The sequence below is a fragment of the Pelodiscus sinensis genome, chromosome 1 (assembly GCF_049634645.1).
Source record: "Pelodiscus sinensis isolate JC-2024 chromosome 1, ASM4963464v1, whole genome shotgun sequence".
Taxonomy (NCBI): domain Eukaryota; kingdom Metazoa; phylum Chordata; order Testudines; family Trionychidae; genus Pelodiscus; species Pelodiscus sinensis.
This window is the reverse complement of record NC_134711.1, coordinates 73,507,307-73,651,485: the sequence shown is the minus strand read 5'-3', so window position 1 is coordinate 73,651,485 and position 144,179 is coordinate 73,507,307. Positions and strand designations below refer to the sequence as shown.

Here is a 144,179-nt window from a genome sequence, read left to right as displayed (position 1 = left end):
TTCCCTTTGGGGTCAGATTGTTCTCGGCCTTTGTGTGGAGCAAGAGGGAGAATGTATAAACAGCCTTCCCTTCTCTAAGTATGCCAATCATGCACCTGTGCCAAGGTAGGTGCAGTTCCTGCTCCCTCTGAGGCATCCTCATTGTAGGAAGGAGAAACGGGCATGGCTGACATCTCTTGTCTCATGGTCCCAGTAAGAACCACAAGGCTTTCCTTTCCCCCTTCCCTCTTTCTCTCTCCATCACATTTCTAACTTCAAAACTGCTGAGGCAATTTCCTTCCAATTTGGCACATTTTGTACAGTTCATCACAGCTCAACTCAAAAATGTGAAAGGAACTTTACTCAATTGTCCATAAAAAAATCATTATGGATGTAAAATCAAAGCAAAAAAAATCAGCCCAAAAGATTGGTGGGTTTTATGATTATGAAACTGAAAAAATGGATTTATAGTGGAAATTGCTCTGACACCATAACTATTTCAGTCTTTCCTACCAGACAGTATGATAGATAGCCTTTCTTCCTTGTTAGCAGTAATAATAAGCTAAATAACAGTATTTTCTTCAATTTAGTTTCTTTTGGTCTTTTTTTCCCCGTGCCACTTTGCAGTTTCAATTTCAAGTCACTTGGACACTTTTTTCCTTTTTACATTTAACATTTTCAAGGTGACTCAGAGCGTTATCCAAGGAGGTGTAGTTCTGATTGCTCTAATTCCTTACGCTGGCTTTCTTTTCAGCCTTGCACAACACCAATCACCAATCACAGATCATTAAGCTGAAGAAAATGCAATTTAAATAATGATTGCTGTTACGTTAACCATCTGTGTGGTAGTGGGTCCACAAATTTGGATCCTCTAGTAAAATGTTTGAATTATAGTAATAAAAAAGAAATTGATTTTCCCTTGTAGTTCATTTGATAACTAAAGACACATATCACGCCATCAGCTTTTCTTCCAAGTACTATATGCAATTTTGTGTGATATAAATTACTTTTTTAAAGAAAACTTAAATTTGGAAAGTGAAAAATTTCGTAACTAGATTTTATTAAGAAAAATCTTATTGTTGAATTGTTAATATAAAATTGTACTTTACACTTCTATGCACATTAGTTGCCCTACATACACAATAGCAGCAACATGAAATTATTCAATACTGCTGTAATGAATTTAATTTTTTTTAAAATGTGTTTATCCTGCAAAATTCAAAGCTGTTTGAATTCTGGGTTAAATGGATCTGCTTATTTTTACACATAAAACCCAGCTGTAGAATATGGATCTCGGTTCATATTCGAAATCTCCCTGGCAAAGCTGAGCACTTCAGCAGATATCAGCAGTCTCAATGGAGCACAAGAGGAGATGTGGTCTCTTAACATGTGTCTAACATGTTTTTGGTAGTGTGTAGAAGTCTCAGAGGGGTAGCCATGTTAGTCTGTAACTTAAAAATAAAAGCTTAAAAAACAAGTGGTCCTGTAACACCTTAGGGTATGTCTAGACTGCATCCCTCTGTCGGCAGAGAGATGCAGATTAGGCAGGTCAACACTGCAAATGAGGCAGGGATTTAAATATCCCACACCTAATTTGCATAAAAATGGCCACCGTGTTTTGCCGACTCAGCACTTTGTCAGCAAAAAGCTGCAGTCTAGAGGGGGATCTGTCGAGAAAGAAAGCCTTTTTTGACAGATCCTGTAAACCTCCTTACAGGAGGCATAAGGGATCTGTTGAAAAAGGCTTTGTATCTCGACAGATCCCCCTCTAGACTGCTGCTTTTTGCTGACAAAGTGCTGAGTCGGCAAAACGCGTTGGCCATTTTTATGCAAATTAGGCACCGGATATTTAAATCTCTGCCTCATTTGCAATGTCAACCTTTCTAATCTGCATCCCTTTGCCAACTGAGGGATGCAGTCTAGACATACCTGAAGAGTACGTCTACACTACAACGTTAATTCGAACTAACTTAGTTCGAATTAGTTAATTCGAACTAAGCTAATTCAAACTAATGGATCCAGACTAAAAAACTAGTTTGAATTAGCATGTCCACATTAAGTGGACCCTGAACCAGGCTTAAGGATGGCCGGAAGCAGTGCCGGCAGGGCATCAGAGGAAGACTTAGAGCTTGGAGATGCTGTCTCAGGCTAGCCAAGGGCTGTGCTTAAAGGGACCCGACCCCCACCCCGGACAGACAGTTTATTAACAAGTTACGTTAGAATTAGGAACTGTTATAAAACATAGAATTGTTCAACAACTGTTAAAAAATAAACTTTTTTGGAACTATTAACCTGTGTTTATAACTGTGGTAGGAGGGGGAATTTCAACCTGGAGGGAGGGAGGGAGAGCAGACAACTTAAGGATAATGGCGGTATTGCCTGGGCCGCAAGGCTTGCCACCTCTTGCCTGTGGACCCTGCCATCCTCAGGCTCCAGTCGGGGCTGCAGATGACTCTGCTCTAGCAGGGTGGGGAGCAGGGATGGAGGGGTGGCAGGGGCTGAGGGAGAGGAAAGGCACTGAAGCTGGATGGGCAGGAGGAATCCCCAGGGGGAGAGGACCTGGCACAGCTAGGGCCTCCCGGACAGTGGCACACATTGCGCTCCACTGCGGGAGGAAGTCCTCAAGCAGGCAATTATGCCAGCGAGCCTCCTTCCTGGTTCTTTCGGCCATGGTCTCCTGCATTTTGGCCATTTTCCCTTCAATGTTCTCCATCACCTCCACATACCTCCGCAAGAGTCATTATAGGCCCTCCAATGCCTGTGGGTGCTGTGGGACCAGGTGGGTGGTGGCACAGGTGTCACTCAGCGGTCAGCAGCAGCAGGTCCAGCTGTAGAGGAGAAGAGGGACAACCGATCAGTATTAGGAATTCACACACAAGTCCTTTCAACAAGGGATGGGAATGTTGTTACTGGTAGGCCACGTCTGGCCCTGCCAGCCGCCTCGGCTGCACAGGGGCCCCATTGTGGCTAGGACAATGTCCACCTCCACCTCCTACATCCTCCCCCTCTCCACCATGGCTGTCCAGGCCAGATCAGTGTGCAGCCACAGTAGGACAGAGACCTGCAGCACCTTGGGTCTCCCATAGCTCCCACCTACATACCCACCACCTGCCCGCCAGCTTGCACATGCACAGAGAGATGCAAGCTGTCCAGGAGGACCAAGACGTGAACATTGCTCTGCATCCTCTCTGCTCCCACCTCCCCTGTTCTGTGTCTGTGACCCTGACTGCACTCACCTGATGTTCCTTCACCAGTGTCGGAGGATGCCTGCGAGGCTTCCTGGGTTTCCGGGACAGGCTGCAAAATCAGGGTCAGGATGTCTTCCATCCTGTCCTCCTCCTCCTTCTCCTCCACATCTTCCCTGGGGACCATCTGCCGGCTCTGCTGCACCGCTGTGTGCAACCCTGTTTGCACGAGCACCAGTGCAGTTATAGTTTCCTGGCCTCCCAGGATGCGATCAAGTTCACTATAATAGGCTCAGTGCACCGTGGCTGCACCTGATGCTGAGCTCTGCTCTCGAGCCTTCACGTATCCCTGCCGAAGCTCTTTGACTTTCACCCAGACTTGTTGCAGTGTCCTGGGGTGGTGCCCTTTATCGGACAACCCCTGAGCCATGTGGCCTTAGATGCTGGTGTTCCTGCACCAGGTGTGCAGGGCCTGGAGTGCTTCCTCCTCCCCCCACAGTTCAAGTAGTGTCAGGACCTCTGGACCTGACCAAGCTGGGGCTCTCTTTTTCTCTCCTGAGAGAACTTGGGCTGGCTCCCTTGAAGATCCTTGGGGGGGCCTCGTGGCTAAGGAGCTGCACACACGGCCACGTGCACATGAATCTGGGAGAGGTGTGTGCTGACAGGGTTCCTTTGTGGCCAGCTTCCTGTCACAATGCCTGCCAAGGATGTCTGTGCCTTTAAAATATGGCTACAGACAGGAACAAGAAGTGATTTTTCCTGAAACCACTGGGGGTTTCTTTGGAGGTCTTTTTCTGTCGACAAAAGAAAACTCCGCTTCCAGACTGCCCTTTTTGTCGACAGAACTCTGTCGAATAAGGCGTTATGCCTCGTAAAATGAGGTTTACCCGCATCGACAAAACTGCTGAGTTCTGTCAACGTTATTAGCCAGGGGGTAGGAATGGTGTCCCTGGCCTCTGTTTGTGGACGGCTGGAGATGGATAGCACACGACAACATGACAATTGCTTGGACATTGTCTTCAGTCCATCCCCTCTGGGGTACTTGGTGCTGGCCACTGTTGGCAGACAGGCTACTGGGCTAGATAGATCTTTGGTCTGACCCAGTACAGCCATTCTTATGTTCTTATGTCCTAAGCTCAGGGCTCAAGGTCGGGGGTCTCACTGGACCAACTTGATTTTCATACAAACCTGCTCCTGGATTCACATATGGCCTTTGGTGGCCAGGCTGGCAGCTATCCTGCCCTAGACGGCTGCATTCCTGTGCCTAGTGTGGAGATTGTGGACATTAGAGGCCTCCCCCCAAACCTCAATGAGGTCCACAATCTCCACACTAGACCAGGTGGGTGCCAGCCTCTTGTGACCCCGGGCAGGCTCCTGGGAGCCGAGCCTAGTCCTGGGAAGAGGTGGAGGGCTGGGTGGCAGCGGGTGGCTGGCTCATGCTGTGCCAGGTGCAGGGTCTACTGGCTAGGTGCTGGCAGGTTTGCAACTGGCACAAGCACTGTAGCCAGACCGTGCCCCTTTAATGGCTCCAGGGCTGGGAGGGGGGGCAGAAGAGTTTCCCTGATTTGGCCCAGAGTGGCCACCAGGGCAACCTGGGAAGGGCTAGCCTCCAACTAGTTTGAATTAAGCGCTCCACTAGTTCGATTTAAATTCGAACTAGTGGTTTGTATGAGTAGTCCCTATTAAAGTTAAGTCGAACTAACAGCTGTTAGTTCGAATTAACTTTGTAGTGTAGACATACCCTAGGAGAGCTGGTAGCATAGGGTCTGAGGAGAATGTCAATAAAACTGGATAATCTAGCTATAAGTGTGCCAATGCCTGAGACTATGGGATGTTTGGGATTTCCAGGTTTCTGGATTTTGGATAGCAGATCAAAAATCCTTGGTCAGGGATTTGGGAGTATGTTTGTATAAATTTGGTCCCATGTTGTAGCAGGGTGTTTCATGAGCAGATGGTGTCATTTCTTTTGGTATTCTTTAATGGGGTCAGAGGAAAGAAGCCTGTAGAATCTGGTGTTGGTGAGCTATCTGTCAGCCTCCTGTTCATAATCTGTTCTGTTCATGATGATTATAGCACCTCCTCTGTCACTCTCCCAGATGATAATGTTAGAATTGTTTTTGAGGCTGTGTATAGCATTGTGTTCTACATCGCTGAGGTTGTATGTCACATGTTGTTATTTGTTAACAATGTCAGCCCATGCACCTTTGTTGAAGCAAACGATGTAGAAGTTCAGATTGTTGTTACAGCCATCAGAAGGGGTCCACATAGAGGCCTTCCTCTTGTGGGATTGGCAGTGGATGGGATTCTGAGCATAGTGTGTAGAGTACAGATCCTTCATGACCAGCTAGCATGGGTATAACCTCCAGTGTAAGCGGGGAAGTACAGCTTAGGTACATAAAATAGAACAGAGGAATGTATATGCCTGAATCAAGTGCAGTGGTCCCCAACGCGGTGCCCGCGGGCACCATGGCACCCGCCGGGGCATTTGTGCACGCCCGCCAACAACCTGGGCTGGCCCCACCCCCGGCGCGCGGCGCACTGGAGGCACCGGCCCCAGGCGCGTGACATGCACCGGCGCTTGGTGTGCGGCACTCAGGCAGCCCCAACCCCGGGGCACATGCGGGCATGCGGCACCAGTGCTGGCCCCAGGCACACGGCTCGGGCGGCAGCGCCGGCCCCGGGCTCATGGCACAAGGCGCTCGGGCGGCCCCGGCCCTGGGGCACATGCCGGCGCCGGGTGCAAGGGCATCCCCACACCTGGTGTGCCCTAGGATGCATGGCCCCGCCCCCGGGCGCCCGGCACGTGAGTGGCCCCGCCCCCGGGCGCCTGGGAGCCTCTAAAGGTTGGAGACCACTGATCTAGTGTATATACACAACATGGCTCTCTGCTTGCACAAGCTATGCTTCCCATGTCTACATGGCTATTTTTAGCAAAGTAGGGTCCTGCTGCCTCCCCACTACTGGAGCCCTTAAGTATGACAAAGAAAGGCTCTGGCAGAAGGGAAAGGCTGACAAAGGGGAAGCAGCAGAGAGGTACCTATGCACTGCTTATCTTTTATGCCACTGCAAGTGTGCTCAAGGTCACAGATAGCTAGAACCCAAGCCATATCGTCAAAGTCAATGTCCTGGATTTCTCCCTTCCTGAAGGAAGTACAAGCATAATATGATCTTGGTGACTAATATCACTGACAGCCAGATTCCACCTCAGAGGAGAGCCTACTCTTTGTATGCCCTGCATAAGGATCTAGCAGAATCACAGCCCTCTGCTAAAGGAAATGTGGAGACTGTGCCACTACAACTCTTTAGTGTCGCACAGGGAAAGGGAAGATGAGAAGGAACCACAGCCATGGTACCACCAAGCATTCATACTCCACTCTTAATACATTATTCTTCCACCGTGTCTCTTCTCACCATTGCTGCATGACATCTTGTGTATCTGCTATACAACATTTGAAGTGTTCATTAATAATTGCAAAGTAAGTATCAGGTAAATAGTATGTCACATTGCTCATAGTTATGTGACCCTCTAATAGAAAGCTTGATGCAGCAGAAAATAGCCACTGATTAGGGAGTTTTGAAAGTCCAATAAGGCTAAGAATCTTGGTTACAGGATAAAATAGGGAAGGTGGGTGGGAGGGAAAGTGTCTGGATATAGGCACTAATACCACAATAAAATAGAAATATAAGAAAAACTATGGAAGACAAAAGAAACTTAACTGATGTATATTTTAATACTGATAGAGATACTTCAAGGGTCCACAAGACCTCATTTTAAAAGATGGTGTTTCTGAATATAGCAATGAAACAGAATTTATTCCATTTGAGACTGCATACTGGATAGTATCAGGCTAAACTGATCCATCAAATTAGTCTTAATTCTGATTAACACTTTTAGCTTGCAGAGAAAATCTCTAATTGCTTATTTGATTAAAGAGCTGCTGTCAAGTAGCTTAGACTACAAGGTTAGCTTTTGTGTTTGCAGAAAATGAATGATGAAGAAGAAAAAGAGGAAGAGGAGGAGGAAAAGGATGGTATAAAAATGTTCTGAATAAGAGCAAGAGAGATGTGTTTCATTTTGCAAATAATTTAGCAAATATATCATCTTTTTTCTTTCATGAACATTCCCTCACCCCCAACCATCCCCATGAAATCATTGCTGAAGATAGTGAACTTCATTTAATAACAGAACAAATTTAGAGTGGAAATAAAGTAGTGGGCCCCTTAGAATTTATTTGATGGGGAATGAACAGATCAGAAGAGACAGTAGGAGTTATGGAGGAAAGAAGAGAGATGGAGGCTGCAAACGAGTATCAAATGGAGAAAATTTGAGAACTAATGTGCCTCAGAATTGAAAACATAATCAAAACTCAACTCCTTTTTCTGAGAATAAGAGTGAAAATAGCTACTGCTACTATACTAAAGCCTTGTCTTCACTACATGGAGGATTGTCGCTGCTGTAATCGATCTTCCAGGGTTTGATTTAGCGAGTCTAGTTAAGACTTGCTAAATCAAACTCAGAGGGCTCCCCTGTCAGCAGACAGTACTCCTTTCTTTTGCAAGGAGTAAGGGAAGCCGATGGGAACATTTGCTCCCATAAGCTTTTCACTGTTGAGATGCCACTAACCTAGGCTTAAGATAAACCAACTCCAGCTGTGTATTCTACATAGATTGAGTTTCATACCATAAGTTGAATTGTTGGGCCTAGTGCTGGCTTTACTGATCCTATGGGTTCGGTGTAGCCAATCATTTAACTAGAACATTTAACTAGGTGGATAGAAATCTGGCTAGATTGTTGGGCCCAAGTGATCAATTGCTTGATGTCAGGTTGGCAGTCGGTTTCAAGCAGAGTGCCCTAAGAATCAGTTCTAAGCTGGTTTTGTTCAACATATATATTAATGACCTGGATGAGGGGATGGATTGCACCATCAGCAAGTTTGTGAATGACATAAAGCTAGGGGAAGAGGTAGGAAGGTAAGGATAAGGTACAGAGTAACCTAGACAAATTGGAGGATTGGGCCAAAAGAAATCTGATGAGGTTCAACATTGGAATGGAAGAATCCCAAGCATTGTTACAGGTTCGGGACTGACTGGCTACGTAGCAGTTCAGCAGAAAAGGACCTGGGGATTACAGTGGGTGAGAAGCTGGAAATGAGTCAACAGTGTGCCCTTATAGCTAAGAAGGCTAATGTCATATTAAGGTGCATAAGGAGGAGCATTGCCAGCAGATCTAGAGAAGTTATTATTCCCATTTATTCGGCAATGGTGAGGGCACATCTGGAATATTGCATTCAGTTCTGGGCCCCTGACTATAGAAAGGATGTGGACGCATTGGAGAGGGTCCAGTGGAGGCCAATGAAAATGATTAGTGGGCTGGAGCACATGACCTACAAGGAAAAGCTGAGGGATTTGGGCTTATTTAGTCTGCAGAAGAGAAGGGTGAGGTGGGATTTGATAGCAGCCTTTAACTTTCTGAAGGGAGGTTCCCAATAAGATGGAGAGGGGCTGTTCTCAGTAGTGACAGATGGCAGAACAAGGAGCAACGGTCTCAAGTTACAGTGTGGGGGGAGTCTAGGTTGGATGTTAGGAAAAACTATTTCACTAGGAGGTGGTAAAGTACTGGAATGGGTTACCTAGGGAGGTGGTTGAGGTTTTTAAGTCCTGGCTTGATAAAGCCATGGCTGTGATGGTTTAGTTGGGGTTGGTCCTGTTTTGGGAAGGGGGATGGACTCTGTGACCTCCTGAGGTCTCTTCCAGCCCTACGATTCTATGATTCTATGAACATATACTATATGGTTATGTCTACACTCACGGCTTCTTGTGCGAGTAATATGCAAATGAGGCTACGTGTGGAATATTGCTGAGCCTCATTTGCATACCAAATGAGCCACCATTTTTTTCAGAAAAGGCTCTTGCACAAGAAGGAGCATCTACACTGCCCCTTCTTGCACAAGAAAAACCCTCTTGCGCAATGCTGTTCTTCCTGAAAAGTAAAGAATTGTTGGTGCTTAGATGTCAGTGAATTTTTAGTTAATGGAACTTGGGTAACAGATAGTCATGACGCAGGAGCTTAAAATAGATGTGTTGTATTACCAAAGTAAACCAAAAGTGAGAGAAAAAAAATCATTAAACCAAAGACATTTCAAAACCTAAACCTAACAAACCCAAACAAAATATGGATACTGAGGTTTGTACTTTCAGGTTAGAAATTCTTGTTTAAAACTCATCAGAACTGGGAAGTGAGTAACCCACAAATATTTCTGTAAGTGGGATATAAGTTTATAAAGTAGGCTTGAATATGGTCATCCCCTCCATGTGTGAACAACCACGCCTCAGCAAGTGACTCATGTTTTCCTTTTAAGTAATTAGTGTGATACTTTACTTGGCTGACCATCTGCCTTTTTTTGGTGAGACATTCCACTTTTTAAGCCATATCCTGGATGACCATTTTTTTTCTGTAAAAATGGGCATTTGTCCCATTTGCTCTTGCCTACTGCTCATCCTTATGGCATTGTTAGTCATTTCTGTCTATGCCCTGGATCCTTGGCAATCTGGGACACCGAGTCCTGAGCTTCTCTGCCATTGCTGCTGTAGTCCTGGTTCCAGCCACCTAGAGGATCCGTGAGGTGTTTCAGGGGAAACAGCTCTAAACTGCTTACTCAAAAAGCTCGATTGAAATTCATCCCATGTAGAGCTGGTGTTTTTCTCTTGCAAACTGCCAGAACAGCACTTTCTAGAGCCAAATTTCTTTGACACTCACATGATGTGAAAAATGGAGAAGTAGAGACAGTTTCTTCCAGTGCAGCAGCCATATATTTTTGTAAAGAAGAGTGTGCACATTCGATTCACCCTCCATAATTGTATTCATACTTTGAAGTGAGAATATCTGCTGTGCCAGCAGGAAAAAAAGATCTGAAGAGTAAGAAAGTAAAAGGCTGTTTTGTGGTATTTTTTCCTTCTACTATGCCTTTTTTTCCCTTTTATTGACCACAATTCACAATGCCAACTCCCAGATACTGCTAGAGGTAGTCAGTTGATAGACAATTGGCTGGTTGGAACCAGGATTTTGATTCAGTAATGTTAAAACAATGTGAGACAACTACAAAACTGATATTGACATCTGGATCTCAGATTCTCCTAAGTTTAAGAGGTTCATATTTGAGGTTTTTAGATGGATCATCTCTAATCCATATGCATTACGTCTTGGTATTTATCTTTCACTGTGAAGTTCACACCTGAATTCATATTGTGAATTTCCAAAGTGATATATTTTTCTGGCATGATAAATCCCAAAAATGAGTTATGAATTCCTGGGTAGCTGTGATTTATCAAAGGTAATGAACTTTATACTCTTCGGAATACTAAAATCTACAAACAAGTAAATTGTTTTTTATGACAGCGGTGTTCCACTTACATCTGGTACATTATTTTACTGTTGAATTAAAATTAAAACAAAAAAGCTTTGTTGGATTTGTAAGATGGAAAATATGTTTTTCTAACCTTTAGCTCATTTCTCCTCTTGTGCAAAAACATCTTGTGCATAAAAATTTGGCAACGAGATCTTAGTCTTCTCTTTCTAGCAACTGAATTGTAAATGATTTTAGCACTTCATAGTTTAGAAAATTGTTTTCTTACAAAACTTTTGAGACAAAATTAATTCCTTGAAGCTAAGCAAATTCAAATAACCTTTTGCCAAAGTAGCCATCTATTCACTTATAGTTATTGGAAGAGTAAGGAGCTTTGAAGGCCTCCTGCTGCAAGAGTGAGAGCAAATAAATTATGTTTATCTTTAGTGATAATGGATTATTTCATGTTAGGCTTCATAAGAACTCTATTTTTCCATATTTGTACAGTGATCTTCAAAATTCTAATAACTTAAGCAAATCTCTGATGCTGTAGACATTACTATTCTAAAGTACCTGATTTTAGCTTGCCATAATGAAGTAAAGTGTTCACCACCTTGCTCCTTTAGGTGTCTTTGAAACTCCCAGCCTAACGCTTCATTTGTATGTGTGGATCAATTTGCAGTTACCGTTGTTGACTGTGTTCTGAGCTATCTTAGCTACTCCATGAAGACCCCAGATCCTATGGCTGTTCATTGGACCCAGTTCTACATTCATTTCCATGGTGGCAACTTCCATCGCTGAGAAACTGCACTCTTGTAACTCAAGGCAAGACTGGACCCCTGGTCTACTGAAACTTGCCCATGGCAGAACCTACTATATGTACTGTATGAGCAAGCACAAATATCAAACAGTATTGAGCATTGAGTTATTTGTATCCAAACAGGGTTGATATGGAAAATACATACCGGTAAAAGTATATGGGAATTCTTTATTATTTAAAGTATTTTCCTTTTTCTGCATCGTTAGCTGCCACATATGTAATTCCATTGTGTAACATGTTGACAAACAAGTTTCTTTACTTGAGAGCGAATGTTATTAAAAGAGCATGACTGTTATTCTTATTAGTAGCAAATCAAGAGAGACATTCTCTTCTGCCGACTAAAACCGATATGCATTAGCGCTTCTTATCTCTACAGAAATGTCTGCAAAATCACGTCTGTGGCATCCACAATACCTTCTCCACTATGTTGGACCATTACCGTGTTCTCTATGGACCTGTAGCTGCAGAGAGTGGCTGCCCTCTGAAAAGGAACTATGTCAAAACAATGCTGTCTTACATAACAGATCTGCTCCCTGGGAATATTAAGAGTCAGATCTTCTCAGTTTAATTAAAAATAATTCCATTAGCACTTCAGAGTCAAAACAGACATAAGATCATTAAATAGTGTCTATTCCTTTTTTTTTAATTTAAAAAGAAGAGCTAACAAAGTTGCACCTGTAGGACAAAATTTAGTCCATTGACAGATCTGTGCGATGCTGTGCAGGACAATGGACTTGCACAGCTACAAGGGTATGTCTACACTACCCCGCTTGTTCGAACTAGCGGGGTAATGTAGGCATACCGCACTTGCAAATGAAGCCCGGGATTTGAATTTCCCGGGCTTCATTTGCATAAACTGGGCGCCGCCATTTTTAAATCCCTGCTCGTTCGAACCCCGTGCCGTGCGGCTACACGTGGCACGATCTAGATAGTTCAGACTAGGCTTCCTAGTCTGAACTACCGTTACTCCTCATTCCACGAGGAGTAACGGTAGTTCAGACTAGGACTCCTAGTCCGAACTACCTAGTTCGTGCCGCGTGTAGCCGCGCGGCACGGGGTTCGAACGAGCAGGGATTTAAAAATGGCGGCGCCCAGTTTATGCAAATGAAACCCGGGAAATTCAAATCACGGGCTTCATTTGCAAGTGCAGTATGCCTACATTACCCCGCTAGTTCGAACTAGGAGGGTAGTGTAGACATACCCCAACTGAGGCACAACAAGGCTGCACAAATGAAATTTAGGATTAATTTTAAGGCAGTTCAATTTTACACCCATATCTGAGGCCTATTAGTTTTATTCCTGATTCAGCAACTGATTTGTATGATCTTGGATAAGTCAAGTGCTAACCACATCGTGTCTCACTCATGTCAACAGATATACTGTGAGAATTAGCATTTGTAAAGGATTTTAAGGTCTGTGGATAGGCTGTGTTATAGTGATATAGGTTGAACTTCCCAAATCCAGGACTCTCTGGTCCAGCAGAGGCCAGCAGGACCAAAGAGCCCCAGAGGCAGGAGCAATGGAGGGGCTGGGTAGGAGTAACTGGTGGGCCATGCAGCATCTGGGGAACTCCAACCCCAGCCAAGGAATCCCCAGCATTAGAGTGGCCAGGTGACTGGGGAGTCCTGACCCCCACTGGGAAACCCCTGGTTGCAGTGGAGCTGTTGGTGGTCTGGTGGCCCCAGCCAGGAAACCTGGCAAACCCCCGGTGGCAGCATGGCCAGAGTGACTGGGCAGCCTCTGTTGGGGAACCTCCTAGTTGAAGAGGGACTGGCAGAAACATCAGCCAGAATCCCCAGTTGCAGCAGGGTGGCTCTAGCAGCAGGGTGGGGCTGCCAGATGCCCCAACTGATGAACCCCCTACAGCAATAGGGCCAGCAGCAGCTAGATGGCCCCAGCCAGGAACCCCAGAGAATACTCTGCGGCAGCAGCCAAGCAGTCCCCACCAGGAGACCATGAGGCAGTGGACAGGCAGCAGGGTGGGTAGCCATGCTGGGCCAGTGTTGGGGAGGGCAATGACACAGCAGAGAGCCCCAAGGAGAGGATCCTGGGAACAGGATAGGCAGCAAGGGAGTACTGATCTCCCCTGGTTGAATAAACTCCCAGGTCCAGGACAGCTCAGGTCCTGAGGGTGCTGGACCAGGGAGGTCCATCCTGTATAATTCTTTTAAAATTGTATAGGTATACAGAAAGGTTTCATAAATGTCTTAACTCTGAGGAGGGAACTAGCACAATGAGGAAGAGAAGGTCACTCACTCAAATATCTAAAAAAGGGAGTTTACTGCGGATGTACTATGCAGAGCAGCATGTTAGCATCCTCATATAGGATGATGGGTTTCTCATAGGTTAAGTTTCTCAGTTCTTAAGTTACATGTTTATTGACTACTGCCCGGCACCCTCAAGACCACAAAAGTCCCGAACCAGAGAGTTTGCCAGACCAAGGGATGTCAATGCTTCTCTGCTGGCCACATGGCACACCTAGCTCCTGTCTGGGCTGTGGGACTCCCTGGGGCAGGGTCTCTCCAGTCACCCCGGGTTCCATTGCCTACTGGAGTGGGCAGCTCGCACACTGTTCCTGCACCCCAGGGGTGCTCTGTCCGGCAGGTGGGGATAGCAGAGGTAGCAGATCATGGCGGGGGCAGAGTCTTGTGGTCAATTGAGCAGTTGCTGCCATGGCACAATGATTTCTCTGAGTGACACATCAGGCCTGGGGACAGAGAGACGCAGGAGATGCTGCAAGTGATGGGGCTGTCATTGGCCCTCGCTGCCACCAGGGGTTCCCCAGGTGGGGCCCAGCTCTCCGGGATGCCCTGATGCCAGAGGTGGTTTCTGGCTGAGTCTCCCCAGCCAGACCTGCTACAGTGGGGGTTCCTCGTAGGCACTCCCTAGCAGCAATTGGGGCATCCCAGAGAGCTCCAGTCCCACCAGACTCTGCTGCCACCAGCTCTTCAACTGTAATAGAAAATTAATTTCAGCCTTAACGATTGAGTGACTGTTGTTGCTCTGTAATCTGAATTTAATTTCATCCATTAAGCCCAGAACTTGAGTCATATCAGAACACTCAAGAGCACCATTCTTTTATTTTAGGAGCCAGAAAGACATTCTGATTCTTCCATTATCATCAGTTAGCCAATCCCCAGCTCACGGCTGGAGTGCTGAGAGGTGGCAGAGACAGGAGAATGTGGCGGCGGGGTAGGGTGGGTGAGCAGGTTGCACGAGGGGGAAGGCACAGGAGAGGGGAGGGTGAGGGAAGACCCAGGGGGCTGAGGGAGGGGTCGGTGTAGTGCAGCGGGCAGGGACTAGCCGCCAGCCCCATCACTTGCAGCATCTCCTGCGTCTCTCTGTCCCCAGGCCTGATGTGCCACTCAGAGAAATCATTGTGCCATGGCAGCAACTGCTCAGTTGACCACAAGACTAGCCGCCAGCCCCATCACTTGCAGCATCTCCTGCGTCTCTCTGTCCCCAGGCCTGATGTGCCACTCAGAGAAATCATTGTGCCATGGCAGCAACTGCTCAGTTGACCACATGCTCTGCTACCTCTGCCATCCCCACCTGCCAGACAGAGCACCCCTGGGGTGCAGGAACAGTGTGCTAGCCGCCCACTCCAGCAGGCACAGGTTTGCATGGTACCACTGCCACAAGCTCCTGCTGCACCTGCTGGCCACTTGCTGGGGAGGTGCTGAGCCCCACTCGAGCCCCCACCAATGGCAGCCCCAGGGGAGGGGCCCTGGATGCACTCATCACTTCTCACTTCGCAAGTCTTCTCAAATGTTCTCTGTGACAGATATCGTGATGGACACCTCTCCTTTTGTAATAGTATAGATGAATGATAGTTCTAGAAGTGCATCCCAACACTTCTTTTTGGGGTTAGGATTACTGCACAGTGCTTGAGCCTATTTTACTTAGCTCAGTTTAGAGATTCTCTTTAGAGGAAGGGAAAGTACCTAATTACTCATAACTCCATATATTCTAATTTTGGGGTCAAAAGAGAGCTTTCGAGGAAGTCACTGTGCACAGTAAATCAAGTTGTTTCCTTTGCCTTTCTGGATATAAAACCTTCCAGCCTAGATGTAGCTTCAGATCCACCCAGGTGAGATGGCGGTGGATTAAGATCAAAGGGATGGAATCAGAGGATGTAGGCTTTCCAGGGTAGTTCTCGCAGGTGTTGTGGAGATTCGTTACCTAAATTAATCATTCTTGTGTGCGCTAAACTACCAAACTCCCCTCAACCAAAGAAGATTCTGAAACTAGGGTCTAGAATGCAAGTTCATAGTACCCTGAGTCTATCAAAGCCCTTCTGAGACTGATACAGAGGAAGGTCAGTAGGCATCATGAAGACTTAAGTCTCCCATCCTGATGAAATCGGATCCTTCCGAGGTCTGCAAATTCCATGGGCATATAGGGTAGGGAGAAGGTATACTGGATTTGTCTTACGGTATATTTTCTTGTTTGGGTTGGTTTGGTCCAGAATCTAGATGGCGTGTGTGTGTGTGTGTTCGAGGGAGAGAGAAAGAATTGATAACACAGTGCTGATCATACCTTTGTTCAGCTTGTGATTGTTTTAACTTAATGAAATCCATCTGGGACGGGAACCTGAACGTTTGCGTACATCTGGGCACAAATAGCATGTTGCTATAAAACTGATTAATAATTGTATTTAGAAGGTCATAATTAGCTTTATTTACATTCTGGTGCCAGTAGGGAAGAAAAAAATGAATATTTATCATGCCTTCATTGTGTTAATATGAAAAAGATGCTAACCAAAGTCATATGCTTTGTGTACAGTATTTTCTGAATATATTAATATAAGAGCTCTTCCTTGTTTGTAAAGAACAGAGGGCCCATCAGCCATATCCAATGATTTCCCCCAAAAATGCTTTAAAGTCTGTTTATATTTGTACATTGACAATATAAAGGAAAAAATGCAACTTTGTACCATGGAATGGGTCAAGTGTGTTTCTTGTTAGCAAGTATACTGCCTTCAGACTAAACGTATGTGTTGTGGTCAATGTAATTCTAGTGGAGTCTAAACAAAGGGTAGGTTCCCTCATTGAACCAGTGTAGCTATGCTGGAGTCACTTAGGATAATCTGTTTTATTGTACAGATCTGGCAAAATAGCAGCACCATATGAAAATTCATTTACATGTGGAATAATATGCAAAAAAATCTACTTTTAAAAAGGCAGCATTGTAGAGCCTTTTCAATGGCAAAAGTGGAAAGGGCAATGTTACCTTGTGTGTATGCTTAGCTCATACTTGTAAACTGAAAAGAATGAACTTCAGCTATTATCGTATGTATTGTGTCGTTATTTTTATTAGTGCACAATTACTATAGAATGCTGCCAGTCTGATCTACATAGGTCTTCTGACTATATAAGATGCAGAGCAATGGGGAATCAGTTAATCTGACTATGTTTGTTATATACATGTAATGATGAGCAATTTTATAAATTAGTCCATTGAATTAAGATCAATGCTTAAATGTTTTCATAGACTTTAAGTCCTGAAGGGACCATCATTATCATTTAATCTGACCACCTGCACATTGCAGACCACAGAACCCTACTTACCCACTCCTGTAATAGACTTCTAACCTCTAGTTGAATTACTGACATCCTCAAATCATGATTTAAAGACTTAAAAGTTACAGAGAATCCACATTTCGCTCTAGTATAACCCTGCAAGTGACCCAAATCCCAGGGTACAAAGGAAGACAAAATACCCAGAATCTCTGCCAATCTGACCCAGGGGGAAATTTACAAAATTACTCATCGCTACATTTAAAACAAACACAGATCAGCTGATTCCAAATATGCTGCTCAGTTTTCCCCTGAGAATTTCAGCAAGACTCAACAATCAAGGAATTTCACTTGAAACTTCCCTCCAGCCTAACAGTTCACTTTTAAGTACAACCCCTTGTAACTTCCTGTTTAACCAGGACCTTCTTCATCTTTCAATTTTCCCACTAATCCTCATCATCTCCAATTTTTACTAATAATTTTCCAGTGAAACTATATCAAATACTTTACAGAAATCCAGGCAGATTAGATCTACTCAATTTCTTTTGTTCAAAAAAAATCAGTTATTTCTCAAAAGAAAAAGAGCAGGTCGGTTTGACACGATCTACCTTTTGTGAAACCATGTTGTATTTTATCTCAATTACATTTATCTTTATGTTGTTAACTACTTTCAAAATTTGTTCCAAGACCTTGCATACAGCTGAGGTCAAACTAAAAGGCCTAGAGTTTTCTGGATCACTTTTCCCCCTTGCTTAAAAATAGGAACTATATTAGCAATTCTCCAGTCACATGGTACAACCCCCAAGTTTACAGATTTATTGGCAATCCTTGCTATTAGGCCTGTAATTTCATGTGTCAGTTCCTTTAATATTCTTGGATGAAAATTATCTGGCTCCCCTGATTTAATCCCATTAAGATGCTTTAGTTTGTCTTCCACCTCAGATGTAGTAATTTCCAGTGCCAGATTTCCATTAGCTATTCTGCCACTAACTCTAAGCCCTTATTAAAAATTTAGGCAAAGTATTTGCTTGGGTGTTGTACCTTGACTAGATTATCTTTAATCTCCAGCCCACCCGTAGTGTTTAGTAGTCCCACTTCTTCTTTCCTTGTTTTTTTTAAATGTATTTATTTATATGGCTATAGAACCTTTTACTCTTGGTTTTACTTTCTTGTGCACATTACAACTCTGCTTGAATTTTACCAGTTCTCACTTTTCCTCTATACTTTCTGGCCACAAAAAGGTAGCCTTTCCTGCTGATCCATCCCATTTTCCATTCCTTGCAGGCTTTCTGCTTTCTGTTAATAACCTGTCTGAGATGCATAGTCTGCACACCTTCACTATATTTTTTTCCTCTTGCTTGTGATGCGGGCTTCAGATAGCTTGTGCAACTTTTAGCTGAAGTAATTTCAAGTCCCCTCTATACTCATATTCTTGAGATCCTTAATCTAGTCCTCTTCCCTTACTAGCTCTCTTATCTTTTTAAAGTTTGCCCTTTTGGAAATCAAGGATCCTAGCTGCAGATCTATTTTTGGTTATCCTTCCATTTAATTTAAAGTGAATTAGTTCATGATCACTGGAACCAAGTTTCTCTCCGACACCTAGCTCTTCTATGAGATTCTCACTACTCACCAGTACAGTCTAAAATGGCATCACCTCTTGTAGATTCGGTAAATGTTGGTGAAGAAATCTGTCAGCTGTCATGTCCAGGAAGATATGTGCCCTACTATTATTAGTGGCAGTAGCTCTCCAATGTATGCTGTGAAGTTAGTGTCTAATAATAAAAAAATTCCCACTAGCATTTATTACATTAAAATTATTAACTAGGTCTCTCTCTGTATCAGATCCAGGAGATCTGTAGCATGTCCCAAGCACTATTTCAGGGGAGCTTCAGGTAGCTTGACTCCTTTATCTATTTCATCATTTCTAATTTCTTCACATTCTAACCTCATCAGTAATGTGCAGGGCTACATAACTGCCACTTTTCAATTATTCCTTTCTTTTCTGAACAGTACCAGCCCTCCAGTCATGACAACTATTGCCCCTTATTTCTGTTATCTCTATAATATCTGAGGGTATGTCTACACTACCCCGCTAGTTCGAACTAGCGGGGTAATGTAGGCATACCGCACTTGCAAATGAAGCCCGGGATTTGAATTTCCCGGGCTTCATTTGCATAAACCGGGCGCCGTCATTTTTAAATCCCGGCTAATCCGAACCCCGTGCCACGCGGCTACACGTGGCACGGAGTAGCTAGTTCGGATTAGGCTTCCTAATCTGAACTAGCTGTACTCTTCGTGGAATGAGGAGTACAGCTAGTTCGGATTAGGAAGCCTAATCCAAACTAGCTACTCCGTGCCGCGTGTAGCCGTGCGGCACGGGGTTCGAACTAGCCGGGATTTAAAAATGGCAGCACCCGGCTTATGCAAATGAAGCCCGGGAAATTAAAATCCCGGGCTTCATTTGCAAGTGCGGTATGCCTACATTACCCCGCTAGTTCGAACTAGCAGGGTAGTGTAGACATACCCCAATTTTAACATCCCACAGGCTCTCTATGTTTGTCACACAGGCTCCCTATGTTGGTGTACAAACAACTTAGTTGTTTTTGCTTGACTTTTCCCAGATTCCTCACCCATTTGGTATAGTCAATCTATTGCCAGTATTGCCTAACAACTGTTAGCTTCATTCGTATTGGCAGTATCTCTCCTCTTAATGTCCATCGCAGTTCCTGTCTCTATTGCTAAATTCTCTCTTGATTTTCCTCCTGGTCAATATTGGAATCAGTCATGGAGATTACATTAGAATCTTCCAAGAGTTTTCCTCAAGGTCATAGTTTAAACTTCTTTTAATCAGTTGTGCCTTTCTTCATGTGATAAGCGTATTTCCCTCCCTACTCAGGTGGAGTCCATCCCATAAGAAATGTCCTCTTCCCATGAATGTTTCCCAGTGGTTGAACATCCCAAAGCCCTTCCTATAGCACAGCCTAAGTCATATGTTGATCACTAAAATCTTGTCTTGCCTTTATTCTCCTCCTCTAAATATAGATAGAATTTGACTGAAGATCACAGAGACCCCATGTTTTCTCTTGTGTCATTTCCCTGGAGGCATTACAGAGAGAATATAGCAGTACTGGGTTTTTTCCCCCATATGAACAAAACACATCCTGCTCCCTTTGGGATCCTTTTCATCCTTGGGTCCATTTCCCATATCTTAGATTCTGTTACAGTATACCCTTCTGGGTTTTGGTTCAGCTCTGGTGAGAGGCCTGTCTGTTCTTAGTGGGAAGTCACCAATCAAATTGGCCTGATGTTGGTCAAGAACTAGGAGTCACCAAATGAAATTAATGGTAGAAGGTTTAAAACAAACAAAAAGACGTATTTCTTCATGCAACACACAGTCAATCTGTGGAACTCCTTGCCAGAGGATGTTGTAAAAAACAGGACTTTAACTGGATCCTGTAAAAAACTAGATAAAGTCATAGAAAAGAGGTCCATCAGTGGCAATTAGCCAGGATGGGTGGGAATGGTGTTCCTAGCCTCTGTTTGTCAGAAGCTGGGAATGAGGGTATGTCTACACTACCCCACTAGTTCGAACTAGCGGGGTAGTGTAGACATACCCTGAGTGACATAAGAGGGATCACTTCATGATTACCTGTTCTGTTCATTCCCTCTGGGGTATCTGCCATTGACCACTCTCAGAGGACTGGATACTGGGCTAGACCTTTGGTCTGTCCCAGTATGGCCATTTTTTATGTTCTTATGTTCTTTAGACTTCCTACTATTCATAATGGTCTTTGTTATTGGGTAAGAAAACTGAAAAAGACCAAATCTCTTCAGCTGCTATAAATCTCAGAAGTTTTTTTTTAAATCACATTGCCCTATATATATCTATCATACTCAAGTCAGAAACAAAGAGTTGTAAGCTCAATGACCCTTTTCAAGTAACATAATCTATAAAATGAGAGTTTTTAAAGAAATTATTACCCAGTGCTATTATCCTATGTATTTTGGAGAGACTTCTTTCATAAATGCCAAAACCTAACACCAGGGATAAGTGTTTCCTATTATCATATATATGAGTGTGTGCATGCATGTATATACAGTTTTAATTGAAAGAAGTTAAAATAAAAAATACAGAATGCTAGGTATGCTGCAGAGGACTAATTATGAATAATATACAATTATGCAAATCTATCAAGACATTTATTAAATGTATTGGAGATGGATAAATAATATAAACATGTCTGCCAATATTCACTCAGCTTAAATTATTTCAGATGTGTCTGCACCAATTTTGTTTTCACTTTCCAAGAACAGTAAAGTGATCAAATTTTCTAGTTCAAACATTTGCAGATGGCACTTTCCCTAGTTGTGGATGTAAGTATTTCTAATGGCAATGTTGACCTTTGCTTACACAAGTATTAGTGTCAGGATTGCTTGCGGGCTCATTCAATCAGGAAACAGAAGCAGGATCATATGGCACAAATTATGTGACAATGGCATAAAGGCACAAAAACATTATCCTTAAAATTATTCTCTCTCTCTCTCTCTCTCTGTTTCATCATGAGCTTCTGTCTAGAACCTTCACCAGTTTGTCCTTTCTGTTCTCCAGCTCTCAGTGTTGGCATCACTTCAGGAAGGTGCTTAAGCATGAGTGTAACTTTAATCAAGTATGTCTGTTGAAGTAAATGACAACAATTGTATTAAACCTAACTGAATACAAAATAACTACACTCTATTTAGTTTAAACAATAAATTAATATAAATAGAGAAAGTTCTGTAGTACTTAATTGTGCAAACTCCAAGTACATTAGGGAATCAAATTATTCAAGGCAATGTGTTATATACTGAGCATGTTCCTCTGTTATTTGGTTACTATACATAGGGGCAGTGTCTACATTGGCAAGATTTTGCACAAAAGCAGCTGCTTTTGCACAAAATCTTGCCGCCTATCTACACTGGCTGCGAGTATTTGCACAAGAACACTGACGTTCTAATGTACAAAATCAGTGCTTCTTGTGCAAATACTCTGATGCTCCCACTCAGGGATAAGCCCTCTTGCGCAAGTATTCTTGCACAAGAGGCCAGTGTAGACAGGCAACATTAATTTCTTGTGCAAGAAAGCCTGATGGCTAAAATGGCCATCGGAGCTTTCTTGCTCAAGAGAGCATCTACACTGGCATGGATGCTTTTGCGCAAAAGCACATGCCTGTGTAGACGCTCTCTTGTGCAAATACTTTTAATGGAAAAACTTTTCAGTTAAAAGTATTTGTGCAAAATCATGCCAGTGTAGACTCAGCTAGGATGTTTCAGCTCTTGCTACTGAACTAATCACAAACACAATAGATTAGAAGAGAGATCTTGGTAAAATAAGCTGGTATGCAGTTAGATAGCCATAATAATAATCTTTTTTCAGCACTTTAAAAGCCTGAGTCAATGCCTAGTAAAGATAATGGAAAAAATAATGTTGACTTCAATGAGTCTTAGATTAAGACCCAAATCTCCAATGCTCTTTACATGCATTAACTTTTTAATTCATGCAACACTTCCGTGAGATGGATTAGTGAATTTTACAGATGGAGCACAGGTCTGAGCCATAGATAGATCTTAGACTAAGCCATTTACAGACCAAGAAGTAGAATTGAGGGCTCAAAGCAAGGAAGCCATATGCTCAGATCACTAGAGCATGCTGCGTCAAACAGAATAAACATACAAGTACTGGGGAGGTATATTGAAATAATGCTGTTACACACACACTCACACTCACACACACACACAGCTAACATTCTGCCTACTCCTCTAAGAAATGAAGATTGGCTTTAGTGAAGGAATACAGATTAGTTAATTTATAAGGTCTATCTGAGTGAAGCTATGTTTCTGTGTTTTGTCTGTTGTAGTGTGCATCAGCTCCAGTTTACTAATTATGGACTACTTAGATGCCAGTTTTGTTAAAATTATTACTGGCTTTGTCAGCACTGAATCAAAAAACGGTTGAGAGATATCCCAAAAATTTGGATATGCAGAGGGGATGTTAGTGGTTGTGTTCCCACCAGCGTCCAATACTTCTCATTTTGCGAAGGGTAAGGGAAGCTGGTAGGAGCATTTGCTCTCACCTACATCCCACAGTGCGGACGCTGTCAAGACTCGGCTTCAAGTACACCTATTCCAGCTACGCATTTTACATAGCTGGAGTTGCATACCTTAAGCTGACTTTCCTGGAATATATATATAGATCAGGTTCAACTGGCATACATCACATTTACAGATTTCTGAAAAAGCTGCAGTTCAAGAATAAGTAGTTTCCAGTCTACATTGGAAAAAGTGAAATAGAAGAGTCCATAGATTGTCATTATGATAACTAGCTTTTCTGCACTTGATAAACAACCAGAATAGCTTCTCCAGTATAATTAATGTGTATTTGTAGAGATACTGGAATAAAAGCACCCTTCTTCTGATTTAGGGAAATTCAGTTTGGAAGTGGAGGCCTCAATATAATTGGAATAGTTTTCAGAAACTTACTAGTATCCAACTATATTTCTTTATTTGAAGTGCTCGTGAAAGTGCCAGAAGCAGCAGCAGCCCAGAGGCTTGCAATGGCATCAGCATCTCTACTTCTGAGCAGCCGACAGCTCCAGATGTCTGCATTGGTTCACTGCAGTAGTGTGATGAGATCAGGAGGAAGGCAGGAGAATTCCCTCTCCTAATATGTGGTTGGAGGAAACACTGCATTTCCAAATTCAGTATGTCCTGTGAGGGGAATACCTCCCTCATAATCATTAAGAAGGATACAGGATTAAGGTACTGACTATGTGCGAGGATGGGTGTTGAGAGAATGGTAAAAACCCAGGTGGGGACTCCTCTCTTCAACTAAGTAACAGAAGTTCCTTCAACAGAATTCAAATATAAGGGAATGCTACAAGACACGGTAAATTGGGAGATTTTGGCTTGTAAACAGGCGCCTCCCTGACATAATAGGTGACTTGGTCAGTATGATATTGGGTCAGGACAGTGTCCCCTGTGATTTAGCACTGGAGCATCAGGAGAGAGGCGGTTCATCCTGTCCCATTCCAGCCTCATGACTCTCCAGTAGGTGTAAAGCCTCTTCAAGTGAGTAACCAATTGTTTCAACGGTAATTCAGATATTATAGGGTGATGCAGAACATGCACTGCCAGAGTGGGGAAATGGTCTCTCTTTAGGAGTGAAGAGGAAGCATATGAGATGAGAAACAGATACTGACTCTGAAGGAATGAATGAGTCATGTTAGCAGCAAGCAGTGAGTGAGGGCCAGAAGGATTCAAGGCAAAGATGATTGGGGAGATCATGGAGTTGCACCTAATGGGCAGCCGTGGGCTGGAAAAGGATAGGATGGTGCAAGCTGGGGGAAGGGTCCTGGTTGGAGAGGTTGACAGGTAGAGTAACTGTCAGCTAGCATGGGCTCAGTTTTGGAATGCTGGAGATAACCAGAAAATTCATCCCTCAAGCAATGGGGTAAGAATAATTACTGTGAGGGGGCTGTAGGTGACCAAACTACTAGTCACCTCCCACCAGGGAATGTAAATACATGGGAAGAGATCATTGCCCAGAGGATTTTTGGGGAGCCTCAAATATTGTGAGTTCTGTGGCAGTAAGTTGGGAATAATTGTGAGTACCAGATCCCATGGGAGTGCACTTTCTGTGTAATTCTAAACCGTACATGTTCTGTTTTTGTCATGTTGACATATTTTCATTGCTGCACAAGGAAAGCCTGACAGAAAGTAAGCTGGGACAGGACAAGAAAGTCAGTAAGAAATCAAAATAATTTTTAGGGCCAGAACTTGGGAGATTTGGGCAGCCACATTTTTATTTCTGTCCAGCAATATCAATGGGTTGTACAGTATTATGCTCAGCATAGGAAAAGCTCACCATAATGCTGCCCTGGACAGTGGCCTGGGAGTCTGGTTCCCAGTGGGTGGTCCACTCCTTGGATGACCTCAATGAAAATGATTTAGAAACGTGTGAGAGATTGACGTGATTATCCGAGCTAAGAGGGCTTAAGGGCAGACCAAGGATTTGCTCTTACGGGTGATTATTTGGTCTGAAATGTTGCAGATGATGGTATGGCAGGGAGCCATGAAACCTCTACAGTCTGATAAGTCCAGAAGGTATAAAAAAAGAGAGATGGCTGAATGTATATGTAAACAAGGGAGATTGGTTCTAGCTGGACATATCACATTGAACTATTCAGGAAGGACAGCGCACACCTATCTGACTGGAGAGAGGATATATTTTTGTCAGCTATTAAGGAAAGAGCAGGTAAATATCTGGGAACCTCAGACGATGAGACGACCACTAGTGGATCAGGAATTTCCGAATGAGAAAGCGGACCTTCCTGCAGCTGTGCACCTGGCTCACCCCCGCACTGCAGAGAGCCACCACCCGGCTGCGGGCACCCATCCCCATTAAGAAGAGGGTCGCCATTGCACTCTGGAAGCTGGCCACACCTGACAGCTACCGCTCGGTGGCCCAGCAGTTTGGGATGGGAAGATCAACCGTCGGAGTGATCGTCGTGGAGGTAAGTCCCAGGGGGAGTGGGATGGGGGGAGGGTGCTGCACTCCAGGCCCAGGGACAGCCAAGACTCCCGGCTGGGTTGCCCAGGGGTTTGGGCTGCCCCTCCCTTGGACAGGCCCGGTGGGGGGGCACACTCACCCCTGCCATATGTGATGTGTTCCCTTGTGTTTCTCTGCACCCTTCTGCAGGTCGTCCACGCCATCAACGACGTCCTGCTCCCGCGAATCATCCGCCTGCGCGACGTGGATGATACCATGGCCGGCTTTGCTGTCCTCGGGTTCCCCAACTGCGGGGGAGCCCTGGACGCTACCCACATCCCCATCCAGGCCCCGGAGCATCGAGCGGCCCATTTCATGAACCAAAAGGGGTACTGCTCCATCGTTCTGCAGGCCCTAGTGGACCACCGGGGCTGCTTCGTGGACATTTACGGGGGCTGGTCTGGCCGGGCACACGACGCCCGCATCCTCCGGAACTCTGGACTGTATTGCAGGTTGGAGGCGGGCACCTACTTCCCCCGGCGGGACTTGACTGTCGGGGATGTGCCTATGCCCATCTGCGTCGTCGGGGACGCGGCCTACCCCCTGATGCCCTGGCTAATGCGGCCCTACACGGGGCAGCCGGACCAGAACTGGGCCCGGTTCAACGACCGCCTCAACCGGGCCCGAAACCCAGTGGAGCTGGCCTTTGGACGTTTAAAGGCCCGCTTCCGTTGCTTGCTCACCCATCTCGAGATGGGTGAACAGAATGCAACGGAGGTCCTGGCTGCGTGCTGCGTGCTCCACAACATTGTGGAGTGCAGTGGGGCAGCCGAGGCACACACCTTGGAACAGCCCGACACAGCTGTCGTCCGCCAGGCGCACCAGGATGTGGTGCACATCAGAGAGGCCCTGGTGGACATGTTTGCCCAAGCCCCGTAGTAGGGTCGCGTGGGTCTCCCCAGACTACTCCCGCCCGTTCCCTACCCTTCCTCACCCCCTCCCCTTAGTTCCCCCCCAATTGTAAAGCGTCGGGTCAAAGCATGTCGGCCGTCATCGAGTCTGTTCGTTGGGTGCGTCAGGCTTAGTTAGGGTTTTTCTTTTTAGCTTAGGCTAGGGTTTAGGCCACCATCGCCTGTCCCAAAGAACAGCCACGAGGGTTCGTGCGGAAGGCTGAAGTCAGCGTACCTGATTCCAGTCATCTTCCGTCGAGGGATCTCCTGGCTGTTCCTCTCCTGAGGCCCGGAAGGACCAAAGGATTGAGGTGGCCAGCAACACCACAATCGTCCTCCCTGCACCTAGACTATGTTTAATTATCTGTTGTGTGCATCTTGTAACCGTTCTTGCTAGTTTGTTATCTATGTAAATATAGTTTGTGGCTTACATTTTACTGAAAAGTGTCAGCATTTATTTCTGCGCCACAAACCACTGACCACTTACGAAGGCCCCCCCCCCAGTGATAGAGTACAGATTTCATTCTCCACAGTTTGCCACCATGTTAAATTTAAGTGGCTACTTGGCATCTCACATCATTTCGTACACTACCTAGAGTTACACAATACCCAACACAGGAATGAACAGCAAAATAGAGAACTGTTTATTTACAAGGGGTGGGGAGACCTTCAACTGGGACAGGAAGTGGGTGGGAGACCTTCAACTGGGACAGGAAGGGGGGGCAGTTACTGGGACGGGCAGCCCCTGCGAGCACTCCTCCGGAGGCCAGCCTGCCCACGCTGGGCAGACCGCGTCGGGGCAGGCTGCACGCGGAGGTGGCCAGGGGCAGGGGCAGGGGCAGGTGCAGGAACAGGGGCAGGAGCTGGGATAGGAGGAGGGGCAGGAACGGGGCAGGAGCTGAGATGGGAGGGGGCATGAGCTGTGCTACGGGAGGGATGGCGGGGGCCTGGGCTCCGCCCATGCCATAGTGAATCGCATGCACAATATGTGCCGTCACGTGTCCATTGTGGTGCGCATCCCTCGGCATTCATCCAGGAAGGCAGCCCAGCCGTCCTGCTGCCACTGCAGGTCCCCCTGCACCCGCTCCGCGATGGAGGCCTGGATTGCCTCCACGGCATTGACGTGCCGGCAAAGCAGCTGGTCCCTCTGGCGGAACCTGTGCCTTTGGGATTGGCCTGCTGGGAGTGCCGCTGTTCCGCAGTGGAGGGTCTGGTGCTGGGTCCCACTGCAGGGAAGAGAAGAAAGGATGGGTCAGTCAGGCAAGCCGTCCACTGTCCCCACACCGCATGCCCTCCACCCCTGAGCCCAGGTGACCCCACAGTTGTGTAGCTTGGGCCCACTCAGTTCCCCTCCTGCTCCCGTGTTGTATGTTTGCAAGGAGGACCGCCCCTGGAGTAGGGTCCCCCCTCCAGTACTCTAAGCACCAGTCTGTATCCTGACCCCGTGGAGGGCGGGAGGGTGCTTGTGCTGCGTTCACTTGTGGAATTCCCTGCCGGTGGAGACTGTGAAAAGCTTTGGGCTAATCACTGGTGTTAGACAGGGAGTGAGATGCATCCCCATGCAGTGCCTGGGAGCACATCTGGCAGAAGCAGTCTGGGCTCTCAGATCCCCTCGCATAGGATATCTCCTGGATGGAACCAGAAGAATTACTGGGTGAGGCGATGTTCCATCCTTGCAGCAACACTCAGGGACCCTTCCCCCTCCCACTATCCCTCCCACAAGCCCGGTAGCCCAGGGACGTGTGTGGGACTTCCCTCGGGGAGGCAGCCAAGGCACCGGGAGCAGGCGAAGGGCTCGGTGGGGGTCCACGGTCACAGGACCGTGACGCTGCGGTGTACCCAATAGCAGCTGGCTGTGCCTCACAGCGAGGCATGGGACAGTGTGCCGTTCTCCGTGCTGCACCCTTGGCGGAGCTGCGGGCTCTGGGCTGAGTCCCTGGGGCCCTGGCCGGTTCCAGCCAGCATCCACCCTTTCCCCTGATCCCACCGAATGTGTGTGAGCAGCACGATCCCAGGCGTGCCCTGCAGCTGCCTGCCGCGGCCACGTGCCGCTCGGTCACCAGGCTGCACGTGGTTGCACGTGCTGCTTGCTGCCTCATGCGATGCAGCGTGCAGCTCACGTGGCCTGAGTGACATGCTCTCCCCCTCCTCCCTCCGGACACCTGGCCCCCCCACCGCCCTCCGCCTCCCGCCTGTTGGGAGTGCAAACTGCACAAACTCAACAGTGGGTTCCTCCCCAGCCTCGGCCTCGGAGGAGCTGCTGGAGGGGGCTTGCTGGGTGGTGGCAACGCTGGCCTCCTCACTGCCAAACGCGCTGATGCTGTCTTCTCCCTCCCCCGGCTCGGTGGGACGGTTTATGGGGGGGCGTTGGCAGGTGTCCACAGGTACAGCTGGGGCTTCCGGGGCTGGCTGGCCCAGAAAAGCATGGAGCCGGTCGTAATAGGGGCAGGCATCGGGTCCTGCCCCCCTTCTGTCGGTGGCCTGCACATACCCCAGCCGCAGCTCTTTTACAAGCGGGAACAGCGTAGGGTTTCCGGAATAGCCGCTGATTTTGTACAGTAGAGCGTCGTTGCTTTTCCGGAAATTCAAGGGGCCAGTGTAGACAGCTCGTAGCTTATTCCGGAAAAGCGGCTCCTTTTCCGGAATAAGTGGCCCAGTGTAGACACAGCCCATTTGTTCACAGATTCAATACAGAGGGAACAGATGCTCTAAGACATTTTCCTACACTTCACCAAAAATGCACTTCATCACTACATGGATGGTCACCTGCACTGAGAAGATCCCCTGGCCATTCATTCTATGATCCCTCTGATAGCAATAGTAAGGGTGCAAAATCAGTGTCATCTGAGTTGAGGCTATATAATAGGAACTTTGTCCATTAGAAACAGGACTAAGCCTCCCCACACAGCTGAGAGCTATTTACTTTTAATCGCTTTCAAGAAGGGCAACATTCAAGCAGGGACATAGAGAAAAAGGTTGTTCATATCTGGTCCCCATTCTGACACAAGCAATATTTCCAAACCTGTGAAGAAATATCTCAGGGTACGTCTACACTACAGCGCTAATTCAAACTAAGCTAATTCGAACTAACGCGTCTAGAACTAAAAACTAGTTCGAATTAGCGTTTTGCTAATTCGAACTAGCATGTCCACATTAAGTGGACCCTGAACCAGGCTTAAGGATGGCCAGAAGCAGTGCCGGCAGGGCATGAGAGGAGGACTTAGAGCATGGAGATGCTGTCTCAGGCTAGCCGAGGGCTGCACTTAAAGGGTCCCGACCCCCACCCCAGACAGACAGTTCTCAGAGGTGCCCCGCTTGCAAAGCAGTCCTGGCTTGGAGTGCCCGAACTACCCACACTGGGCACATCACACCACTCGGCCATCAGCCTGGCTGCACTTGCCACAGGCTGCCATCTGGGAAGAGGGAGCAATTGGGGGGCTGCAGGAGAGCTTCCACCCCCAGAAGCCCGCAGAGCTAGCCCAGTCCTCCCCATCGGGGGCTCGTACCCCATTCCTCCCTCACCTCCTTCAACTTACCCTTCCCTAGCCCCTTTTCTTGATGTACAAAATAAAGGACAATTGTGTTCAAAAATGGAATCTGTCTTTATTGAACAAAACTGGGGGAGACTGGGAAAAGGAGGTGGGAGAGGAGAGGGCAACTACAATGATCAGGGATTGGGAACAGGTCCCATATGAAGAGAGGCTAAAGAGACTGGGACTTTTCAGCTTAGAAAAGAGGAGACGGAGGGGGGACAGAATAGAGGTCTCTAAAAGCAGGGGTTGGGTGGAGAGGGTGCATACAGAAAAGTTCTTCATTAGTTCCCATAAAGAAGGACTAGAGGACACCAAAGGAAAGGAATGGGTAGCAGGCTTCAAACTAGTAACAGAAAGTTCTTCTTCACAAAGCAAAAAGTCAACCTGTGGAACTCCTTGCTGCAGGAGGCTGTGAAGGCTAGAACTAGAACAGAGTTTAAAGAGAAGTTAAATCAATTCATGGAGGTTGGGTCCATGGAGTGGTATTAGCCAGGGGGTAGAAATGGTGTCCCTGGCCTCTGTTTGTGGAAGGCTGGAGAGGGATGGCACCAGACAAATGGCTTGGTTACTGTCTTCGGTCCATCCCCTTCAGGGTCCCTAGGGTTGGCCGCTGTCGGCAGACAGGCTACTGGGCTAGATGGACCTTTGGTCTGACCCAGGACGGCCATTGTAAGCTCAGGGCTCAGGGTCGGAGGTCTCAGTGGACCCCCTTGATTTTCATGCACACCTGCTCCTGGGTGGCCAGGCTGGCAGCTCTCCTGCCCTAGACGGCCATTTTCCTGTGCCTAGTGCGGAGATCGTGGACGAGGGCAACGATGTCCGCACTAGCCCAGGCGGGTGCCCGCCTTTTGCGGTCGTGGGCAAGCTCCCAGGAGCCGCCAGCCTGGTCCTGGGAAGAGGGGGAGAGCTGGGGGGTATCGGGTGGGTGGCTCGATCCATGCCAGGTGCAGGATCTGCTGGCTGGGTGCTGGCAGGCTTGCACCTGGCACGGGCACCGTAGCCAGCCCGTGCCCCTTTAAGGGGTCCGGGGCCGGGAGGGGCCGGGAAGGGGGGCAGACGAGTTTCCCTGGTGTTGGCCAGAGTGGCCACCAGGGAAACCTGGGAAGGGCTAGCCTCCCACTAGTTCGAATTAAGGGTCTACACAGCCCTTAATTCGAACTAGTAAGTTCGAACTAGGCTTAATCCTCGTGGAATGAGGTTTACCTATTTCGAACTAAGCGCTTCGTTAGTTCGAATTAAGTTTGAACTAACGGAGCACTAGTGTAGCGCCTATGAAAGTTAGTTCGAACTAACGTCTGTTAGTTCGAACTAACTTTGTAGTGTAGACATACCCTCAATGTGTCAAGTGCACTGACTTCCATTTACAAATAATGAACCTAAAAGCATAAAGAACATAATGGCACAGGAGGGGCATATAAAATCCCCTACCACATCATACTAATCGCTTGACTCTCTCCCAAAGGAGGGGAATAATCACCTTTTCTAGGAGGATGATCAGGACACAACATTTATGCAATGTCAAAAAATGAACATCCTGGAAGAAACTTGAACCCTTTCCACCCTGAGGGTATGTCTACACTAGCCCTCAGTTCGAACTTGGGAGGCTAATGTAGGCATTCAAAGTTGCAAATGAAGCCTGGGATTTAAATATCCCAGGCTTCATTTGCATCTTCCCGGGCGCTGCCATTTTTAAAAGTCCCTTAGTCCGAACTCCGTGCCCGGGGCTACACACAGCACGGAGTAGGTAGTTCAAATTAGAATCTCTAATTCGAACTACCATTACTCCTCGTGGAACGAGCTGTACCGGTAGTTCGAATTAGAGATCCTAATTCGAACTACCTACTCCATGCCAAGTGTAGCTGCGGGCACGGAGTTTGGACTAAGGGACTTTTAAAAATGGCAGCGCCCGGGAAGATGCAAATGAAGCCCGGGATATTTAAATCCCAGGCTTCATTTGCAACTTCGAATGCCTACATTAGCCTCCCTAGTTCGAACTAGGGGGCTAGTGTAGAAATACCCTGACATTGTATCATTCGTGAACAAAGCTCTGCCATCCCTATCTATCCTGGGATGTTCTTTTCATGTCCTCTGTGTTGTAAAGTCCCATAAATTTTCCCTCTCTGACTTGTGTAGAATGAAGGGATTCTTACAGTTGGTTCCTTTTGCATGTTTGTCCAGTTGTTCAATGGCCTATGCCTTCATTGCATATGCCACAGCAGACACTGTGGTTTCATTCTTTGCACTTGACCCAGATATTTCCATCTCTTTTTTGTTACTTTGGAGATAAGGGATTCCTGAATGTTGGAAAATCTCAGCATTTGTTATACATTCATTTAATTTAATACCTAATATTTTTCTAAAGCATTCAATGCATATAGAAAATCCCATAGCAATGTTCCATTCATGTTCACTCTACTCCCATGTGAAAATCAAAGATCTTTAGTATGAAAAACTGTTTTTCTTGGCTGTAAACCTCTCTTTCTAAACTAGACACCAAGACAGCAATCTTTCTGAGATCCCTTGTAGACAATTTTCATTTTACCTTCCATTTTCTATCTCTTTCCTGCAAGCAGTATATTTTCCCTGCATGCAGTATGCTCTCTTTTCTTTGCTGTATATCAATTATATAGGTACTCAATGGCAGCCTTCTTGCTTTGAGCTTGCATTTTTGTGGGATTACATTCAGTGAAATAAAACAGACATAACTAAATGGAAATATAGGACTGTGTGCAAACAGAACCTTGAGATATTGTATCAACAATCTAGAAAGTAGGGCATCGTTCTAAAGATCTGTTACTGTAGTTTGGGATTTACATTATGGGAATGAATGAATGAATGAATGAACGCTCTAAAAGCTTTTCGTCTATTTTAGACGTTTATTTAAAAATGTGAAATGTTCCGTAAAAGTTTATTTTTTCAAATCAAATGTTTAATCTAAATAAGCATAGTCAAGTATTATAAGAGTAACTTCAAGGAAAGTCAAATCACTGAACTTCAGTTTCAAGTGAAATAGAGGTCAGTTGATTGTATCTGGTAACACTTTAAGTTCCCTTAATTCAGTAACAACATTATTACACATGGTAATAATCAAAGGCAATGATTTACAGTGAATGAAAGGGTCAAAACCTATTTTCAGATTTTGAAATTCTAAGACTGAACTTGTATCTGGTAGAGTTAGTCTGTTTTCTGCAATTTACGTACCTTTTTTGGGGAAGAGGTTTTTCTGAAATTTGGCCCATCTACACTGGGCCATTATGGAAAAACCTTCTCTTTCAGAAGAGCCCTTATTCTTCATGAAATGAAAAATACAGGGGCTTCCGAAAAAACTCTGTAGTCTACACATAGCCAGAATGTCCTCTCTTTTCTTAATACATACCCCTTAACAAGGAGGAAGATAGATACAGAGTGGGAGATTTTTACATCTTCAAAAATACTTACATGGATATAGAAGATGTAATCAGATTATTATAAATCCTGTTCCATTTCCCCTTTTTTCCAGTCCCCTTCTTGCACAAGATTATTACCACACAATTGCAATTCTAACACAATGTCTGCAGTATATGGAGCCTCTGTCCTAATGCTCCTCCATGCTAAGTCAATTCTATACCATATACAGTCAGTCAGTAACATGAAGGGAAACTTGTGTGGCTGAGTCTATACCATAGCGTCACCACTGGACTGGCAGCACAGTAAAAACTTTAAAAAAAACATTTGTTATTTAAATGAGCATTCTTGACACCTTGGGTGCATCATGATGAATCAGTTGAAACCAAATTCTCAAAGTACAAAAAAGAAGTTCAGTTAATCAACAAAACTGGATTGTCTATAGCAATTATACATATCTGTCTATAGAAAGTGAACACCAGTCTAACCTGTCTCTGTGTGGAAGAAGAATCTCTTCAGGCTGTTCCACCACTTTTATGGTCCATAATCAAGGGTCTGGTGTGTAGGAGTCTGCAGAATGTATCCTACAATCGAATGTGTGTGGGAGATAGTGGGTCAGTTTGGGAACAGAGAGAAAATACAGGAAAACGAGTCTTCTCTAATGCTATGATGGTAGAACCTGTCCTAGATGCACATACTGTCATTTACGTATTAACGTTGGCAACATTCTTATGTCTTTTCACACCAATGTACAAAATTTTCAATTTGAAAGTGAATTGGCTAGCCTTATATACCCATTATCCTTTTGTGTCAGATCTTTCTACAGTAAAGTCAGTTCATTATTCTCCAAGGCAGGTAACAATATTATCTTGCTGTATGATAACTCCTGGTCCCACTGGGAAAGAAAAGGGAGGTCCTAATTTCCAGGAGAAAATCACAGGGCAGGCCATAAGCTGAACTTGCAATGTAGCTCCCTCCCCCCCCCCCCCCCCCCATCCATCAAAGCCAGTATGAAGACAGATAGACAGACAGACAGATTTTAATCTGAGTCCCACTGGTGTACTTTCATAATGGAACCACTGAAACCAGTTGAATCACTTGAGATTGCAATATTTTAACAGAGATTAGAATCTATCTGGAAGTCTATGGTTGTACAAAACACAGGGGAATATGTGTGAATTCTCCAGTAACCATGTCTGAATTTGTGGGTGATACCTTAGACCTGCTTTCTAGAGCAAAGGAAAGAAAAGAATTAATGCATAATAGCAACTGCATTTTGGGGCAACTTCCAGATTATTTATGGTGTGTTTGAAGGAGCGTTAGGGCATGACAATATAGATCAGGTTCAACTGGCATACATCACATTTACAGATTTCTGAAAAGGCTGCAGTTCAAGACTAAGTACTTTCCAGTCTACATAGGAAAAAATGAAATAGTTTTCTGACATGGCAGCTTGTTTTAGCTGTCAAAATGGTGTGCCTTCTTTGATAAATGTTAACTGGAACTCAATCTGTTTATATCTTTCCGCATGCACAGAATAATCCTATATCACTTTACTTCATGCATGTTTGGTCATTCTTCATTCATTAGATCTAGGTATTACGTAATCTTAATAAAACATATTGATAAATATCCTAATTAATAGTGACTAAACATTACATGAGGGGAACCACAATTCCGGTTCACAGTAACTTTTGGAATTTGTTTTTGCTCCATATTAGAACAAAACCAAAACCTTTCAAGCAGTTTGGTTAAAATGGAACTGTGTGCTATGTGCCCATTAAGTTGTTAGAGCACTGGTAACACAAGTTCATGTCTCTACTCTCCCTGATTCAAAGCAGACTTTTTCATCCCAAATGACTCCAAATCAGGAAGAGCAGAGAGTAGAAGGTAGGTTTCCTGCAGTCTACCCACTACCCTAACTACCAAGCTATAAAATCTCTTTTATCTTTTCCATCCCTCTTAGAATCTCCCCAATATATCCCACAAAGACTTATTTGATGAACTCTGTACCAAAATATTTGGAAGTTGACAGCACAACATAGTTTGCTGAAATTTCAAATGTTTTAACATCCTAGATATGCAACTTTATTTTGCAGTTAGGCATGATAGTTACAGCTGCAGGTTGAACCTCTCTAGTTCAGCATTGTCTGGTCTTGCAACACTCATGGTATGGCATGATTTTAGTTAGCTGGATGTCCACTTATCATGGGCATGGCCAATTTTCCTGTAGTCCCCTAAAGTTTGCTTATAGAGCATCCTGGCTCTTGGAAGACATTTAGGGATAAATTACAGCTTAATAACAGCACAGACTACTAAGAGCCCAGTAAGCAGTGGAAATGTTGGTAATGGTGCTAGGCAATGTTGACCTCCTGTGGTTCTGCAAATTCTCTGATCTGGCATCGCTCAGGTCCCAGGGTGCCAGACTGGAGAGGTTCAACACTTAATTTTCAAAAACAAAAAAACAACTTAGTTCTTGTCTGTACTTTAGTTACAATAATGTTAAGTATTCCAGTTATAACACAGTTGAGTCCTAACCATGCTTAATCACAGTTTGGTTTGGCTTTATATCACAGGTCAAATGGTTTTTATACAATTGGAACGAGTACCAACTATTCAAGTACAGAGCCTTAACATGCTTATAATTTCATTGCATTGTAGATGAGTCCCCTAACATATATGGTTGCCCCTGTCACGTTAACAAGTTCTCATTGGGGAAAACCATAAATGTTAAGGTTTTCATAAACAAAGAGATAAATAATTCCACATGAGCTTTTCCAATACAAATTTGTGGAACTGAGCTAAATATTAGTGTCCTTTCATTCCTCATGCTAGTTGTATAAACTATAGAAAGAAAACTGGAAATGCTTGACAGTTAAATCAGATTACCCTCTTAGTAACGCTATTGTGTTAATCTGAGGTTAATGCTGACAATAAGTTGTCATCACTGCATTTTGACAGGAGGAGCTAAGATTCAATAGCTTTGCTGGACTCCTCATAATTTAACTTACTGGGTGTAGTTGCACAAAGCTGAACCAGTCTCTGGTTCACATTCCAGTCAGGTTAATAGGTCTTCAGACATTATTTAACATTGAGTTTTCAGGCTATCATAAATTTTTAAAAATAACTCTGTGCTGACAGTTTAACAGTCAGATAAGCAAGGAGCTAACTTACTTTAACATCGAAACCTTTTGACTGTTCTTTGAGGGCCATAATAATGAAATTTCACCATGAATTTGTTTGATGTTGTCTTTTGGATTTGTACATGCTGCAATGTCTAAACAGCTGTGCATGTTTACATTACAGAGCTTTCAAATATTTTGCTTATTGCTCTCTTTTAATGGCTCTTAAGAGGGTGGTAAAGTGAGCAAAGATATTCCCCCTATTCCTCCCCTGTTTTTGTAAGTCAGACTTCAGATTCATCTTATGCATCTTCTGAAGGAAGGGAAAGTCCAGAAGGTTAAGCCTCTAGCTTTGCCTTTGACTGTTGTCAAATTGCTGCTGTCGCTATTTTTACTATTATTATTATTTTAAATGTGTGTGATGGACTTGAAACTATTCACCAGAATCCCAAAAGCAGAGTCAAAGAATTAAATCATTCCATTCAGGATAGAGAAATGTCAGCTCCCGATTGTATGGATACCCTTCCCTTAGACTTGTAAACACTTGAATTGGCTCCTTTCCAACAAAAATGCATTACCCTCTTGACTTGGTTGTACCATATGAAGTTCAGGGGGGGAAAGCAGCAATGTCAGTATAACACTGTTAATAATAAAGGGGAATAGTTCAGTTTTTCTATAATAAATGAAGTCTCTATTTCTATTGATGTTTGCTTTTTGTTTCATTATCCTATGCAGGTTGAACTTGTCTGATACAGAAGGATGCCAGATGTTGCCAAACTAGAGAGCCCCTGGATCAGAGAGCCCCAGTTTGGGGCAGTGGAGTCCTGGAACCCCAGGCAGCCTCGGGGCTGCAGAGTGCCAGCAGCCTGTGGCTGGCAGCTGAGCTCTAGTGGCTCTGGGACAGTGGAGCCCCAGTGGCCCCAGAGCAGCAAAGCCCTTGTGGTCCTGGAGCAGCTGAGTCTGGCAGCCTTGGGGCAGTGGAGCCCCAGCAGCCCAAGGGCTGGCCAAGGAGCTGGGAACCCAGTGGTCCAGGGGCATGGGAGCCTGGTGATTTGATGACAGATCCTGGGAGAGCCCAGAGTCTGTTAGCAGAAGGGCCAACCTCACTGGGTATGGCAAACTCCCTCCTTCAGACTTGTTGAGTCCCAAGGGTGCCAGACGAGGAAGATCTAACTGGTATTATCTTGCTTTAAAAACAAAACAAAAATACAAAAACAAAAACAAAAAACTCCCTTCCTGCATTATTTTAATGGTTTCTCAAATCATTTCCTGCCTCAGTTTTAATGTCATAGTTTGTTTAGCAGAAACGTGATAAATTCTGAGTAATACTCAGAGGATCTCAGATCTTTGGTGAAAAATATGTAGGGAATAGTTATGCATGATCCATGATCAATATTTCATATTTTGGCCACTAAAAGAAATGAAAATCTTTAAGAAACACTGCAGAAAATATGAGGTCTGTTTCATCATTTTGTTATTTCAATTGAAATCAATGGAATTACCGCAGCATAAAACTGCAGTACTGGTGAAGCAACTCAGAGATCTGAAATATTCAATATATGATAATCTACATGTATATTTTAGTAAAAAAACTTTCCCCTCTCCTTTATTCCTAAACTATTGGAAAATGGTGATCCTAAATGAAAATGTATCAAATCTAAAAGCCCTAGAAACATGCTGAATTACCCAGCTGTCTATTGTTCTCTACACTGGGACAAATTTCACCGATAGGAATACAGGAATGCCAAGAGAACATGTCCACTTTTTTGGAAACCGTTCTGAAAAAGCAGACGCATTCCAGCGGTATCCCGGAAAAGCTCTGCATTCTATACATAGCCTGAGTTGCAATACAAGACACTATTATATCAGGGGTGGGCAAATCAAAGAACCACCAACTTAAATGTTCAAGGCAACTCTAATAGGATCCAAACTGACAGTCTGGTGAATTGTTTTTAATGTTCTGATCATTTAAAAAAATGTTTTTCAGCAGTTTGTGCATCTGTTCTGAGTACTTCAGTATATTGCTGTATCAGAGCTGAAAGTATTTCTGCCTCTGTCAGAACTCAGAAGCAAGAAGTACTAAAAAGCTCAGGAGAATCTTATTTTGTTAGCTTTCTATTCCAGTTGTACAGACTCAGAGTAAAAACTCAGATGAGTACCCCAAAGACATATTCTTTAATCATACTGCAGTAAGGGCCAAATATTATGTTCTCTGTAGAAATGTCTAGAAAAAGACAGGGTCCCTCAGGAAGAAGCTTTGCAGGTGTTGAGTTTAAGGGAAAGGCCTGCAAATCCTGGCAAGCATACAAATCCTGGCCCCCCATGTTGTCTGCAGATTGACCCTTTCCTGTGGAATTGTGCTCCCCTTAGATGCCCACTCCGCCCCCCTCTCACACATATGCACACTGGACTCTTACTGGCTCCCACAGAGAAAGGCCAGGAGAAATCAGAAGTTCATGTTGCTCACATCAACATGAACATCTGCTTAGGGCAAAAAGAAAACAAACAAGAACCCCAACGCACACCATCACTCACACATAGGTTTGCCAAGTGTCCGGTTTTTGCCAGGACTGTCTGTTATTTGGGTCCTCCATCCAGTTAAAAAAAACAGGAAATACCAGACATGTGAAAAGTCCGGTATTTCCTGTTTCCCTCTGATGGAAGCCCGGCGGGGAAAATTTTCCCCTGCCACTTCTGGCGGGGGTGAGAGAGTGAGGAGAGCGGGGCCATTTAAAGGCACAGCATCTTTTTTTTTTTTTTGCTCAACAACTTTGTTCTGCCCCCCCTTTTTTTTCTCAGCAGAATTTTTTCCTGGTGTTTTTTTGCGGGGGGGGAGGGAGGAAGCTTGGTATTTTTTGTTAAACCATCTGGCAACCCTACTCCCACATAGAAAAAATTCTATCACAGAATGACTGGAGGCCATTCCACCTGGAGACTACCACTTCCATGAATAGTCCCATTGAAATCAATGGCATGAAAGATGGTTTAAGTTATTACTCAATAAGAATAAAGGTACCAAAGGCTGGCTCTTTAGTGTTATTTGCTCTCTATCATGCCACAGAGTTCAGGAGCTAGGACCCTGTTATTACAAAACTTTCTAGACTGACCATTTATTCTGAGAACTTTAAATAATAAATACTATTTCTTAGCATATAATCTCTTTAGAACTCATTTCTATTTCTTTCTCATACTTATGCACACCCTCCATTCTAATAACATTCTCTGCAATTTCTGCCTCACATATCACACAAAACCTGTAGCTCTTGATATTTAGCACATATGCTAAATCTACTTTGTCATCTTATATTTGCCCTGAGTATGACAGCTGATAACACAAGGACCCAGAACTAACATTGCAAATGTCTCTCTAATTTAAAATATACCAATTAAATATTTAATATCAAATTATTGAAAGACGAAACTGAAACTCTCCTGAAGGAAACATTGCTCCTGTCAGTGCATGGAATTGTTCGTTTGTTTGCTTATTTGTTTTTATCTTCTCTTGTTTTTCACTTCAAAGGGGCTGCTGGGAGACCATTGTGGTTCCCTCACTCTGGGCTGCTCAGCCCTGGCACAAGCTAGGGTTGCAACGGGACAGCCCAAACTTTTACTATAGGAAGATCAGGCATAGAAGAGCTTTGTTGCATGACGTCTTCTTCCCTTCTTCTCCCTGCAATGCCCAAGACAAGCCTTTTCCTTCCCCTTATGTAGGGGATTGGAAAGGCAGCTGACACAAGACAGCAAGAGAGACACCTCTGACAATTTTGACAGCAGAGGGTTCCCTACAGAGGGGGATTAGCAAGAGCTGTAAATCCACTTTGCACCACCTACAGCCTAGCTTTGCCTTTATTTTATTTCTGGAAACAGAAATGTATGTATGGACTGTTATTCCCATGTATCCATGATAAAGTGTCTGCTAATATGAGTACCAAGTCATTTCCTAAAGTATTCACCAAACTTAACACCATCGTTATAGCCTGGTTACCAGAAAATTATTAATATCTGTAAGGCCAGTACAAAAGACTGTCTTATGAAGTTTTAATTTTTACTAGTCACCTGGCCAAGATGAATAATATACTATATCTGTATTTTTAGCTGCAGTTTTAAAGGTGACTATTCAGTAAGTACCAAGTCACACATATATTTTAGCAGTTATTCAGTATTTGTTGTAGGAAATGCCTTCTTTTCTTCTAGCAAAAAAAAACAAGAGAGAGAGAGAGAGAGAGAGAGAGAGAGAGAGAGAGAGAGAGAGAGAAAGAAAGTGCACGTGAAAATGGGACATTCTTATTTCTTAGTACAGCTTGGACCTCTCTGGTCTGGCATCCTTGGGACCTGACTAGTCCCAAATGAGGGAATTTTCCAGACCAGAGGAAGTCCTCAGCTACCTGCTCCTCAAACCACCTTCCCTTCCTGCTGCTGGCCCCAGCTGCACCGCCTCTCCCCCCCCCCCCCGCCCCTCCAAGCCAGGCTGCTGTGCTGCTGTGGCCCCAGCAGGTCAGACTGCCCCAGCCCTGCTATCTGGGCTGCTGTGTCCTTGGCCCTAGTCCCACTATTGCGGCTGCTGCAGGCTGTGTCTCCAACCCTGGCCCCACTACCACAGCTGCTGCAACTGCCACATCCTTGGCCCTGCTTCTGGGGCTGCTGCAGCCTCTGCTGTGCTACTGGAGCTCCGGCACTGGTCCCAGCACAGCCAGGCTCCGAGACACCAGCCCTCTTACCACCGAACTCCCAGCCAGGACTCCCTGTCTAGGAACACCAGTGGTTCTGCCAGGCCACGGATGTTGCTGGATGAGGAAGTCCCAGTTTTGGGAGGTCCAACTTGTAGTATCGAATTCTTTACTACACAAAAACACACATGAAATTGTCATACAACAATATAGCCACGGATGAGCACACTCATTCAGTTCAGGAAATGGTAGGGCACTATGGAAAGGATAGGGTAGGGGGTCAGTCAGAATTACCAGGAGGGAATGTGGCTAACAGCTATTTCTTCTGTCAGGCGATATATACTGATTCATCAACTGCATAACCCCACAAGGGAAGGAACTAAATAACAGAAGCCAGTGCCTATGATCTGTGGCATATGAACATTATACATGACACTCACCATTGACAGGAGCAGAGCAGGCCCCCCCCAGAAGTGGCAAGGTGGAGCACTGTCCACTCAGCTAAGACCCTCAGTCCTCTGTCATGGTGAGTAAGAAGCAAGTCTAAAATGGACTGAGTGGTGCCACCACCTGGTGCAAGGGGCTTGCAGTTCTACTCACTCATGTTTGGTGCCAACCCCCAACCTTGTCGTGATGGAGGGGCAGCAGTACCACGATTGAGTGGGCAGTGGGACACTCAGCATTATTCTTCTTGACATTACCTATAGTTGGTTCATGCAACAGGATCCCCCTGGGAGCCTGTTAGACCTCACCCCACTTCCAGCAGCCCGAGTCCAACAGCAATAGCCTCAAAAACTGCTACATGGAAAAGGAGTTGCAGTGAATGCCCAGATAGAGAAGCCAGCTGGGAGCCTTAGATGGGGACAGTTAGAAGGGGATTTTGCCTTAGACCCAGTGATGGCTCTTCATGGGTGGCTCCATTTTGCTGTCTTGCTCATAAGCAGGTGTATCCCCAGAACAATGCACTGTGTCTCCAGGGGTTCTGACACAGCATTTCTCCGTTTTGTTGGAGAGGAAATTCTGGGCCAGAATCCCAAGAGGTGCCATGGGCATCATGAATGACATGTGAAAAATTTCTGGTTACTTTCCTGCTTATGAAGGCCTAATCCACAACCCTCAAAATCATTAGTACTCTTTCTATTGACATCTGTGGGTCTTTGAATCCAGCTTTTCCACCTCTGTGAAATAGGGAAAATGTCATAATACATATCTAACTCACTGGTGAAATGAGGGGATGTTAAATAGTTGGACAGTGCTTTGAGATCCTTGACTAGCAGGTACTACAAAACTGCAAAATATTATTGTTTCCACAAGTAACATCTTCTTTGGATCCCTTTGATTGCAAAGGGAATACTTGTCTACTTAAAGTTAGAGACATGTTAAGTAGCCTTAGGAATGAAGGCCATTCTCTGCTCTCTTGGTCTACTTTCTTCTCTTATCCTTCTATATTACAGAACTGGAGTCCATAAATGCACATTTTTGGCAGTACAATACTGATGTTACATAGATTAAATTAAAGTTGTGTATTGTGTCTGTTTCGATTAAATTGCAAGGAAACCTCAAAACCTTAGGCTTAGCACGTTTTTGGTCTTAAGCAAGAGTCCTTTCATGTTGAACAGCTTCTGAAGGTGAAGTAGGTTTCAAAACAATGACCTTTATCATGATGTTTGTCTTTTACTGAATCCCATATAAGCCTGTTGCTAAGACATAGTTGTTGAAGGACATTGATGGATGTCGCTGAAATATCAAATACATCAAGTAAAAATGTCAAATAGGTACAGGAAGTGCTTTTCTGTATTCTGGTCAATAGACTGGCTGTCAGTATAGCTAAGAAATGGGCAACACATCAGTGAATCAAGGCCTGTTATTAAATGATGAAGCAAAAAGAGGTCTGGAAGAAAACAATTTTTGAAATGCAAAATAACAACTCTGTATGCCTTGTTGATTTGGGGTTTTGTTCTTTTATCTAAAGATCATTTTAATTAAATACACCTACAGGCAAAGCATTGCAGAAACGGGCAAGAGTGCCTTTAATATCCTATCAATGTATTTCAGTCAGGATTCCTTGTGTCAGAATCTCTTTTTCCACATAGCATTCAGCAAACTGTTTCCCATTTTCAGAAGGGAAAACACTGATAATTGCCCTCACAGTGTAATTAATCCTCACATCGTCTCCAGCAGTCATGTCTGAAAGACACACACAGATTCCAGTGATAAGTGCCACAGAAATGTTTATAAATAAGATAGAAAATATAAAATTTCCCATTTTTAATTTTCATTACGTTGAATAGAAAAACTAAATTGGCCCTGTTCTTCATTGCTTTATGATTTCATTATGCTGAATATTTCTAACTACAAAGCAGGTTACATTTATATATAAAAATGTAACATAGATGATCACAAATGAACAAGCTCGACACTTGTATAGGTAGTGGAATTAAAATTCTGTAAGTATAAAAGGGAGTATTTTTAACAAAATTGATCTAGAGTAAAGTTACTATTAATTTTGATTATTGTTCAGATTGATATGTTCAAATGAATTGAGGCCAATTAATTCATCAGAAGGATGCTACTTTTTATTTTATTGAAATTTTAGTATTGATTTGATACTATGGCAATATAGTTTAATTTTCAAAATAAAAACTATTGTTATTTAAAATTTTAAAAATATAAACCAAAACAACTGCAAAGAGTAATAGCAATGTTTACTGCTGAATTTCCAGTTAAATATATAACGAAATAGATCTTCAGCTGAACCAGATAATGTGCAGTGCAGCAGCAGCAGAGGGTGGGGGGAGATGGCCTTATGTTTTATGGCAATCGGTTGCACTCCTGAGACCACAGGTATCGGGTTGCCGTAAATTGTGTGTGGCTTTTCATAGCTCCTGCGGACTCTTCAAACAAATGGACAGTGGCACAGATTGGAGTTTCAAATACACCCATTTCATCAAGAACATAAGAATATCCTTATTGGATCAGAACAATTGTCCATCTAGCCCAGTTTTCTGTTTCCAACAGTGGCTAGTCCCCAAAAAACGCTATTATTAAGTGATCCATCCACTGTTGTCCAGTCCCAGCTTCTGTAATTCACCAGGTCAGAGACACCAGGAACATAGGGTTGTTTCCCTGATTACCTTGCCTAACAGCTATTGATGAGACTATTCTCATAAAAGTGTCTAATTCTTCCTTGAATTCAGTTACACTATTGGTCAACATCTCCTGATAATAAGTTCCACAGGTTGACTATGCATTGTATGGACAAGTGCTTCTTTTATTTATTTTAAACCTTCTCCCTGTATTTTCAATGATGATCCATGGCTCCTGTGTTCTAGGAAGGGGGTAAACATCACTTTTTCATTCTCTCCATACGCTTCACGATTTGATAGACCTTTGTCGTGTCTCTTTTTAGTCGTCTCTGTTTTATGGGTATGTCTACACATCAAAGTTAATATGAAATAACAGCCATTATTTCGAATTAACTTTCCTAGTGTCTACACAGCCAAACTGCTATTTCAAAATAAATTTGAAATAGTGGAGCACTTATTTCAAATTTGGCAAACCTCATTCTACGAGGAATAACGCCAAATTTGAAATAGCTAATTCGAAATAAGCGTTATGTAGAAGCTTATTTCAAAATAGGGGGCCTCCAGCCCTTCCCAATGTGCCCTGGTGGCCACTCTCGGCCAAACCAGGAAAACTCCTCTCTTCTCTCCCAGCCCTGGAGCCCTTAAAGGGGTAGACTCTGGCCACAGTGCAAGTGCCAGCTCCAAGCCTGCCAGCAGTCGCTGCCCCTGACCCAGTGGCCACACAATGGCACTGGGCAGCCAATGCCAGCCATCCATCCACCGCCCAGTCCCTCAGCTCCCAGAAACCAGCCAGGGGCTGGAAAAAGCAGGCACCTTCCTGGACTAGTGTGGAGATCATGGACCTCATTGAGATTTGGGGGGAGGCCTCCAATGTCCATGATCTCCGCACTAGACAGAGGAACACGGCCATCTACGGCCAGATAGCTGCCAGCATGGCCACAAAAGGCCACATGCACACCTAGGAGCAGGTACACATGAAAATAAAAGAACTACGGCAGGCGTATGCCAGGGCCACACAGAGCAGCTCCCCAACAGGGGCAGACACCTGCTCCTATTTTGATGCCCTGGACCACATCCTAGAGGGCGGGATGGTCCGTGCCACTCCGAGGGGCAGTGATCCGGGAGCAGAGGGCCCTGACCAGGGCATGGAGGAGTGCCAGGAGCCACAGGAGCCGAGATGGAGCAGGCCACGCCAGCAGCCTAGTGTGAGCACGTGCTGTTCCACCTCTGGGCAGGTGGCTCCAGCTGGCTGCCACACAGGGGCCTTGGCCTGTTAGTCACATGCATGTGTGAAGAGAGATGACATGTCCTGACCCCAGGGTAGGACTCAGCAAGTCGCCCTCCCTCCACAAGGCCATTCTACACAGAGGCAGGGGACATCTCCCCCCCACCTCAGCCGCACTATACACAGCACAAGGGCATGGGTGCAGTCTCGGGGCTGTTCCCACTCCCAGGGATAGACGGACATTCCAATCATGGCCTCTGTGCAAGCACATCAGCTCTGATGGTGCAGGGAACGGTCATCCTTACCTTGCAGAGGGGGGCTGGGCTTCATCCACTGTGTCCCCAGGGATAACTGACCACTTCTCTTGTTTCTCCACAGCCACACCAGCTGTGTGTTCAGGGTGCACCAGCCTGCCTGAGACATGCTCCCACACCTGAGGACTCCACAGGACCACCGAAACAGTTCCTTCATAATTCTTAGATGAATATCATCTCATCTGGTGACTTAGTACGATATTATTTATCAATTTATTTCAATACCTCCTCTACTGACACCTCAGTCTGAGACTGTTCCTCAGATATGTCATCAAGAAAGAATAGGTCAGGTGTGAGAATTTCCCTCATATCCACATGAAAACCCATGCAAGGAATGAATGTATTGCAGTGTTTTATTGCAGACATAAAGCAGCATGACCAAAATAGAAAGAAATCGATTCTTCTCAGTCTTCATCCCATCCCTTTCCTCAAGTTCCTACACACACACACACCTCCATTCTCTTTTCCTCACACAAACACACTCTTTCTCCAACTCAACCTGCACTATAATCTGCTTTTTTTTCTACTTGAAAAAGGAGTAAATAAATTTATCTTTAGCTACAAAAAACAAGTACAAACACTTTCCAAAGAATGACTCTGAGAATTACTTAAAACATCTAAAACATACTTAAAATGCTTAAAAAATTACTTAATCCAAGATACTCAAATCTGGAAATCGTGGATGACCCATCATCTCAAGGACTGGCACACTGACAACAGGATTATCTGGCTTTATTGACTCTCTCCTCAGACCCTATACTACCAACACTCTTAGCTATCTTCAAGACACCACAGACTTCCTGAGGAAACTACAAAACATCAGTAATCTTCCTAAAAACACTATCCTGACCACCATGGATGTAGAAGCTCTTTACACCAACATTCCACGTGAAGACGAATTACAGGCTATCAGGAACACCGTCCCCAATGACATCAGTGCACACCTGGTTACAGAGCTCTGCGACTTTGTCCTCACTCACAACTACTTCCGATTTTGGAGACAATTTGTATCTTCAAGTCAGTAGCACAGCCATGGGCACCTGCATGGCTCCACAATATGCCAACATCTTTATGGCTGACCTTGAACAATGTTTCCTCAGCTCTTGCCCCCTAGCATCCTTACTCTATTTATGCTTCATTGATGACATCTTCATCATGTAGACCCATAGGAAAGAGACCCTTGAAGAATTTCACAGGGATTTCAACAACTTCCACCCCACTATCAACCTCAGCCTGGATCAATCCACATGAGAGATTCACTTCCTTGACACTACAATACAATTAAATGATGGACAAATTTCCACCACCCTAAACTGGAAACCTATCGACTGCTACACTTACCTTCATGCCTCTAGCTTCCATCCCAGACACTTTTCTCAATCTATTGTATACAGCTAAGCCCTAAAATAAAACTGGATTTGCTCTAATCCCACAGACAGGGTGTGCCTAGACTAAATGGCTCCGTCGATGGAGCCATGTAAAGTAGTTTATTCAACATAGTCAATGAAGCGGGGATTTAAATAATCCCTGCTTCATTACAATAAAAATGGACGCCGTGCTGTGCCAACAATCAGCTGATCCGGCACAGTGCAGCAGTCTAGACGCAGAGTGGTCGACAAGAGAAGCCTTTGTCGACCTCTCTGGTAAACCTTGTTTCACAAGGCAACAACATCAGTCATTATAACATCAGTCACTACATCAGGGGCTCATTTAACTGCACATACAGTAATGTGATCTATGCCATCAAATGCCAGCAATGCCCCACTGCCATGTATATTGGCCAAACTGGAAAGAATTAATGGACAGAAATCAGATATCCATAAAGGCAATACAAAGAAACCTGTGGGAGAACACTTTGACCTTCCTGGGCACTCATTAATGGATCTCCAAGTCACCATGTAGTTTAAGGCCAACAGGGAAGGATTGGAACTTAACTTCATTTACAAGTTTAATTCTTATGCAAATGGAATGAATAGGCACATCGGCTGGCTTGCATGCTATCTTCCACATCCCAATGACTTAACCAACCAACCAAACAATGGAGGTGCCAATTGTTCCTATCAGCCTCTTGTAATGACTTTGAACAATCTACTCACTGTGGCTACATGTACACTAAGAATTTTCTCAGTAAAAATATGCTAATGAGGGACTAATTTGCATGGGTTGTGATCTCATTTGCATATTTTCTGCAGATCCATTTTTGCACTGGGGATTTTGCACAAAAACAAGCAATGTGGACATCCACACTGCTTGTTTTTGCGCAAAAACCCCAGTGCAAAAATGGATCGGCAGAAAATATGCAAATGAGATCACGATTCATGCAAATTAGTCCGTCATTAGCATTTTTTTCCGAGAAAACTCATAGTGTAGATGTAGTTTGTCTCTTTTTTTCCCTTTTTTCCCTCCTACCTCCCCCCCTTTTCCTTTATTTATTCTTGGATCTGGAGTTCTAATACTCCAGTCATCTCATGAAGTGGGTTGTGCCCTTGAAAGCTCATGATACCATCTACATCTTTTGTTAATCTTTAAGGTGTTACTAGACTCTTTATTGTTTTTTAAGTTTTTCCTGTCACAGACTAACTCGGCTACCCTTCTGAAACTTTTAAGCCATCTATGTCAATGAAAACACAAGTTCAATGTGATGAACATTTGCCCACTAAATATAAATAGAATTAATAATGATTTACACAAAGAAAAAATATTGTCAATGGAAAATAAATGAACACTGATTATTAATTCTCTCAATTCCCTCCACCTTCAGTAAAATTACATTTAATCAGGAAAAGTTCATTTATTTATGGCCCGAATGCAATAGCATGTAATTCCATAAGCATTCCCACCTCATTAGTATTAATGAATATCAGAAGTATTGCCCCTTGGCTGCACAATGATTACTGATAGGGGGGATACTTTGCATACAAAAGCGTTGTCCCAAGGGTCATGAGTCTTTGGGCTGGCAGTATAATGAATGGAGTGTTAATTGGTTTAGTAATGTCCAGTCCATGATATCATCACTCTGCACATAAAGAAGCCAGAAGAAATATGTGAATCTCTAATAAGAATCATGGAATAGTGAAGAAAACGTGTTGAAGTGGAAAAAAGGGGATATGAAGAGACCCAGACTACTGAAAGGGATAAAGAAGAAATATTTCTAAAAAGGAAAGTACAAGGATGAATATAAAACTGAAACCAGATTCTTAAGAAAATAAAAACATCAGTTTACTACAGGAAACTCACAAGGAACATCAAACGCAGCAATCCCTACAGCAACTCCTTCAAAAATAAATACACCTGCAGACAGAGGAGTATAAAGACAAGATGAACCATCTTCCTGAATTAGGAAATATGTATTCTTAAAAGAAAATTCATTTCATTTTCTATTGTTATGCCACTTCATGGGTAGCAACGCAATCATGTTTGGGCCCAGCTGAAATCAGCTCTTTCTTTTTTACACTCGTGCTTGGAAATGACATTTCTTTGTGTTTCCAGAGCATTTGTCTCTTCTTCATACTTCACTATATTACAGCATAGCTATCCATGCTAGAAAATAAGATGCTCTGCCTACATGCTGTTAACATTGCATATATACTTTGTGATGGGGAGAGCATACTCTGCACTGAAGAGGGGGAGGCTAAGACTCTGTGGGCAGAGGAAGTCCCACCCCTTCACCCAGATTGGGCATGTTCCAAGTGCTGGAACAGTATAAAAGGCAGCAGAGCAGCTTAGTCTGGGCTGACCAGTGAAGGAGAAAGACCTCCTGCCAGAGCTCCTGAACTGCTGCAGCCAGCCACCCTGCCGGTGAGAACAGGAGTTCCAGGAGATAGCCACAACGCAACCACCATCGGATTCCAATTTCCAGGAGAAGTGGCTGATGATCATCTGGAGGACCCAGCTATCACATGGGACGTTGATCCAACCACAGCGGTCGGAAGTAACCCAGGGAAGGTGCAGGAGCAGCCTCTGCCACCCAGGTATTCTCAGCGTGTTTTGGCTGGATTCCCCACTGAGGGAGTAGCAGACCGTGTGCTGCTCACAGGGCCCTGGGTTGGGACTCAATGGAGCATGGTGGGTCTGTGTCCCCCGTCCAGGCATTAGCCCCAACTGCAGTAACTCTGGCCAGTAGGCCATACTGCTCTGGACTAACGGCTACAATTTACTGACTATTGCCAATAGGCCATACTGTCCAGGATCGAGGGCTACTATTCACTGACTCTGGCCAGTAGGCCATACTGTCCTGTACTGAGGGCTATTTATTGACTCTGGCCAATAAGCCATACTGGCCTGAGTTGAGGGCTACTATTCACTGACTCTAACCAGTAAGACATACTACCTTGAACTGAGGACTTTATACCAACTGTCACGCTGCCTGGCAAGCAGGGCCACTTATGGACTCAGATTTACACAAGGACTAGGGAAGTTTTGCAGGTTATAGAGACTGCCAACTGCCTTGGTGACTGAGGAGGCGGCAGACACGCCCCGGAATATGGTCATTCCAGTGATGGGGAGTGCGTGCACCACTACATACCTATTCAATGGAAATCATGGACAAAAAGAGTGAACATGTTGGAGACCCTTCATACAGATTTCTAGTGTGTCACTTGTGTTAGGCAATGCAGATTAATGGTAACAAAACCCCAAGGTTCTGATTTGCTTCTCAAAATTCCATAGTGAATCCCAATAATTGAATTAACTATATCAGTGGCCCAGTGGACCTTTAGAATAACTGTGTGCCCTTGAAATAATAATGGGTGACTCCTAGATGTCATCTTTCTTTGGATTGTACTTACCAGTTCTTTTGTTGTTCAGATGTTCTGAGGCTGATGAAGTTTGAAAAAGATACTCAGTGCTAGTGGAAGAACTCTTAGACTGAACTGGACTGAATACAGCAGTGCTGCCCAACCTTATTACATAGAAATGCCACATAAACCTAAGCACATATTTTAATAAGATTTAAAGTCATGTATATTGAGCTATATTTTATGTACTGCTTCTTTTGTATGTATTTAGATAATTTGTTTCTATGTACAGTTTTATCTATTTACACAACTGCATAAATGAAAATGATGTAAACATGTTAAAAAAGGCTAATGAATTAGCTGTTAAAATTTTGTGTTGAAGCATGCCCTGAGTCTTATGACGTGCTGTGTTGGGCTATAATTCTTGGGGAGTATAGGTTGGGCATGCTTAAAATAGAACATAGCAATTTTGAGATCTCATGCCTTAGACATACAGGAGGTGAAGAAAAGTTTCTTTACCCCTAACAGAGACCCTGATCAGTAGAACTTCTCCAGATAGAATGGTGATCCATTGATAGAGCCAAGTATTTCTTGGCACAAGCAATTCTCAAGTTACTTTGTATGTAATGTTAATCATATCTGGAATGAGCTATCTGCTTCTGTAGTGATGAAATGTGTTCTTGTGCTGGAAGAATCCCCAGAAGACATACAGTCTCTTTGGACTCTGGCCATACACTATCTTATTCCAGTACTAGTATTAGGACAGAAAGTCAGCGGACTGCAAACCATCCTTTCACTCAAAGGCACCTTGGACACAACAGAGAACATGACCCTTACCTTTATAAACAGCTTTATAAAGAGCTGGAAAAAAATGAGCCTGTTTCTTATTTTATGTAAATAATTGTTAATGAGGAGCCCAGATCACCAAACAACGAGATCTTAATTAATCTTTTGTTATTACAGCACAGATATGGGCAATAAAAGGCTGCGGTTCATCAGGGTTATCCATTATATACATTATATTTATCTGCACCTCTGCAGGCAACAGTGATTTGTGGCCAATGGGAGAAGCAATCCCTCGTACCTGCATAGGCTCAAGTAAATACGGCCCACAAGGAGCTAACCTTGTAGATCAGCTCTGGCCCATGGGATGATATTTGCCCATCCCAGTTATAGCATAAAAGGAAGCAACTCTCTTTTTCAAAGTGCTTAGATTTACCACTCATTTAAGTATCATCATGTACAGATCATAATCTTGTTATAATGCTTTTTTCCACTACAAGCAACTCCTAACATTAATTTTTATGAATTCCATCCCTTTAACATTTTTGGCTCAAGAACCGTATCTCAATGGGGGTAGAATATTATGATGTTCAGTGTCTACACTTTATCATTACAGAAAGCATTTGACTTTTTATTTAATGTTTGTAGGAAGAAAATTAAGTTGCATACATTATTGGCTGCCTGGTTATTATCCTGTCATCTGTCATCACACTATACCATTTTCTATTGAAATTTATTTTAGGCTACCTATCAGACTTAATTGCCATAGTCTGTAAAACAGCCTTTGCTAAATAAATATCTATGACTTGTAATGCACTAGGACGTTTCACAGAATATTCAGAGGGGCAATGCCAACCAATCAGCCATGTAAAACCAGCAAATCTATTCTCTCAGTTGTCATAATCTTGAATTATAATACCGAGAAAGTAGATAAGACAAAGCCATGTGGTTTTCAAGCTCCATAAGAAAAGAAGCTCAGAGAATAAGACCAATAAAATAGAATACAACCAGAATGAAAATTTTTTTCAAGAGTATTAAAAACAATGGAGGGCAAAAAGACAAATTATAGTTAAAGCAACAGTTAAGTTTAAATTAAAGTTTTGTCAGAGATAGATTGGGTGGTTCTACGCAGCCCTCCCTTGGGGTCAGCATCAAGCAGACCATGTACACAGGCTGGAACAGACTGCAGCTTGGATAGATTCCTAGTGAACCATGATACTTGTGGATGGATTGTAACACCCTGATTCCCCTGATGTAGAATAGCTGTGCAACATCTCCATTGCAGGTTATTGATCTGAAGGAACTTTCTGGCCCATGACGTGTGAGAGATTACCACAAGGACTATATACATGCACAAGGTATGATGTAGATTGGGATGAGATATTCTTTTCCATCTTGTAGAAAATTTTCCAGTTATACAATGATCCACTATTTTCCCCTCTCCTTTTCCAAATGATTGTTATGCTCTTGACTGTTGTCCAGGACCCAGTAATAATGGACATAATTTTCATGCTTATGTACCAAATTGTGGAGATTGTGCAGTGCAGGTTTCTTGCATACCAATTACGCTTAGTCTATTTTGTCAACACCTAACCTTTAAGACTCTTTGTCACAAAGGCACAAAGATTCTATGAGTATTATGCAAGCATATTAATTTGATTTCTATTTAGTACTGCAAGGCTATAGGCAGACTCAAAGATTAATTGATTTTGCATAATCACTTTCAAAAGCAATTTCAGATAGTGTCAATGTTTTATTTTGCTGATCATTTTATTTACTAATGTCTATCAAAACTGGTAAAGTGAAATATGAAACCACTTTCAAAATTTAAACTTGCTGAGCAGGAGAAAACTATGGAATATAGAACTACTACTATTGCTGCTTTTGTTCTCATTTTCACTGTTACTGAGGACACATAGATCATTAAGAGTATTTCTAATGATGACTTTATGGTGTTGTCAGATTTGCCTGTTGTTTTGGAATATGCTCATGTATTAGGGTTACTCTTCCGAGGAGGGGTATTAATTCTATCAATGTGCTCCTTGTGTTCTCAAATAGAGTATCTCCCTTCTGCCATTTCCATCCTTGTGGAGCTGTCTTACAAGATTTAGGTTCCTCAGAACTGGGTTCTTCCCAACCTAGAATCAGAAGAATACACACATGCACACACACGTACTAAAGGAACAAATCTAAAAGGACCAATTAATCAGCACTCACAAGCTAACTCCTTACATGTCTCTGGACTCAGTAGACTAGGTTGCACAGCAATGCCAACCTGAGATCCTTGTGTGCCCTTGGACTCAGTAGGCTGTGTTTAAACAGCACTTTAAGGTACCACCGACACAAACCCTCAGGTTGAGCACTTCTTTATCCCCACTTTCACCCCACAACAATTTTGCTACTAACCCACTTGATGAGCAAACCCCCACAGGATTTTTGGGAGCTACAGGGATCTTTAGCTTATGTCGAGGAGCATTGTTACAGAGTGTATGGGGAAACAAAAAAAACAATAGCCCCAATGTGGGGAGAGGGAAGAGAGAAAAAAAAGAGAAAGAAGCAACCAGCTTAACTATGAAAGTTATTTATTTCCAGGTTGTAACCATACAAGGAGAGCCAAATAAACAAAACCGTTACAATATTAAATCTAACTTAAATCTGATTACAACTGTTAGGGTTAGCAAACTATAACTGATCACATAAGGTAGGGGCAGGAGAGAGACAGAGGAAAAAAAGTGATCTCACCACTCCATGAAGCGTGAGTCAATGTGGGTTCCCAGAAGGTCATGGTAGCCTGGGGTCCAGAATGTTGGAGGCAGGGAGAGCAAAGCCCCAACATGATCAGTGAGGAGAAGATGAAGTCCCAATGTACCTGATGAGGAATTTAAATCCAGGTATCAAAACACTTTACTTGAGCATGGACAGGGGGATTGGTGGGGAAATAACAATGGGTCAAGAAGGAACTCTAGATTTGTTTATGGGTAAACAGATGTCTCAAGGGACTATCCCAAAGTTGTTAGGTTAGACAATAGGGACTGATCATTCCTGATTACCTGTGATGTTTTTTGGGGGGGAGCTTATAATGCAATTAGACAGCTTCAGTATTTTGGATATAAATAGAGGATTTTACCAAAATTGGTCTGATAATTACAGGTATGGGTGTGAACAGGTGTGGGTTCATTAGCATCTGGAACAGAGATTTCCCATCAGACATTGCTTTCCTTCTTTCTATGTCCCAGTGTTCAATGCAGTCCTTGCTTCGGAATTGCTATTCTCCATTTTATATGCTAATTGAGATGCTTCCCTGTTCCATCTCCGATGCACATGTGGTTAGAGGTGTTCCTTAATCCTAACACCTTTGTCCAGAGAGGCTTAGGGGTGTCTTCCCCTGCCTTTTCATTGCTTTTCTTTATGGGTTTTGGTTCAAGTCAGGGCTGGTGGTGCAGGTGGAGAGTCTTCCATAAGTACTATGCCCTGATTTTCCAAGAACACTGAGGGTACGTCTACACTACAGCGCTAATTTGAACTAACTTAGTTCGAATTAGTTAATTCGAACTAAGCTAATTCGAACTAGTGCGTCTAGAACTAAAAACTAGTTCGAATTAGCGTTTTGCTAATTCGAACTAGCGCGTCCACACTGATTGGACGCAGGGGCGCATTTAAGGGCAGCTGAAACCGGTTCTGGCAGGGCATCAGGTCAGTAGTTGCTTTGTGTGGCTGCTGTCTGAGGCTATCTGAGGCTCATGCTTAAAGGGACCCCTCCGGACAGCCGGTTCTCAGCTTTTCCTGCTTGCTTGCCAACCTCGCGGAGGGACAGCAAAGCGTTGATCTCTGCGCCCGTGTGTGTCGGTGCTTCCCTTCGGGGATGCCGCTGCAGGTGGCAACATGGAGCCAGAACTCGCCCTGCACCTTCTGGTGCACTTTCTGGACTTGCTGCTGCAAGCCTGCCAGCAATGGCTCGAGGCTGCCTGGCACCTCCTGGTACACGTCAGCCCCCTGCCTCTCCACCTGGCCGCCCTAGGGGCCGTGGAGGAGCTGCGGCGGCGCCCCGGCACCAGCGTGCCCCGCCGCATCTGGCGTCTGGACACCAGCAGCGACTGGTGGGACCACATCGTCCTGGAGCGCTGGGAAGACCGACAGTGGACCCAGAACCTCAGGATGAGGAGGGACACCTTCCTGGAGCTCTGCGAGTGGCTCGCCCCTGCTCTGTGGTGACGGGACACTCGCATGAGGCCCGCTATCCCCCTCCAGAAGCGGGTGGCCATCGCCCTCTGGAAGCTCTCCACGCCGGACAGCTACCGATCCGTAGGGAACCAGTTCGGCGTGGGGAGATCCACCGTCGGAGCGGTGCTCATGCAGGCATGGCACTCGTCGGCCACTGCGCCGGGGGGAAGGAGGGCTGCAAGGAGGGGATGGGCCGCCCCAGGGACAAAGGGGGGAGGGAGGAGGCGAAAGCGCCCCGCACTGGAGGGGTCGGTCTGTCCCGGCCGTACTACACGCCGCCAGGGGGGTTGCTTCCAGGAGTGGGGCGCAGGGCACTGCCAGGGCACGAATGCTCCCAGCCACCCGGGCACCCCACTGATTGGCACTTTGCTGTGTCTCTCTCCGCAGGTGGTCAAGGCCATCAACCAGGTGCTGCTCCGCTGGGTGGTCCGCCTTGCCGACCCAGACGCCGTCATCCGGGGATTCGGCGCCCTCGGCTTCCCCAACTGTGGGGGGGCCATCGATGGGACGCACATCCCCATCCGTGCCCCGGAACACCAGGCGTCCCGTTACGTGAACCGCAAGGGGTACTTCTCCGTGATCCTGCAGACCGTGTGTGACCACCGGGGACAGTTCACGGACATTAATGTGTGCTGGTCCTGCAAAGCACATGACGCCCAGGTGTACCGCAACTCCTCCGTGTGCCAGCGGCTGCAGGACGGGACCTTCTTCCCCGACCGCCACATCAGGGTCGGGGACGTAGACATGCCCGTGTGCCTGGTGGGGGATGCTGCCTACCCACTCCAGCCGTGGCTGATGAAGCCCTACATGGGGCACCTCAATCCCTCCTGCCAGGCCTTCAATGCCAGGCTGACCAGGGCCCGCATCGTGGTGGAGGGGACCTTCGGGTGACTGAAAGCCCGCTTTCAATGCCTCCTCACCCGTCTGGACCTGGCCGAGCACAACATCCCTCCCATGGTGGCAGCATGTTGTGTGCTCCACAATTTATGTGAGAGAAAGGGGGAGGCTTTCCTGCCAGCCTGGATGGGTGAGGCTGACCGCATGGCTGGCCACTACGGTCAGCCCCGCACCGCCGCCGTCCGGGAAGCCCAGCGGGGGGCCATCTGGATCCGGGAAGCCCTGCGGGAGAGCTTCCTGGTGGAGGAGGAGGACTGACCTCTCCCTGCATGCCCCACTGGGGCCTTCTTCCACCCTACCCCCTTCCGCTTTCCCCTCCATACCTTCTGTCAAATAAAGACACCTGTTTTTCAAACAAAAATGTCTTTTTATTTAACATAACTGGGGTGGGGCAAGAGAGGAAGGAGGATGGGAGAGGGGAGGAGGAAACCTGGGACGAGGGAGCTGGAAGGGGAGAGAAGGGAGGAAGGGAAAGGAAAGCTCAGGGGTGGGGGTCCGGCTGCCTCTCCTGTCTCGCAACACTGCGGGTCCGGGGGCGTCGGTGGGGAATGGTTGTGGAGGGTGGGGCAGGAGGGACGGGGGGTGTGGAGGAAGCAGGAGCGGGAGCACAGGGATCAGCAGGGGGAGCAGGAGGAGCAGGAGGAATTGGGAAGTGGTCAAGCAGGTTCTGGAGGTGGCCTCGCAGGGCACGGCCCTGCTCCTCCAGTGCCTCCAAGTTCCTCCGGCGCAGCCTCAGGTCCTCCTGGACCCAGTGCTCCTGGATGCGGAGCTTTTGCTCCAGGAACCGGAGGTGCCACCTCTGGTACTCCTCCTGGTTCCTGGCTCTCCTGCTGGCCCGGGCGCGGGCGGCTGCTGCATGCGGGGTGGTGCGCCCTGCAGTTCCAGGTGCTGCGGCTGTGGTGAAACAAGAACAGCGGTCAATTACCCCAGGGGCCCAGGTGTGTGAAACCCAGCTCCCCTCTGCAAGGCCAGGGCCCCTGCAGGATCCCCAGCTGCTGCTCCGTGATGGGCAAGGCCCAGGCGCACGGTCCTTGGGCTCCCTCTCGCCCCAGCCCCCCGTACACATAAAGGGAGCACGATGGTACTCACATGTGGACGCCTCCCCGGCCTCAGATGACACAGGCGAGCGGCTCTGTGGGGTGCCTCGGGGGTCCCGGGTCCTGGGCAGGCTGCCGGCAGGCTCCTGGCTCTCGGAGCCCTCCTCTTCTTCTTCCTCCTCCGTCTCTGGGAGCAGTCCCTCTGCCCCGGGGTCTATCACGTCCCGGGGGGCAGGGACGGCATGAGCCCCCAGGAGGTGGTCCAGAGCCTGGAAGTGGGGGCACGCCTCCGGGTCGGCCCCTGGCAGGCGGGCCCGGGAGTAGGACTGCCGCAGGTCCTTGATTTTCCAGCGCACCTGCTCCCGGCTGCGCTGGTGGCCCCTGGTGGCCAGGCTGGCAGCCATGTGGCCGCATTCCTGTGGCTAGTGTGGAGATCATGGACATTTGAGGCTTCGCCCCAAACCTCGATGAGGCCCACGATCTCCGCACTAGACCACGTGGACGCCCGCCTCTTGTGGCCCCGGGCAGGGTCCTTGGAGCCGCCAGGCTGGTCCCGGGAAGAGGGGGAGAGCTGGGTGTCATCGGGTGGCTGGCTCATGGAGTGTCAGCTGCTGGGTGTGCTGGCATGGGTGCTGGCAGGCTTGCAACTGGCACAAATTGTGTAGCCAGCCCGTGGCCCTTTAAGGGTTCCGGGGCCGGGAGGGGGGCAGTAGAGTTTCCCTGGTGTTGGCCAGAGTGGCCACCAGGGCAAGCTGGGAAGGCTAGCCTCCCACTAGTTCGAATTAAGGGTCTACACATCCCTTAATTCGAACTAGTAAATTCGAACTAGGCTTAATCCTCGTGGAATGAGGATTACCTAGTTCGAACTAAGTGCTCCGTTAGTTCGAATTAAATTCGAACTAACGGAGCGCTAGTGTAGCGCCTATGAAAGTTAGTTCGAACTAACGTCCGTTAGTTCGAACTAACTTTGTAGTGTAGACATACCCAGAGCTAGTGGGTCACAATGGTCCATGAAAGGGAATGAATTTCAGATACTCATAGACTTAAGTGGATGATTACTGCATATTCTTAATCAGTTCTTTTCATACTCTCTTTGAACATGCTTCTCAGGAATAACATTTTTTATTCTTACCTTATTGACAGCTTAATAGTAATTGATAAGAGAAACCTCAGATATTGTGATTTTGTATATTTTGTTTTTGAAAAAAGGTTATTGCAGCAAATAATTATTGCTACGAGATATAAGGACTGCTGAGCCAGCTAGGTTTCCTCAAACCTGAATCCAAAGTGAAGAGTCATGAAACTTAATTTTAAGCTATATAGAAGATTTCCTGTTGAGTGTTCTGCCTACATCTATACTTCACAGCCTTGCCAAGTGATTAATTTAGCTTTAGTGCTGTTTTGTAGAAAAGGTAAGAAATTTTGTTTCATTTTTTTCCCTTTCAGAACACATGCTTTATCCACCCACATTTTGAAGGCAGTTTAGGTTTGCTAATTAATGTCCTCCATAATCTATACGGGTTCCCGGAGGAAATTGTGAAATGTAAAGCATACAAGAGAAATGATTCTGTTCCACAATTTCCTTATTCTTTAAATCCTTCCTACTTTGTGTATTAATGTCTCATTAATCACTTTGCCCCTCCAGGTTCAAGAGCTCAAGTGCAATGCAATGAAATAAAGTAGCATGTTCTGTTCACTCAATGTGCAATCTTTTATATGGGGTTAATAGGCAATTTAAAAAAAGGTCATTGAATGCATTGTTCTAGCTAGGTTAGCTTTCACTCACACCTTACCTGTTTAGGATTCTATTGAGCCTAAATCTACTTATAAAGCTACTCAACCATGTGTTTCTTGGGCTGTATAGCTGCACAGTGCTAGTCCCCTCCCCATCAAGTGTGTGGGAGTGCTAGTCCCCTCCCCATCAAGTGTGTGGGAGTGCTAGTCCCCTCCCCATCAAGTGTGTGGGAGTGCTAGTCCCTTCCCCATCAAGCTACCCAATTTTGATTGTGATTTATAGGACCACCTCAGCCAGCTTCCCTCTAGGTACTAAGTTAAAGCCTCTACATAATTTCTTTGCTACGGCAATTGTGCTTTTGGTAATTACATTAGACGATACATTGAGCAATTAAAGCAATCTCATCTCTCTAGCCCTCCTACTCTATTTGTTTGTGTCATTTGCCAGACCCAGTTACGGTCATAACCTGAATTTTGAACTCTTTGGATCACGGTGACTATATTTAGACAGTGCCCAGCACAGTAGGGTCCCAATCTGTGACAAACTGGAGAAATGGTCGGAAGTCAATAGAATGAAATTAAAAAGAGGACAAATGCAAAGTCCTCCATGTAGAAAGGAACAATGGGAAATGACTGCTGAGGAAAGAGTACATTGGAAAGAAATCTGAGGTGTCATAGTGAACTACATGATAAATTAGTCAATAGCGTGACACTGTTGCAAAAAAATTAACATCATTGTGAGGTATATTAGCATGGGGCAGGCACAATATAGTTTATGAGAAACATTTGGATTTGGGCTGCCTCAATACTCTGGGCCATCAATGTTCTGTGGCTCAGCAGGACCCTCAGGCAAAGCTACTGTAGCCCCTCCAGACACTCGAAGTGGCTAGCTGTTGGAGCCAATGTGTGTGTCTCTGTGCAATGCACCCCTTCAGGAGAGGTCTTCATGTGCTAACCCCGCCTCCAGCACAATCCTCACAGCTTGGGCTATGCTCGCAGGCATGTGTAGCACATGAAAACCCTCTGCTCCCCCACCCTCAATGGATATGCCACTCAGATGCACACTGGCCCCAGCAGCCAGCTGCTTTGAGTGGCATATGGAGCAGTAGCAGCCAAGGAGCCCACCCAAGGGTCCTGCTGGGCTTCTGGCCGGGAGCCACCTACACTAAGTGCCTCCCAGCCAAAGCCTGAATTTGCACCCCACCCTTTCTCTCCCCCAAGTCCCTACCCCAGTTCACAAATCAAACCATCTGCATCCTCTGATACACCTGCTCCACATCACAATCTTCTGCTGCCCCATGCAACTATATAGCCTTAGTGCAGAGCTTGAGAATGTGTAAGGTGCATGCATGGGCTGAACAGGCAATCTCTGCTCATGGGTGCACAAGGAACATTCACACTGGAAGTGGAAGTGTTTCACCCAAAAGGAGGATACATCTTAAAGATCTACAATTAGTACAGAGGGTGAAAAAATAAAACAAATGTGTGCACATTGTAATTTTCATAATGACACCCTGAATTTTTTATGGTTTGGTTTTGTTTTTATTTCCTTTTGTTCATTTGTTGGGAAAGAAAAATGCAACATAGCGACAGATTTGTAAAAATATAACATCACCAGGCAAAACCTAGCTGTTTTTATATAGACTTTGGAACTTTAGAGTGATCCTAAATGCTGGCCATATGTTAGTTCATTATAAAATTACATAACAAGGAAAATTTAGCTGCATACCCTCACCCACATAAAAGTTATTCTGAAAACACTGGCAACCCACTGCACGTCTCTCTTTTTTGTCGAAGGAATATGAGCCCTATTTCACCCAAACAGTCCATTCCAATTGACCCAAAATTCATTACACAAAAATTGACTCCATCGCTGAGATATACCTGAAGACTAGAATGTTTAGTGTACTGGCAGAAAATAAATGAAAACTTTTGCAGTTCATATGATAATACTTTCATGATATCATTGAAGTTACCTCATAAACCATAATGATAAACAGAAGGCTTTACCATTTTTCTACTGGGAATGCTTTACAGAAAAGAAGTATAATTTCCCTTGTGGTTTGCTGCACCATATGTAGTGTATTTTTATGAATATTTTTAGCAAACTATAAGATTAGACTGGCTATCCTCCCTTTTCAAGCTGCCAAGAAACCATGATATCACCACCATGTTTTTCAGAATTCTATATAGTGATAATATAATGAATCCAAATATGGGATAATTTTTTAATAGTAGAGCTAGTTATCTGTTCTCTCCATTAGGGCCAGATTATGCCCTGTCTAATTCTCCTATGCAAGGAAGAAAGTGGATTCAAGTGTAATTCATATGTTTATGCTGCAGTATGTGATTAACTCCCAAAGGAATAGAACAAAATGTTGTTGTTGTTCGTCCATCGTATTCGAAGAGGACCTTGACATCTAACAGGTTATGGACTGTTCATGGTGTGTCCGCAAATGGCTGATAAGGCCGATACGGGAACGGAATGTTCTACCACAGGTCGGGCAGACATGTGTGGGCACCACTGTTGCAGCTTTTGCAACTCTGGCTTTACGGAGTGCTCGCTTCTCTTGTGCTATGGTTGTCCTTCTGGCTTCAGATGTTTGACAGCCTTGGTAGATCAGCGTGTGCCATGTTGATCGGTCTTGTGCCAGGGTCTCCCAGCAGGTGGTGTCAATATCCAGGGACTTGAGAGAGGCTTTAAGCGTATCTTTGTATCGCTTCTTTTGTCCCCCGTGCGATCGCTTCCCTTGAAACAGCTCACCATAGAAGAGCTGTTTAGGGATGCGATGATCTGGCATCCTTGCAACATGGCCTGCCCAGCGTGTCTGAGCTTTCATCAGCAGGGTGTAAACTGACGGCAGACCTGCTCTAGAAAGGACTTCTGTGTCTGGCACCTTATCCTGCCACCGGATCCTCAGAAGTCTGCGGAGGCAAATCGTGTGGAAGTGGTTCAGTTGCCTAGCGTGCCTCCTGTATACAGTCCAAGTCTCACTGGCGTACATCAGGGTAGTTAACACTACTGCTCGATAGACTTTAAGCTTTGTAGCAAGACTTATTCCACGGCGGTCCCACACTTTGGTCAACAGTCTGCCGAACGCAGAGCTTGCCTTGGCGACTCTGCAGTTGACCTCGATGTCAATTGTCACTGAGCGGGAGAGGGTGCTGCCAAGATATGTAAATTGGTCCACTGCTTGCAGCTTTTGTCCCTTCACTGTGATGGTGGGCACTTGATGCTGAGCTTTTGGAGCTGGCTGGTGCATCACTTCGGTTTTCTTTGTGTTGATGAGAAGGCCGAAGTTGTCGCATGCTGCTGCAAATTTGTCCATGCTGGCTTGCATTTCCTGCTCTGATCCAGCATTCAGGGCGCAGTCATCAGCAAAAAGGAGATCTCGTAACACAGTCTCTTTTATCTTGGTGACAGCCTGGAGTCTTCGCAGGTTAAACAATTTCCCATCGGTCCTGTATCTCAGTCTGATTCCCAAGGAACTGTTCTGAAAGGCGTCTGACAGCATGGCTGAAAACATTATGCTGAACAGGGTCGGTGCCAGCACACACCCTTGCTTGACGCCGTTTGTGACGGGAAAGGCCTCTGAAGCTTCTCCATCACCCAAAACACGAGCCGTCATGCCGTCGTGGAACTGACGTACCATCAAGATGAATCTGTCAGGGCACCCAAACTTCGACATGATGCGCCACAGACCTTCGCGACTGACAGTGTCAAAAGCCTTGGTGAGATCCACGAAGGTGGTGTACAGTTCACGATTCTGCTCTTGACACTTCTCTTGAAGCTGTCGGGCTGCGAAGATCATATCCACCGTGCCACGCTCTTTGCGGAAGCCGCACTGTGTCTCGGGTAATAAACCCTGTTCCAGGTGGTTAATCAGACGATTCAGCAACACTCGTGCAAGGATCTTACCTGCGATGGAAAGCAGTGATATTCCTCTATGATTATCGCAAACTTGTCGATTTCCTTTCCTCTTGTAGAGGTGTACGATAGACGCGTCTTTCAGTTCCTGAGGAATAGATCCTTGATTCCAGAAGGACTGGAACAGCTGAGTGAGTTTGTTGACAAGCACTGCACCACCACCCTTATAGACTTCCGCTGGAATCGCATCAGATCCTGGGGCCTTGCCACTGGACAGCTGGCTGATGGCCTGTAAGGTTTCAGTCTCTGATGGTGAGACATCCAGGCTGTGGTTGATATCCGCCTGGGGCATTCTATCAATCGCCTCGTTATTGATGGAAGATGGGCGGTTCAGTACGGATTGGAAGTGCTCAGCCCAACGCTGTAAAATCAGAGCCTTCTCAGTAATGAGAGTTGCACCATCTGAGTCCAGTAGAGGGGAACTCCCTGAGGGCTGAGGTCCATACAAGGATCTAAGGGCTTCGTAGAACCGTTTGGCATCGTTTCTATCAGAAAACTTCTGGATTTCATCTGCTTTGGCACTCAACCAGGAGTCCTGCATCTTACGAAGCTTGTTCTGTACGATCCTGCGAATGTTGTTGAAGGCATTTTTCTTAGCTGTTGACGATGGGTCATTCTGGTGAGCACGGTGAAGGCGATGCTTTTCAGCAAGTATGGCCTTGATCTCTTCATCGTTTTCATCAAACCAGTCCTGCTGTTTCCTGTGTGAGGGTCCAAGAACCTTTAGTGCAGAAGAGTGCACAATATCCCGGAAGCGTTCCCAGTCCTTCTCAGCATTTTCCTCTAATTGCAGCTCTAAAAGTTGGTTGCCAAGATCTTCTGCTAGTAAAGTTGCTGTGTTGGGGTTCCTCAGTCTACTGACATTGATCTTTTTCATCACAGCTTTGTTTCCCTGCGGACGTCTCTTTGGCTTGATGCGAAAGCTTAATTTGGAGATGATAAGTCTGTGGTCAGTCCAACAGTCAGCACTCGGCATGGCCTTGGTCACCCTTACATCCTGTCTGTCTTTCCTCCGCACAATGACATAATCAATGAGATGCCAGTGCTTAGAGCGTGGGTGCATCCAGGACGTCTTTTTGCGAGTGGGCAGGCGGAAGATGGTATTGGTGATGATCAAATCATGAGCCGCACATGTCTTCAGTAATAGTAGGCCATTGCTGTTACATTTACCGATTCCATTTTTTCCAATGACGCCATCCCAGGCAGTGTGATCAGATCCTACTCTCGCGTTGAAATCGCCAAGTAGAATCAGCCTGTCAGTGCGCTTCACGGATAAGAGTAGGGCATCGAGATCTTCATAAAACTTGTCCTTTACTTCATCCGGATTCGTCATTGTGGGCGCGTAAGCGCTGATCAGTGTGGCTTGCTTTCCTCTCGGTAGTGGAAGATGCAGTGTCATGAGTCGGTCATTCACGCCCTTGGGAAGACTGGCAAGTTTGCGGACAAGATGATTCTTAACCGCAAAGCCAACTCCAGATTCACGACGTTCGTCACTGCTGCGTCCACGCCAGAAGAATGTGTAACCACCTCCTGTTTCCATGAGCTGACCTTCATTTGCTAGACGAGTTTCACACAGTGCCGCAATATCGATGTTAAATCTTGTGAGCTCTCTGGCGACCAGGGCTGTTCTTCTTTCTGGGCGGTCTGCTAAAGGGTTGTCCTGAAGCGTGCGTACGTTCCATGTGCCAATAGTGAGTGGTGTCACCTTGCATTTTGTTCGAAATTTTATTGTTCGACCGCATGAGATGGGATCCCCTCCAGCCGCGGTAAGCTGGCCAGGGTTCTGTGAAGCAAACAATGTTTAGGGCACCTTTTCTAGCCCCTTCCTCTTACTACGGAGGTGAGCAGTGCAATCCTAAAGAGGGCTGCTCAGTCACTCAGGTAGACGCCGAATCCAGCTGTTGCTTCCACCAGCAAGAAGACGACCATTAGACCTGAGCCGCCTGTGTGCAGGTCCGCGGCTACAGCTCCCAGTGTATCCACACCTGCTGCTTCGTCGCTCGCCCGTCGCCACAGGACTTAGGAGATGTCGAGATGTCAAGACTTGCGCGTGAATTGGATTAAAGTGAGGGAGAAGTGCGCATAGTCAGCCTCACTCTCTCTTCCCAGATTCCATCTTACTCCAATGGCAGGACTAAAGTCGAGACGGTTGGAGATGGGCTGGGCGCAGTGGTTGACCAGGGCATCTTTCATGTCTTGCCGTGCTCTTAGCGTACCACATCGCTTGCAGAAACCACCTTCATGACCGTTGGTCCTATTCTAGTAGGTCTCATCCGCTCGATCCGCCGGAGTCTGTCTTCACATGCTCGGGATAGACAAGTCCCTATCTCACCGAAGGTCGATGACCCGACGGCTACTCTCAACCTGGTTTAGCCAGCCTGTCGAAGCTGTTGCCCGGGGTGTGGCCGCTGCACATGCTACAGCTACTAGGAGCCACAGGTGAGAGTTGAGTGACAAGTGGGGACCAAAGGTGGACAAGCTGCCCTAAAAGGACACGACATGCCCGTACATCAGAGGTGCTACCCCTCCCTGAACACCCCATACACCCCAGAACAAAATAGTGGGAAGGAGACATACATTCAGAATCTGAAAGCAGAATATACTTGCTTTCCAATACCTGTACCACAAGCTATATGTTTCCTTTCTTCCATGAAATAGAACAGTCAGCTATGGCATTTGTACCTAACTATGAGGATCTTTGGACTATTATTTTGAAGTGTTTGGAAATGAACTGAGAAGCTCTCATCCTCCTCAGGTACTGGTGGATCCAGGTGATACCCACAACATTTTAAGGCCACACTAAAGAAAACTGAGAAATCATGTGTCTTCCAAAGTATATCTGCTCTATTGAAACCTTGCACTGAAGTATAAGTGCAAGCAACAGAATGAGAGAAGTCTATATATGGAATACCAAAAGATTTTCTGCCTTATTGTTTTGTTTAATAACTTATTTAAAAGTAATCCAGAGATGGGGGAATTAGACCCTGAACTACAACTCCCATGAAGGAATGTGTCACAATAGAGACAACACACTTTAATGTTGAACTGACTTGAAGTTAAACGTTCGTTAAGTGTTTCCAAATCAATTCTTTGCAGTGTATTTTTCCATGAGACATTTCAACATTTCAGTTTTTCCTCTTGATTAGAGGTAGCAGCCTGAGATAGATAAAAAGCCTGCAAAGGACAATTATTCCTCTCTTTTGTGCAAGTGTAAAGGTAATGGATTGAACCTTGACTCTAATCCTCCCTATCACTTTAAAAAGCACAGCTGCACTAGTGTACCTAGCAACATAGCTGCACAGTATAAAGCTACTGTATCTAACCCAGCCTACTTCTGGACTACTACAACAACCACCTGCTCCATACATGGCGTTTGTGGCAAAGTTACAACTTAATCCTTACAAGTTTTCAAAAAACAAAACAAAAAACAAGTAATATTAGGTCCAAAATCTAAGGGTATTCTTCCTCTACTCCCATTTTTCATGAGTAAATAGAATTACATTAGAACTAAAGCACATTTTTTAAAAAATAAGCTATTATGCTCAGTACTTTGTTATTTACAATCATGTATCCAGTTGACTGTGATGAAGAAGTGATTTCTGACATCAGATGACAGTGGTGCCCCCCAACATGATGAGTGATTATTCTTTATTGAAATTTATATTAGATAGATAGATAATTAATTATATATTATGCAATTATATTATATTAATTTTACAGAAGTTGGTTTAAAATAGCACACTTTTAAATTCAGGATTAGAAAAGAAATTATGAAATAGCTCTCAAACATTCTCTGTGTCATAAATTTTCTTTATTTCCCTCTTCCCTATTCAGAGAGAATTGGGATGACTTATTCCATGTAAAATTCCATTGAAGTTAATTGGTGTGTTTCAAAAGAGATGGATCTAGTATTTCTTAAATACAGTACAACATGTTGTTAGCTAGAATCATACATGATATCTAATAAAATGAATAACTAATTTAGTGCCAGATTTTCTGCCCAACTCCACTGAAATCAATGCTATTACACTAGCAAAAGATTTAGCCCATCTGTCCAATCATTCCTAATGCTGAAATTGCCTTATTCCCCAATAAAATGCAAAAGGCACAAATCCTGCCTTCAGTTAAAACCAGAGTAACCCACAAGAGGTTTGTGTTGCACAATCCATGACCCAGATAAAACAAAGCCACTCTCATGCTATTCTAGCATTCAGTGTTTTTTCTCTTCTACTGCCTCTGTAGACTGAGGATGGTACCTTGTTGAGGTTTTAGAGCTGTGGTAACATGACAAACTCATTCAAGAGGTATACCATACCTAAAAATCTGTCTAGTTTACTTATCCAGAGTTGTGAGGATCAGTTAAATTAATGCTTAGCCTCCAATTAGACATCTCTAGATAAAAGACATACTCTAAGGCCATTTTTCCATTATAACATTGTAACGTAGACACTGTCTACACTGCAAGGAGATTTTTTGTCACTGTAGAAACTCCACATCCCCAACCAATAGTAGCTAGATCAACAGGGAATTCTTTCATTGACATAGCTGCAACTGCACTGGGGATTAGGTCAGCATAGCTTTAGCACTCAGCGTCTGTGAAATTTTTCACACATCCTTGAGCACGGTGGTTATGTTGACCTAACTTACATGTAAACCAGGCCAAGATTTCAGTTTAATAAAGGACTCACATCCAAGTAAACTTTAATAAATTGGCGCTAAATAACTTACTACTGGAAATTTATACTGTATATTGTTCAGCCACTGATTCAACCTATTATTATTATAAAGGGAAAAACTCATTTGATGAGGAAATTGTATAAATATAGAATTCATTTTTAGTTTAAATTGATTCTAATGGCAGATATATAACCAAGGTCAGAATTTGACCATTTCTATTTTACAGGTAAAGCTACTGAGTTTTAATCTCTTCATGTATAATTGGATTTGAACAGCGTTATTAACTCTGTTATCAGCTAGTCAGACAGCTCCCAGAGTCCATCTTAATTGTAAACTCAGTAGGCTAAAGTTAGACTCTCTGCCAGTCAGAATACAGAGTTGCAACATGGCTATTCTCTCAGTAAGTAGCTCTGAGTACTGTGCACAATCAATTGACCAATATCATTTTTCTAACAAATGAAAATAAGAGCAAACAGCTGACAACAGATATATACGAAAGTGAAGAAACAAACAAAAAAGGGCAAAATTCTAAAAAGAGACAACGAAAAAGGAACAAATCAGTGGAATTCCATATGTAAAATAAATAAAAATAAGCCAGTTATTTACTAAAAATGTGACGTCAATAGAACTAATTGTGTAAAGTTAAGTACCTGCATAAATCTCTTTCTGCAGGATCAAGGCTAAGAAGAGACGCAAAGAGAAAAGGCCCCAGAACATTTATCATCAGGTACTGCCCAAATAATCCAGCTCAAGCCTTAAAGCACCTTCATCAGCATGAGCTTTGAAAATGCTAATTTTGCAGATATTTAGAAAATTGAGTAGATGGTATTGTTTGCTCATGATAAAGAACAAAGAGCTGGGGAACGTTAATGTATGGTGGTATTAGAGTCAAAATCATGCTCTGAAATACGTTATTTATGAAGGAAGATAAGTTTTAGCCTTGTTTGTCTCCACACGTACAATTGTAAGGAAAAATGCCTCTCCACTATGATATTGTTTAGATGTAGTAGATAGGAATTATTGCTGCCACCTTAAAGAACTTCCATTTACCCTATTCACATGCGATGGATCTTTATAAGCCCCTGCAGTGTTTTCAACCACACTGGAGTATCTTCTTCTAATGTCCGTCACCCTGTAGTCACACCATACACACTATAGTAATAATCTTTGTACACAGAATGACTTGTGAGGTATCATTTGAAAAGTTATATTGAGCTAATAACTTGCTGGTCAATAGCATCATGGTAAGATGTATATAGCAATACTATATGAATCCCTGTAGAATGTCACTAGCAAATGTTCAAGACCAGCTGGCCTTGCTTAGGTATTGTTTGTTAGTCTATAAAGTGCTAGCAGGTCAATTGTTGTTTTTTAAATTTATCTGTTAACCAAGCCTATCTGATAGGAAGGAATGTCTGTTTACCTCAATTTACATATAAGCAGTAAAGGGGACCATCAAGACAGCAGGGGGAGGAGATTGCAGGAAACAGAGCAATTTGCATTTTAGCAAACAATAGCTGGTAGGGATGATAGCATGGCTTTTCTTTCACCACCTTCCTCACAGCTGATATAAACTATTTTATGGAATAACCTACAGAAGACTTCATTTCACAGGTTCACTGGACTGTGAAAGAAAGGGGCAGAAACCTCCAAGGTCCTTCTTTTACCTAAAACAAAGGAACCAGTACTTTTGGGCTTCTGGAAGAGATCCTGACCAAGAGTGATTGGTCACCATCTTGCAGGAAGACTGCATTGAGAAAAGTACTCTTGAACAAAATCTTGCTAGATTTTAGAATTTTAGATGCATGTTTTTATTTGCTTATAACTTTTTCTGACTCTATCTCTTATACTTGAACTCACTTAAAATCCTATAGTCTTTTGCTAATAAACTTGTTTTACTATGAAGCTAAGCCACCAGGACTGTGTTTGTATTAAAATGAATATTAATTCCAGTAAGTGTGGCAAACTGGTTGGTTTTGTCTCTTTAAAGGGACAAACAGATTTTATTATTCCTCTGAAAGTTGCAAAGGAGGATAGGACATAGCAGAACTTACTGCTTTGAGACAGGGTGTGAGCAAGGATGCATTGCGGGTCCCTTGCTAACATTAACCACCTATGCACAGATCAACATGTGTCTGTGATGACTGCTGGCTGGCTATTGGATTCAAAGCAGTTGAATCAGAGTGTAGAGCAGGGGTCTCCAAACTACGGCCCGGGGGCCGGATGCGGCCCGCGAGGCCCTCTCATCCGGCCCGTGGAGACCTTTTTGGATTCAAAGGCAGAAGAAGTGAGATTGTTTCAAAACCCATTTGAAGCAGATGTGGCCAGTTGCCCAGATGAACTGCAGCTGGAAGTCATTGAGTTGCAAGCAAATGACCTCCTTAGGGACAAGTTCAAAATAGGACTGGTGGGTTTTTACCAGTTTTTGCCCAAGGAAGACTTTCCTAATGTCAAAACTTTTGCATCAAGGTACCTTTCAATCTTTGGAACAACATACCTGTGTGAACAAACATTTTCAAGAATGAAATACGTGAAGAACAATTTGAGAACAAACTTGTCCGATGATAATCTCAGGTCACTGTTGATGTTAGGGACAACAAATCTAAAGCCAGAAATGTCTGCTATTTTGGCATCCAGGAAACAATTTCACCATTCACACTAATACAGGTGTTCATGTGTAGTGTATCAATGTGTTATTAAATAATAACTGAATAAAATAATATTAAATAAATAATTAAAAACAACATCCATGTTTTGATTGTTTTTTATTTGGACCTCAAGTGTGTAGTCGGCCCCCGAACTGCTGTTTGATAGTTAATGCGGCCCTCGGGCTGAAAAGTTTGGAGACCCCTGGTGTAGAGCATACAAACTTGGAGTGCACATTGGCTGCATGTATGTTCCCGGGAGTCACAAGCAGTAGAGACATTTGTGGGAGCTCAGGGTTACCATACAAGTGGTGACACAAACTCCCACTGATCCAAACTGCACCCCAGAACATGGCAGGTCTAGAGGAGACTGTTTGAAGGGGCTCTTCTCCTACCCTGGGAGCTTGGTCTTTAAACAAAAGTATCCACTCCTTCTGATATCCACTCATGATATCCTGTCTTGGTTACCTCCCTCTAGAAATAATTTTCTTGAAGGCCTAACACCCCTGGTTTTTTTAATAAGGTAACTTCAGACATGCCTTCCTGTCAAGTTGGTATGGAGAGCACCTTCAGCAGTTTCCCCTCACCCTGATACCCTACTAGACCCCTTGTCTTGCTCCTCATTTGTTTCTAACTGAGCGTGCTCTCTCATTAGAAAAGGAGATGTGTTCTAATCCTTTGGTGCCTGGTCACCTGACACCACCACCATTTCCAAACCCATCATATTTGAAGCTAATAACTAAGCACAGGTGGGATTACACAGGAACTCCCTCCTTTTCAGGGGACAGGCCACCTTGTGACAGGCACCTCTTCATTCAATCATTGTTAATCAATGATTATAGCACTCATTGCTGTTTATACTATTAGACGTTTATCTATCTCATATAATGAAGTAGTACTGGACTAATTTTTCTGTATTGCTCTTTTCCTTTCAGAACCATTGGATGATTAAAAGTCTGCTTCTCAAAAAAACAAAACAAAACAAAAAAGACCACCCTTAAAAAACAGTTGCTAGTCCTGTAGCACCTTAGACACTAACAAAAAAAAACTACTCCTCCTAAATATTTACGTATGTTAATGATCTATCAAAAGGGGGGAAAAGAATCAAATGGATATCCATTGCCCAAATTCTTAAGGTGTCTGCCAAGTAGTGTATAACTGTCAACAGGGAAGGAGAAATTAAATCAGAAACCATATTCATCCAACAGAAAAAGAGAGAAATAAATCCACAACAGCTGTTAATTAGACATGGGCCAGAATCAAAACCCATGTGCAAGAACAATAGCAGTTTGTGAGCGTGAAAAATCCATTAATTCCAATGAATTAGTTTCTTCCTGTGAATTTCTGGAGAGTGCTCCAGAATACTAGCTGTCTATTTTAAAAATGAAGTTTCTCTCTATGGGGATGCAGTGATAACCTTGACAATGTAAAATGAAGCACTTATGTCTTTTTTGAGTCTATAGCCAAAGACACTGGAACAGTAGCAATGAGAGTCATGTGAAACTCTCCCATTCATTCCTATAGAGTCGTAAATGTGAAGCTTAATTAAACATGCCAACTGCATTAACCATTTTGCTACTTCTCTATTGTATTCAAAATATCCAGATCATATGCTTATCCAATGTGGCTGAATATAACTGTCATGGTCTGGGGGGAGGGAAGAGTGGGCAAGTTGAGATTCACAAAAAAGGGATGGCTGTTTTGGTCCAGAGACTTTTAAAGAACACCGAATTTGTGGTATTTGTTACTGTGGTACAAACCTGTTCTTTGTTATGCACACTTGATTCTTAAATACAGCTGTCCCTTAATCAAACCAACTTGAAATCTAGTGAGGTTTAAAAAAAAAAGCTCAAAATAATTTCTGATTCCATACATGATAGCCAACATTTATGGTTTTGCCATCATATTTTTCATTTTTTTCAGTTGTTCTTTTGTGATCCAGACAAACAGGAAAACTAATCCTGCTGACAATTAAACATGTGTAATTTCATATGCATGAGTTGTTCCATTGACTTATGTGCGTTTTCTTAAGTCTATGAAGGATCACACGCTATGTAGAAGAAACAGAGTGAAACTGACTATACACAAAATGTTCTCAAATGCATGAAATGGAAAATAAATTAAGGGATAACTGTTTATTAATTTCTTTCATTAATAATCATCTGAGGTGCCGCTTACAGAGGGCAGAATGTTAAGTTGACAGTGCTTCTCTAATGCTTATGGTTTTCAGTCTGTTTAGCACATTTAAAGGGGGTTGATAAAAAGGAAGATTTTGGTTATTAAAGGCATGTTTCATGGAGTGGGAAGCCCAGCCACCTGGGAGGCCAGGTGGGGAGCCTTTTAGGTTCCGCCTGGGTGCCTCACCCCATAATTGTTCCCCCCTCGTGTATAGCCACTATCAGCAGGGCAGTAAGGCCCAGAAACCAAGTCTATAATGACCTCAGTCCATGGGGCAGTAAGGCCCAGCAGCCAAGTGAATAATGTCATCGAGGCACACACCCCCTTTTGGGATTCAATGGGGATGGGAGAGGGAGAATCGGGCCCTCCCTCTCCACCAGGCCACAGCACATGGCCCTGTCAGTGGTGGGTGTGTCCCACTGTAGCCAGACATGAACCCCATCTTGTTTCCGCCCCCCCCCCCCAGAGAGCAAGAGAAAGGCAGTCAGCCATTGATGCCCTGGGAACGCAGGTGTGCTGCCTGTCCCTGACTCTACCATAAACAGAAACCAGACAGTAAATGGGCTAGCTGATGACTGGGAGGCCTCCCGTCACCCTGATGGCTAGTATCAGTAATTGACATGCCTGCACTGTCTCAGGAGAGGAATCTTCACCCATCACATACCAGAGGTGCCCATTGTCCGCATTTTCCCAGGTGTGAATTATGCTTTGCACCCTTCGTGGGAAACTTGGTGTTCAAAGCCATTTTTCCTAATTGGCCACTTGAGACCAGGAAGAAGCCTACGTGACCCAAGGGGTATAAAGAGTGGTTTAGTAGCCCACCCCATTTGAGCTCCAATCACCTATACCTGCTGGCAGGTATTGATTGTCTCCCGAGGTCCGTGGGACGCCCAACCTCACCCTACTTCTTCCCGAGGGATTGAGAGAAAGACGCTGGCCACGCCAAGTCTGGAATGCAGGGGTGAGAATTGTACCTGCAATGTGTTTCTTTATATGTACACTTTAATTGTTACTCTGTTATAAGTTTAGTTACTTTATTATAGTTTCTTAAGGCAAACTGCTTCATTTCTATTGTAAACTGCCTTTGGTAAGGTGATTTAGCTATAAACTTTGGGAATAAGTGGGGTGCCGTCATTCACTTATAAATATATATATATATATTGAACCAAGTTTCTTTTATTTTATTTTCTCTTTCTTTCTCCTATAAATAAGCCAGTGCATGTCAAGCTTCTGACTTGAACCCGTGCTGCTGTACCCAAACCGAACACAAACAAAAGAACTTCAGCCGGTCAAAAGGGACAGGTATAGGAAGAGCTTGGGCGTTTTGGATTGTGTCACTCCCAGGTGACAGATCCATTGGGGCATCTCTCAGCCTCCCCAGGCTGCCCGCTGCGAAGGGATTTCTGTATCCTAGCAGCTAAAATCTGAGGTGTAATAAGCTCTTCTTATAAACTCGGGGCATCTGAGAGCCTGTTGGCTGCCCTCTGCGACGGGACCCCGGTCCTAGCAGTAAAGTCACAGATGTTAAACTATTTTTCGGGGCGCCCTCCAGCCTCCTAGGCTGCCCACTGCAACGAGACTTTGCGTCTCAGAAGTTGAAGACTTGGGTGTAACATATACGCACACGCTGCCCTGACCATTTCAGCTGACACCCACCACTAGCTCAGCAGGGAATCCACCCGAAACACTCTGAGCTCACTGGGTGTTCACCGGCCCTGAGCTACTTCCTACCCTGTCCGAAGGCCGGTATCTTCTCCACCTGCATCCTCCGGGCGAGTCACTGCCCGTGGCATCCACCTACTGTCGTAGCTGCTGCTGTGACTGCTGCTGCTGCTGCTGTGGCAGCGGTGGCTGCTCCTGCTATGGCTGCTGTTCCTGGGCTCCTTCCCCTTCCATGATCAGCCCTGACTGAACTGCTCCCCTGGATTTTATACTAGGCCTGCAGTTGGAGATGCCCAGCAGGGATGTGGGGGAGGGGCCCTCTCCGCCAAGCAGGCCTGGTTAACCCCTCCCAGGCCAGTTTTGGGTTGGTACACCCCATCACAGCATGTGAAAATTGACAGAAAACTCTCACATTGTTCCCAAGAAGCTTTTTGGGGCAGGGACCTAAGTTACCTTCAAGTTGTGCGCCCATGCTGGGCAGATTCTCAGGGCCATGGTGGGGAGACATTCCTCTCACCCAGCCCAGAACCCATCCCAACTCTGCCATGGACCTTCTGCCTCTGAGGGAAATATACCTCTTCCCATAGCCCCAATCTAGCCTGGCCCAGACCTGGTACGGCTCTGGGAGAGGCACTTCCTCCCCCTGTCTCCAACCCAACCAAAGTGCTGCTGCCGCGAGAGAGACCTGAGAGGAATCTTCTTTCCCAGTTGCAGCTCTTGGGCAGTCCACCCTCCAAACTTCTTATCCCCAGTCCAACCTCGGATCCTGAACCCCACTGCAGCCCTTACCCCCCACACCCGAAACCCAACTCTCAGTCCCAGCCTTGATCCCATCATCTCTGGTCCCATCCCAGAGCCCGCATCCTTAAACATACTCACACCCCAACACCACAACCCTCTGCCCCACTCCTTGAACTGCCTCCCATATTTCAAACCTATCTCACCTTTACATTGCTGCAAATAATAAAATTAATTCTATATTTGGGTGAACTATTAATTAGTTCTAAATTAAAGGGAACATAACTATTGCTTTATTCTCTGATTCTATGGCACCTAACACCATGAGATGCAAGGTAAGGACTCCCGGGCACTACTGTAATACAAATCTACTATATATTTGAGAAAGTTTCTCTGTCTATGAGCGAATGAGCCTATCTATTTCCTCAAGAACTCCTCCTAAATAGTAAGCAGTAGGACCACCTAATTTGGTATGCAGCTTCCTCTTATGATAACTTAAAGCAAGGTCAGGGTTTGGTTGTGCCAGGACAATGGGATGTGCCTGGAATGTGATTGTTTCTCATAACACAGAAAGGGAGGGTTCTGCTTGTAGGGAGAGTTATACTGTATAATGAGAACAGGGGTGTTAGCAAGGGGCCTAAGATGGAGAACAGGACAGCTAACATCTCATTTGGACAACAAGGAGCAGGAGTGGAGAAAGGGACAGCTCTCTACTATATATTTGAGAAAGTTTGTCTGTCTGTCTGTCTGTCCCCCAGCCAGGGAACATTCACTCTGCCCTTGGCTGTGCCTGCTGCAGCTGCCATGGAGAGGTGCTCCTCACCTGGCCCCAAACTTTTTGCAGTGAGAGGTGACTGGAGTGGTTGTCTCTCCCATGGTCAGCCTGCATACTGAAACTCTCACCCCACCTGAGCCTGCCACCCCCCAGACATCCTTTAAGGAGGATGAGGAACTGAAGTCCCCCCACCTCCTGATTCTGCTGACCCAAACAACTCCAGGTAAATCTAGTAATAAATAAAACAGTAAAAATGATGGTGAGAAAATAAGACAAGGCTAGTTCTAAATATGTCTAAACTATAGAGGTTTTTTTTGGAAAAACAGCTGTTTTCCCAAAAAAAAAACACCCTTCACTTACGTCAACACTGCAATCGCATTCTTTCGAAAGAAGATCGAAAGAACAGAGGGGTTTTTCTGACATTGGTAATCCTCTTTCTACGAGGAAGAAGCCTCTTTCGGAAAAAGGGGCGTGTGGATGGGGAAGAGGGAGTTCTTTCAGAAGAAGAAGAAAGAGGAAAAAGCACAGGTGCCCTGGTGGCCACTCTGTCCATAGTAATCACAGTTTAAATGTGAGATAGTGTCCATTCAGTGTGGATGCTATCTTTCGAAAAAGCAGGTTGCTTTTTCGATGCACTTTTGCAGTGTGGATGCTCTCTTTCGGAAGACCTTTTTTCGGAAGATCTCTTCTGGAAAATCTTCTTCCAAAAGAAGCCTGCAGTCTAGACATAGCCATCAGTGTGTCCATCATTTGAGTATGAGTGTGATTACAAGGCATGTTAGCAGGTCTGTATCTTTAATACAGTCATTCTAAGCTTCTCTTGTGCAACCGTTATATACTGTACATTTTCAAATAGATGCTTCAGGGCTAACGATATGGATACTTCAAAGTCCATGGAGGAGATAAATTGGTAAGGAGATGGAAGGTGGCATAAGAAGCACTGAGGATCACCATGAGCCATATTTTGCCACCTCTCTCCACAGGAGCTTTGGGGTAGGGAGAGTGGCAAAAAACAGAGGAATAAGGATCCTCTCTCCCATGCTTGGTCTTTGTAGGCCTGGCAGAACTGCAGTCTCTGTGTCTGAGTATGGTCAAGAAAAGATAGAGAGCAAGTCTCTTCTCCCTCTATGTTGGCCAGTGGGGTTGTCTATCCATGTAGGAGGAAAGTGTGCTACCGTCCATGGAGCTCTGGAAGTCATGTTGCCACTGTGAGACAGAATGTCATGCAGTTCCGATCTGCCCTCATAGGTCTGTGCCAACAAGAGACAAATGGCTTTACCTCCATTTCCCTAGCTATAAAATAGGGATAGTAAACTTGACTTACCTCTGAGTACTATTGTGGGTGTCACTTAATTGTGCAGATGGCAAGCACTATGTAAGCGCTACATATGTCTGTTAATGAATCGACTTTTCCATGAGTAGGAGGTACATTGGTTAGCCAAATAGTCCCCTCAACCATCAATTTGGGAATATACTCTCAGGTTTAAAGTATTCAGAGGTTGTTAGCAGAGTCCAACCCCCAACTGTTTTTCTGTACATTTTATTCATCATCCAGGCTAATACAACAGCCACAAGATAATGAGGTCCTCTGACCTGTGGATAAGAGAGAATCCAACAAAAAAATAGAAGTCTCAAGAGTTGAAGTGATCTGAAGTGATGAAAAATTTAGCCTTCAAAACCCATCTCATGGAAAATAATTGTATACAGGAGATGGCATATTGTTATATAGATGCAATACGTGTAACCACTGGCAATGTGCAACACTATCTGTAAGAGATCATTACTTTAATGAACCAGTTCTCATCGCAATTACCATATCTGTCTTTCTAGCTGTAATGAGAAGGTTTTGAGAGAATGTTAAATGAAGGACATCTTGGGGGTATCTTTTTAACTAAAGAAGTCCCTGGATATTTTCTGCAGCTATTATAATAAGAGTCTTCTCTTAATAAGTGTTGCTTATAGAACAAAGTGAAAAACAAAAGTCTGATACTGACAATCAAGTACAGAACAGCACATTTTAATAAAGCCAGTCACAATCAGCTATTTTCTTCCTCCCCACTTTAATTTTCACAGTAACTTTATAACTGGAAAGGCATCCAGTCACATAGAATTACAGGTTAACTGTCTCTTCAGAGTATCATTGCACTTACTGCATGTTCAGAGTTAAATATTCCATCAGTGGTGGTTCATCTGGGTGGGACATAGCTCTTGTTACTTCTGTTCTCATTGTTACTGTTTCCTAGATCATTATCATTCTCTTCATTGCAGGGTGGATGTAATGCTAGGAATTTATTCAGATTCATAAATCTTTTTCCACGCAGGGCTCTATTGTTAAGTCTCCTTTGTGGGGAGGAAGTGGAAGAAAAAAAGTCCAACGATCATCATCACTCTCTTTCTGAAATACAGACTGCTTTATTGTTTCACTGTGAAAGGAGCAGCATTCACAATTAGCTAGAACCAAGTGCTATGGCAGACACTTTAGCAAAGCTCGGTAACTTGCTTTGGCCACATCGCTATTAGCAAAACAGTAAATCAGCCAGGAATAGTCTGTGGTTCAAACTGGCTATTATAATAACATAACTAAAAAACCTTCAAGCATCATTCAAAGTTATATAGTGCTGTTGTTCCCTAAGGCCAGGAAAGTTTTGTTCCTGAGCAAAAATTTGAATCTCATCAGCAACAGCATTATTGATTAGAAACAACATATTTAATATACTGTAGCAGCCAGATGTCACTTGGCTGTTTAAAGGGTTTCTTTAGCTCTGGTTAAACCAAGAGGATAAGGTAGGAATCACATACTACAGGGAATGAATTAAAATATCCATTTGTTCAATCGAGTAAGTGAAGCAAACCACGGTGTTTTAAATGTCCATAGAATACACGGTGTCTCAATAGAAAACACGCAAGCAAACAAACATAAACAGAAGCTCAAGCTATGTTTACTGTTGAGATTCTAGTCAGAGGCAATGCCATACAGGGTATTTTATGAAGTAATTTGCATTAATTCTGCTTCAGCTTTCAGATCATTAAATGCTCTCCATGCTTAGATACTTTTCCAGGTCCTTTCATCTGTCCTCTGTTTAATGTTCTGCTGCTTACGACTTGCAGCCCAATTGAAGTACAGAAGTAATTTCAACTCAAAGTCTTCAATAGACATAAGATTGTCTTAAATATCGCAGGATTTCTAGACTCTATATACTTTGAATTTTGGTTTTCAAGCATTTATTAGTTAAATTTCCAAGCTTTTTCCACAATGGGTAGGATATCTGTCTAGTACTTTGGACAACAGGGTTCATGTCGCTGCTCCATTTCCGGTATGATCCCAGCCAAGTCACTTAACTTGTCTGTGCCTTGCCTCTCCATTTGTAGAATGGGGTTAATAATACTATCCCTACCTCATAAAAGTGTAGGGAGGATGAATACATTAAAGACTGTGAGACACTCAGATACTACAGGAATGGGGACCATATACATACCTAAAATATATAGCACTACATAGGATGGAAACTTACTCTTGGTTTTATTTTTTTCGAATAAAAGCTAAGATGCTCATATATTCACATGACTCCAGGAGCTGGTGCCCGAAGAAAAATACTAAATATTGCAATATCAAAGATAAACTCAGAATAACAGGCAACATTGGCACAATGACCCGCAGTTCAATACTCTTGCTGAAGAGATGTGGTCTGATTTTATAGCCGTGACTCCAGAATCAGGAAATAGCACATTCTATTCTCTCTCTCCTTTTAAATATAAAACTATATTTTATAATTGTAACCCCTCCTGTTGGCTAGCCCAGTGTGAGGTTATTCAGCATAGGGGAAGCCTTGTGGGAGGCTAGTTCTGAGGTAGCTTGATGTGCTTTGCGTTGTGTATATTGTGTGTGTGTGCACCTCAGACCAGACCCACTCAGACAAACCACCAGGAACAGGCTTTATTCTGTAAAAAAAATATAAAACAGGATCTCAGTTCAGCAGCACCTCCTCTCAGCATGCAGACTTTATGCTGCTTCTAGCACAGTCCCTGCTGAGACCCTGCTGGGGGCAGAGGGCACATCCTAGCAGGAACCAGGAAGTTCTCCCAACATGCTGCAGTTTGTAGTCCACAACTTGTAGTTCCCAGGGCTGCTTCTGAAACACACTGGACCTTGGGCTACATAATCTTAAATTTCCTACAATTGATCATAGAAATAACAGTCTAGGAAGGCTTCTTTTTGTAATTACAAAGTTATAGGGGCACCATGGTTATGGAAATATTCCTTTAAATGGCTAGTTTTAAATATATGAATAATGTGCAGGGGAAAATCTTGAGGTCCAAGCCAATGCAGCAATGGAGCTGCAAAAAGGAGAGAGAGTAATGCCAATGAAACATGCAAGATTCAATTAAGAACAGATGGCTTGCATCCAGGCTGATTTCATAAAAAAGGTGTGATTGATATATCTTGTAGTTTTTATGACACTCACTGAAACCATAACCTAAGCTGAAGATGTATTTGACATACAGATCTGAAAAAAGAAAGCCTGGCTTTATATACATATTTATATACCACACACACAACTGCTGGATTATGAAAATGCACCTCTTTAAAAAGTAGGCCTCATCTCCACTGTTGTCCTCAGGAGTACCTGTAAGTGAGATCATGATGCTTGTCTCCCCATGTGACATAGTTTCATGTTATATTCTATAGCTCAGCTCTGTGGATTTCAGGTATGGTAGTGCAACTCTTATATCACCAATTCTTTCACATATGGTACCTTCACATTAGAAACTGGGATATGTAACTGTCAGCTAGTGTTTCCTCTAACATTTTCTATCCTTAGGTGGGTTCAGAGTTTAGATATCTGCAACACTCCAAAAAATTCTGTTAACAGAATTAAAAAACAACAAATAGTCCTGCAGCACCTTTGGACCATTTCCTGTTTTTTAATATTTTTTTCAGTCACAGACTACTAACACGGCTACCCCTCTGAAACTGTTAGAAGAAACTTTTTTTCAAATCTTAAGCCATTAATACCTATAAACAAAATTTGTTTGAAATGTAATCATGTAAATGTCATCCTAGCACATACACACACTAGGCTTTCCCCCACTCTCTCCAAATCAGCCTACCAGAGAGGACTGCAGTGAGACACCCCCAAACAAACTGCCCCCTGCCTCCACCTCAATGCACAGATGCCAGCACTCAATCACTCCCTCTTCCCCCCCACCTATCCCATGCAGCGAGCCCCTTTAAGTCCCCCTTCCTAGTCCAAGAGGACTGAAGAGGCAGCTGGGTTTCTGCCTCTCTCTCTCTCTCTCTCTCTCTCCTATTAATTACTCCCTCCCTCCTCCCAGGCACTCATTGCCTGCTTATCTTCACTGATTGACTTCTGTTTCAAGCACATGACAGGCAGCATTTAGCTGCTATTTATGGAGGCCCTGTCCCCACTGATTAGCTGATCTCCCTGCTTGTGAGAGGAGCTTTGAACCTATGCACGGGGCTTGGAACATAGCTGTGTGGCAGTTCAGCTGCACAGCTTAGAGGGAATTTTGCTGTCAGCATAACTGAGCTATCTGAACCTCCTGATAGCAAATGTCTTCTGTCACAGATGACTCCATAAGAGGAAGTCCTCTGTACCTAGCTCTTCCCAATAGTCACTAGTGCCACTGCTTTCAGCTACCCATAGTGCATTGCTGCTGGTATGAACAAGAAGTCTCAATGGGGTAGCCGTGTTGGTGTATAACTTTAAAAACAATGACTAGTCCTGTGGCACCTTCAAGACTAACAAAAATATGTATATAATATCATGAGCTTTCGCGGGCAAAACCTACTTCTTCAGATGAGATGATCAGTCATACCATCAAGAAGCACTAGCAAGTTTAGATTCAGCAATTCTTGCTCTTTTTCAGTAGCTTTCCAGACAATTGGAGGAAAAAGTCAAGAGTCAGTACAGGTAGATACTGATGTAAATCCCTTTGTGGGTTTGAGAGGACAGGAACTACATAGTCACCCATATCATCCTTCCTGAATACAATACTTGTCTCACCTTGGCTATGTCTAGACTGCAAGCCTCTTTTGAAAGAGGCTCTTTCGAAAGATACTTTCGAAAGAGCCTCTTTCGAAAGAGAGCGTCTAGACTGCACGTTGAACTTTCGAAAAAGCGGCTTGCTTTTTCGAAAGAAAGCATCCAGTGAGTCTGGATGCTCTCTTTCGAAGAAGCCCTATTTACATTGAAGAATGCCTTCTTTCAAAAGAAGAACTTTCGAAAGAAGGCGTTCTTCCTCGTGAAATGAGGTTTACCGCCATCGAAAGAAAAGCCGCGTTCTTTCGATTTAATTTCGAAAGAACGCGGCTGCAGTCTAGATGCAGGTGAGGTTTTTTCGAAAAAAGGCTACTTTTTTCTGCCTCTCTCTCTCTCTCTCTCTCTCTCTCTCTCTCTCTCTCTCTCTCTCTCTCCTATTAATTACTCCCTCCCTCCTCCCAGGCACTCATTCCCTGCTTATCTTCACTGATTGACTTCTGTTTCAAGCACATGACAGGCTACTTTTTTCGAAAAAAACCCTGAGTCTGGACACAGCCCTTGTGTTTATAGCCATGCTGAATGCATGAGCCTTGGAGATGAGGTCAGAGACCTTATACTGGTTAATCAAAAGTACCTAAACACAAGATCATATTTAGATAGTATTTTGGTGGACTGGTTGAAATCAGATAGTTGTCCAGGTAACAGATTGAATCAACACTTCCCTTGCTGAGATATTGCAACTATTATGGAAGTGTTACAGTTTATAGATTTTACAGAAGGAGTAAATTCACTAAATCAGTGCAACATCACACTATAGTTAAACTGGTGCAACACGTATGAGTTGACAAGCCCTTAAAGGAAGAAAAGTTGGAGGTATGACTGACAGGATCAAAAACAGGTGACAAAGGTATCATGGGCATGTATGTTTCCTCATCTCTACATTTTGCTTAGGAATTGCCACTGGCAGTAACTCTTCTGTGCTGCTCATATTTCAAGCATTCACTTCATAAATGTATGATTGTAGCTGAAACGGCATCACAGGTCTCACTGGTCCTGTTTAAAGGTTCCCATAAAGCAACAAGGTTCAGGAGAGACAATTCTAGAAAATTGCTATAATCCCCTGCTCTGAGCTGATGAGATACCATGAGAAGTTCCAGAAATAAATATTTATAGAAAGATGCATCATATAAAAACAGAAAAAGCGTAGATTTAAAATAAACTTGGAAGCTTTTGTGGTGTTTTTATGCATTTATTTTTTGTTTTCCAAGCTCTTCAGAACTTCTTTTTTATCACATTTACTGAAAAATTAAACATTTTAAAAAAAATTTTTTTATTTTAAAAATCCCAAACTGTGACTAAACTGATAAAAAAAGACAATAAAACAGTTAAACAGGCAATTAAAACAAAGCAAAAACCCTCCCAAAAATAAAAAAAACAGAAAACTATACATTAAATTGCCACATTAGCTGTCCTAAGAAATTAGCAAAATATCTATTAGTTAAAAATAAATACATCAATTCATCTTACTCTTTCTATACTCTAGGAAGCATACATCATCTTCCATGTTAAACACACACTGAAAGTGAAGGACACATTTCTAACACTCCTTTCTCTAAATAGAATGAATCTTTTCAGACCTTAATTAATCCTAAGAATATCACTGCTAAACAGTTAAGGAGTATATGTAATAACAATAACTTCACAGAGAAATTAAATGCAACTACTATTGAGACAAAACACAGCAATTATTTAGCACATACAGAACCATTACTCATTGATTTAGGACAAGTAGAGATAAAGGGGACTGTATTCAATTCAAACTGTGAGGATGAGAAATAGAATGTTTTGGAATGTTTCACGAAGATTTTAGATAATCATTCTAAGCTCTTACTGAAATGATCCCTAATAGTCAGCAGTCAGAACATTGATTTTACATTACAAAAAATTGGGAAGGAACATACAACAGCTTATTACAATTAGCTTTCTGCACAGTATCATCTCACTAAACCACTGGCTCCCATTCCTTCCATGTATTGTATCCATGGTCATCACAATTTTCAAGTCTAGTGAAACAGATCTGTTGACTTTCTTTCTTTCTTTCTTTCTTTCTTTCTTTTGCCTTTATAGTAAATTTGTACTGATGACAGGGCAAATATAGATAAAAGCAGATACATCTGAATTTTGAAATACTTGGTTTATTATATTAACATCATATGATATGATAACTACTGTTTTATATTTAACTCTACTGAGCTCAACAGATTTAACAGCATAGTTGAATTTTCCCTTTATCTATTTTTTACCCTTTACTCTTTAAGTTTATCCCTCACATTATTTTCACATATATAGCAGGTTAAATAACTATCATGGGGTACATTATCTACTGCAAAAGATATATACTGCTTTCCTAATATGTTCACTGAACTCTCATTAGTATTAGTGGAAGTTAATGCACATCAAAGGGATATGATACCCCTGAGAGCAGTGCCTGAATGAGGGGAGGAAGTGGGTGGATAAAACATGTCTCCATGTGCTGTCAGCTGGAAAAGGAAAACATTGCAAAGAAGGCAGATTGTATGAAGGGATGCACATAATCTCTTTTCTTTGTTTACATACCATTTTTCTACACCTACCCCAATACACAAACAATTCAACACCTGAATGAAAATACAGAGTGTGCATATTTTTTAAAGGTTCAATTTGTTTTCATAATTGTAGCTGATACTAAAAATAGCAGCCAACATTTTCAAAAGTGATTAGGATCCTGAGCATTCAATCTGAGACACATTAAAGGAACATGATTTTCAGAGAATGAAAGACTGGCACGTTCTGAAAATTAGACCTTTGTGAGGTGTCTTAGGTTGTTTACCAAGAACTGAGGCACACAGAATCATTTATCTTCCTTGAGAATCTTGGCCAGGAAAACTTTTATAAAAAAGATAGTATCTCTACATGATCTAATTATATAGCTTAATCTGACCATACCCTCGATTTAGAAGAGTGTAATGCTAGACATGAAAACAACATGATGGCAATAGACTAAATTTTAATCTGAACTCCTTAATTGTGCCAATAAAATGTATAAGCACCTCTAATGTGTCCATGCAAATCAACAATTACATTTGAAGTGGCCCACTTACATTTGAGTGACCCTGGTGACATTTGCACAGGGAGACCAGTTAAAATGTTGACAAAAGAGTCAGACCTAAACCAACAATGTAATCTGTAAGGGTATGTCTACACTACCCTCCTAGTTCGAACTAGCGGGGTAATGTAGGCATACCGCACTTGCAAATGAAGCCCGGGATTTGAATTTCCCGGGCTTCATTTGCATAAGCGGGGAGCTGCCATTTTTAAAACCCCGCTGGTTCGAACCCCGTGCAGCGCAGCTGCACGGGGCACGAACTAGGTAGTTCGAACTAGGATGCCTGGCACAATTAGGCTTCCTAGTTCGAACTACCTAGTTCGTGCCCCGTGTAGCTGCGCTGCACGGGGTTTGAACCAGCGGGGTTTTAAAAATGGCGGCTCCCCGCTTATGCAAATGGAGCCCGGGAAATTCAAATCCCGGGCTTCATTTGCAAGTGCAGTATGCCTACATTACCCTCCTAGTTCGAACTAGGAGGGTAGTGTAGACATACCCTTAATGAGCAGTATATCCTTTCACAATAAAAGAAGCTATGTAAAATGGACAAATACCAAAGTTATTTTCTATGAATATCTTTTCACGTTGTCCTACTTGTGCTGATATATTGATGGAAGCCATTAAACCCATTAGAATCTCGGAGGATGTTCATAACCAGCCAATTCTGAATTTTAAAATTTAATACCAGAAATCTTACTCCCACCTGTTGCACTCATTTTCTAAAGGGAAAGATGCTGTACTCCAGGACATGTGGCCAATCAAAACCAACCAACACAAGAAGGAAATCCCAGTACTTAAGGTGCTAGCTTGGGATTCAGATGAACTGTATGTAGTTCCCAGCTCCACAAAGACTTCCTGTTTGACCTTGAACAAATCACTTGGACTAAGTTTTTCAAAAATAACATGTGACTTGGGATACAGGGCTCTTCAATGCCCAGCTTGAAGCAGAAAGGGGACTGATTCTCCACAAATGGAACCTCAGCACTTTCTGCAAATCAGGCTGCATTCTGGTTTCTCAAGTCAGTCATCCAAAAATGCAGCTAAAATCCTTAATCTCTTTTTAAAATGTTGCCCTTAGTCTCTCCCTTCCTCAGTTCCCCAGCTGTAAAATCTGTTATATATTTTCAAGTTTCCAGACACTACAAAAGAGAGGATGAGACACCTTGGATCAGGGGCGGATATACGGCAGGGCGAGTGGGGCGGCCGCCCCAGGCCCCGCGCTTCAAAAAGCCCCGCGCATGCGCCGTGGCGCCACCGCGCATGCGCGTTGCGTCACTGCGCATGCGCCATGGTAAAGGGGTGCGCCGCGAGATTATGCTGCCCTAGGCCCCGCAAAACGGTCATCTGCCCCTGCCTTGGATATATAGGTCCAAGACAGCAACCATCTGCTCATAGCTGGCCAGAAAGGAGTTACCCTGGTGGAAGATAACTTCCTATTGGTGCATAGTCAATGGACCTGGCTCCTGCACCACTGCCCCCTTGGCATAGGAGAGGCATATCAAGAGAGCAAGAAGTTCTTTCAGGGGTTGGGTGAGGCAGAGAGATGGTAAATGGGATCTGCTATAACTCAGCTTAAGGCCAAAACCAGCGTAGACTAGGCAGCAGAGTGGGGGAGAACTAACTGGCACTCAAATGCCTGCCACTGCCTGTGCAGGGGGAAATGCTGCCACTAATAACAGTGAAAAGTTGACACACCAAGAATTTGCATTTGATATACAAATGCTAACCTAAAATGTGTTTAAAAGGCTACCTGATGATTCTACCTGTCTGAGAGAATGCTGGGAGAAACAGAGCAGCTCTAGTAATTCCTACAATGCCCTCTTCTGTTCGACTCTGTGGCTGGACAACAGAGACCATAGCCTGGATATTCCTATTCTCTGGTAGTCTCTGCCTGCTGGAACAGCTGCTGGGTGCCATTGGCAGCCAGAATTAGCCAAGGGTCAGGGGTGGCAAGGCACCCCTCTGACTCCGCCATCCGCAGCTCAGTATCTGAACTATTATTTGTGAAAGAAACCTATAATACTTAAGAAGGAAAGAAAACCTTTTGTACACATATTACATTCATTATGTTCACCTTTCAGGCCAGTAACTATGTTCATTGCATTATAGTCCTTCCTCTGAGATATTAATTGCTTCTTTCAAACTGGTGCACAGTTGACCTTTTGCCAGGATTTTGCATAGCAGGAGTACAGGCTGCAAACTATTGTTGCAGAAAAAAGTGGCCGAGTCCCATGACATTCCTGCTAAATCATATCTGAGATCAGAAGCAGGTTCCCTGAGGAAAGTTTTAATAGCTACTGACGAACCTGAGCTCAGTCACTTAACAGAATCCTTAAAATGTGTTTCTACTCTGCAGCGTGACTGAAGATGACAAAGTGGGGGCTCCGTGTTTATTATGGCTAACTAATTCAGTCTTAAACGTGTTTGGTTTGCAAATAAAAAGATAATTTTCTTCCTTGCCACTCCTGATAACTGAGCTATGAAAATCAGTCTGGTTTCTCTGCTATTTGTCTGCAGGCCAAACAATGTTATCAGATATGCCGTTTTGATCTCGTGCTCTTTGAGCAATGCCCTCAGTAACACCGGTGTAAATCCATTGGCAGGTGACTGTGGGTCAGACTGAAACAAATGGCAGCAGTCCCATTGACTTCAGTGGGTTCAAGAGGGAGCCCTATATGCACGCCTGTAGAATCCAGCCTTGCCTGCACACAAAAATAGTGTGGGTTTAACTAAAATGGTTTTTACAGTGAGCTCACTCCCTGAGCCTTAGGAAGCCTTAGGAAGGTGTGGGGGCACAGGACTTGGACCCATGCTGTGCACCACCAAAAATTATACTAACCTGCCTTCCCGGCTTGGGGTTGTCAAGGCAAATGTTCCCATAAGACAATCTCCTCCTACCCCACAAAATATACTTGCAATCTCTGTCAGTATCTTCCACTATCTTCCCCTCTCAGATGATACTTTGCTTCTCTTGTTGGCGATTACATCATGACATCACTCTTTTGTTCTGTTCTCCAGTGAACATTGACTATAGACTTGGACTTACAAAAGATCCTAAGGGAGTTCAATGCACAAATCTCATTTCAAGTGGAGATGACTTCTCCGTTTGAAAATCCTAACTATAAAGAGGAAATTTCTTATGACAGTGGAGCGCCAGCAATACTCAGAGGACTGGCTGACTGGTTATCCTCAGGGGCTATCCTGCAGAGGGACATACAATGAGTTACTACCATCAAACTGCATTCTAGCCTACATTCCTCCACCCATGGAGCAACACATTCTTTTCACACTGCACATATGTAAAGGAATAAATTAGTTTCTCTCCATTATGCAGCAAGAACTGATCATGCAAGGAAAAAAATGTGTATTCTCTACAGCTTTCCCATAAGCTTTGTGGTAAAGTACTTGGGGTAAGATATCTGGAGAATTTCTAATTAAATATAGGTTTATAACGGCAGTTCAAAATTAAGACCAGATAGCTGTATTCAACTCTGGCAAATCCGGTTTGAAATACATGGAGATATTGTTATTTCTTTGGTGTCCACCTAAGGAAAGATTGAAACTTGGCTGTGGAAAACAGGAGGCCCAAGGTAAATCCTTAACTCTTTTGACTCTCCCACTAAACACAAACACAGTTCCCCCATGAGCATCTGACTGCATAGTGCACAATGTCTGGACATAATACTGTAATTAGATTGTCAGGAAAGAACAGCACTCTGAAAATCCATAGTCTTTACTATATATGCACTCATCTGCAAGTTTAAGCACAGGTTGCTATTTTTAAAAATCTGCTCATATGGGTCACTGAAATCACAGATTCCATAATCCCACTTTTTCAGTATCTCTAGGACTTTTATTGTTGCGGAGACATAGTGATCACGCTTCACATTTGCAGCACAAAGGACTACTAAATGAATGCTGATGATTTGGGGGCTTTTAACTCTTTCTATCATGGAAATGTTTCTATATGGCTTAGTTTAAAAAAAAATAAACATCTAAATTTTGGACCTAACTTGAAATTGGACCTAACTTGTTCCTGTAAAATTACAGTAGGTTAGACGAACTATTCATATGCCTTTGTAATGAGTGTACCTCATTCTGGGAGTGAGAGAGCGAGCGCTTAAATACATTCATCCTTCTCCACTTTCTGCGGCTATATATATTTTGAGTCCTTTCTAAATCAGAGACAAGCCATTTCATAGGCTACAGGCATAACAACAAAAACAAATGCACTGGAAAGCTAAACATCGTACAGAAATGTAGAGCTGAATCATCTAATATAGGATGATTAATGTATTATGAATTAAATAGCCTGTAGTACTCCATCTCTTTCTAGTGGGAGTATGGAAGTAACGGGCTAATGCTGGCACATCTGTAAAACTGGTTTGTGCAGAGAAAGCCCAGCTGATGGATAATACAAACGTGTTTACAATTTGCTGCTTCCTAATGTTACACAATTTTTCTTCTAGCTATACACAAATAAAAATAAAGAATGTCTTGATATTTCTTTTTTTAGTTCACACAGTTAGCCATAATTCAACTTGTGTTCTCTGGTCTAATGAGGAGGTTTTGACTGACAAAGGCTTTATACTGCAGATTGGTAGTATCTGGCCTCCCAAAACTGTTGTCTTTCTCAAAGACAGATGGTAAATCTGTCAGCAGTAGCATTCTGCACAACAGCAGTCCAGATGCTTTTAAGCTTTCTGTGTGAAGCTGCTCCACCCCTGAAGAGTACCAATGGGCTACGTGCCAGAGAAAGGTCCCTACGGCAATTAGCTGCCTCTGAATTCAACTCCAGCTGTCTGGGAAGTCAAATGAATGCAGCTTGTTTGGTCATACACCATTTAATGTGAAGAGTCTGCTTCTTCTGTATAATAAAGGCAGCCTTCTATATTTCAACCGAGCTGCATTCTAATAAGAAATCTGTGTGACTTTTACTGTTCACAACAGAAACTTTTAAATCAGTGTCTTTTTTTTGTCATTAAAGAACACGTAATAGACCTAATAATTATAATTTTGTAATTGTCCTATACACATATTTGCCCTGCACATAACCTAATAATCACAGTATTTATGGCTCCCCAGATGCATACTGAAATACAATGGCTCTCAGGGGTGCATTAGACCTTGTACTTGAGTGTTGCAGAATGTCACTGGACCCTTGTTTAAGATGATTAGAATATACCATAAAAGTGATACAGATAATGGAAAGTGATCTCCGCCATTAGAAACAATGAAGAGATTAAAAGAGTTAACTGTTGGATGTGTAAAGAGTCGAATCCTACTCTTAGGCTATGTCTACATTGCAGAGTTGTTTCACAAAAGCTGCCGTTTTTGTGCAAAAACTCACGGAGCGTCCACACCTCAAGCGTGTTTTTGCACAAGAAAATGTACTGTGAATTAACAGAACAGAGGGGTTTTCGAGGTATAGTTATTCCTCTTTCTATGAGGAATAACTCCTTTTTGCGCAAGAGTTAATGCACAAAACGGTGTGTGGGGACAGGCAGTAGGGTTTTTTTTAGTGCAAAAACAGCCTATTGAAACAAGCACAGGTGCCCTAGTGGCCATTGTGTTAAGGGCAATCCAAGCTTTCTTGCGAACTGACAAGTCCATGCAGTCTGGATGCTCTCTTGCTTTTCTGATGTGCTTTTGTAGTGCGAATGCACTCTTGCACAAGACGTTTTTCCGGAAGATCTCTTCCGCAAAAAGCTTCTTGTGCAAGAAGCCTGCAGTGTAGACATAGCCTCAGTCAAACACAGTTTTAGGCATCTTTGAGAACAGACTCTGGCCTAAGGGTGGTTCTATCTTATCTCTACATAAGAGATAGTGCTGTGTCTATTTTTTGTTAATAACTACAGTAGGTAACATTGAGAGTAATTGGCTGAATGATGTTTTGGAATATGAAAATCACTTATGGAGAGCTTATCGATTTTAACATGCTAAAACAGTGTTAAAACCAGATAAACATTATTCGAGGACACCATACAGTTTAAACCTGAAGATATAAAACTGAGAAGGAATAGATTCATCAGATTACCTGATGATAGTCACTACAGAAGCACCATTTTCATAATTTGAGGAATTGTAATAATTTCACAAAGAGATGATAGCTGACAATTTAACATTTCAAGATAATGAGCTGCTTTTAATCTTACTCGCTGGCAACTTTAAAATTTTGCTTCTCATACCTGTAGTCCTGCAGTCTCCAAAGCAATAAATTTAAATGTGTAAACTGTGAAAACAACATAATTCAAGACAAAGTAAGGCTCATGGTCGGATGTTAAAATTGTCTCTTTAGGAATCATTTTTGCAAAAACAATGTATAGTATAAAAGGAATAAAAGAACTGTGCTGGCTGAAACAACCAAAAATGAGGGATGCTTAGGGCTATTGCCCAGTTGAATTCACTACATTTTAGCCTAAGAATCAATGTGTTTGAAAAACCATAGTCAAATTTAAAATAGAGACATGAATGGGCAAATGTAAACCCATAAAATAATTCAAAATAAACTAGAAGAGTATTATGCATAGGTTGCCATGACATAAAACAAACTACTTCCATGTGCCTATGGGTGGAAATTGTGTTACTATGCAAATGCAAAAAGGGACCTGATCTTACACAAATCAAAATCAATGACAGTTGAGCTACTAACTTCAATGGCATTGGAATCAGGCACAAGGAGCCAGGTCTCAAGAGCTGCTGAGCCCCTACAACAGCTACCATAGATAGCCATAATCCAGTTACAAGCCCTAAACCACTAGTTATCTTGCATTACTTATGAACTCTCTATAGCATTAATTCTGGTTTTTCATATCATTGTAACATCAAGGCTACGTCTACACTGGCATGATTTTCCGGAAATGCTTTTAACGGAAAAGTTTTCTGTTAAAAGCATTTTTGGAAAAGAGCATCTAGATTGGCAGAACGCTTTTCCGCAAAAGCACTTTTTGCGGAAAAGCGTCCATGGCCAATCTAGACGCGCTTTTCCGCAAAAAGCCTCGATAGCCATTTGCGGAAAACAGTACTGTGCTGTTTACACTGGCCCTCTTGCGCAAATGATTTGTGCAAGAGAACTTTTGCCCGAACGGGAGCAGCACAGTATTTCCGCAAGAACACTGACGATCTTACATGAGATCATCAGTGTTCTTGCGGAAATTCAAGCGGCCAGTGTAGACAGCTGGCAAGTTTTTCCGCAAAAGCAGATCCCCCTTGTTGGTTCAGCAACCACTTGATGAAGGAATTCATCAGCTATCACATCTAGGAAAATCTGAGCCCTATTATTATTACTAGCACTTGTTCTCCAGTCTATATCTGGAAAGTTGAAATCTCCCATGATTATGCAGTTTCCATGAGTATTTACTTCATTAAAAGCATTAAAGAGGTCTCTATCCATATCCAGATTGGATCCTGGTGGTCTGTAACACACCCCAAGCACTATCCCAGGGGAGGATCTGATAGTTTTCTTCCCCAATATGATTTTTGCCCAAACAGACTCTGTCTTCTCCATTACATCACTCTTTATTTCTTTACAATCTACCTCATCTTTGATATACAATGCAACTCTACCACCTTTACCCTTATTTCTGTCTTTCCTAAACAGCACATACCCTTCAATACCTGTACTCCAGTCATGCCTAGTATTCCACCATGTTTCTGTTATTCCTATAATAACTGGTTTCACTTCCTGGACCAATAGCTCTAGTTCCTCCATTTTGTTACTTAGGCTCCTCGCATTGTTGTACAAACATCTTAATTTTTGCTGTTTGGCCTCACTCACATTCTTTACCCAATTTGGCACGGATGTTGTACCTCCAATATGACTTATTAGACTAGTATCCACCCTACCCTTCCTCATGTATATTCTCTTACCCCCAGCTATAGCCTTTCTTACTTCGTTTTCCTTCCTCTCAGTGTTAAAATCCGGCGTAGAGGTTACCTGGACATCTCCCAACCGTCTCCCCCAAATTCCTAGTTTAAAGCTCTCTTAATCAGTTGAGCCAGCCTCCATCCTAGAAGTCTATTTCCGTCCCTACTTAGGTGAAGTCCATCCCGAGAGAACAGTCCTCTGTCCATAAATGCCTCCCAGTGACCATACATCCCAAAGCCCTACTTATAGCACCACTGCCTAAGCCATCTATTGATCATCATAATCCTGTCACATCTTAGTTGCCCTTCTCTAGGGACAGGCAGAATCCCACTAAAGATCACCTGAGCCTCAATTTCCTTGAGCGTCCTCCCCAGCCTAGCATAGTCTCCCTTAATTCGTTCCAGCGAGAATCTAGCCGTATCATTTGTTCCTACATGAAGGATGATCAATGGATTCCTTCCTGCTCCCTTAATAGTCCTCTTCAACCTCAGTTCCACATCCCGTATCTTAGCACCTGGCACACAGCACACCCTTCTATTCTCTGGATCAGCTCTGGTTACAGTCCTATCTATTTTTCTCAATAAGGAGTCCCCAATCATGTAGACCTCCCTTTTCCTACCAAGCATTTATAAATCTCAACTACCCACCCAGAGAAATAAAAAAGCAAATTGAAAGAGCCAGACGAATACCTAGAAACCATCTACTTCAAGACAGACCCAAGAAAACCAACAATAGAACACCACTTGTCATCACCTACAACCCCCAACTTAAACCTGTCCAACACATTATCAATAAACTACAGCCTATATTGGAACAGGATACCATACTCAAAGAGGCTCTGGGAGACAGACCCATAGTCTCCTATAGACAACCACCTAACCTCAAGATGATTCTTACCAACCACCACAGGACATACCACACTAATACCAACCCTGGTACCTTCCCTTGCAACAAACCCCGTTGCCAGCTTTGTCCACATATTCATTCTGCTGATACCATTATTGGACCTAACCAAGTGAGTTATAAGATCAAGAACACATATTCCTGTGCATCCAGAAATATAATCTATGCTATCATGTGCCAAAAGTGTCCGTCTGCTATGTACATTGGACAAACATCTCAGACACTTCGCCAAAGGATTAATGCCCACAAAACAGATATCAGACAAGATCACAAAGAGAAAACAGTTTCTTGCCATTTTAACCAGAAAGGACACTCTCTCAATGACCTGACCACCTGCATTCTGCTACAAAGACCTTTTACATCTGCACTTGAAAGGGAATCCTCTGAACTGTCATTCATGTTAAAATTCGACACTTGCTAACAAGGACTTAACAAACATTTGAACTATCTCACCCATTACCAAGACAGTTTCCCCAATTATCACCTCTAATACCATTAACTCACAGACATCCCACTCTCCCTACCTCTAATATCATCAATTCACAGACACTTACCTTCCTTCCTTCCCCCCCCCCCCCCCCCCCCCCGCATCCCCCTCCTGTTCTGCAATGTGATTTGTCCTTTTCATATTTGTTCATTTTTTTTAATTGTATCCTTTGGTATATATATTGTTGTGACTACTTTCTTCCACTATTTGATCTGAGGAAGTGGGTCTGGCCCACGAAAGCTCATCATCTAATAAACCATCTTGTTAGTCTTTAAAGTGCTACATTGTCCTGCATTTTGCTTCAACTACCCCAGACTAACACGGCTACATTTTTATCCCTTTTCCTAGTGATAGTGCAATTCTCTGGTCTATCTCTTGCTTCCTCTGGCTGCAATTTCTTGCCATTCCTGTTTTCCCTTGTAATCCTCTTTAACCCATCCTGTATCCTCCTGATGCTCATTATTGGTGTTGTCTCCATTAACTCTTCCCCTTTATCTATGGGACTAGCCACTCTTCTCTTCTTCCTTACCCTTCCATCTTCATTATCTTCCTGCTGTACCCCTTCTTCATTCTTCAACTCCACATACCTGTTCTTGAGCGCTATTTTTCCTTCACTGACCCATCTTTTCCTCTGCCTGGTTCTCTTAGTCACATGCTTCCACTGTCCATTTTCTTCACCTAGCAGTCCCCCCTCTGAGGCCCTTGATCCTGCTTCCATCTGCATATCTAAGCTTTCCCCTTCAGCCACATCATGCCTTTGCTCCATCATCTGCTCAAACCCCCTTCTAAACTTGACCAGAGTTTCCACCTGCTTCTCCAGTCCTCAGATCTTTTCGTCCATCAGCTCTATCAGGCGGCACTTCATGAAAACAAAACTCCTTTCAGGTAACCCCTCCAGAATCATGTACATACCGCAGCAACCACATCCAATCATCCTCTTTGTGTTCTCTACTCCTTGGGCCATGGCCACTACTGCCTCTGTGTTTTATCTTCTTTCTCACCAAAATCCTATTAGTCTGGTGAACACAAAAACAAACCAAAACACCTCCTCCACAGCAAAAATAAACCCCAAACAAGTCCCAATATCCAAACTCCCTTTACAAACTCCCACTCAAACTCCCCTGTTTACAGCTCTGTTTGCTGGCTTGTTCATATACAGTAAGTTATATTGGTATAAGGCATAAGTATACCAATATAACTGCATTCAAACTAGGGCTAGCACTAGTATAACTATTTTGGCAAACAGTAACTAACTAACCAAGTTATACTAATACAAAAATAGCATATACTTTAACAGTTTCAATTCTTTCTCCCCAGCCACTCTCACAAACCAAAGTTATCTGCAACCCAGCTAATGGGTAACAGGAAGTCCATTACTGCTTTAAGAATCTAATCTTGCTCCTGTTAAAGTCAGTATTAAAACACTAATTGACAGCAACTGTGGAGGATCAGACAGTACTCACCAATGACACTCGCAGATAAATGGGTAAAGTGATGCACACAGGCACATTATATAACAATATATCAGCACCACAGGCAAGAACCAGCTAAAATCAAAGAGGAAGCAGACTTTGGAGGAGATCCTCTACTAGTATAAATGTTTCTACTTCTTGAAACCAACAGGACTACAGTGATTTAAAACCACCTGAAACTAAAGGTCTTACACAATGAATGACAGCATTAAATAAAATCTGAAACAAAGAGTTGGATTACAAAAAAAAAGATATTCTAATTACTTTAAACACATATTGGTATTATTGAGATGAACTTTGTGAGATGAAAGAATTGGTAATAGAAAATGGGGAAAAAATAGTAATTCTGCAGGCAGCGAGACAGAAGATGTTAAAAAAGAGTGCAGCTTGGTCATGCAGGATATAAGAAATACATATAGAGAATATTAAAGAAAATGCATTTTGGAAAGAAATAACAAATCATATAATCTCAAACTCCCCCCTCCCCAACCTTTTATGCTAAAACGACAGACCAGTATAGTTAAAATTCTCATGGTGGGGAGGGGGCAGGGAGAGATGTTCAATGATCTTGAACTACCAGCAGTATCATATTAATTCTGGAACAGACTTGCTAACATGAATTAGGAAAGAGTATTGACTCAAAGTGGTCTCTTTTTCTGGACACCAGTTATTATCTAAATAGGTGAAGTTGTGAATGTAAAATCTAAAAAAAAGTGTTATTTAATATTTGTATAAATACTATATGTTGAAAAATTCAAAGTTGATCATACATGTGGCCACCTTTAGAAAAATGAAAATCAGTTCCTCTTTCAAAACTTTCAGACAAAAAAATGTTTCATCTGATTTTTCTAGCCAGCCATTTTTCTAGAGACATTAGTGGAACTTGTGCAGAGAATACAGCACCTCTCAAGATCTATTCTAGCCAATAAACATTGTAACATTATAAAATTTTACTCATAACTGATCTCTGTGCTGTTTGGAGTGATTGGAAGGATTGTTGATGATTTAATCACCTAGAAAAATATTTTCAAAGATGGTAATGACAGTCATAAAAATTAGAAATGGAAAAGATGTATTATAATGATCATCTTGGCCTTCTCCCAGCCAAGGAAGAAATTGTTCTACGTGGTGTTTTATAAAACCTACATTTAAAGGGTTCAAAAGAGAGTTTTGACCACTTCCTACGGAAGAGTATTCAGTAAATTTGTAAGGTAACCTGAGAAAACTCAGGATAACAGCAAAGAATGTCACATAATCTCATCAAAATAGCACAGATCACTTAACAGTGGATAGCTTTTAATGATTGATTTATACAATCTGAGCTTGTGAATAAGGAGATGTTTTACCTATTAAGGTAGAAAAGTTTTCTGTCATTAAAGGGAGGATCATAATTTCTCAGCCCATATTGTTGGGATGATTTCCAGTCTGCTTTGCCAGTTACAATTAAAGGTGTTAATATAGTGGTTAAAGGTTATGGATTGCTCATGACTAATACTCTCTGCCTGTCTTATACAATGACAGTCAGGAAATTGCCCTGTCATTGCAATTAGAGGTGTTGCTACATCAATTAAGAATCATGAATGCCCCAGTTGAATGCAAAGTATGGCAGAGACATGTGGTTAAATTACTAAATTATGCAGACAAAAAACACCAACACGAAGGCTGGGTCTACTAGGCTATCTTGCATCCACTGGAAGTGGTTTAATTTAAATTTGACTCCTGCTGGTGTAGGTGCAGGTCAACTGAAGTAATTAGTGTGACACAGTGACAGTGAGACTCTGCATTGCTTACTTCCCCGCCCCCTGGAAATGTCATATTTTGGGGAATCTGGCCCTAAAGGAGAGGGGCCTTTAGATTCTAGCATGGATAAAGGATAGAAAAAGGGGTTCAGTAACTCCCCCTCCACCCTATCTCAGAGAAGCAACTCCCCCTCCTCATATCTGGCATACACAGAGGAGGGGAGAATTCAGGGCTGCCCTATTCTTCCCTACTTCTCCAAACAATCATACTCATGTACCTCTTCCTAGTGTCCCTCTCCATCAATTCCCTCTAATCACACTTCCTCTCTCCCCAGCACTTACATTCCTCCACTGATAGAAAATAATTGTGAATCTTATGGCAAAGTGTGTGTCCCATTCCCTTCTGGGAGCTGGCCCACATACAGACTAAAAGCCTACTACCACTGGATTCTGAGTTACATCAAGTGGCAGTGGAGCTAAAAATCCTATTCTGCTGATAGCACATTTGGGGGTCAATATGGTTCCACAGGATGGAAGCTCTGCTTTTTTCAGATTGCTTTCTTACATATATGAAACTACATATGAACATATGCATACACTTTTTTGTACATAATTGAATGTAATGATGAGCAGGCATCCATCTCTCATACTGTTGGTGCTGTATGCATAATAAGCACAAATGCATCTGTCCAAACCAGTTTTCTACAATATCTCTTTGCCCATTTCTTTCCTTATCCAGTGAGGTCCAGACTAGATTGATTCAGAGAGATACACTGTTCTGATGCCTGACAAACCTACAGCTCTGGATACCTATAGATGCAGAAAACCCAACTGAAAAAGGAGAACCGGAAGAATTCTGGGGTGAACCCTGTGTCTCAGGACCTGGTAGGCTTAGGCTAAGCCCATGCAGTGGCTCTACTAAGGATGGAGTTTCATTATCTATATATTCACCTCGAAACCCCTCACCTCCCATTCCTTTTGTGGTGGGAATTGTTCTGGAACTAGGAAGAGAGGAGCTGGGGGCTATGTAACTCTTCATGTGTTTCCAGAAGGCCAGTGATACTTTGAAAAATGGTTCTCCATAGATGTAAGCACTAATCAAATTGGTCATTCTCCTAAAGACCTGATAACATGTGTCTTATATCAAAGAGACTTTAACACCAGATAGAGGGAGACCTCAGAACTTTTATTTATGCTAAAATTCGACACATTGTGAATTGGCTTTAATAGAGATGATAATTATCTCACACATTACAAAGACAGCCTCCCCACCTTTTGATATTCGTAGTGACCCCAGATTAGCCACTTAATTGGCACTTACAGTAAGCAATTTCCTCCTTCTGTTCTATGGAGCTGATTTGTTAGTTTGTAATATTTTTTTCCTTCTTTCATTGTATCCCTCTATTATAAAATGGTCATACCTATTCACTTTCAGAATCTGATTTGAAGAAGTGGGTCTACCCCATGAAAGCTCATCTATTTTGTTAGTCTTTAAAGTGCTATATGACTGCTTTTTTGTTTTACCAAGATCAGACTAACACAGCTACCTCTCTCAGACTATTCATCCCTGTGAAGTGATCAGAGAAGATTCAATCTGGAAGAATGGACAGCTGTCAATGGGTAGATGAACAGGAAAGGCACATGGTGAAGAAGAGCTTTTGCATCCGTGTCTCAGGTAAGCTGAAGGGGAAATGAATGGACATTTCTCATCAAATAGTAAGCCCAAATTCTCTAGAGGGAGCAGAACTAAAGTTTATTATTAGAAGAAATTCAGATGAAAGACGAGGAGTTAAATATGAAGAAAAGCGAAGTCATGTGAAGAACAGGATTTGCTCTCAGGGCCTGAGAAGGGGAGCTGCTAAATTCTTTCTGATAACAATTCTCCCTGAGAAAATGGATCTGAATTATTTTCCTTTGCTTCTTTGCATCTTTACCATTGCAGAGAGGCCAAAAAGAAAAACCCCAGGTCCACATCCCTAGAACTTCGTCAGAGTTGAATTAGAATCTGACCTCTTCAACAGAACTGAGCTGGTATGTTTGTACCGTTTTCTGATCAAGGCCATGGTTTACCTTGGACCCTTTAATCTGCCTGCTAATTCTGCTGCCCACAAATCCATAGGTCCAGGCTTACTGCATCTGAGGGTTCAGAGGGAGTTGGCAAATTTCATTGAGGAGCCTTTGGCCATTATCTTTGAAAAGTCGTGGAGATCGGGAGAGATCCTGGAAGATTGGAAAAAGGCAAATTTAGTGCCCATCTTCAAAAAAGGCAAGAAGAACAATCCAGGGAAATATAGGCTGGTCAGTCTTACCTCAGTTCCTGGAAAAATCATGGAAGGGATACTTAAGGAATCCATTTCGAGGCACTTGGAAGAGAGGAAAGTGACCAGGAATAGTCAGCATGGATTTACAAAGAGCAAGTTGTGCCTGAACAATCTGATTAGTTTCTATGATGAGGTAAGTGGCTCTGTGGACATGGGAAAATCAGTGGATGTGATATACCTTGACTTTAGCAAGGCTTTTGATACGGTCTCCCACAATATTCTTGCCAGCAAGTTAAGGGAATGTGGATTGGATAAATAGATGGTAAGATGGATAGAAAGCTGGCTACAAGGCCGGGCCTAACGGTAGTAATCAACAGCTCGGTGTCAGGATGGCGGTTGGTTTCTAGTGGAGTGCCCCAAGGTTCAGTTCTAGGGCCAGTTTTGTTCAATGTCTTTATTAATGACCCAGATGAGGGGATGGATTGCACCCTCATCAAGTTTGCAGATGACACTAAACTAGGGGGAGAGATAGGGTCCAGAGTGACTTAGACAAATAGGAGGATTGGGCCAAAAGAAATCTGATGAGGTTCAACAAGGACAAGTGCAGAGTCCTGCACTTGGGACGGAAGAATCCTAAGCATTGTTACTGGATGGGGACCAGCCAACTAAGTAGTAGTTCTGCAGAAAAGGACCTGGGGGTTACAGTGGATGAGAAGCTGGATATGAGTCAACAGTGTGCCCTTGTAGCCAAGAAGGCTAATGGCTTATTAGGTTGCATTAAGAGGAGCATTGCCAGCAGATCCAGAGATGTGATTATTCCCCTTTATTTGGCTCTGGTGAGGCCACATCTGGAGTACTGTGTCCAATTCTGGGTCCCCCATTACAAAAAGGATGTGGACGTATTGGAGAGGGTCCAGCAGAGGGCAACCAAAATGATTAGGGGGCGGGAGCATATGACCTACGAGGAGAGGCTGAAGGAGTTGGATCTGTTTAGTCTGCAGAAGTGAAGAGTGAGGGGGGATTTGATAGCAGCCTTCCACTTCCTGAAGGGAGGTTCCAAAGAGGATGGAGAAAGGCTGTTCTCAGTAGTGACGGATGGCAGAACAAGGAGCAATGGTCTCAAGTTGTGGTGAGAGAGGTCCAGGTTGGATATTAGGAAAAACTATTTCACTAGGAGATTGGTGAAGCACTGGAATGGGTTACCTAGAGAAGTAGTGGAGTTTCCATCCCTAGAAGTGTTTAAGTCTCAGTTTGACAATGCCCTGGCTGGGTTGATTTAGTTGGGACTGGTCCTGCCTAGAGCAGGGGCTGGACTTGATGACCTTCTGAGGTTTCTTCCAGCTCTATGCTTCTATGATTCTATGATTTTTGTGTTGAAAGTTTTGCAATAGTTAACAGTTCATGGGACCTTTGGGGAGTAATGTTGAAATATCTAGATCTGACCCACGTGCAGTGGGTGTACGTTATATACGTTATGTGTGGTGTAGATTGAAGCTCCCCTGCTTCAGGAACAGACAGGGTGGCAAGGAGTCACTCATATGACAGGGCCAATAATCACTTTCAATGTGTTATATATATAGTATATAACACACTCCCTCTCAGGAGTGTCCTCTTTTTTGATAGTTCAAATATGGTAACCCACATAATCACTCAGACCCATTGCAAAGGAACAGGATATTTTAGCAGAGTGGACTGGAAAGGAGAGGTTTGCAAGTACCCAAAGAACAGAGGGTTACAATGTAAGGATACGTATACAGTACAGAGGAAGATCAAAGCTGCCACTATTGATCTTCCAGGGTTCGAATTAGCGGTCTAGTGAAGACAGCTATTTGAAGTGAGAGGGCCACTCCAGTTGATGCCAGTAACCTTGCTTTCATGAGGAGTAAGGGAGGAAGAGTGTTCTTCCTTTGACTTCCTGCAGTGTAGACAGCACCAAAAACTGAGTTATGCTACTTCAACTTCAGCTATGTAATTAACGTAGCTGAAGTTGTGTATCTTAATTCGACTTGTCACATAGTGTAGACATACCTTTACAGTGAAGAATAGCTGTAAATGTCTGGGTCCTTTGGGCTGTCCAATCAAGATGCAGAGATAGTGCCTGGCAAGTCTCTGTGCATACCTGCGTGATACGTGGTCTCTCAATTTTGAAAAGAAAAGACCATGATTCAAGGGTTGCTTTCCAAGGGGAACGGTGTCTAGAATTCTGAAATAATAATCCTAAAATGTTGAAAATGCAAGATCATCATATAAAACAGAAAAGACCAGAATTTACCTTTCTATTACATCTTTGTAGTAGCATAATTGTGACAGACATGTGTATTCTTCACAAAACTAAGTGAGGGATACATAATTCAGGAATGGCATAACGCAGCATTATGGTATGGTACACTTCAAACAACTGAAATGGCCTGATTTAATATTGCCCTTCCTGGTGTTAACTGTCAAGGTGTGGTATTTCAGGAATAAATTCTGCTGTAGCCAGTAATAATCTGGCATTCAGCCTTTGTAAACTGGGGTCTTTATGTCACATGTAGGAAGAAAAGGCATTCAATATAGAAAATAATGTGTGTAGTGAATAGTTATTACTACAAGAATGTAAACTGTAATTTTAACTGTAGCTGTAGGATTGAGTGAATGAACTGGTATTATAGAAGAATTGTTATACCAAACTTTTGGTTCAGCAGACCAAATCAGTGTGTTGTCTTGATTTGCTGACATACACATGTTGGCTCTTTTTAAAAAAATACACTAACTATAGGGTTGCATCACCTAACCTAACAGATATATTGGACTGGATTATGCCTAGAGACTAATACATACAGTCATTTTGGATTTCAAAATACCATTTTAAATCCAAATATATCTGTTGGCACCATGAGCCAAAGGTAGGCAGAACAGTGAGTTATAATAGTTAACACATTGGAAGAGTTTTGGAAGGGATAAAAAACTCTAATGTTTAGGATATAAACTAATCTCCGATGTTTAGGAATTAGGGTGAGTCCTTCACATGGAGCAGATTAACACCAGAGCTGCCTCCAAAGGGATTCTTGCATCTGCCTCTGAATGGTGGCCCCCATTAGAAACAGGAGAGCGGAATAACTGGATCATAGATCTAATCCAGTTTTGTAATTTCTCTGGTCCTAATTCATGGTTCAGCTCCCACCACTAAAATGTAAAGATAATTTTCCTCACATCTGAATTCCAACCAACATCTAAAAAATCCCCCTGAGTTCCCTGTGGCAGGAAGCTTAGGAGGGCTTCTGGGAAATGTGCTATGAGAAAGCTATCCAATGAAGCAGAGAGAGACAAAATAGCTGAAGTGATAATATGATTTCTTTTATTCCAATACGGCTCCTGACTTAGTACTAGAAGAAAGCAACTCCATTTGTGATTCTTAACAGTTTGTATGAGACATCTAGACTTCTTTTATATCTTGTGGCTCTTGTCACAGCTTCAGGATGGCTGCAGCTATTACTCTCCTATGTTAGTCCACTCTAGGAGTAGCCATCTTACAGGCCTTCAGCCCTCATCTCTCTCTGGCCAGCGATTCATGTGCCTCTGTCCGTGGTGTAAGATGATTACTACTCTCTACTATGATATCCCCAACCAACCAGTCTGCCTAGCAGCTTGCTCCTGTACTTTGTTTCCTCTCTGAGGACCAAGAGCATGGTCTCAGCAGTTGCAAGTTACTGCACAGCTCTTTCTCAGCAGAGTACATTTATTTGTAAGGCAAAAACATCATAGAAAATTTATTTAAAAAAACAATAAAATGTCATATATAATTAAACATGTTAAATATGCCAGAAATCACCCTTCAGGCCAGTGAGCCCTGCTATGCCAAAGTTATTTCCCTACTGGCTTGGAGAGACTCATTGTTCTGTCCTCAGCATGGAACCGCTGCTGTCACTGAGGGACTCCATGCGCGAGCCCTGAACCCTTGGCTTGATGGGGCTCATTAAGCAGCTGTGGGGCTGTGCTGCTTAGAGAGAACACTGCTCTGGGCCCCCTTGAATCTCTGAGCCCTGGGACAATTGCACCTTTTCCCCCACCCCCCCCAACTCCCATTAACAGACCTGTTTACAGACTACCTCAGCGAAAAGAACTTGTATTATATTAAATCAAAGTTTATAGCACTAGATACATACAGAATACTATTCTGAGAATAGTGACATTAACATGCTGTTTCTTTAAAATACTCATGTCTCTTTGAAATGACCTTTTCATTCTTTCTGTTCATCACCATGAAACTATTTTCATTAACGACAATGGAGTATTAAATTCTAACACCTTTATTATACTCACACTTTGAAAAATTACCTGAAAAATGATTCAGGTAATCTCATCTTGAAGAAGTGATTAAGAAACAGAAAAAACTACTCTAGGAAAGTAATGAGGGGCTTAGCTGTCCTCTCATGTATCCTTGGAAGACTTTATCTAAGCAATGTAAAATGAAAACTGTATTCCAGAAACTGACAGAGGTTAAAAACCAACAAAACAAAACAACCCAACATAAGAACAGCCATAATGGGTCAGACCAAAGGCCAGTCTAGCCCAGTATCTTGCCAATGCAAAGTGCTTCAGAGAGAGTGAACAGAAAAATTAAAGTTGTTTGGATATGCTGGGGGGGGGGCAACAAATATTTGGTAAGAATTACAAGGTGCTACTTCTCTTCTTGAAGAAGAAATATTCACAATTCACCACTGGACAAACAAAGGAAGATCAATTAACTGCACTACTTGAAACCCAGGATGAATTGGAAGTAATAAGACATAACACAAAAGAGAAAACAGCAGGAGGCTGTGAGTTAGAATAAGTCCCTTAAAGAATGAAGAAACTGGTGGGCAGGAATCTTTCTATGAAAGATAGGCAGGAATCACTTTGAAAAGGGCACTTGAAGTAGTGAGCACACATAATAGAAAACAACAAATGAAATATGACAGCCATCCTAACCTCAGGGCAAGATGAGGAAGACAGTCTTAGAAGTTGATTTTACAGATTTATGGAATATTACCAATGTACTGTACTCAGTAGGGTGTCGTTTCAGCTACAAAGAATTGCTCAAAACAAATTCACACTGCAGCAAATATCCTCAAATTCAAACAAAGCTACTACACCAGAGCTTTACCTTGCAAGTTTGGACATGGTGTACCACAAATCAATATGTAATGGTAAATGAAAAAAATTAAGCTCCTAGGTAAAACAGCTCTCAGCATATTTTTTTACTTGCACATTCTAAACCATTGCATGTATTTTTTAATTTCTTTGACTAGCATAACAAACCATACCCAGTTCTCACTCTTTCCACATTTTAACAAAGCAAAAGATGTACACAAACTTACTATGGTTATATAAGCCAATAATTCTTGTAGTGCAGCATTATGTTTCTCATATACCATTAATCAAGTAGGCTCACTATGGAGTTCTGAAATTTCCTTAAATCATTCAATATTTGCCCATCAGAACCAAAGGAAATATTTCTTCCTGATTCTAACTATTGATCAACCTACCTTCTGAAATATGATTAATACCCCTTGTAACGTTACCCTAGTAAATGTGGGCAAATACTTTTTTTTTCATTAATATAATGATCCAGTTCTCTTATGAAATTCACTAAGCTGTTTGACTCCCTAATATCTTGGGTCAATTAGTTTGAAGGATTATAAATATGTGTAAACATTTTTCATTGTAAAATTAATTTTGCTTTAATGCTGAATGACATTTTATTCTTATATTGGAGGCAAAGGTGAATCGGAACAATCAGCTTGTCTTTTTACTCACCTTCATCATCTTATATTCCTCTCTGCAGTGATTTATTTATGAAACTCCAGGGATGGAAAAATCCAACCCAATGTGCTTGAATCTGAGAACCCATTTAAATACAAAGACATAATGGATGGAATTTTAGAAAGTGTTCAGTGCTGACCTAATACTTCTCTCTTGAATGAGAGTGTTACAATTAATTCCAATGGGAGCAGTTGAGCCAATGTTGAGCATTTTTGAAAATCTCACCCAATATATTTGTCAAATCATAATGCAAGCCACAGATGAATATAGCAAGGAGTCATGCCCTGAACCAGCAAACAGATCTGTTTGTTTACTGAAAGGGGCAACAATTTCCTGAGTTTCTAGCCTCCAAAAAATTACTGCCCTTTATTACTTAAGTGTTTATTCTTCTACTTTACACCTCACATCTAGTTCACTTGACAATCCTTGCTTTTAGTCCTCTGCTAATCAGAATGCCTCTCTTTATCCCCCAGCTGAGCTCCTCTTCTTCTTCCTCCCTGTCCCCCACCCCAGGGAGTTAGCATGATAGCTCTGGAATTGTATATCTTCTCTTTATCTCCAGGGGACCATATTCTGCTATCACAGATGACTTATTGGACTGCTCACATGAGGATGAAATATGTATTTGGCTCAGAATAAATTTCCTATGGGCACCAGCACTGTAAACCGCTCCCACGCTGCCCTACCAATGTAACTTACTCATGAACTGTGGCACAAAACAGCTCTGAATTCGCACCCTACACATTATTGTAATATTTTTTAAATGACTCTTTGTAAAGTATCATGTGAAAACTCAGAATTTGCTGCTCAGTATTGCCCTAATAAGATGTGTGTCAACATTTTATGTGAAGCTATAAGATTCCACTCTATGGGGCTATTATTCCATGTTCTAAACCCCACAACTCTCCCCAAAAGAGAAGGCAACAAACTGGTCTATCCTAAAGAAAGAAATGTACGTTCTGCTTAATCTTCATTTGAGTACTAACAGATCATCAAGCAGAAAGGAAAATAAGAAAGCTCAAACAGGTGAGAAAAAAGCAGCAGGGAATATCCCTCCACAAAGACTGTTAGTCCAGTAGTGCCTAACTGGAAATGTTTTCCAAGAGGAGGAATTAAACTATAGAAAGGAGGGACAAACACCCAAGGGTCACCATATCTCTCTCCCTGCTAATCTCATTCACTGCTCCTGAAGCAGCAAAGAAAACCTTCATTGGATGGGAGGAAAAAACAGTCTTGACTTACCAGGTTTGGCCAGTGAGACTGCTGAAAGCATATGGTGAGAAACTTTGCTTGAATCTGCTAGAATGTGTTAAGTTAGGTAATAGTGAATGTCTTAACTTCAATTTTTGTTGCCATTTCTGACTTTAATGCCTCATTGCTTGTACTCACTTAAAATCTGTCTGCTTATAGTTAATAATCTTGTTTTATTTTATCAAATACAGTATGTTTAAATTGAAGTTTCTGATGAAAAGTTGTTTGCATACTATTCTCTTTAAAACAATGTACTTAATAGAACTTGCATTGTCTGAGAGAGGGCTGGGAAGTATAGAATGTACATTGCTAGAGGGTCATTTAAAACTTGCAGTGTATTGGGGTCATGCTGCAGTATAACCTGGGCTGGTGAGACCCAGGATGTAATCCAGGTATTGCTAAAAGGCTGTAGTTAGACACAGATATTCAAGGTGTGGTATGATGCTGGAAGACTATTTGTGAGTCACCCAGGTGGGAGTGGCTTCAGAGAGCTATTGTAAAGCATCCAGAGTTGTGAGGCAGGAATAACACAGCTTCTCATTAGTCTGGATTGTATTTTGGTATGTCACAATCATATTTAGAAATGAATGGGTTAGTTAGGTCTTCATTCCCATTTTGCTATTTAGCTGGGACTGCCAATGAGGTTTTCATTTAGTTACATTTCTAATGTTGTTTTCTTTAGATGCTGTAACATTTCCATGCATTGGAATATGGACATGAAATTTGGCAAAGGGGCAATTTTGTCCCTGAAGTCAGAAATATGCTATTTCATTTCTGTGAAAATCTGCCCTAATTTAGCCATGTTAATACACTCTAAAAAAAAATCCCAGTGTACGTGTACTAAGAAGACACATGTTTGAGTTTGGCAACCATATTATACAAAGGTTCCAGGGTGATTCTCAATGTTCTGAGTAACATTAACAGAGGGTACAATAAATTATTTGCGATACTAAAATGTTAAGCTGAGTTGCAAGGCTATGCACAGCTACCAAACTCACCCAAATATATTTACTTTAACTTTTAGTTTTCTAACAAATATTGCTGAGTTGTTTTATAAAAAATGTTGGACTTTTGTGAGGCTTTAGAAAGAAAGAAATAAAGCCATAGTCATGACTACAAGGGTTAATGTGTAAAGAGAATGGTCCCTATCTGGGCAATTTTTCCCGTATGTGCTCTGTGACTTTAAAGATGACAACGGACTAGAAATAATATCCTATGTCTAAATCTGGGATCTCAGACTCCCAGCCCACAGGCCATCCCTGGCCAGAGCAGTTGTATGATCTGGCCTGGGAGTCCCAGCAGGCTGAGTAGGGCCTATCCATTCCTGTCCCTCAAGCCCTGAAATTGCTCTGCCCTCCCCCCCTCACTCCATGACACCCCATTAGAACACGAGAACATAAAAACGGCCATACTGAATCAGACACGATCCATCTAGCCTAGTATCCTGTCTTCCAACAGTGGCCAATAACAGGTGGCCTTAGAGGAAATGAACAGAACAAGTAATCATCAAGTGATCTGTCCCCTGTCACCCATTCCCTGCTTGTGACCAACAGAGGCTAGGGACATCATTCCTACCCATCCTGATTAATAGCCATTGATGGACCTAACCTCCATGGATTTATTTTAACCTTGTTAAAGTCCTGTTCTTCACAACATCCTCTGGCACAGAGTTCCACAGGCTGGCTGTGTGTTCTGTGAAGAAATGCTTCCTTTGTTTTAAATCTGCTACTTATTAATTTCACTTGGTGACTCCCAGTTCTTGTGTTGTGGTAGCATATACATAATTTTTCCTTTATCTACTTTCTCCACACCAGTCACAATTTTATAAACCTCTATCATATCCACCCTTAGACTCATCTTTTTTAAGGTGAAAAGACCCAGTTTTATAAATCTTTCCTCATATGGCAGCCATTCCAAGCCCCTGATTATTTTTGTTGCCCTTTTCTGAACTTTTTCCATTTCCAAGATATTTTTGTTGAGATGAGGTGACCACATCTGCAAGCAGTAGGATTTAAGTGGCAATAAGTGAGAACAGGCAGATCAAAATAGGTTACAAATCAAAAGAAACAAAAATGCTTGGCTAATTCTACACTGAAATCTCAGTACAAACTTTTCAAACTCACCCTAAAACCTCTTTTCCGGCTTCTCCTCCAAGCCAGGGCTGTGTCTTCTCACCCTTGAGTATTTGGCTCCTTCCTTCAGGTACAGCCCAGCCAAAAGACCAAATCCCATGCTTTCCTATTTTTTTTAAGGAATTGAGGCCACTTCCTACCAACCACTGCTCAGACTTAAGGCCAAAAGAGATTGTTTAACAGTTGTTTATCAAGACATTGAGCGTAATGCTCTCAGTGCTTCTCATTCACATATTTAAAACCCACAAAATATTCCTCACTTCATATATCTAATTTTACACACAAAAATGATACCTACATCAAAAGATAAACAGAACCAGTGGATCATGACATGAAGATTAATAGGTTACATGAAATAGTTTGTTCAAAGCAACTTTGAGTTATGTATATTCATGTCCCATAACTCCATTTCATAAAAAATGGGGAGGAGGTCTGCCACAGGCAAACCATGGATTTATATACAGGCAATAAGATAGTCCCTGTTTTATTTGATATCCCTTTTTAAATGAATCCTAACATTCTGTTTGCTTTCTTGGCTGCTGCTTTGCATGGAGTGGATGAATTCAGAAAACTATCCACAATGACTCCAAGATCTCTCTTGAGTGGTAATAGCTAATTTAGTCCCCATCATTTTGTATGTATAACTGCGGTTATGTTTTCCAGTATGCTTTACTGTGCATTTATCAACATTAAGAGTCATCTGCCATTTTGTTGCCCACTCACCATCCTTTTGAAGATCGTCACTGTCTGCTTTGGACATAACTAACTTAAGCAGTTTAGTGTCATCTGCAAATGTTGCCACCTCACTGTTTACTCCATTCTCCAGATTATTTATGAATTTGTTGATTAGGATTGGTAGGAGTACTGACCTCTGCAAGACACAAGTAGCTATCTCTCTCCATTCTGAAAAGTGAAAACTGACCTTTTATTCAGACCCTTTGTTTCCTATCTTTTAACCAGATATCAATCCATGAGAGGTCCTTCAAATTCCTTATTGGCCGTCCTAATTATATTTGTACACTTCATTTGACAGAGTTTATGTGCCTTTCTATTTTCCTCACTAGGATTTAATTTCCACTTTTTAAACAATGACTTTTTATCTCTCGTTGCTTCTTTTCCTTGGTTGTTAAGCAACAGGAGCACTTTTTTGTTCTCTTAGGATACATGTAGACTGCGACGGTCTATAGGAAAAAGATACGCAAAAATGCTCATTAAAAACGGAAGAGCAAGTGCATTCCTTGGATACAGCAGAGTTTTTTCAGGACACTTGGATATCCTGAAACCCCCCTATAGTCTAGCTATTCCCTATCTTTGTTGTTGGTTGTTGTTTTTTTTTATTTGGGGTATACATTTAAGTTGAACCTCTATTATGGTGACTGAAAAATTCCCATGCAGCTTGCAGGAAATTTACTTTTGTAGCTGGGGGATTACCAGGGTGTGTCTGACATAAGGTGGCAGCGTAAATCAGCCCCCTATCCCCTCTGCACGCTCTCCCTGCCCCAGCAGGAGATCACTCTAATCCTGCAGCCTCAGAGCCAGGAGGAGGTCACATCTTCCTGCCTGTGCCACCAACAATTACTGAGGGGTGTGCACCGCTTGTCTCCCTTCTGCATGTCCCCTGTGGACGAAAGACCATGAGCTACTCTTGCGGTGGGGGGGGATTGTTTTGTTTGTGATTTTTCCAGCTGCAAGTGGGTATCAGCACCAGAAAAACAATGTGAATTGTCTATCTTTGCTGTTCTTTTCTTTCCCTTTTTTGTATGTGTCTTGGTTTGTGTTCTAGAACACAGGTTTAAATTTTAACAATAGCAAAGACAAGAGCGGCAGCTCATCTCAATCAGCTTCTCTTTTCCCCAATAGAACAGTTGCCATCATCTTTTACTACCATCAAAAATACTTTCATAGACTGAGGGTTTTTCCCCTCATAGAAACTCCTCACAGTGAAATCCGAACTCAAAACTTAATGCTTTAGCTATTTTCTTTTACTGTATCATTAATGAAAAGTTTAAGAAATTTTCAGTGGTGTGTCTGCTATGCAGGCTGAGGTCTCTGCATACCAAACCCCAAACCTTATAGAGTTTGACAGTATCATATTAACAACTTTGACTCTTTTACCCTATTTATTCCATACAAATTAATACAACACTGCCATTTAGGGCTGATATTTAACCATAATCAGAAGAAACACTACAAAAACAATAAGTAGTCCTGTGGCACCTTATCCATGGTCTACACGAGGGGATAAATTCTAATTAAGATACACAACTTCAGCTACATTAATTGCATGGCTTAATTTGAAGTATCTTACCTCAAATTTTGGCACTGTTCACACTGCAGGAAGTCAAAGGGAGCACACTCTCCCTTCAACTTCCCTTATGCCTCATAGAAGCAGGACTATGGCATTGACAAAAGCGCCCTTTAAGGTCAAATTAGCATGTCTTCACTAGAAGATTTTCTGTGGCTGCTTTGATCTTATCTGTAGTGTAGAGATGGACGCAAAGACTAAAACAAATATATAGTGTTATGACCTTTTGTGGCCATTCATCAGATGAGTATGAAATATTTCACCACAACAGGTAGTTAGGGTTTTCCATAGGTAAACAGGAGGTGGTATATGATTCACTACAATAGTATAAATGGGAATTGCTATAAAGAGGAAAACTTTGTCTACATTACAAAGTTTTTAGCGACTACACAGCTGTGTCTCTAAATATCAGGCAGTGAAAACACTGTTTGTCAGCACATTTGCTGACAAAAAACATCCATCCCCTAGGAGCAGGGTTTGCTTTGTCTCACTCCTGCTGACAAAACATTGTTTATACTAGTACAGAGCTGGGGAACATCAGGCTGGGTGGGGGGGGCGGGGAGGGGAGGGATCCAGCCCCCAAGGCTCAAAGACCCCCCCCACACACACTGGAAAACCCATACTGGTGCTCCAGCCCCTCCGCTGCTCCACCACTGGGCTGGAGCACACAAAATCTATTAGTCTGGGTTCCCCTCCGACCCCGACTCTGGTGTGTGAGGGGAATGTGGGGATTGTCTTTCTCCTTTTCAGTCAGTTCTCAGTTTTTGGTTCTCACTTGTGTGCAGCCCCAACTGATTTTTCTGTGGCCACTGACCCAAAAAGGTTCCCCATCCCTGCACTAGTACTTGCTCAGGCAAAGCTGTTGTTGTTCAGGGAAGGGGTTAAGCACCTGTGAAGGACAAAAGATTTGTTGCTCAATTGCCAATGTAGACAAAACCTAAAAAACTTCTCTCTATATAATACATCAGAAAACCTGCATGATCAATTTTGGAAGGATAGCATTATGTGCCATGTAATCCATAAACTAATCATGTCTGCAGGTAAACAAAAATCATTTTAACTGGATAGAGTAAATAAACAATAAAAATACAAATAAAACTAAATGGATCAAGTAAGAGAGTCCTTGATAAGCTGCTGTCCAGTCCTTATCTAGGCTTAGCCACTGTTTCATCTGTCACTGGCAATTTAGCAGGACATAGTGATATAGATTTTAGAGGTTCAGTAACCAGATAAAGGCACCCTAGTTTGTTGGAGCTACGTATGCTACCAATAGTTTGGAAGCAAATTTGGGCAGAGAAGCATATTACTTCATTTGGGCAAACTCCCATCCCTTAGTATTCATTAGCTGCATAAACTTAAGCGAGAAGTATCGAATGGCATATCTCGTGACAGTTTGTTTGAAATGAAGCATTGGCTTTGTAAAGCACAGTACTGTAAACTGTAGAATGAATATTTGTACTAGATTTATTAAATTTCCTGGCAATTCATATTTTTCCTTCACATTTAAATTTGACACCGTGGGTTTAAAATACAATCCCAGAATAATGTTTCATTATTTGATTTTTAGACAGTGCAGAATATAGTTTTAAAATGATCAGCCAGGAAGGCTTGTGTTTGCATTTATTGAAATGTCTATTCAGCTCTGGATGGATACATTGGTATGTTCAATTGTGGCTCTCTTTGTGCATATAAATTGGCAAATGTACAAACACAATTTATTTGAATGCTTATTTCCATAAAACTTGCTTCAGTGAAACTATGGCAACCAAATAACAATACTCTTATTATTACTATTTCATTATTTGTATTACAGAAGTATCTAGAGACTCCCACCACAATTGGGGCCATATTGTGCTAGGTGTTGTATAAGTACATAACGAGATACAGCCCCTACCTCAAATTATCTAAAATACAAGTGCAAAGACTCCCACTGGTTCTGAATCACTTCTAAATAGACTAGACAGACAAAGGGTTGAGAGAAAGAAAATATTGTCTCAGTTAATCTTTCTCAAGGTCACACATGGTGTCGGTGGAAGCGCAGGGAATTAAACCCATATCTCGAGTCCCAGTCCTAGCTTTATCCATGAGACTAATAAAATAAGGTATCACAGGAGTACTCATAGTTTTTAAAGTTACAGACTAACACAGCTACCCCCTGAGACTTTTTATCCATGAGAAAAATCCTTCTTTAATAGCATAGCCAATATGCTAAATACAGCCAGTCTTATCTAATTGGCAAGAGTTCTGAAAGTTTTATTAGACCCGCATAATTCTGGTGTGGAGGTGAGTGAAAGGATTGCAGTTGTGGCTGGCCTCTGTGTTGGAGGTTGTGAGGAAGCAGTGGCTTTTTACATTCTTCTCCTTTGTAGCCCCAGGGGTGGCATACATATAATCTGCCTTTTAGGTTTATACAGCTGAGGCAGTCAGAACACTGGCTTATTTTCTTTGAAGAATAAAAACTCATTAATACATTCAAATTTGTAATGTCATGAAGCAATTGTATATGTATTGTAATTTTAGTGTAACATAATTTGTATGCATATGAATATTTCTTGTGTAGATAAAGAACACAATCATTTCCTGGTGCCTCTCACAGGATCTATCCCAGGCATAGATAAAATATGGCCCATAGGCCGGATCCGCCCACCAAGCCACCAGATCCATCCCACGGAGGCAGTGAGGAGCCCCAGACAGGTTTCCCTGCTTGCCCCGCAGCCACACGTACAGTGCAGAAAATATGGCTGCCTGGCTTCCTTTTCATTTCAAAACTAGAGGGGAGAAGGGAAGCTTCAGAAGGCATAAGCTTTAAGCTCTGCAAGCCTTAGCTCTGCAGGCAGGCAGGCTGGTTTAGGTGGCCATATCTATCCAGCCATAGCCAGCTTCTGGACCCTAGCCCCACCCTACCCCAAACCTCTGCCCCCCCCAACATACCCAAACACTCTGCCCCCCTCTTGAACCCATACCCCCTCCCAGATCTGGCACCTCAATCTCCTGGCCCAAATTACAATCTCCTTCTACCCTACGTCACAACCCAAATCCCTGCACTCCAGTCCCCTGCCCAAGGTCACAACTGCTTCCTTCACCCCAACTCTCTCCCAGACTCCAGTCTCCCACCTGCAGCCAAATCTCTTACCCAAAACTCCCCTTTGCACTCAACCTCCATCCCAGACCCCGCAACTCCTCCATTTATATCTTGGAAGAGTACGTCCCTCAACCACTTTATAAAATCTGGGCATGGCCCCCCCATCAAAAATTATTGCCCACCCCTGATCTATCCAAACATACCTGCTTCTGAGAGAAAGAAGAGGCTTCCCATGAATAAGCAGACTAAAGGGTCTGTACATACCAACTAAGATAATCAGTAAGTTTTTATTTGCCACAATTTTAGCCAACACTTTTTTGGGAAAAGTTACTCAAATCTAGTGAAAACCTCACAGGTGAAGAGATTTGCTTATATTCTGGAAAGCTCACTTCGAGGAAAAGGTCTATTTCCTTTTTTAAATAAGGAAATTTATGGGGACATAGGAAGAGTGGCGCTTGCACAGTTTATCATGTCACTTGTGGAAGTTTTATGGAAATAATTTTTAACAAAGAAAACTTTTCCACTCTGACATAGTAAGAGCATTCTAGCTTTTTAATTCTCATGGATGACAGGGCACACAAACAACATTTGTTATGTTTATATCTTTGGGTTTTTTAGTTTTCATTTGAACAAAAAGAATTTTCAGAAAGTGAATCTAGAATCAGTGTCTCATAACTCAAAAGTAGATTGTCCACTTAATATCAAAATGTTTATTTAAAAAATACCTTTCTAGACAGAAACGTGTCATGAGAAAATTCCACTAGAATGGAGTTGCTTTTCAGAAAAAAAGGGGGTGGGATCATAACTTACAGCTTTAACTGTTTATCTAAGTAAACATCCATTACTATGAGATCCACATTTTTCTAATGTGATTCAACATTAGGGGCAAATTTTCCTATAGACTGGTCACTGTGACTACATAATGTGCACTCATAAATGCAAATTAGTAAGTACTCATTGGGTTTCTTTTAGAGGGTATCAAGCATCTATGCAAACCAATCTGCTCTAAAGCAATCCAACCTACAATTACTGTTGCCCCTTTATAGCCAATCTACATGCAATAATGTTATTGCACTTTGGACTTGGCAGGATAGGAAGGTTTGACACCTCAAACTGTCAGCCAGCTTTGGAGAAGCTGGCCAACAACACCTCACTGCACTCCAGGGTTGGGCGACCAGAACTGAATTAAACTGAGTTCTGCAAATACAATTTCCCCAAGACATTTGTAGTGGTGATAATTTAATATGCCCTTTCCCTAGAGCCCAGGATTAAAGGCTGACCTTAGCTTCATGTAAACTTTACAGAGCTGATGTTTCACTTGAGTCTGAGGCTGTAGTTATGTTTTCCATCAAGTTACTATCCTGATCATTCACATCATAACATCACTGACCAACTTAATATTTTCCCCTGATGTTATACTTTGGTTTCATTTGCTGGCTGTTGGGGATATTTTGGGCTCTCTTCTGGCTGGCTAAGGTTGGCAGATCAATTTCAGAAGTGATATGTGAGGTTCTGTAAAATAAAACCTATTGCATTCACTTGAATTACCTTATTCCTGCTTATACCACTTCTCAGAACATAAATTATTGTAATTTTTATGCCAAGGAACTGGAAAAAAGGCATAAGCTAAGGTAGTGCATTAATTTACACCTTCTCCTGGATTTCTATCATGTAAGATCATTACCTCAGGTTGCTTACTGACAGGTAGAGTTGATGGAAATAGGTCTCAGGTTGGTGGAAGAGAGTTTAAGGTAGACTTACAGAACTTGCTGCATCCCTGCTGAATTCAGCCGATCTGCACATATTTGCAGTTAAGAAACAAGTGTCTTGTTTAAAAACTTATAATGAATTGTTCACCAGAGACTTAACCTCTGACACAAACACAGTTCTTAGGCCATGCTTGAAACAGGAGAGTAGTCAGTTCTCATTCTGTTAATTTACCTGTTAATTTCATCCACAAGGGATTCAACTATAAAGGAGAAAAAAAGACTGTGATGCTCTGTGGTAATTCAATGAGCCAAGTAAAGGTCCCAGTGGCATATGTGATCTGGAGTATTGGTGAGAGACTGAGGATAGCATGGCTGCGTCTAGATTGGCATGATTTTCCGGAAATGCTTTTAACGGAAAAGTTTTCCGTTAAAAGCATTTTCAGAACAGAGCGTCTAGATTGGCATGGACGCTTTTCCACAAAAGCACTTTTTGCGGAAAAGCGTCCATGCCAATCTAGATGCGCTTTTCCGCAAAAACGCCTCGATAGCCATTTTTGCGATTGGGGCTTTTTTGCGGAAAACAAATCTGAGCTGTCTACACTGGCCCTTTTGCGCAAAAGCTTTACACAAAAGGGACTTTTGCCTGAATGGGAGCAGAATAGTATTTCCGCAAGAAGCACTGATTTCTTACAGTAGGAAGTCAGTGCTTTTGCGGAAATTCAAGCGGCCTGTGTAGACAGCTGGCAAGTTTTTCCAGAAAAGCGGCTGATTTTCCAGAAAAACTGGCCAGTCTAGACACAGCCATGCATGGGTCAGGGGTGTGGCTAAACAGGAGAAACAAACAAAGATTTCTACATGTGGAAGCTGATGAAGAGTGGGAAGAGTGAGAAAATAAAATTGGAGTGAAAAGGTGCTCTGAAAATATATTGTCATTGCATTTGTTGAGCAATCTCAGAGAAATCTTTGAGGTACCTGATGACTTAAAAGCTATTGGAGAGGATGAACAGGAGAAGCTCATGAGTTCAAAGAACTCTATTAAGGAGGAGAAGGGTAGATTGCAAACATGAGCATTTGCAAGTTTTCACTGCTCTACTATTTTAATCCTGTCTTTTCTTATTTCCCCTAGGACATCCTTGTCTTTCTTACTCTTTACTCTGACAATGCATGCTAAACCACCAAATTACTTACAGGAACTGGAGTCTATATATTAATAGGTTGTTCCATTTTATTTGCTACAGCAGGTAGATGAGTTTGCAGTAGCTTTCACTGAAATCCCTTTGTCAAAAGGAGGACAGCAAGCTGAAGCCTTATTAAAGACGCTCTGTTACATTGGTCCGGCTATAATTGGTTCAACTGAAGCAAAAGAGGGTTACAGTATTAGGGATCAATATTTGAATACTCAAACATATAAAAGAACAAATGGGTCCCTGACTTAGCAGCCCAAAAATTAGTGCACTGTGCTTTTTTTAACAGCACTTTGTGTCATGCAATTATAAAATGAAAACTAAAGATCCCAAGCCTGTTAATAATTCTTTTTAATGCATTCTAAATGGTTCAAGTGGGAATTGCCTTAACTGAGTTCTCTCATTGGAATATTTATGGAAACAACCGGACTATTTTACATCTTGTCTTGAATAAGAAGACATTTGAGTATAAACTGAAAGCTTTCCACTGCTTAAATCAGTCTCCCTTTGGTTGTCTCAGTCCACTTCCATTTTAACAGTCAAACAATAGATTAATGAAGGAAGCTGTTGTGATGCCCATTTTGTTGCTCTAGATTTTTAGCCAAGCTGGAATGGCTGACTGGCTGTATGGGTGTTGGTAGCTGGATCATGAATGCAAGTACATTTCTGGATACGTGTGTTTATATCTTAATTGAGGATCAAAGCATAAAAAAGATTTCCAGACTCTCAGCCTCCAGCTCCATTCCAGTACATGACCGAACGCTGGTGCGCTGTCTAAATGTTTTTCTGGGTTATTATGTTTGACAGAGAAAAAAATTCCTTCTTTAAGACTTACAGGAAAAAGGTGTTTGTGTGCATTGTGATTTCTTAACTAATCTGCTATCTTCTTTAAATCAAATATAGTCTCTTGCCTGAGAGTACAGGAGTGGAAAGTGCAAATCAGAAAGTAACAACAGACATTAATGAGAGCTGACATTATGTGTACAAGGCAGAACTAGAATTTTGCAGAGTCAACATGATGAGAAATTAAATCTCCTTCACTGACTTGATTGTGTTGATGTGAAAAGTCTACTTGTCATTTAGACATAGAAGTATGGTGTTAATAATCCTGTCAATCACACTTTTTTTCCCTTGGCACACATAACCCAAAGATAATTCCATATAAAACAAGTGTGACCATCTTATATCTTGTAGAATCTATATATATATGTTTGCTCTCCTCCTTTTCAAACATTTATTATTTCCTACATAACTCTCACTTAGTTTACCTTAGGGGAAAAAAGGACACCTTTACATAGTCCAATCTCTAATCAGTCAATCAATGAACTCTGCAGTTATTTTTCTATGGCAGATTGTCCATAATTGAATTTGTGTCAGATAAGATGTACTTATGCACCCACGGGGAGCAGAATAAAAATATGAATCATAAGGTATACAAAGATTTTTCTGCCTTTTAATCTTAGTGAAACAGATGCTATTTATTTTTAGGACTACTGTGCAGATGTTGAATGAGGGTCTAATTGTACCTGACTTTTCTATCTCTTCATTGCACCAGCTAAGAGTAATAAGGCCAGGCCATCCCAGCTCATGAAGATTGTTACCAATATTTTCCTAATTTATGTTCTCCCCAATGGTAAATTCAAAAACTAAGAATAATTGACATTAATAGATGAGCTAACAATGGATTAAAGTGATCATGTCAAGTGTTCATTGTCTGGAACCTTATCCAAAGTATTGCAACCTCATGAATCAGCGAGAGCAAATTGGACATTACATGAGAATAGATTTCTTTGCTAGTTTTCTGGTACTTTCAGCCTCCCAGGAAGAGGTCCAGCGGTGAAAATGTGTTCTGTTCATTTTTTGAGGAAACAGACATGATGTTAATCAAATAGACAATCCTCAAACCCAGGAGGGATGACCAGCAAGACTCTTTGGAAGATGAGCAGGAGGAGGACAGTGAAGAACTATCCCTGAAAGGCCACAAGCTCTTTGAGATTTAGGATTCTGAAAGCAGCCTGACAGAAAGCAAGATCAATTCCTATTATACAGCAACTGAGTGTAATTCCCAGCCAGGAATCAAATCAGGGTCTGAGGAGCCAGCTCCTCTTGAGAGAACCTCATCATGTATCTATTTTTACAATTAAATTGAACCTGCCTGCTTCTACTATGCATCCCTCAATGGAGAGTGAGAAAAATCATGGAGTGCACACAGCTCAGCAGGAAAGCAAAGGGCTATGGGATACCCTCTAAGAATGCCACATGCTTAGTATGCAGCAAGCTGCCACTGTTGTACACAATGATACAAAAAGAGACACAACTGTCCCATGTGCACACGCCTAGTGGTTCTGACCTGCTGCTGTGAGTGAAACTGTGTATGTCAAATCAATCTGGTTTAACACACTTCCCTCTCCCCTCCCCCCCCCCCCATGTAGAGAAGACCTCACATTTTCCAAGCCAGAGATGCAAAAATGAAATGTTATTTTTAATAATTAGAGTGCCAGCAGGTATCATCTGAATACAGCATGCTCCATTCACACCCCTACCACAGAGGCAAAAGGCAGAGTTGACATTGATCCAGCCACTCTGGCTCAATGCCAAAATAAACTTCCCTGTGCTAGGAGACTCTCCATCTGCCCGTTTATCTCAGCTTTACAGCCCCTTTGCAGTGCTCTGGAAGTGCAAAGGGGCCACAGAGCAAGCAAGGTATTGGCCCTTTGTCAAAAGATTAAGTACCCCAAGAAGGGAATAAAACTAAAATACACACAAACTCAGAAAACCAGAAATGAATGGGCACATCATTCCACTATGAAGAAAAATAAGACAGCATGAGGAATAAGGTCTAGGATATCCGTTTAGTGGCTCAGTTTCAGATATAAAAATAAAAAGGATTTGACAATGTCTCATTAAGACTTATCTACTCAAAATAGTTAAAAAGTTTAAAATTCAAATATATTTTTCCTTAGTAAAAGCCTCCTCCGTTTTACAAAGCCAATCAAATTAAAAGAACCTTTTTCACGTGGCTTACAAGAAATTACAATCAGGCTCAGCCGTTTCAGTCAGAAAAATCTTAAATGTCAGAAGTAAACTGTAAAGCTTAACAAAAGCTCAAAATTTTCACAATTCAAAAGGCCTGCTTTCCTTTCTCTTAAAGTGACATAAACTATACTGCACTGGTGTAAAACTAGTGAAAACAAGAGAAGAATCTGGCATTTACGGTCCAGCCACACGGTGCTGCTGCTTGGAATATTATTACCCTTTTTATTTCAACCCTTGCTGACCTAAAATGCATTTATGATGAGATACAACAATTAGAATCGTAAGAATATACATTATAGTTGATGCCTGATTGTCCCTGAATAGATTCTGTTCCAGTCTGTATTTGTTCACATCACTTGTTTCTTTCTGTTTTCAGAAATGCGATAACACATGAGTCATAAACAAAGAATCATAATCTATTTGTGCTAAAATGAGATTTCTCTTCACATTGAAGGGGAGTGGAAGCTATTCTCTTTTCAATACACTAAAAAGCTTCACGTTTAAGACCATACATACAAAGAAAAATATATAAACTCTTTGTTTTCCTTTCCTAGTAAGCACTACAACATCTTTTAAAATTTGAATTATTTGTAGCTCCTACCCCATACTTGTTCTTTAAAACCCTCTCCCAAATTTAAATGCCAAGTGTTGGACCAGATTATGTCTCTAGTTGATTTTGGTGTGAAGGGGAAACATATTGATGGTATTTTTTAAAAATCTGGTATTTTGAAAAAAATTATATCAGATTAATATTATTTAAATTAAATACAAGTATATTTTTAAAATAATTGTTGACATTATTTTAAATTATTTTTTAAAAGTAGCTAAGGCCTAAACATAAGTTGTCAATTTCACATTAAGTTATAAATTGGTATATTTAAAAATATTTTAGGTTTATTCAGTTAGTTCAATGTGATGAATACTGCATTGAAAGTTAAGAGCCTAACTGAGAGATAGAAAAGCAGAAAAACTTTTTTTCCTGTTACCAAACTATGAATACAAAAGTTCTAAAGTCTTAAAGGAGAAGGTGACCAGAAACAATCAGTTCAATTAATTCATTAATAAGATAATATAGTTAATAGAATATGCTGCAATTTTACTGCCTCCGAATATTGCATAACATTCATGTCTTTGCGTATGGGTATTATAAAGAGAATATTAGGGTCTAAGCATTTGATTAAATTGACACATTTTGCTATTCACTTGCTCTGCAACACCAGTTGAATATTAAGTACTTTTTTGCTATGGGATTAATCTTCATTAAGCTAAGGGCCATTAGAGCACTCAAGTACCCAGAGTAACCCTATTAGACATTACCAAGCTCTATAGATTTAACTAACATTACCACAGTGTAAGTATGTAGGCCATGTTTAACAGCCACATGTCATTACAAATGTAGTCAAATCTCTATGCCCCAACCATGATTTATTCATTTTACAAATATACTAAATCCACCACAGTAGACTGCTCAGGAGATTTCCAAAACACATTAGGTAGTTGATTGATGAGTTCAGAATTAATTTGTTCACTGAATTTGCTCACATAAATTGTCACGTTGATGGAGATGATGCTGACACTTAATCCTTTAACCTTAGAAAACATTGTTGATATCTTTTTCCTGAGGCTTACAGACCCCATCACAGTCTGATCCACATCTTAATAGAAATACTGTCTTGTGAACATGTCTCCTCCCATCTACATTTACCTGGACCACCTCCACAGTCTGAGAAGTGATCAAATAAAATTCCTATACCTATATTAACAATTGCTTACGTGGAGAAATATCAGGAATGGGTTTAAAAGAAGCCCAAAATGCATTCATGTTATTAACTCGTAGAATTGGAAGTAACCTCAAGAGGTCATTAAGTCCAGTCCTCTGCATTCATGGCAGGACCAACCACCATCCTCTAGACCATTCCTGACAGGTGTTTGTCTAACCTGGTGTTACAAATCTCCAATGATGAAGGTTCCAAAACCTTCCGAGGCAATTTATTCCAGTGGTTAACCACCCTCACAGTTAGGAAGATTTTCCTAATGTCCAACCTAAATCTCTCTTGCTGCAATTTAAGTCTATTGCTTCTTGTCTTAACATCAGGCGGTAAGAAGAATATTTTTTCTCTCTCCTCCTTGTTGCTTTTTAGGTATTTGAAAGTTGTTATCATGTCCCTTCTCTGTCTTCTCTTTTCCAGACAAAAGAAACCCAATACTTCAATCTTCCCTCACAGGTCATGTTTTCTAGAATGTTAATGATTTTTGTTGCTCTTCTCTAGATCTTCTCCAATTTATCTACATCTTTTCTGAAATATGGCACCAGCAATGGACACAATACACGATTTGAAGCCTAATCAGTGAGTACTTCTTGTGTCCTGCTTACAAAACACCTGCTAATACATCCCAGAATGATGTTTGCTTTTTTTGCAACCGTATTACCTTGTTGACTCTTATTTAACTTGTGGTCCACTATACCTCCCAGAGCTCTTTCCACAGTACTCCTGCCTAGATAGTCATTTCCCAATTTGTATGCGTGCAGCTGATTGTTCCTTCCTTAGGCCGTGTCCAGACTCAGGGGTTTTTTCGGGAAAAGTAGCCTTTTCCCAAAAAAACTTCCCCTGCGTCCAGACTCAAGCCGCGTTCTTTCGAAATTATTTCGAAAGAACGCGGCTTTTCTTTCGATGGCGGTAAACCTCGTTTCACGAGGAAGAACGCCTTCCTTCGAAAGTTCCTCTTTCGAAGGAAGGCGTTCTTCAATGTAAAGAGGCCGTCTTCGAAAGAGAGCATCCAGACTCGCTGGGTGCTCTCTTTCGAAAAAGCGGATTTTTCTTTCGAAAGATCCGCGTGCAGTCTAGACGCGATCTTTCGAAAGATGCTCTTTCGAAAGATGCTTTCGAAAGAGCATCTTTCGAAAGAAGCCTGCAGTCTAGACATAGCCAAAGTGTAGTACTTTGCATTTGTCTTTATTGAATTTTACCATATTTAGTTCAGACCATTTCTCCACTTTATCCAAATCATTTTAAATTTCAATCCTATCCTTCGAAGTATTTGCAATCCCTCCCAGCTTGATATTATTTGCAAACTTTTTAAGTATATTCTCTATGCTAGTTTCTAAATCATTAATCAAGGTATTTATGATACTGTTTATGGGGAAACAAGAAGGAGAAAGCGTACCATGTAAAAGGTATCCTTCCATGGGTCACCAGCAGGTGCTTCACTGGCAGTTCATGGGTCACCACTGAGGCTATGTCTAGACTGCAGAGCTTTTCCGGGATACCATGTTCAAGGAATGTGTCCACTTTTTTGAAACAGTTTCTGAAAAAGCGGATGTGTTCTTTTGGCATTCCTGTATTGCTCTCATGAGATGTTCCGAAAGAGGAGTTTTTTCTGAAATGTAGATGGGCCAAATTTCGGAAAAGCCTCTTTTGGAAAAAAAGTGGGAAAAGATACGCAAATTGCAGTTCGCAATTTGCATATATTTTTCTGACTTTTCTCTGCAGTGTAGACATAGTCTGAGTTAGCTGCTGAGGTAATTACAATAGAAGCAAGCACAGCTGGTGGGATTTTAAAGTACACCTTGGTAAGTGACCAGCCCCAGTGACTTGCAATGGGAGGCAGACTCCTAATTCCTGTAGGTATTTTTGAAAATTTGAGGATAAAAATAAATGGGAATGCCTATGCCTCATGTATCCGAGTAAAGAGTGCAAGACAGAAAGATTAATATACTGTGTGCACTTTAAAATGCCATTACATCAATTCTCTATTCTAGTATTCTCATGGATATTACATTTATCTAGCTCTCTGTTTTTCCCATCTAAGCAAGAGTCCGATTTTCTATTATTTTCAGTGACCTTCATGGGTAACAATGCTCTCTTTCCTCGTGCCACATGTCTCCTGGAAGTGATGAGTTTCCCTGAGCATGTGCTCTTTTGTATCTGGGGTTAATAAGACAACTAATTCTTTATTAGAAACAATCACTTTTGCTTATCTAAACTTGATTTGTGATGTGTCACATTTCCTGAGACACATTTTGTTCCCTGAGACTGTAGAATTCTTGTATATTTCTTCCTGTGTTTCTGAATCAGAACTATATCAAACCTTGATACTGTTAGCAGGGGTGGACTGGCCCAGTGGGATACTGGGAATTTCCCAGTGGGCTGTCCTCTGAAGGGCCAGCTGGTGGCTGCTGAAGGAGGAGGGGGATTGTGACAGGGCGCCACAGCTCCACACTTTAAATTCCCCAGTGCCAGCCATGTACGGGGCACGGTGGGGCCAAAGGAGCGCATGCACAGCATGCTCAAATGCTGCGCAACAGCTGAGAGGGGAGACGCTCGGGCGTGGCGTGATGTCGCAGCCCGGGACTTTAAAACTCCCCTGCCCAGAGTTGCACCATGCAACCCAGCTCCAGGCCCAGCAAGTGGTCTGGAGCCCTGGAAGGAGCTGGGGCTAGATCGCAGACTCCAGCACTGCAAACTGGAAGGCAGAAGGTGGGGGAGGGGAGGAGAGGGGAAGGGAGAAAAATTGGGGGAAGGGGTGGGAGAAGAAGGGGCTTATGCTGAGGGGAGTGGGGCAGGTCAGGAGAAGAAAAGGGAAGGCACCAAAGGAGAGGGTGGAGGAGACAAATGCCAGGGGGCAAAGTGGAGACAATGAGGAAAAGGGCAGGAGGAGAGGTGTTAGTGGGAGGGGGGACAGGGTTATGCTGGAAGAGGAGAGGGTAAGGGCATTGGGAGCTAGAGGGAGGAGAGGGAGGTACTGGGAGAAGGCTTGAAAGAAGGGGTGGGCATGAGGAAGGTTGGGATGGAGCAAGTCATGTGTGAGGCCAATGAGGGGAACGGGGGCAGAGGGTGGTGAGAAGGTGGGCATCAGGGAAAAAGAGGGCAAAGGGGGCAGGGGCAGTGAGGGAAGGGGAGCCCTAGGAGGGTGCAGGGGTAAGGGAAAGTGAAGGTGTCAGGGGATTCTGGGGGTGAAGCAGAAGGACAGACACCTACAAGGGAGGGACCAGAACCAGAGAAGAGAGGCAGGGCAGGTGTGTAGAGGGAGGTGTTAGGAGAGGGGATGAAGAGGAGTATCTCACATTATCAAAGTGGGGATACTGGAGGAGTGGGCACAGGGGGGAGAGAAGGGCTGGTGGAGGGGGGTAGGTCGCAGGAGGGCTGAGGGCAGTGAGAAGGGCAGGAGTCAGGACAACAGAAGTGGGTGAGGGGTTGGGGGGCAGCAGGCACCAGGGGAGCTGATGGAGTAAGGGGAGGAGACATGGCAGCAGAGGGAAACAGTAGAGGTTTATAAAATATTTATTAATAACTTGGGTGCCGCAGTGGCACATCCAAACAAGCCACATAAACTCAGTACTGGTGCACAACACAAAATTCATTCTGCTCATGGGAGGAAACTCTTAGAGGGAACACTTCCCCCAGCCTCTCTGCCCCGAGTTAATGTCACACACATTGGGTTAATGCAATTGCAGGATAATTGCATGAGAGCGGGGTTGGGGGGGGCCAAACTAATCCCTATTGGTAGGAGGATGATGGGAAAAGTCCTTAGAGAGGGGTCACATGACACCTTTTGATTCTGGTCATGTGTCCATCTTGCCCCAAGAGTGTTACCTCCAGAGGCCTGGCTAATGGGAGTCAGGGGGTGTGGCTAATGGGGGTCAGGGGCGTGGTTAACGGGGTCAGCAGTGTGGCTAATGGGGTCAAAGAGTAAATTTTTAAAAAATTGTTTGATGTGAAAAAGTTTGCCGTTCTCAACCCATTTTCCGGGCCTATTTTGATTGCCAGTCCACCCCTGACTGTTGGGCTACATCTACACTACAGATTTTGCCGGAAGAGGCAAGGCAAATGAAGCACTGATTAGCATTTTCTCGTGCTTCATTTGCATAATCTCTTCAGATCCATTTTTCCCCAAAATCCCCTTGCGCCTCGGGGAGACACGGCCACACTGCTTGTTTTTGCGCAAAAATGGATTGGAAGAGATTATGCAAATGAAGCATGAGAAAATGCTAATCAGTGCTTCATTTGTATTGCCTCTTCTGGCAATACCCATAGTGTAGACGTAGCCTTAAGGTATATATTATGCACTGTATATGATTTAATGACACCACTTCACAAACATTTTTAGAGTGGTCAGGAATGATCAGTTTTGACTGTTTTTACGTTATAAAACTCATTATAAAAACCTCATGACCAATATAAACATGTCAACAATGATATAAACAATTGCTGTGCAGTAGCACCGCATTGTTATGAACACCCCAGGGATGGAGGTTATTTTTGACATCTTTAACTCTGAACAAAACATTATGGTTGTTCTTGCAACAGTTTATAACTGAACATTAACTTAATACAGCTCTTAAACTTTATTATGCAAAAATGAAATGCTGCTTTTAACCATCTTAATTGAAATGTAACAAGCACAAGAACAGTTTTCTTATCTTGCACAAGAACAGTTTTCTTATCTTGTCAAATCTTTTTTAATTTTCACTTTATTTTTAGTAGTTTACATTTAATGCAGCATTATATTGCATTTGTTTCTTTTTTTCTCCTCTGTGCTACTGCCTGCTTGTGTACTTCCAATTTTAAATGAGGTATATGGTTTACTAGTCCATTTGTAACTCTGGTGTTTTTAACTCTGAGGTTCTGCTGCATTTGATGTATCTTGTTTAATCATTATGTCTACTGAATATAATATTTTCCTATTAAAGTTCTCATTAACAAGGATCTATGTATTGCCTCAATTCTTTCACATTAATTTCTCAAAATTCAGAATAAGTAAAAAAGGCAAATTTCTTTCTTGCAAAATTCACAAATAAATAACTGCCAGGTCTAAGTCTGTTCTGTGGGATGTTCCCTCTCTTCTGCTGTCTGAAGGCAGAACTCTGACTGGTTTTCAAAGTTGAAAAATACTAACTGAATATATTTATATGTTACCTTACTTTACCAAGTGAATCTTGTAACATAGCTTTAAAGAATCAATGATTATTCCTTGATTCAAACATAATTTTTCTTCTCATATGAGAAAGCAGAGGAGAGAATGAACAGCTTTCACCTTGAGGTAGGCCAGGCTGTCAGAAAGGTAAGACAATGCTTACCACAGGACTATACTTATCAGTAGTGTGTGGTAGGCTGTGTTTAGACTACACAGTTCTTCTGGAAAAAGATAGGCAATTGCAAACCACAATTTACATATCTTTTTCCACTTCTTTTTTTTGGAAGAGGCTTTTCTGACATTTGGCCCATCTACATTGGGCCCAATGTTGGAAGAAAAAAACCCCTTTTTCGGAATATTCCTTCTTCCTTGTAAAACAAAGAGCAAACGTGTTCCTTGGACAGGGCAGAGTTTTTCCGGGATATCCCGGAAAAAACTCTTCAGTCTAGATGTGTACCCCCAGTTTAGCTCTGCTTGCCAGAGAACTGGTTCTTTAGAGCCAAAGTTCTGCATATTCTTTGCTGCACTGCATCCAGACACGGAGAAGGTTCATGTACAAAGTCCCTTCTCCTATGTGTCTCGGCCCAAAGTATGGAAGTAAAGAAGTAAGAGAAAGTTCTTAGTGGAAGGTTCTGTAGACAGAAGTACATGCTTAGTATTATTAAACGTTTGTTAAGATCTTGATTAAGCTGAATAGCTTACATTAAATTCAGTATATATCAAATATAACGAAAAGTACCTCCTTTTCTGAACTTTATATTATTTAGTGTTATCAGAATATCTTGGTAATTGTATTCTTGAAGTTTATAAGCCTACACGTGGCTTCCATGGAAACACTGAACAGGCAGCAAGAAAAAATAAAATATTTTAATGCAAAAAAAATTAAAATATTAAAATACAAGACTCATTTTAATACAAAACAAAATTGGTGGAGTTTTTTTCTGACACAGCCATATGGTATTTAAAGTGAAATACAATATGTTAATATATTTTCAATAGTTAGGAGTGATCATATGATAAAATGTACCATTTTATTTATCAAATGCATAAATAATCACTGCTTTTCTTCGTTCATCTTTCAACAGCCTTCTATAGAAGAACTCCTGACCTGAAATGTCTGCAGTAAGCCCTGTTGTGATGATTTTACATAAGCAAAACTCCCATTGAAGACATTTGGGATACTCCGCACAGGGACAAATCATCTCTGGTGTAACTTGGCATGAAGAATATGGACTAACACTGGAGATAAATTTGATTCAATGCTTGCTGCCATTATCTATCCTGCAGAAAAAACCCACGATCATACTTTAAGTGAATTCCTGCACAGACACAGAGGTCTGCTGATTTATCTGGGGTAATTGCAAATACAAGGTGCATCCATTAATTAGGGCCAGCTTCATTAGTAAATGAATTTCTAAAAAGCATTGAGTAGCCTCAGCTCTATGCTTGCAGTCTAAACATCCTGCAGGGAGTAGGTGAAAGATCAGAATATTACCACACTTTAGGAAGCATATTTTATTAAACAGGTGATGCAGATGTTCAGTCAGGATATGTCTACACTACAGCATTATTTCGAAGTAAGCTATTTCGATATAGTTAATTTGAAATAGTTTATTTTGAAATAACGTGTCTACACACAAAATGCATTTCAAAATAGTATTTTGCTATTTTGAAATAGCACGTCCACACTGAGTGGATGCTGAATCTCATTTAAGGCCGGCCTGAACCAGGTCCGACAGGGCATCAGATCAGGATTTACTTTGTGTGGCTGCTGCCTGAGGCTATCTGAGGCCTGTGTTTAAAGGGACCTTCTCTGGACAGCCAGTTCTCAGGTTTTCTTGCTTGCTTGCCTACCTCGATGAGTGACAGCAAAGCATTTTGTCTCTGCGTGCTCTAGTTGCCCTCACTCGGGACACCACAGCACTCTGCAACATGGAGCCAGAGCTGCCCTTGGGCTTCTCTTGGATGCATTGCTGCAAGCCTGGCTGCACTTTCTGCAGGCTGCCATCTGGGAGGTCCATTGGTGGGCTGTCAGTATCCAGGAGGCCCTGTGGGAGAGCTTCCACCCTGAGCACCCTGAGCTTCCATCCTGACCACTAAGAGCCTGCCTGGTCTGCCCCACTGAGGGCTTGTGACTTATTCCTCCCTCAGGTCCTTCCACTTAACCCGCCCCCCCGCCAGCCCGCTTTCCTGATGTAAAATAAAATTCACGTTTTTTCATAAACACAAACTGTCTTTATTTAACAAAACTGGAGGGGTGGGGAAATGAAACTCTGGTGAGACTGGGGAAAGGAGGTGGGAGAGGGGAGGAGAGACGGTGGGAAAGGAGAGGGGGAAACCTGGGAGGAGGGAGCTGGAAAGGGGAAAAAAGGGGAAAAAGGGGGAAGAAGGGGGAGAGGAAGCTCAGGACTCAGGGGTGGAGGGGTCTCACTGGACCAACTTGATTTTCATGTAAACCTGCTCCTGGGTTCGCATGTGGCCTTTGGTGGCCAGGCTGGCAGCTATCCTGCCATAGACAGCCACGTTCCTCCATCTAGTACAGAGATCATGGACATTGGGGGCATCCCCCTCAAACCTGAGTAAGGTCCATGATCTCCACCATGGACCAAGAAAGTGTCCACCTTCTCCGGGCCCTGGCAGGTGCCTGGGAGCTGGAAGACTGCTCCTGGAGAGCGGTGGAGGGCTAGCTGCCGGTGGCTTGCTGGCTTATGTTTTGGGGCCACTGGGTCAGGGGCAGTGACTGCTGGCTCTGGGCTTGGAGCTGGCACAGGCACTGTGGCCAGAATCAACCCCTTTAAGGGCTCCAGGGAGGAGGGGAGGGAGAGGAGTGTTCTTGATTGAGGCTGGAGTGGCCACCAGGTCACCTTGGGAAGCCTGGAGGCCCCCTATTTTGAAATAAGTGTCTACACAGCACTTATTTCAAAATAGCTATTTCAAATTTGGCATTATTCCTCATAAAATGAGGTTTACCAAATTTGAAATAAGTGCCCCACTATTTCGAATTTATTTTGAAATTTATTTCAAAATAGCCATTTGGCTGTGTAGATGCTAGGAAAGTTATTTCAAAATAACAGCTGTTATTTCGAAATAACTTTGATGTGTAGACATACAGGCAGTCCCCGACTTACGTGGATCTGACTTACGTCAGATCCCTAGATACGAACAGGGTGAGGCAACACCCGCACATGCGCAGCAGCATTCCCGGGGCTCGCTCACCTGGGTCCTAGGATCCTCCTCCTCCTCGGGCCGGCTCTGACTGAGGTCCCGCAGAGCTGCCGGGCAGAGGAAAAGTGCCTCCCCACGCCCGCTGCCCCCCCGCGGCCTCGCCGCCTGCACGCCCCCCCCCCCACCCCCCTGCCAGCAACAGGCTGCCCCCTCCCCTGAGCAACAGGCTGCCGAACAGCAGACAAAAGCAGCCTCTTTGCCCCTCCTCCCCTCTATACATGCTGGGCTCCCAGAGCGCAGCAGCATCCCCGGGGCTCGCTCACCTGGGTACTAGAATCCACCTCTTCCTCCTCTTCGGCCGGCTCCAACTGGCCTCTGCCTGCAGCAGCTGGCCACAGGGACAGGGATCCCGCAGAGCTGCCGGGCAGAGGAAAAGTGCCTCCCCACGCCCGCTGCCCCCCCCCCCCCGCAGCCTCGCAGCCTGCACACACCCCCCCCCCCCCGCCAGCAACAGGCTGCCCCCTCCCCTGAGCAACAGGCTGCCGAACAGCAGACAAAAGCAGCCTCTCCGCCCCTCCTCCCCCATACATGCTGGGCTCCCTGGGCAAACAAAGACTCCACCAAAACAAACAAAGTGCGTGGCCTCATTGTGTTAGCAAAAAAAGGACCCTCTTCCTAGAACCCTGGGTGGTGTGTGGAAATAAAGCTATTAGCTCAAAGCATGGTGCAGAGCTGTTTGGTATTTGATGAGTTACTCCTTTAGTCCTGAGTTTGTCACAGGGACAGAAATAGATGTGAAATCTTCTGAACAGGGGAACAGACAGCAAAACAAACATTAGAGGGGAGTTAACTTTTCCCTATGCTATCCAAAACTAAAAAAAATGTTTGGCTAGAGTTTCCCCTACAATATGTACCAGTTCTGACTTACATACAAATTCAACATAAGAACAAACCTACAGTCCCTATCTTGTACATAACCCGGGGACTGCCTGTACTCTAAGTCAAGACATTTCCTATATTATGATTACACCCAAAGTCAGAAAATACTGCTATTGAAATATCATAGGAGTTCAAAAATGAGATTTTCAGTGGTGCATTTAATTTGCATGTTCTGAGCACAACCTTAAACCAATTTTTGGATAAAACCATCAACATAATACTTAATATGATTCCAGTATGAGTGAGGGACTATTTGGCTCCTTGCAGATCATAAAGGGATCATATCCCAGATTTAGGATTACCAACTTTGTTTGGATGAATTTGTGGAAGTTTCAATACATAACATTACCTTGAATTAAATCTGTAAATTCTGGAGACTCCAGGACAATCCTGGAATGTTGGCAACCTGACCCAGATTTCATTAGATTAGTAAAATGAAAAAAAGAATATGAACATTATATGTAATCTAAAGGAACCCTCCAAAATCAATAGACTACAAGCTAAATAATCATGCCTTTTTATTTATTTAATAGTTTTTGGTCAAGAATTACATTTTCTATCACAGCATAGTAGAACACAAGCCATATTGATGACTCATTATAAACATTTTTTTCCTATAGTTTTATACAAATAAATTGCAGAACTGTTACAAAGTCTTTATTGCTGCTCTGCTGTGAAGGCTCAAGCATGGAAGAAACAGTTAACAATACATTAGTGTCTACATGTATTGTTGAGCCATCAAACAGTTGATCGTACAGACATGCTGGATTAAATAAAAGTAAGGCATCACCAAAGGCCAAATTCTGAAGTCCTTTCTTGGAAGTCAATGGAATTTAAAATACTCACAATCAGCAATTTGTTTGCTTAGCATAGTTTATGCAAAAATGTATTTGTAATAGGGTTAGGTTTTTTTTTACTGATTTATATTAAATTATTCATTCTTGCTTGGAGAGGTGGATTGTTAGAATTTACAATTTTATGCTACCTACATGCCTTTCAAATGTCTTTCATTTCAAAGGATGTCACTCATTTTAGTCACAAAACTACCAGTGTTCCCCGGGTATCTGATACATGCTTTTATTGTTGAAAATAATTTACATCAGAAATAAAGAATCATGAATCAAAGGATGTGAAAAGAGTTATTTACATTGTATTAATACTTCCTCCTTGAGGACATGACAAAACACTATGCCCGTCTCTTGCGGGCTCTGGATTCTCACTCAGTCTATCAAAAGACAACAAAAGTAGGGCCTGTTGACAGGCTGAGTACTGATTAGGTTTTAGTTTTGGACTTATGCCAGTACTGTGTTCCACTGATCCTACCATATGGCTTTAGGAAGTTGGAATACATTTGGAACATGGTTTCTCTTGCAAATAAGCAGAGTTTTGGTTGATCCCCAAATATCTGTAGAAGCCAGAGTCATCCCCACAAGAGACTTGTATCTCCAAACTGGCTTTTCGGCCATTTCGTTTCTTAAGAATGTAGCTCCCATTGCAGCCACAAAACCAGGGAATTCCCTGTTCCCCTCTAGAAAATGGTCAAAAGGAGAATTCAGGTAAGTTACAACTAACACAGCAGACAACATTAACTTATCCATAAAAGATTCACAGAGTTGAGGAAAACTGATGCAGTCACTTGCACAGTCATGCAGCAGGAAAGATAATGGAGCAAATAATTAAGGAATCGATTTGTAAACATTGAGAAGATAATAAAGTGATAAGTAACAGTCAGCATGGACTTGTAAAGAACAAATCATGTCAAACCAATCTGACAGTTTTCTTTAATAGAATAGCAAGTCTTGTGGATATGGGGGAATCAGTAGATGTACTATATTTAGATTGTAGTAAGCCATTTGATTCAGTCTCATTTCCTTCTTTTCATTAAGAAACTAGGGAAATACAACCTACATGTAACTACTATGAAGTGTGTGCATAAATGGTTGGATAACCATTCCCAAAGGGAAGTTATCAATGGTTCACAGTCATATTGGAAAGGGATAACGAGTGGGGTTCCACAAGGTTAAGTTTTGATTCTTTTTAATCGATGCTCTACATCATCAATGACATAGCTAATGCCAGAGAGAGTACTCTTATAAAGTTTGTGGATGATACCAAGGCAGGAGGAGTTGCAAGCACTTTAGGGGTTGGGTTTATAACTCAAAATAATCTGATCAAATCTAAAAAATAGTCTAAGGTAAATAGGATGAAATTCAATAAGGACAAATGCAAGGTACTCCACTAAGGAAGGAACCATCAGTTTAACACATAAAAATGAGAAATGACTACCTAGGAAAGTGTACCGTGGAAAGGGATCTAGTAGGGTCATAGTGGACAAGAAGCTAAATATGAGTTAATATTGTAAAAAAAAAAGGAAACATCGTTCTGGTATATACTAACAAGAATATTGTAAGCAAGACATGAGAAGTCATTCTTCTGCTCTGATCTGCATTGATTAGGCCTCAATTAGAGTACTGTGTCGAGTTCTGGGCAACACATTTCAGGAAAGATGTTGACAAATTGGAGAAGGTTCAGAGAAGAGCAACAAAAATGATTAAAGTTCTGGAAAATGTGACCTGTGAGGGAAGAATGAAGTATTGGGTTTCTTAAGTCTGGAAAAGAAAAGATTGAGAAGGGACATTATAACAGTTTTCAAATACCTAAAATGTTGTTACAAGGAGGTGAGAGAAAAAATATTCAACTTGACCTCTGACAGGGCAAGAAGCAATGAGCTTAAGCTGCAGCAAGGGAAGTTTATGTTGGACATTAGGAAAAGCTTCCTAACTGTGAGGATGGTTAACCATTGGAATAAGTTGCCTAGAGAGGTTTTGGAATCTACATCATTGGAGATTTTTAAGAGCAAGTTAGGCAAACATCTGTCAGGGGTGGTCTAGATGGTGCTTGATTCTGCCACGAGTGCAGGGAACTGGACTTGATGATCTCTTGAAGTCCCTTCCAGTGCTATAATTATATAATTCTATTATTATTGTATAAAATGTGTATTAATTAACTTACATGAGGAGGGCAGAGGATTGTCAATCATAGTAATTTAGAAAATGTGAGTTATTATATTTAACAATGTGTACTGATTACAATATCTTATAATTAAACATAATATACTACAGTAGTGATGCCCCTTATTTAAAGGAAAATCAATATTTTAAACAGCCTTTACTTATGTAGTAGTTGAATGCTGCTGAAATAAGCATCCTTAGGGAGCTTTTCCGCAAATGTGTACATTAAATGTGATTTATCTGTAATGCATGTGGCAAAGTGACTATGGACTAAAAGTATTGAGCTTGTAAGAATGATGCCTCAAAAGGTAGACCGTGATATAAGGGCTCAATCCAGCAGTCATGACATAAAATGATCTGCCTTTCATTTATAATTATTTGTAAATGTTACTTATTCTGTCCCCTCAATACAGCCTATAGAATTTCGCAATCTGAATACCACGACTGGCATGAAAAAGTCAGTTTTGCCAACAATTACTGTAACTTCTCACACAAGATTTCATTAGGCCTCAAATAGACAATACCTATGTTTTATCAGATACCTTTGTGTGGTATCTTTTCATAACTGCTGATTTTAATGCCAACTGCCATATATTCGGCACCACTGGACTGTAGCCATTGGTGTGCATTTCAAAAATGTTGGTAAACGATAGGTACAAACTCTATCACTTAAAAAAGCAGTCTGAGATTCCCCGTAAGCTGAGTGCTTGAGCAGCCTCCCAGGACAGATTCAAATCCTGTCCAGTTGATTAGCACAGTGTCCACAGGGGTTGAATGTGTTTCTACTGGGGGTGCACATCCTCACATGCCTCAGGGCACATACCAAATTTATTCTGCACATGGATGGAAAAAATTAGTGGGAACAGTGATCTTGACTCTCCATCCAAAACAAATAGGGCCTTCCTGTTCTCACTTGAATGTAGGAGTGCGTGTCATTCTGTAAAAATCAGAATTTACATGACCTTTATTAATTTCTTTGGCATTCTCTGAAGCTCTTTAGTCACCAAGCCCTCAATTATTTGAGGTGCTAGTGTCCTCTGCTTCCTTTTGCTGTTGATGAGAGATCAGATTTTTCAGCACTTCACAGGATGAGGCATTTAATTCTCACAGGTTTGGAGACATTCCAAAATGTGTGAGATTTCTTAAACATGTTCCTGGTCAGCCACACATAAGACCACATGTAAAAGAGTCCCCTGAGGATCTGACCAAACCCATTTATTTATACTGTGTGGAACCAGCACAAGTCCCAGTTCCGCATTACTTGAAAGAGGGTCCTGCCTTTTGAAGATATTGTTAAGCCTCTCTGGATGGAGGATCAAAAGGAAAGTCAAATAACTCCACACTTTTGAAGATACTCCTTTCTAAGAGCCCCTCAAGGATACAGGGGAGTCCATGGTGCTGCCAACAACACAGCACACACAGGGGAGTGAGACATCTGTCCGTTTTAGCTGTTGAGTTGGGTTGATCCTGGGAGTTTGCTCCATTCTCTATTGGATAGGAGTGAAGAGTTTCCTGGCTGGGAGTTCTCTCTGGATATGTCTACACTAGCCCACTAGTTTGAACTAGGGAGGATAATCTAGGCATTCGAAGTTGCAAATCAAGCCCAGGATTTAAATATCCCACGTTTGATTTGCATCTTCCTGACCGGTCGCCATTTTTTAAATTTACAAGTCCAGACTAACTGCCCGCGTCTACACATGTCAGGGACCTGGTAGTTCGAATTAAAGCCCTAGTTCGAACTACCTGTTATTCCTACTGCAATGATCAACAAATCTGAATCCAAGTATACATTGTTTTGCCACACTGATGGCTGAAAATAAGAAACGTCTTTTCATATTTTCATTGCAGCTTTCCCTAATTATAGCTCCCGTAGCCAGACATATGTATGTTGCTTCCAGCACACATTTCTGGTACTGGTACTGCATCCAGTATGAAAACCAGTCTAAGCAGAGTCTGTAGCTACTAAAAATCCAAAGCCTGCTGTGCTCATATTGCTTTTGTTACTGTTCTCACTAATCAACAGGTCAGTCACAAGTTTCACCTCATTGAATTAGTTGTATGATTGTTGAAAGCCAGAAAGCACCACTTGGCTCCATTTCTGTCCAAACTGCTATATTACATTTGCCCGGTCCTTAAAAGATGATTCATAACAAATGTATTAATCTGTTCATAACCATTTTAGCAAAAAGACAGCTCTATACAAAGAACTTCCACTATCTGCAGATCTATAGCTCCACTGTAATGAGATGTCTACACTGCAGAAGAAATACCCATTTTTTTTTATGAACCCATTATTTGAAGCTACTGTATTTTATTGTGGTAACCTGAATGGAAGAAATATTGTGATTTTATTTTTTTTATCTGCACAACTGAGAGACACATCACCCACAATGCAAAGCTTCTGGCATCGCCAGTCTCTTCCTTTTGTACTAGAAAAAGTGTATATTACAAAACCTATTTTCAGCTAACTGCAGCAGGAAAATATCATCTCAACATCAGTGTCTTTCTTTTCTTCTGTATCTTTTAAACAATATTTCTTGGAGTAATTGCTGCCATGCTATTTTGGTTCTCACAAGTAAATTAATATCTCTATATAAATAACAGGACTTATGCAGAGGAGAAGAAATTACACCTTGTCCGCACCAGTAAAACCCCTGGTATCCAGTGGAAGTAAGTATGTAGTCACTGCGGCCTCTGTAGCACCTTTAACTTACTGGCTAGGGCTTCAGTCATGTAGATGGGGTATGCCTACCTACATGAACACCTCTCTGCAGGTTAAAAGAGGTTGCACCACTAAAAGTTAAAGTGGATCAAGCTTTATATGTACTGAATCTGACCCACTATATTTCAGTTACAAATTTGCCATAGTAACATCCCAGACAGCAGTCAAAAAGATTAGCAGATGGACTGTAATAAGATGAGTAGATTTTCTATTAAATCTTACCATGTCTGGTGTTTGGCAGTCTGCTTCAAGTCTGCTACTATCCATCCCACAGTGGTAAAAAGTCACTGATCATTTCTAATGCAAGAAGTAATCCCTAGCTGTTTCCTGGACTAATCACAAATGGGGGGAAAATGCATACAGTCTGCATTTGGAGAGATGTCATCGCTCACTGTGCAAATGATTACAGTGTAGCCTTTCCCTCTGTGGTACCCACGCAAGGGACTCTGGCCAAGAGCACAGGAAATGGCTAGCAGGGCAGTGTCAATGATGTTACCAGGAACTGAGTATAATATGTTTACTTTGAAAGCTGTTAATCCTAAGCACTAGAAAATAGTATGACATATTGAAAGTCAAGCAATGTACAATTCTGTATCCTCATTATAGGACTTCTTATTTCCCCTGATCACTTTTTGCTGAAATATTCCATTTGCTCCAAGCCCACTCCATATTTGCCAACATCTAATGAGCAAAAATAAGGAGGGATCGCCTTCCTGGAATGTCTTCCAAGTTACATAGAACTCCCTGCTCGAGTTACATGAGGGTTGGTGCCTCTTTGGTTTAAATTTATTTGGTTTAAATTATATTGCTCACCATGTACCCTTATATGCTGTGTTATTGTAGCCAAATTTGTCCCAGGATATTAGCGAGACAAAGTGGGTGAGGAATGAAGAAGAGCTCTGTGTAAACTCACCGGCTTGTCTCTCTCACCAACAGAAATTGGTCTGATAAAAGATATTACCTCACTGACCTCATTCATTCCTTACATGGATAACCAACAAAGAAAAAGATATAACAATGGGGGCAAGGGAAAGAGAAGATGAAAGATAGAAGAGGAAAGATCACTGAAGAGAGGACATGTCAAAAAAGAAAAAAAATTAGGTGCCGTTTCATCCATTTTTTTCCTGTTCTCTCCCATCTCTCTTCTTAACCCCCCTTTTTCTGCCCTCACTTGTTTTCCTCTTCTCCACATTGAAGGCCTGATTCTGCCCCTCTTTCTCAGATTAAATAGTATTTTAGTTAGTAGTGGTGTGCTCAGTAGCATAGCCACTAGTACAATGGGGCTATTAAAATGTGAGATACCACTTGCCTTGAATAAGGGTAGCACATTGCCAGGTGTCCGGTTTTCACCCAAAGAGTCTGTTATTTCTGGCCTCTGTCCAGTAAAAAAAAAATCATGGGAGGCGTGGGGGGAGAGGGAGCCCAGGGACCGTGCGCCTGGGCCTTGCCCACTATGGAGGAGCAGCTGGGTGTCATCCAGGGACTCTGGCCCATTCCCCACACTCCAACCTCACCTTGCAGTGGGGGGCTGGGTTTCACCCACGGTGTTCCAGGGAGAACTGACCACTGCTCTTGTTTCACCACAGCTGCAGCACCCGGTCCAGCAGGCACACCAGGAATCTGGAGGACTACCAGTGGCGGCACCTGCAGCTACTGGAGCACCAGATCTGCATCCAGGAGCACTGAGTTCGGGAGGACCTGCGGCTGCAGCAGCAGAGCTTAGAGGTGATGGAGGAGCAGAGCCGTGCCCTCAGAGGTCACCTCCAAACCCCCGTGGACAGGTTCCTGCCTCTTCCTGCTCCAGCCCCTCCGGCTGCCCCAGCTCCCGCTCCTCCTCCCACCCCTGCTCCCCCTCCTGCTTCCTCCACACCCCCCCTCCCTCCTGCCCCATCCTCCACATCCACTCCCCCCCCCCCCGGCGCCCCCGCACCCACAGTGCTGCGAGATGGGAGAGCCAGCAGGACCCCCAACCCTGAGCTTTCCCTTCCCTTCCTCCCCTTCCACCCCCTTCCAGCTCCCTACTCCCAGGAATAAAAGATCCTCCGGAAAAGGGCTTTTTTCCGGAGGATCGGGGCCAGTGTAGACGTTCTTTTCCAGCTTTTCTAAAAGCCGGAAAAAAGCGGCGGACATTTTTATTTAAATGCCGCGGGGGATATTTAAATCCCCCGCGGATTTCCCTATTACAACCTGTGAAATTAGCATGCCCCTTTCGGAAAAGGGGCCAGTGTAGACGTAGCCATAGACTTTAAGGTCAGAAGGGACCATTATGATCATCTAGTCTGACCCCCTGCACAGTGCAGGCCACAAAATCTCACCCACCCCTCCTAGAATAATCCTCTCACCTTTATCTCAGATATTGAAGCCTTCAAATACTTTGAAGACCCCAAGATGCAGAGAATCCTCTAGCTGTGATCTATACCCCATGCTACAGAGGAAGGCGAAAAACCTCCAGGGCCTCTGCCAATTTACCCTGGAGGAAAATTCCTTCCCAACCTCAAATATGGCGATCAGCTAAACCCTGAGCATGTGGGCAAGACTCATCAGCCAGACACCCAGAAAGTTCTCTATATTAACATTCACAGATGGGAAACTGCATTAACAGTAGTTATTACAATGTATAATTTAATGAATGCATTGCTGTTTGCTATGTTTGGGGCAATTATGCTTTCCTCAACTCTGTCTCTATAGATATTTAGATCTGATAGGAAGAAAAATTGACATAATTTGACTGCACGAGGTGGCAGGATTCAAGAAGTCTGTAACAAAATCTTTACCAGCGCACCAGGATACATGGGAGGCACAGTGAAATCAGGCCATTGTGTAGCCAGTAGATCTATAACTTCACAGATCATATGGCCACATTCCCCAAGTTTTAGGATTCAACAAGCTCCAGGGTTGGAGTAACAGCTGCAGAGCTGCTTAGATTATTGTATATGACTTGGAGAGTAGGATTCTCGCCCACCACAAGCCCATCGGAAATCCCCTGACCACAGCTTTTGTACTTGTGACCCTACAAGGAAAAGAGAGAAGAAAATGAAACAGTTTGGCCATGTTAGTCAGTCGAAACATTTTAGATGATTTTGTTTTACTCTTTTGATTTATAAGAAGGCCTCAGAAAAGTTTCAGTGTTGCCAGTTTGGAAGTGTTGTTGAAATGTTTACGAGATTTATGAATTGGGGCTTCTGGCTTTTGACATTCATTTTTCAAAACAAATTCAAGTGGTATTTCTGAGAAAGTAAGAGCAAAACTGAAATAGTCCATCTTGCTCGCATTTCTCAGCCTTTTTTTCCACTTGAATCCTCTGCTCCCCTTCTTGGCCTGAACCCAATAGAGCTCTGAAGGGAGAAAGCAAGAAAGGTGTGAAAATGTCAGACTTGTGAGGTATGTTAACAAAATGGTTTCTTTGTTGGCTTTGACAAACCGTGAACAGTTACTAATCCCTATCGTCACCTCCACCTCTTCAGAGAAAGAAAGCAAGAACTCAGTGCGTCCAGTTGAGAGAAGGGTAAGTAAGAACATGTCACCTCAGCATCATAGAGGCTCCCCATCATGCCACATAGCTAGGGAAGCAACTCACTACCCCTCATTGCCCATTTCCTTAACCTTGTGGGACTTTTATGGTTAAGTTAATGCTGTCTGTATCAGTGGTAACTTATCTGGATTCTCCCCCCCCCCCCAGCCATTTTTAGGGGTAATTGCATGGGCAGCAAGAATTCCCGAGTTGTGTGTATCCCCAATGGGAACCAGACTTTTAAGGAACCAGAGGGACAGGAAGAACCTAACAGAAAGTTTGGACACATAAGGCCTTTGTGGCTATTACTCTGGCTTCCCCAGATGTTTCAAGATGAGCCTAAAATCTCTGTGACTTTGCAAGAGAGAACACAGTCCAAATGTAGCTCATCTTCCTAAAACTCTATGCCAATATCAAGTGCATACATTGCCGACACAAATCCCAAACTGAAACTAAGCCCCCCCCCATCACTCAAAATATCAACAAGCCCCATTTTTGTCATCTTCTGATGGGCTGAAGGAGGAGCCGATTGCTTACAAGAAGCTGACAAAATAGTTGTGTGGGAAGAGGGCAAATCTTTCCTTTTTGAAAACGTGACAAAATCCTAATCCTGGGAAAGGTGCATTTCCATATATCTCCAGTCTAATCAATGAGTTAAGGCTGCACACAGCATCTCTCAGGACCTTAGCAAGATTCATTATACAAAACATAAAACTGCTGGCCTGGCACCTTGGTATTGATATAAAAAGGTATAAAAGGAACCATAAAACTGTTCTCCCTGGGCAGCTGAGGAATTCCTCCAGCATTAGGTAATCATTAGCTCTACATCGCCCCTTCTTGGCACTCCCTGGGCCAGGGGTGTGCTGGAAGGTAGGTGGGGGCAAGGTAGGTAGTAGCTAGATCACAGTGCATTCTGATGATTCTGATCCAACATTTGGCCCCTAGGGAGCCATTGCAAGCCACTATAGCTTAGAGTAGTCCGGAAGCTACTGTAAATTATCCTGGGGACAACTCTCCCCCCAGTTTCCTGTTCATGTGCCAAGCACAGTTCAGCCAGACCTAAAAATGGAGCCATAGACTGTGCTTTGTAAAAGAACCTCATATAAATTGTATTTATCATTGCTTCTTAAGAACACTAGTCAAACTGATACAGCAGTCTTGATTTGAGTCAACACACTGTGGTGAAAGCCAAGGAAAAATGTACAGCACTTCTTTTACAAAACCAGGTTATTTTGCTTAACAAAAATATCACCTATATTGCTCCTCCATAATACACAGTCACTTTACAATGCATCTCATTATGAGGAAGATGATTGCTAGTGATGGAGTAGACATCTGAAGACTTGGAGGTCGGTCTGAATTTGGATAAGCTCCTAAAATATGGATGTTTATCTGAAGCTTGCACCAACGTCCTGAGTCAGCCAAATGTGGCAGGAAATCTCAGTCCAGTTCCAGCTCTGGCTTGAGCCCAGAAGTATAAAGGTATGCAAAAATGATAAATGGGAGAAGTAGGGAAAGAGAAGGAAATCAAACATTTCAGGACCTACAGAAAGTTTAGTTCTTGTACTGTAAATCCATACAGGCGTTGGAGTGACTGTGTGATTTTGTTTCAACCAGTTTGTAGTCATATTTTGGGGTAGGTGATAATGTGAACACAAAAAACAGAGAGATGGGGAGGAGGGAGCATAAATGTTGACTGTATTCGCAGTTAATTAGGAAAGGGAAATACCGTCTTTCAGAGGTAAAGCAAGGAGTCAAGTTTAGAACTCAGTAGCAGGTGTTGTTTTTTTAAAATTTTGCTAGTTATATTAGCTCCCGTATGTCCTAGGACATTTGAGCTCAGGAAGGATCCAGACCTTTGAAAATGTCAACGTTTTGCATAATGTCTGAGTCATTAGCAGCTTGAAAAAGCAACTGAAATCCTCATGGAGCATTGTAAGAATTGACTGATTATTTTCTCTCTATGCATAATCTCCCTTACATATTTATTTAGTAAACATCCAGTTGATGGATATTGTAATATCAATCATTTGGCGTCACAGAAGTACTTCTCTCCTCAGCAATGCAGGTTACCACAAGTACATTAATTCTGTTCCCCATTGTCCACTTTGGCTTCCCATACAATCGCAAATTAAGTTCAAGATCCTAGTCCTTAGTGTCAAGGTGCTTAATAGCCTGGGCCTAAAATATCTCAGAGATCTCTGATAGCTCCACAGGAAGGATTGCATTCAACATCTCTGTTCCTCAGGAATAATGGACTTTCCTTTCACAAGGATAAAGCTTGCCTGTTCAGGAGGGAGACCCTTCTTGTAGATGGGTCCGAGACTGTGGAATGAATTTTCATGGGAACTATGTACCATCACACATTTTGAAAAATTGCAGACACACACAGTTAGGGTATGTCTACACTACAAATTTAATTCGAACTAATGGACGTTAGTTCGAATTAACTTTGATAGGCGCTATACTAGCGCTCCGCTAGTTCGAACTTAATTCGAACTAGCGGAGCGCTTAGCTCGAACTAGGTAAACCTCATTGTACGAGGACTAAGCCTAGTTCGAACTTACTAGTTCGAATTAAGGGGTGTGTAGCCCCTTAATTCGAACTAGTGGGAGGCTAGCCCTCCCCAGCTTTCCCTGGTGGCCACTCTGGCCAACACCAGGGAAACTCTATTGCCCCCCTCCCGGCCCCGGACCCCTTAAAGGGGCATGGGCTGGTTACGGTGCCCGTGCCAGCTGCAAGCCTGCCAGCACCCAGCTAGCAGATCCTGCACCTGGCACGCCTCGAGCCAGCCACCCAATGCCCCCCAGCCGTCCCCCTCTTCCCGGGACCAGGCTGGCGGCTCCCGGGAGCTTGCCCGGGACCTCAAGAGGCGGGCACCCGCCTGGTCTAGTGCGGATATCATAGACCTCGTCCACGACCTCTGCACTAGGCACAGGAAAATGGCCGTCTAGGGCAGGAGAGCTGCCAGCCTGGCCACCCAGGAGCAGGTGTGCATGAAAATCAAGGTGGTCCACTGAGACCCCCGACCCTGAGCCCTGAGCTTACAATGGCCGTACTGGGTCAGACCAAAGGTCCATCTAGCCCAGTAGCCTGTCTGCCAACAGCAGCCAACCCTAGGGACCCTGGAGGGGATGGACCGAAGACAGTGACCAAGCCATTTGTCTCGTGCCATCCATCTCCAGTCTTCCACAAACTTTGGGCAGGGACACCACTCCTACCCCCTGGCTAATACCACTCCATGGACCCAACCTCCATGACTTTATCTAACTTCTCTTTAAACTCTGTTCTAGTTCTAGCCTTCACAGCCTCCTGCAGCAAGGAGTTCCACAGGTTGACTCTTTGCTTTGTGAAGAAGAACTTTCTGTTACTACTTTGAAGCCTGCTACCCATTCCATTCCTTTGGTGTCCTCTAGTCCTTCTATTATGGGAACTAATGAAGAACTTTTCTGTACGCACCCTCTCCACCCCACTCATGCTTTTATAGACCTCTATCCTATCCCCCCTCAGTCTCCTCTTTTCTAAACTGAAAAGTCCCAGTCTCTTTAGCCTCTCTTCATATGGGACCTGTTCCAAACCTCTGATCATTTTAGTTGCCCTCCCCTCTCCCACCCTCTCTCTTTCCCTCTCCCACCTCCTTTTCCCAGTCTCCCCGAGTTTTGTTCAATAAAGAGAGATTCTATTTTTGACCACACATTTTCTTTATTTTGTACATCAGGAACGGGGGCTAGGGAAGGATAAGTGGAAGGAGATGAGGGAGGAATGGGGTACGAGCCCCCGATGGGGAGGACTGGGCTGGCTCTGTGGGCTTCTGGGGGTGGAAGCTCTCCTGCAGCCCCCCAATTCCCCCCTCTTCCCAGATGGCAGCCTGCGGCAAGTGCAGCCGGTCTGATGGCCG

General features: G+C 43.0%; 1 long non-coding RNA gene across 2 annotated transcripts; it reads right to left on the bottom strand.

Annotated features, from left to right (window-relative positions):
• Positions 1 to 26,421: 26,421 nt before the first annotated feature.
• LOC142829974 (uncharacterized) lies at positions 26,422 to 137,101 on the bottom strand. 2 transcript variants are annotated; one of them, XR_012904954.1, is made up of 3 exons: positions 136,993 to 137,096; positions 33,726 to 33,821; positions 26,422 to 27,546 (listed from the first exon to the last, which is right to left on the bottom strand). It is a non-coding gene; the product is annotated as an uncharacterized LOC142829974 (long non-coding RNA). The 2 variants fall into 2 exon arrangements; XR_012904955.1 differs by lacking the exons at positions 26,422 to 27,546; positions 33,726 to 33,821 and adding exons at positions 50,780 to 53,308; positions 53,913 to 54,039 and having other exon boundaries at positions 136,993 to 137,101.
• Between the last annotated feature and the right edge of the window lie 7,078 nt (positions 137,102 to 144,179).